Source organism: Buteo buteo, chromosome Z (assembly GCF_964188355.1).
Source record: "Buteo buteo chromosome Z, bButBut1.hap1.1, whole genome shotgun sequence".
NCBI classification, from domain to species: Eukaryota; Metazoa; Chordata; class Aves; order Accipitriformes; family Accipitridae; genus Buteo; species Buteo buteo.
The window spans coordinates 43,364,715-43,508,893 of record NC_134204.1 but is presented as its reverse complement, the minus strand read 5'-3'; the positions used below and the strand labels follow the sequence as shown (position 1 = coordinate 43,508,893).

Here is a 144,179-nt window from a genome sequence, read left to right as displayed (position 1 = left end):
AGGGGACTTTTTTAGCAAAAGAACAGTAGTTCTTTCTACTCAGCCTAAGTAGTTAAAATATATGCACCTTTGAAAATAACAAATCTTAAGTAATGCTGCTTTACAGTTTTCAAAATAATGAAGAAACACTAATTTAACAAATCATTCTCCTGAAATACAGAAAACATGACTAGATTATTTCTCTAATATTTAGTCAGCCTTGATCCATAAAAGTAAGGGAAAAGGTTTCCATTTATAATAATAATAGCAAAAAGGAAATTTTTAAAATTGTCAAAAATTTCTTTTCCTTAACTCTCTGCTCTGTTTTTATTTCATTTCTGAAAATTGGCATATCTTTAGCTTTCATTTTGGTTTTGCACCATATTCTTACAATGCATTGTTGAGACAAAGCTGTAAGACTAACATTACCAGAATATCTGAAACAATGTATTCCCTGCAGCTCACCTGCAACTTACTAATAATTAGAAAGTTCAGTATTGCAGTTTGGTTTAATGTGGTTTTTTTCATGAAGTTGGATCCTCAGTACTGTAGTTTAAATGATAGATGCAATTCTGTACCTCTTTCCTCAGTTATTGTACCTCATTTAGTGATTTCACTGAGGACTTAATATTTCCTGAGAGAGGAAGAGAACTCTGACCGAATTTCAACTATTGCATTGCAAATCAATTATCTTACCAAAACTACCTGTATAGATTAATCCACATAACAATGTTATACACCTGTCAGTCCTTTCTTCAAGGCTCTACAGTTTCAGACAGAAATGGTAATATTCTGCCATAACATTTACCATCAGGTCAAAGAATTCATCAAGTTCAAAAATTGCTTAGTTTATAGAACCAGATTCTGCTATGACAGGTAATCTAAAACTACTGGTCCTTCAGATCCCAAGCTGTGAAGAACCACTCCCATCATGCAGGCAACCAACACTGTTAATTGTCTTTCAGTGATACAGAAAATTCAGCTGCCAAGGGTGCAAAGAGGAAAGAGAGTGTGCTCCAGGATACAGTGAGAAAGAATTACTGCAGTAATAGCCATGTCACGTTTCAGTACAGCAGAACAGTAACTGCAAAAATACTGCAAGGAAACTTATTAGAGACTGATTCAATGAAGTGACTACCTGTTTGCAAGCAAGTCTCTTCTAAGCATTTTTTTGAGTTTATAAATCAGTCATAAGAAGTGTGTTTCGAATGGAACTCAAAGTGCCAGAATTTAGTCTGATAAATTCTAACTATAATGTACCATTTTCAGTACTGTTAATATGTTTTCCTTTACTTTATATAAAGATACAGTGTAAAAATAATCTTTATATGTAGACATACATCATCACACATAGACACACTGATTTTTTAAGATTGTTTTTGCACTTTTCGTTAATGAATATTTACCTTCTAAAAAGTAACAGCACTTTCTGCAATATCTATTATTAAAAAGGAAATTATTTTTGTAGTATTGCTGTCAGGAAAGCTGGACTCCATATTTGTTTTTCCAGAAATATAGTTTTTATTTTATTTTGTGAGAAGCAATCATACGTCTCTATATTTTTTTGAAATTTAACAGGTGAATATGATGCTTTCCCTGTGTAGCACTAGCATTTCCAGCAAAACTACACAAACCAATATTTTTCTTGATATTTGCATTTTTTTTACAGTCTGGCAGAAATTACCTGATAGCTTCCAAATAAAATAACTTTCTCATAAACATGTAGGAATGTTAATGGAAGGCTAGTGGACATATACAAGTATTTTATACAAACCTGGATTAAAACCAAGATTAATATTTTGATCTGGTGTGAAACAATAACCCAATTAAAAAAACAAAAAAACCACAAAACAAAAACAACAAAAAAACAACAAACTTTTTGCTAGAAAAAGGGGAAATCCAACATTTTTTAAGCCATATGGGAAGTGGACAATATTTTGTCTGTTTGAGAGGCTCTGGGGGAACATGTGAACAGCAGTGGGATAATCACCCAGCAGAGAAAAGCTGCAGAACGTAGTGCTCCAGGCACACAGTTGCAACCTCAACAGGCGGGCATTAGCTATGCTGTTGACGATGCATCTCCGAGGCCAGCTGCTATGGAGGCACCTGGCCTCTTTCTTGCCCACTTCCCCGAAGCCCTGATGGAGAGCAGTGCCCTTGCACAGTGGTGGCGTGGCTGCCCTCTCCCCCTCTCCACAATCCCACATGCTGGTCGGATAGAGCTGGAGAAACAAGGGTCAGCACCAGGGAATGTATGCCACGTCCTGTTTACAGCCATACACTGCAAGTCTGTCCTGATTCTACAAGCCACGTAGTAGCGGTGCCCCCCACCCCCAACAGCTACGCTCCCTCCAGTGCACACGACTAGAAAGGGGACTGGGTCATATATCCCTATCAAGTCTGCTGACCACCACTTTTAGGACAGCCTCTAAGGATTTGTCTATAATCAGAATTTCTGTACAAATATTATCATACTGGTGAAATACATATCCCCATGGCTGATACAGCATTGATAGTCTGATATAAAATGGTATACACTGACGTAATTTATTCCTGTTTAAAAGCAGGATTATTAATTCCAACAAAAATTATTCTTTACCTTGCAACAGTTTACCTACACTGTACTAAGTAGGGCAAAGAGTAACGATGTTTGTAATTACAATTAATCTGCTTCAGGATCACCTTTATTCTATATTCAATTTACCTATAAAGCTGTCCTGGTTTCAGCTGGGATAGAGTTAACTGTCTTCCTAGTAGCTGGTACCGTGCTATGTTTTGAGTTCAGTACCCGAAGAATGTTGATAACACACTGATGTTCTCAGTTGTTGCTCAGTAGTGTTTAGACTATAGTCAAGGATTTTTCAGCTTCTCATGCCCAGCCAGGGCACAAGAAGTTGGCACAGGACACAACCAGGGCACCTGACCCAAACTGGCCAACGGGGTATTCCATACCATGGGACGTCACATCCAGTATAGGAACTGGGGGGAGTGGGGGAGGGGAATCGCCACTGGGGGACTGACTGGGTGTCGGTCAGCAGGTGGTGAGCAATTGCACTGCACATCATTTGGGCATTCCAATCCTTTTATTATTGCTGTTGTCATTTTATTAGTGTTATCATTATCATTATTAGTTTCTTCTTTTCTGTTCTATTAAACCGTTCTTATCTCAACCCATGAGTTTTACTTCTTTTCCCAATTTTCTTCCCCATCCCACTGGATGGGGGGGTAGTGAGTGAGCGGCTGCGTGGTGCTTAGTTGCTGCCTGGGGTTAAACCATGACAGTCCATTTTGGCACCCAACGTGGGGCTGTGTTTCCACCCCTGGGGCAATTGATTCCAAGTGTACTGGACACCCCTCCAAGTAAAGGCAAATTGTGGATGACACTCTGCTGCCAGAGGGATTGAGAAAAACGCATTAGCAATGTCAATTGTAGCATACCACTTGGCTGCCTTTGACTCTAGTTCGTATTGAAGTTCTAGCATATCTGGAACGGCAGCACTCAGCGGTGGTGTAACTTCATTCAGGCCGCGATAGTCAACTGTTAGTCTCCACTCCCCATTAGACTTCCGCACTGGCCATATAGGACTATTAAAGGGTGAGCGAGTTTTGCTGATCACTCCTTGGCTCTCCAGTTGGTGAATCAAATTGTGGATGGGAATCAGAGAGTCTCGGTTGGTGCAACATTGCAGCCGGTGCACCGTCATGATAGCAACTGGTACTTGTTGTTCTTCAACCTTGAGCAACCCAACAATCGAAGGGTCTTGAGAGAGCCCAGGCAGGGTAGACAGCTGTTCAGTGCCCTCCGTCTCCAAGGCAGCTATACCGAAAGGAAACGGACTGTCGTAGTTTAACCCCAGCCAGCAACTAAGCACCACGCAGCCGCTCACTCACTACCCCCCCATCCAGTGGGATGGGGGAGAAAATCAGGAAAAGAAGTAAAACTCGTGGGTTGAGATAAGAACGGTTTAATAGAACAGAAAAGAAGAAACTTATAATGATAATGATAACACTAATAAAATGACAACAGCAATAATAAAAGGATTGGAATGTACAAATGATGCGCAGGGCAATTGCTCACCACCCGCCGACCGACACCCAGTCAGTCCCCCAGCGGCGATTCCCCGCCCCCACTCCACAGTTCCTAAACTAGATGGGACGTCCCATGGTATGGAATACACCGTTGGCCAGTTTGGGTCAGGTGCCCTGGCTGTGTCCTGTGCCAACTTCTTGTGTCCCTCCAAGCTTTCTCGCTGGCTGGGCATGAGAAGCTGAAAAATCCTTGACTATAGTCTAAACACTACTGAGCAACAACTGAAAACATCAGTGTTATCAACATTCTTTGGGTACTGAATTCACAACATAGCACTGTACCAGCTACTAGGAAGACAGTTAACTCTATCCCAGCTGAAACCAGGACAAAAGCCAGCTTTTACTGGATGCAATTTAAAATTATAAGACTGAAAATATGGTAGCTAACATTGCAAGATCTCAAAAATTTTGCTGAGTTGGAAATCAAACTCTCACAAGTGAAAAGTCACAGTAAGAGAAAAAGCTCTGTCATTCCTGAAACAGAGTATTGGGGTAAAGGACAAATGTTTAACAGAGGGAACCAAAATGAATGAGGCTTGGTGAGCTACAGAAAAGGAAAACATGCATTGAAAAAGATTATTCATTAAATAAACATACTTATGGGTGTGTATCATGAACCAGACTCAATAAACACTAGAGCACGTGTTTCAATTTAAGCACTGACTGCAAAGTGTCTTAGGTGCATGCTCAAGTGCTATGATGAACAGAAATTTTGCAAGTGAAGTTACGTTTGTCTGCTTCACTGGCTCACAACCTGTTATATTTCCTGCAAAGAACAAGAATATCTTACTGATGTTTTGCACTCAGATACTTTTCTCATTGCCATCATTCCTTTTTAACAGTGGAAGTGAATGATTATAAAGAAAACATCCTTTACATAGATAAAATGCTGGGCCTGTGCATCCTTTAAAAGAATCGGGTCACGCTGTTTGGAAAAAACTAAACGAGGACAGCAACAGTAGCACTATACAGCTCTGCAACGATTAACAAGGCTAAAAGGATTAACATTTAGTATTTATTTTATGAGGGACACAATGGTATTCTGGAAGATCACATAGAGAAATCACTTGCAAAAAAATCTGGATTTTTTGACGAATGAAGGTTTCCATTAGCACTATTTGTAATTTCAGAGCATATTGCTGCTGGCAACCATTGAAAAATGACATCATCTTTGACCCCAGAAAAACGAGTGATAAATATAAGAGGATTATAAACCATTTTCCATAGTGCTTTAATGCTACTTCCTAGCTTGTCAGAAATGATTGCCTTAGAAGCAAAGTAGTAAATATTTAAAAGTCTTCGTTGTTGGCAGATTTAGCTTGTTAACTGTGAAGGCAACATTAGCATAAATATCTTCTAAATAGTACCATTATCGCTCTCTGAATGTTCATATGACCAGGCCAGAGCCGAGCTAAGCTCATCACCACCCACCGCTGGGAAAGGTCTTGCTATACATTTGAGAAATTATGTCTTTTCTGCGGCCATGGCTCACCCTCCCAGCTTCTTTTTTCTCTAGGCTACCATTCCCACCCCGGTGTGTCCAAAGCCTTGCAGCTGTGATGCAGTTTGCACTTGATGCCAACCAAACACAGCCCCCCTTCCCTTTGAGGGCTGTACCCCGGCTGCCCTGGGAGGCACGGCTCTGCCGCAGAGCCGTGCTTCACACACACCAGCTTGCCAATGCAAAGTGCTTTAGGTTCATGGATGACGAGCGTTAAGGAAGAGCTGGGTATCTCCATCGCCTGTCTCAAAGCATTCTGAGGGTGTGGGCGTTGAGTTTTATGCACTGTCCAGAATCCCTGGCCTTTTTTCCACCTTCTGTAAGCTGTAGAGAGCAAACAGCAGCAGCATTAGAAGACAGCAGTTGCCTGTCATAGTTCAATTTACTAGCATATGGCATTAATGTCATCCCATGAACTGTTACACCAAACTATCAGGTACATAGAAATACCAAGACCATGAATAAAAAAACACTGCACTTAAAAAATTTTCATAAAGTATATATATAAACCTCTCATTTATTTTCCTTTTCATAGGGTGTTAGAATTAAAAACATGGGTATTTTAGAAATTTAGCAGCAGGGTATTTACATTAAGGCACATTTTCTCCTGGGGAAAAGGACAGAAAGGCTAATATATTATTTTATTCTTGGGTAAACCTACTCTGTTTATTTGTTTATTTATTGTATTTATTTCACATATCTGATCAAGCAAGCTAGTGTCTGGAATAGCATAGTGTTGAGGACTTAAAATTTGAAGCGTGTAACATTTTGTGCTGCTGTCCTACATGTAGGAGAAAGGCTGTAGAATCAAACCTCCAGGCTTATTTACTGTACTTGGCTACTGTACATTTCATTAGCTATACGGCTGCCCTGTACAGGGAATATGTTTGAAACGAGGGTATCTGTTTGATGCTCCAAGTGTGGAGTCCTGGAAACACTTACTTTTACAAGGAGCACTTACTCTTATGGAGTTTAGAGAGCCTTATAACATTGGCACCACTCACATGAAAGCAACAGCAGGATCAAGCCTCATACCAGGACAAACCTAAGCAATGTACTCGCGCATCTGCTCAGGCACACACACAGTGCCTGTGCATTCAAATCCAGTATACAATGCATAAAGCACCTTTGCAGAACTGGAGTCACATGGGATGGACTCTCTACGAGCTGAAAACATCTGCCCTGTGTCTGTCCCTTTTTAAAGATAACTTGCATAAGTAAGGCTGTACAAGGTTGAATAGTTACAAATCCAAGACAACAAAGCACATAGTCACACTCTCGAGGAGAAGCAGAGGACCGATGGCTAACCTTTGTATTCTACCAAGTCAGTCTGAAACAAAGAAACTCAGTAGAACTGAATGAAAGGAGCTTCCACAAAGATTAATTTTAAATAGGAAACATACTGCTCAAAATTCAATTTCAGGTGAAGGCGATTTGAAATAATTAATTTTCTCACATTTCATGTTTGAAACTGATAAGGTGTTGCAGTTTTACACAGGATTATTTTAAATAATTGATGATTGTTTACCAGTGTCAGCTTACCCTTTGATGTTTGTCATATTATTTCTCCTTTAGAAAGCACTTATAGCTGCATAGTAGGATTGTTTTATCACCAGTAAACTGACATATCATAGATTATTGCTTACACAGAGCTCCAGTCCTGATTTCACCAGGTCAACAGGAATTATCACATTAAATTTAATAGCACCATGATGAACATTTTCAGCTTCTTTCAACTTTCTGACCAGAAATAATACAGGATCCCCATATCCACATGCACACAGCCTTGGGAAAGTCAAAACACTGCATTGGGACTCATACAATTAACAGTATGTCCTCCTACCTGTTAAGGGGAAGAGAAATCTCACACTGATGGAACCACCATTGCTATGCTATTATACCTATATCAAAGGAACTGGAGACTCGGATGTCAAGACGTTATGCAATCAACTGCTCTGTATTTTCACCTTTTCTAACAAAGGAGTACAGAATAGAAACTTTGATACAAACTAGACAATTTGATAACTGAGGGAGGGGTGTTTTGTTTTCTTTTCTTTTGATTTGATTTTTCAGTCAGCATACCTGAACACCTGTGGCTGGATAAAAACTCATCTCACATTTAAGAGAAATATAAATTTCTCACCATATTTTTACAGGGGCCAAGTGTCCTAAAATAAAAAAAAAAAGAAATAAAAAAAAAATGCCCAAACCCAGGCACCACAATGCAGAAGCTAGAAAATAAAACAAAAAGAAGTCAGTATCAATTACTCAACATTTATCACATGGTACTTTGGGGTCTATCTTATTAATTTCTTTAATCCTTGAGAATCTCAGTGCACTATTTTTATCTAAAACATTCCTGAAGTCTTAAATTCTTTTTTTATCTTTGGAAATCTAAGGGAATTTGTGGAAATGACAAAAATGACAAACAATAAGTCTGCTTGGATGAGGTTATCTTTTCTTATAATAGAGATGATCGAGTTACAGGGAGGGCCCAAGACCCATCCATGCTGAAGGGGAAGTTACTGTGCTCAGGTTTCCCTGGCTGACCCTCACCTCTCCTGCTGAAGGTTACTAACCCTCCAAATTTTCCAGTTGAGCTTCCTAACATGTCATTTCCAAAATGAATCAAATTAGCTCTTTTTGAGCTACCCTTGGTACTGTTTTAGCTAACCTGATGCATTTGGACCCAAGCAGTTTACAGAACATTTTTAGCAATATGGGAGGTGTGAACCTCCAGGTGGAGGGGAAAGAAAGATGCAAGGCTGGGTACAGGCTGGGGGACAACTGTGTCTCGCTGTGTTAGAGCTGCTCACAGAGCTTTCACATTTTTCTTCTTCTGCCTTTCACTCTTACCCCGCTCTATGTACAGCCTCTCAGAAAAATAAAATTCCATTTTTTTATTTGGAATAACTGATCTGTAGATAACAACGATGGTAATGCATTAAAGAAAACTACAAATATTCCATTTCAAGGGTCTGAAATAATATTTGAGGTGAAAATAACTTGCTTTAATACCTGTCAAGTTGGTTTCTAATCTGGAAAATATATACGTATGTGATCCTTCAGATGACTGAAAATGATCCATTAGTATTGATACAACACTTTGAACTGGAGTAGATCCATCTTCAGGTCTTTGTGTGATGTACACACACAAGCTTGCACGCATGAGTACATGTTTGCATCGCCATGATCAGCCATTGTGGTATGGAGGAGCTGCAGACTAAAGTAGATGGGAATCAACCAGATGAAGAGGAATAGCTAAGGGATCTGAAATTTGCATATGCTACATCGTGTAAGCGTTTGGAAACTTCACAAAGACCAACAGATGATGCAAAATATAGTACATGTTTGAAGGAATTAAAATAAAGAGTTATCCCCTCAAAACTAAGATAAGTCATGTGCATATTTGTCTGTACATAAGTGGTAACTGTAAGAAAGCCAAAAATTGTAGACGGGAATAAGCTAAGAACAAGATCAACTGTCAAAAAAATCTAAACAAAACCAAATCCCAACAGCAGAGAATGCACGGAGACAAGTGAGAAAGATCTGATGCAGCTGCCTGATCTAAACTAAAAACTAAACTGAAAACGTGCAACAGCAATGCCTTGTCAACACTAAAACAGAATATGGAACAAAATGCGCAGAGGTAATTAGAGGTTTTCAACACCTCTTGCCTAAAGATGATTTTTAGTTGGCTATACCAAAAAGGATGGGGTGATAGCCAACCAGACCTATGTATAGATCACCATCTGGAATGCTAAGGCTGGTAGAAAACTTGAGAGCAGATGACTATGCTCAGATCTTACATAGCAACTTTATAAGCAGGAAGCAAGAATGTTACGGACCTTATCTATTATAAGCTCAAAAAACATCAGCAATCTTCAAACCAATTCCTGCAAAGAGCTTCAGCAGGAGATTGAGATAAAGGCTCTGGCTCAGGACAGACAGAATGAAAGAAAGAAACCAAGAGCAACCTAGCTATTCCCCACACCTCGTAGAAATCTATCATTTAGTTTAATTTCCCATTTCAAAGGCTGATGATACAAATAAGAATGCAAACATGAAGAGCAGATCCTAAATCTGGTTGTAACTACAGCAAGGACCGTTCATGGGTTGAGGTCTCCTGCATTCTGCATTCAGCTTTGCTGACTTTCCAGAACATAATCATGCAACCTTATGCTGCTCTCAAATATCTCTTCTGTATGAATTACATTTTTAAATGGTAAAATAGAAAGCTAGTAAGACTGAAAATGTAATATTACTGTCTTGGAAGAGGGATTGGCAGCTTCAGTCATGAAAATAAAATTCTAGCGTTTCTGACATTTTTATTTTGATTGACTGACAAATAACTTCTTATGGCTTTAAAGCAGAAAATTATATGTATGTTTTTGAGATATAAAATACTCTGGCTAAGTGTTCAAAAATAACAAACATGTAACTCTGCCAAAATCTCATGTGTCCAAGTATAAGGCATACTGTAAACAAACAAACAAACAAACAAACAAAACCATTCAAATGTAACAAAAAATAAAGATTTCATAAATGCAACAAACAAAACTAAGACTAGTTCACTCATCTAAAGACAGACCAACCATTAGAAAAGAAAGCATGACACACTTTTCTATAGCTGTACTAATTGACGATCTCTTTACAAAGAGCTGCACTGTGTTTATCTTGTCTACAAGAGAGCTCTGGACCCATAAACCACCATGGCTGTGCCAATAGAAGATGTAACCACTCCCTGCTTCTCAGTACTACATGCTGTCAGATGACATTGCTGCTCCTGGATGACCATCTCATCTGAGCCTAAATTACCCAAATTTGCTGCAAAAAACAGGCTCAATAGTAGGTCTTTCTGTCATTTGGCTGAAACAGTTTGGAGAACACTCACCCAAACAGCTGTGCCAAGAAATTTCAGGGAAAAGTCACGACTGCTAGGGAGCCAGTGATGACAGTTGATAGCATGAACAAAATCACCTGGCAGAGATGCATTACAAAGAGGATGTATTTCTACAGAAATCAAATACTTGTTTTGGAAAGCTGACAATGCAAGTGGACAACTCAGAAAAAGGGGGATAGAAAAGGGCTACACAATAAGTTAAGTAGCATTGGGATTATTGCCTCTGCTCCATGAAACACAGGTCTTGCAATCATTGGGACATAAATCTGTGCTCAAACCTTTTGCCAAAATGTGACCTGAGCAATCTGCTTGAGGTCATTCCTGGCACCAGTAAGAGCAAATGCTGTGTCCTGAGTCTCAGACAAGTGTCTTACACAAAACACAGATTTCCTCCCACCAAAGAAGCAGCTGAACATGGTTCAAATGTGTTAATTTGACAATGCATACTGAAGCTCTTGTTAGCTACTAACAAAGGCAGTGCTGGGCTTTATCATTCTTTAGAAATGTTGGCATCCTTTAGACATGCTTTAGGCTGATCTTCACTTGGAAAAAACTAGAGGCCAGTCAATTTTGGGAAAAGCACTGGAGTAGTTACTGCAGGACACCTTCCTCCCTCCCTCGACATTCATTTCTGGAATGGCATGTTTATTTATCTTCCTTTACTCTGGAAATACTAGTTTTCACAAAGCAGGGATACAGTGTCCACAGGCGGAGCTGTTTTCCAAAAGCTACTCCAGTATTGTGCAGTATTTTGAGGGTATGTTAAGTGAACATAGACTGAATAAGAAAAAGAAAAAACAGATTATTCAAAGAATATGCCCATCTGAGTCTCTACTAAGAGTTACAAAGTCCATTTATTTATCTAAATATTTAAAAGTCTTTTCTCAGGATCCAATCCGCTCCCTTTTCATTCAGAAATACTACATTATCTGTGGGAACTAGACAGAGGTATATTCTGTGTCAGCCAATTCTTGGTCTGGCAGGCAAAAGTAACATCTGCTTCATGTCCATATTTTTCATTCTTGTTTTAACAGTCATGAACACTTTCTCAAACTGAAAAAGAACAGGGCTGCAATTCAGATAGATTAAGATTTCTGAACTCTGAAAACCGCACTTAAAGTTATTCACCAAATCAGAAGAAAATTGATTTTATTCCCAGAATGTCATACTCCATACAAGTACTAGAAAAGGTTTCAGCAGTTTTGCTCATCCATTTGCTTTTGAGTTTTGCAATCCCAAGAACACCAGTGATGATAAGCATTCAGGACCATACAGTTTAATCACCTCAGCCATCTATATCCCATAAGCACTCCAAAGAGCTATTGAAAACCAAGAACTCTTCCTACTAAGAAAGTTAACAATAGCAAGTTGATCACTGATGTCTTGGGAGTAGAGGACCTTTGGGAAACTAATCAAATCCTGAATATATGTTCTCTTGATACTCACACTGTGGAACATTATAAATTAAGATATATTTCCAATTATAAAGGATCAAAGTAAAATCTCTCTTTTCAGTTTCAGGAGATTTTTATAACTCATGTTCTCCCACTCTGAGAAAGGAATTACATAAATATTTACATAGGGTATAGAAGCACTGCAATACACTAACAAGGAACAAATATAATTGCCAGGCAAATAGAATGTTATATAAAACATCAAGTTCTGTAGAAGATATAAAACCTTCCTTCACATATAAGTACAGATTTTCCCTGGACAGAAAAGGATCAAAATATATGCTTGCATAACTTCCAGAAGCTGAGCCTTAGATGACTCTTATTAAAAAAGAAGAGTACAAACCCTCTTCTATTACAAGAGATATAAGACCAAAAATACAGGGGTTTTTACAACATAAAGAAATTTCCTCTCTCCTTTATCCAAGATAACACAAAAGTCCTGGTACTTAACAATTCTCATAGAGATCGGACTTTTATTTTAAGAACTGTAATCACTTCAGGCTCACCTGAACTTCAAGTGCCACCACATTACAGGACTTAAATATCTAAGACACAATTCTTCTCTGAAATGTTTTGCTTGCTCTTTCATTTTGCAACAGACGGAGCAGAAAGATTGAACCAGAGAACCAGGGAAAAGTCATAGGAAATCTAAAAATGTTGCACCCAGTTGAAATACACACACACACACACACACACATACACTTTCAGTCAACAATGTTATAATTAAATGGTCTTATACAAATTATAGCAATCTGATGATAGCAATGACAACAAGGGTGAGTTAAAAAGGAAGAATAGTAACATCTGCTGAATAAAACTGATATACATTAGATCTCAGCCAGCCTAGAAATGAATCCTGTAATGGACCCTTTTAAGCAACTGGAGGGCTTAGGTTGTAGTTAGTTTGGAAACCTCAGTGTGGAGAGTGACAAACAGAAATCCCTCCCAGACTCATCTCCCTCTTCACATAGCTCCAGCTTACGTGCTGTAGTAAAGACTAACCTAAGTTTCAGGCTTTGAACCAGAGTTCTTCTGAACTAGTATTTATGAATTTCACTTACCATCAGGACTCCTTCCTCTATCTAATTAATGCAACCAGTTTGATTATCAGGTTTTCTGAAGCATTAAAAAACATTCATCAAGGAGGCGGGAGTAATCTGCATTTATTGTACTGCTAAATGAGAAGGCCCTGGAAGCTTCCAAAGATTCAAAGGGAGAAACAGGATGGAAAGAGTAAAAAACAAGTAGTTTCATAAACATGGTATATGATTTGCACAGTGTACAGATCTCACAAGATAACAAAACTACACTATTGAATACATAAGCTGGATGTACAAGGACTAGGCGGTAGAGATGAATCATATCAGCAAGCTTATATCTGAAAAAACCTTTGATGACTTTTGTCAATAGCCAAAAGCAAAAACAGCCATCAGAAAGGCTGAAAAACCTGTATAACTTGATTCAGTTAAAACTGACACCTAAAAAACTCTCAAATTCAAAATCTTTTAGGCAATCACAGCAGACTGGGGACATGCCTGGCAAGAGATGACCCCAAAGGACACTCATCTTTCTATGGTGTGAGAAGTCCACGCTATCTAATCTATTCCTTTGAGATGGCAGTCAGAAGGAATATCACTGCCATCAAGAATTGCACACAGCTGTATTTATCTACATACAGCCTATATCTGTAATGCATCCTGCTTCATAGCCCTGTTAAACATTTAAAGACACTTACTGACTTCTAATGAAAACATGGTTTCAGACTACACGAATGGCCTGATGCAGTTCAGCTTTCCAAAGAAAGCAAAGACAAAGTCAGTTTCATTCAGCTTTATGCAAATGTCTAATAATTCTTTTCTAGACTGCAAGAAAAGTTCAACAATGCAATACAGCAATACAGCATACATCTCTGAAAAAAACCCAACAAACCTAACAAATAAACCAAAACCAAAACTCAAAAACCCCAAACCCCAACCATATTCAGTAAAGAAAACTATTGCTCTCAGTAAAGTCAACACCTAAGGCATACTGGAAGTTTCTCCAGCCTAGGTTGTTTCAGACATTTAAGGTCCAAAATATTTGAAATGCTCATGTGAAGCCATTCACCCTTTCACTTTTACCCTGATATTGGAAATGGAGTGAGGGAGAGTCTCAAAGCACAATTCAGTAAGGTACTCTGCCTGCCAAATTTTCCATTGTAAGCTGATGGGACTGAGGTGGCCAGGTGCCTTTGAAAGTATCCCCTTTAACTGCTTTCTTTTAATTAAATCCTATAGTCAGTAATAGTTCTTATGTCTTATAAGTAATTAATACTTGTTCTAAAACTAGTAAGAATCTAAGCTCATGTAAAGGACTGTTCTCTTTATTTCACTTCCAGAGTATATTGTAAATATTTTTACACAATGTGAACTGCATAAAATAGTGCATGACCTACAGTAAGTCTGAAGAATCTTTTTATCTCATACTAGCAAAGATAAAGTTTTTGCACTTTGAAGTGTTAGTGTAATCTATGCAAATAAAGTAAAATAAAATAAATAATAATAATTAAAAACCCCACTTAAAGGATTCAATGACTGTATTTAATTGGTTTTCCACAAACCAGGATATAATAGCAGAGGCAAGTGTCAGTCCTTCTTGTGGTAACAGAATTTCTTTTTGTGGATCCTTTTCCTGAGCTGCCAAAAACATTTGCCCCTTGGCAGGCAGCCAGCATTGATTTTAAGCCCATAGCAGGATCTATTCTGTAACTGCTAGGAGTTTTCTCAGTGTTTCTCAGTTTTCTCAGAAACTGGTGGTTTCTGCAACAGTCAGCGCATTCTTGGAATCATGCTTTAGCTCTAGATTAGGGATGAGATGCTGTAATACATTGCTCTAAATTTTGCACACCTGTCAGCAGTAGCTTTTGAGGCTTTGAAAGGGCTGCAAGATGACCCTCTTTCTCCATTGCCTTTCTGCAGTTCAAGGTCTCCTTCAAAGTGGTAGCAAATGGCACCAGGGCCAGGTACTCACTCACCCAGTCAATCTTCTTGGTGGAACACCTCTTCCTTCTTTCACATTGCATTTCCTCTAACAGTCTCTCCCAGCCGACAATAGCAGCTGAAAATCAAAACGCTGAGTGATCTTCACACCCACAGTGGATTAGTAAGGAATAGACTTCAGAATTTTTTAATTTTTTTTTAATGCAGAAAAAAGTGTGAGGTGGTAGTAGGTTGAGCTGGGGAAAAGTGATTCCTTCCCTGGTGGTTAAGAGCAATTTGAGATAGAAAAAACCTTTTACACTTGTTTACTGCTCTTCCAATGGGCAGATTACTGCTGCAACAGATGACCCAGTGCTTGGTAGCATCTGGCAAGAGTCTAATATGTTCATAACTCTTGTCATTTTGAGAAGATAGGTTACGAGGATTTCAGTGTGACTTCTAAAGCACATCTCCTTATTTTGGGAAAATGCTCAGCATTTCTTCACAACCACTCAAGCTCATTTAATCATGTTATCATTAGCGATCACTAGGTCCCTGTTGTCCCAATACAAGAAAAAGACAAGAAATTTTATGAAATACCCTTTTGCTAATAAGTGTAGTTGCAGCCAAATTCAATTCTCTTAAGCTCCAGCCACTTGAACCACAAGTGTGGTTTTGCATGGTTTAGCTCTTGATCTGCTGTTTCTGTGAATTACTTGATTTGACCTAAAAGCTTTTCAGGTTAAGTTTCTTGGTGAGTGCACACAACAAAACACCATATCATAATCAATAAGTAGACATCTGAATGCAGGGAAAACCTCAAACTACTCTCTTTAAGACCTTTGGCAGGAATTCTCAGGGAACAAGATCAGATAAGTGGCATTTATCCATTCTCCTTCTGCTGAAGAAAAGAACACCTCTGCGAAATCTGTTAGAGAAGAGCTATTCATGTTCCTCTTTTCCTTCCTCTGCTTCCATCAACACAAAATGAGAAACCAATAAAACAGCCTATTAAAAAAGGACTGTGTACAATACTGCAGGGGGAACTTACCAAATGAGACCTTCATCCACTTAGACTTGCCTGCAGTATTTATTAAAAAAAGAGAATGTTTAAGAAAGAAAAGCAGCTTCAAAACCACATTCATCTGACAGTTTTCTTTGGACATTAGAAAGAGAAGAGTAGATGAACAGAATAATCCTATTCCAGTCTTGTTTGGCTTAAACAAAGAACTCCTTTAACTGTGAATGTTCTTTTTTATTCTGTATTTCAAGTATTTTATGGCAAGTAATTATACAGATTGAACTGTCTTGAAGATTGTTGGTAGCCTTACAACTGGTCCAATTATAATAACAATTATTTTTAACATCATGAATCTATCCTCGCTGTTGGCTGCAATTAAACATTCACCTATTTTCTGGAGAGTGCAGACCTAGATTTTTGTATAAAGGTATTATCTCCACATTTGTATCTTTGCATTTCCAGATACAAATTTACATAACAGACAGATTATATTTTTGAGCAGTCCTTTCAGCAACACATTGTTTATAAAAGAAAAAGGGGGTTTTATCATCATCTTTCCCACCTGCGCTGTACTTCACATTTGACTTGTTTCTAAAGAAAATAAACCAAAGCTCAGAGTCAGTTTTCTACCATTTTTTGTTCTGCAAAGATAAAAACAGGTTGGGTTGTGGGGTTGGTTTTTTTTTGACAGTTCATATTAGAATTCAAAGGCGGCACTTTTCAAAAGCATTTTCATACCCCAGGTATTAGTTGCAGAGCCATATGAGCAAAATTGTTTAAAAATGCAACTACAAAGCCTAACTGTGTACCCTAATCTTGGCTCTAGACTTGAGGCTTTCTCCCCAAGCAAAAATACATGGATGTAAAAGGTTATTTGCCCAAGTGAGACTAGATGAAAATCAAAGGGCTGTCCCTTTAAGAAAAATATATCATCCTTTATCACTCTGAATGGTTGCATTACAGCTCTGCTACTTTTGTGCTTCAGTTGAGCAAGTTACAGATATTAAACAGAACGGCACATCACAATAGGACATGAAATGAATTACAGCATAATGAGTGAACACATCTACTGTATTATTATACATAGTCACCTTTTATGTATTATGTAAAAGAACCCAACTTGAGAGATCTTGCTCATTTTTCATTTCAAAAGAATTTTGTAGAGAGCAGTTATAGTGTCAATTACTTCAGTATCAAATAGCAGATATTTTGAAAGCTGTAAGGTGCAGGAGGGCCAAGCAGAGGTAAATACATCACCAGTTACTTGGACAGCACTGATCTTAACACAGCCATGAAAAGCAGCAACAACAAATTTCAACCCCGTTTTGCGATCCAGCAGCATAACTGTTCTGCTTGGGATAAATGACAATGCAGTGTCAAGACTCTGACAGGCTACACAGAGGTCTTACTGGTGTCTTGGGAGGATCTTCACAGTTACGCTCACCATCCTATTTTACAGGTAGCTGCCTTCACTGATGAGTAGTTTTTATTCAATAAAACTGATGTCCTGTGGAAAATAAGGCAAAGCAAAGTGGAACAAAACATTCCTTTCCAGGAGAAAATACCATTCCCAGCAGTAGCTTGCAAAAATAAGGTTGCCTGTAGCAAAGAGGGTGGCAGGTTAAAACTGACTGCATCTTTAAAAAGAGATGACAATGTTTTTGGGGTTTTGTTACTCCTCAGAACAAAGGAGCGTTAGATTTTTTGACTATCAGACATATGTTCAAGCTAATGCCTAGGCCACCAATAGACCATCCTGTACAAGCCCAAACATATGTCTATCAAAATTTACAGATGTTTATGCAGAAAATAATATTTTACCTTAACTTCTTGAATTAAAATGGCTCATATAACCTTGTGATGTTTCAATTATTAAAAAAAAATAATTCAGCTGTAAATAAGTCATCAGAAAAACGTAACAAACAATGGAAACAGTAGGCTATACATAGTGTCTCCAAATGAAAATGATAGCTTTTTTTGTTCAAGATAAAATATTTGGTTTATACATGTCATTCATTTGTAGCTTATCTGCATGCAGCCAAAAGGACTATTGGTTAGGTGAAACACTTAAATAGACTAACCATTTTTATACAGCTGATAGTGGTTTAACAGCTGCAAGAAATACAGTTCTCTTTAGAGGAATATCTTCATAATCTTTTATCTACTGAAAACCAAATACATTTTAAGGAAATTATAAATATTCCTTTTATCTTACCTTGATAAAGAGATTTACTGCAAACATTAACATACCTACTCACCACACATAATTTATAACAGAGGAAGAGCTTGAAATGCTTTAATGTAAACAATCATAGATTTTCCTATGGTTACTAAAAGGCTGTTTAAAACTCTTTAGTAGCAGGGGACCTTGAAAAACACTGTTTCTAGCAAATCTCAGTGTTTCCTTTAACTTTTGCACAATATTTACCCCGCTAACACCATTTTTGTCTCAAATCCTTACATAAACAATGTCTGTAATAAAAGCAAATATATTTTTACCTGTTTCATATAATGCAGGCCTTGGAATAGAAATGCAAACAAAGATACTGGTGCAAATTAATGGAAGCATCTTCCAGCTCCTAGAGCTCATCAAGTACCTTTAACCATATCCATTCACAGAAAATGCCACATTTACCCTAAGTGACAGAACAGAAAATATACAGGACTCCAAATATAAACCAACCAGACTTCCATAACTACCACCATCTGTTATTATAACTGATGAGCAAGGATGCACTCAGAAGAAAAAAAGACACAGTTACACACTTGCTCTATGCCTCTATTCACATACCAATGTCTACAGAAGACTTTCAACTACAATGCGGTCTTTTGTCAAAGTTCACCCATCCAGAATCTGGGTTTGGAAAAGGAGAAATGAGACTCCAGTTGTGAAAATCTATTTATTAGAATGATGTTTAGATGCTCAGAGTAAGCTTAATGTTTATGTTTCTGGTCTGCCTGTGGAACTACTACAAGCATCCCTGTTACATTAAGTCCTCCTAAGAGACTGGTACCTCCAAGAGTAACATCATAGTGTGCAGCAAACACCAAATGACAGACATTATGATATCCCTCAGGGAGGCACCTCATTTCATACATGATTCTGTATAATGAGACACAACGTGCAAGCATTCTGGATTCTGGAATATCTATAGATGTGTCAGGTTTTCACACTAGCCTGTCTTTTGATCTCAAATTTCCTGAAGCAGATATGATAAAAATATGTTTCTGTCCTTTATATAATCTTTCACAGAAAAAATGTTACGTAGTTTATAAATCAATCCCTAAGTAAAAGATAACAGTTACACTTCCCACTTCTAATCCATAGGTATCAAAGTGTTTCATATAGACAGATTTTTATCAAGTATATTTTAATAAGGGATAAAAGCTAAGTGAAAGTAGCTTCATAGAAAAATTTCCATAGGCTTCAATGGACAACATTATCAGAATATTTGATTAGGAGCCACTGTGGAATAATTGATCCGTTATGGCCATTACAGAAAAAAAGAAACATGATTTACATCAGAGTCTAATAACCCATACTCTAACTGAAGTCATAGTTGTAGGCATACATAATGTAACAGAAAACAACACCAAATGTGCTTTTAAGGTCTTCTAGCTCAGCCAGAATAGGATTGTAGGAGCTGGTATTATGTCTCCTAACCCCCAAAACAGCAAAAAAGAGTCCCAGACCCACCATAACAAATTGATGTGAAAGTTTATTATAACAATCAACTGTAAAACAGATTAAAAATTGGCAATCAGTTCAGAGGGACCTTTAGGCCCATGGTTCAGTCTAGATCTCTAGAATCAGGAACGAGGACACAACTTTGTGTTCTGGTAAAGCACAAACAGCTCAGAAAGGCCTGGGCACTGTACACACAGAAAAGAACGCAATCTTCACATCCAGAGAGGCTGCAACCTAGGAAACAAGATAGGAAAAAGACACAGACACACAGATTTGTATCTGACGGCTAGGGTCAATAGCCTGCAATGTTGGCAATAGCCAGCACACAAGCTCTTGCTCTGAGTTCAGCAGAGCAGGGGACTGAATATGAGCCACCCAGCTGACTGAGGGTCATGTTCAGGGTGCCTCATGTGGGAATGGAGCTCATCATTTCAGTACAAACTGAGCTCTGAGTCATGAAAATGCTTCCAGATGAAAATTTGTCTAAAATATAAATGTTAATTTTAAAAGTGAATTAATATCAATTATCTGAGGTTTTCCATTAAGGAAAAACATAATACTTTCTGGAAGTACTTTTAGCTTCTTTGGGGGCTTTACTTTTTAAGTTTTTAACTGGCTGTAATTTAGAATCAGAGAATCATAGAATATCCTGAGTCAGAAGGGACCCACGAGGACCACGGAGTCCAACTCCTGACACCACACAGGGCAACCTAAAAGTTAAACCATGTATCAAACAGTGCTGTCCAAGCACTTCTTGAACACCAGCAGGCTTGGGGCCATGACCACTTCCCTGGGGAGCTTGTTCCAGGGCTTGACCACCCTCTCAGTGAAAAAACTTTTCCTCATATCCAATCTGAACTTTCCCTGGTGCAGCTTTAAGCCATTCCCTCACATCCTATCACCGGACTACAGGGAGATCAGCATCTCACACTCCACTCCCCCTCTAAGGAAGCTGTAGACAGCAATGAGGTCACCCCTCAGCTTCCTTTTCATTGAGGTGAACAAATCCAGTATCCTCAGCCACTCCTCCTAAGTCATGTCCTCTAGTCCTTTCACCATCTTTGTTGCCCTTCTTTGGACACAACCCCTTCTCCTTATTAAGTAAAGGTTGCAAAAGGAAGCAAAAGACCAGTAATAGAAGGACAGACATTCATCCACTTAGGATAGTAAATAGGACTATGCAGCATACACACTGTGACTGAGTAGCTTGAACAGTTAATCTGGAACATGAACTCATTTTTTTCTCTAAAGTATATGTTGCCACAAACACTGGGCTAGGGCCACATAGAGATGTGGGGTAAAAGGCAGAAAAATGAAATATTTTCCTTTACCTCCAACCCTATACCTTTTGAACAAACTCAGTAACTTTCTTAAAGAAATTAATTCTCTTACACTCTTTTCAATTATGCCAGTCCTTACAAAAAGAAAAAAAAAATAATGAAAAGATCTCTACTTTTTGTTGAGCTGCAAGTACAGAAAAGTCAAAAATTGCCAAGCTGCTGAAAGCCTTTGGTTAGACAAAATAGAGAGCTGTCCCAAGAAGCTGAAGGGCCTACATCAAACTTCTTTTCTTAATAGAAAAAGACTATCAGGAAGCTGTATCAAAGACAAAATTCCTTTCCTGGAAGACTCACCGAGACTATAGCTCAGAGAAAGGGCATATCCCAGATGAGGTGGCAGTGGCCAAGAGAAAAGGCCTTGTAAGGACTCAGAATGCTCCCATTTTATAACCAGTCTGGGCCACAACTCTTTTAGATGCTTTAGGGCAAAGGCAGACTTCCTTGCCTCTCATGCAATTACCACAGGCAAGGGAATGCCTCTAAGGCTGGAAGTCATAATGCTGCAGGTGAGATGCAGTGGGAGGAGATCACCAGATCATGTAAGGGCAAAAGCCGTCCAGTATGTCCCTGAAGTCAGAGCCCCTCTGTATCCAGACAGCTAGGACTGCCAGGCAGAAAAGACTGATGGTATCCTCCTTAAGTCTCAAATATTTCAGTGCCACCAAGGTGGGTCAATATTTCAGTAAGAGATAACAAGAGAAACCTAAATGCTCCACGATCATGTCATATCTTTCCTTCTCAAGAAATCTTGCTGCCACAGTGTGAACGACTGGGTTGAGAAACAGATGATAATCATGAGGGATTATCAAAACCTGCTCACGTGACAAAGTGCATCATGGAACACATCCCTACGAACAACAAGAAGTAGCTATCCTGTATTTTCAAAAGTATACGGAGTTACTTATCCCTTAGTCTGTATGCTTCCTCTGCTAAGTAGCTGCCTCCCACTAGTCCAGCAACAGCTGGAATTCAGCAATAAACAAAGTTTTCCCTGGACTGTACCTGTGGTTTGTCAAGTGCACTGGACAGAGGTGCTATATAAATGTCACTAGCTATTTTAGGTGATTTCCTAAGGGAAAGGTGCTTTAAGTGATGTCAGGAGTAAGTGTTACCACATAGCTAGCAGTTGTCGCATTAATCTTTTAGGTCCCCAGAAAAGTATTCAGCAGTCTTCTCTCACAAGCCATTGCAACAGAGTAACGAGAAGTTACATAGGAGCGACCAAGCACAGGTACCTGTGCTCTATTATGTACATTCAAGGTGCAGGAAAACAGAGGGTTGATCTTGTCTTTTGCTTTGCTGGTTTTGTTTGTTGTTGTTGGGGTTTTTTTAATATGGCAGGTACAGTCAGCCTCATGACTATTTTCTGCATAAGAAAATTCAGCCATCCATTTGTTTCATTTCTTCTGGGTGTTTCCCTATGGACCTGCTGCTTTCCAGTTGGGTACCATTCCAGGTACCTAACTTCAATTGCATTAGTCTTTTTTTTTTTCATACCTAGAACTGGTGTGAGGCCATACGAAACTCAGATCACCATTTTCTTGTGTTGTTACCATTGCACATTGGTATGTTAAACAAGTTCTTTGAAAAGCTATGCAGGATGGCCAACAATGATTTTCTCTGGAGGACTGATGTTCAGCCTCAGAAAACACTATGTTTAAAAAGGAAAAAAAGGAGGCGGGGGGAGGAGCAGAAAGAAAGAAAAGAAGTTAGTTAATATGAAACAATTCTCACGGTGATCCATCAAGCCTGTACATGCATGTTCACATTCTTCCAGGTGCAGACGTGCCTGCCCAAAGTATACAAATACTTGTGGCAGGATAAGAAATTTTCCTTAAAATTTCCTAGGCATTAAGAAAAGAAATGCCTGATCTAGAAGACAAGGCTGGTAAAATTGAGCCTGATGCGAGAAGGCTGCTGGTGTTTCACATGAAACAATGTGGCTTTTAACAGCACTTTCCCCTACTCTTCCTGACATGGAAAGTGAAGGGGATCCTTGGCAATCCTTGTCCTGAAGCCACATCTCTCACAGCAGTGCACAGTAGCAGCCAGTACAACTGACTATGCCAAGCTGTAATCAGCTTGCCTCCCTCCTGTGCAGACAAAATCATCTTCCCTCTTTTCCCTTGCTGTTACGCTGAGCAGCTTACAGCTATCATTCTGCATAGCTGCAGTCTGGGATACTCCACTGAACGCAAGTGCTACGGACACGATCAGCAACCAATGTGGACAAGAAGCATCTGCCATATCTCCAAGCTCAAAAAAATCCAAACACTCTGACTTATAAAAGAAACCAGATCATCCGTCTGGGCTGATGGAGTACAAACCCAGTGAGTCTAAGTAGGCTGCAACATGCTGCGTTAGAGCTTGAATAACATGCAGTTTTCTTTTTAACTATTGTTTTTAGGTAAGCAGTGTCTTAATAAATAGATCTGGAGAGAAGGGCTCATTTTTCAGCTGCAGGGAAACACTCCAAATGAGTATTTTCTGTTTGACAGCCCTTTTCTCCCACTCCCTTCACCCACCTTCCTCCTCTCCCTACCTCACACCAAACTTTTTTTCAAAATAAACATTCTTCATTCCATTATCGTTATACATCCTTTATATACGCAGGTCAAGCACGTAGTAGACTGGAAGAGACCTATGGGCTATGGACACCAATGCCTTGCTATCACACGCACCTCTTCGTAAGTGTATTGTGCTCCATCTTAAAAGCAATCTGCTTTTTTCTTGGCAGCCTTTGGATTGGAAACCTGCTCCGGGGCCTCCCTGCTCTAACAGGAGCCTCTTTAATTCCAGGCTACCCTGTTTTCGTCACTTTTTTTTAGTGCTAGCATTATCTTTCAGTTGTAATACCTTTTCACCCTTGATGAATAGACATTTGAAGCACTTTTAGATGACATTTGTATCTGCTCTCGGTCTGCCACTTTTCTAGATTAAAAGGACATACGCTTTTCTTACATGGCATGTTCTCCATCCCCTTGATTTTCCAGTCTGCCCAGTAAGCCCTTCTCTCTATCAGTCCCATTTTCAATTAAGTTTTTTGAACATGGGTCACCAGGTTTGTACTCACTATTCCAGGTGAGGTCTCACCAGTGCCTTGTATAATGGCAGCAATACTTCCCTATCTCTGCTGCAAATGCCTCTCCTGACACATCCTAGATCACATTTGTCTTTTTCATGGCTGTCTCCCACTGGCATGCTGAGCCCAGCTAGGACTCCCAGCTCCTTCTCCTCCTCTGTCATTGACAGCTGATGAGCACCTGTGAAATTTGGTAAAGCAGAAGGGTCAGCTAGACAGAGGACTGCTCCTACTGCATCTCTTTATTTAAGACTGCTCAGAGGAAGAAAGAGGCATAAATGAGTCTGTAACAGCTGTCACAGCAGTTACAGCCAGCCAAATCCTGTGAACACTTTCCATTCCCATTCACTGAACAACCCCGAAGATCCAGACCAAGACACAAGCAAGAGCATCTCTTGAGCACTGAACACTAGCTTCAGGAAGGTTCTCAGTGGGGGAGGAAGGAGTGAGAAAATAGCAGTGGAGTCACACACAACCCCCCAAACCCCCTAAAATTGATATGACGTAGAGAATCTATTCTGGTTGTTTCTTGAGAGCCTGAATGAAGTTAGCTAATTTGCAGTGGAGGTGGGAATTTTTTTAATCAGGCAAAGACGTGTGCAGAGGTAAATGGGAGGATGACATTAACGTTGCTTTGGAAAAAATACTTTCATTGAAATATTAACATCACTGTCCCCACTTAGGAGATTATACTGTAAAATGAACAGATTTTTTTGTATAATATTGCTTCATGTGTTGGAGAGGAGAAAGCCTGGTAACTGTCCTCATTCTTTTAATGTCACTGTTCTTTGTAAGATGGCTAGCCTTGCCATCATTAATATCACAAGAGGATTCATGTTTGTTTATTCTAAAATGAATGTAAATTGGACTTCATACCTGATACCTTAAAGCCACACTGAAACACAAGGAAGTCTATTATCTTTATACCATGTATTTTAGGATTTTTTTTCTCCCCACTCTAGCAGAAGACTGACAGTTTATAACGCAGTGGTGCAACTGCCTCATTTGCACATTTACAGTGCTTGATAAGGGGTTGAAATGCTTGATTCCCCAGAGGTCCTCCTTGTTCCTTCCTCAACAGAAAATGTCTCCCTGTATTTCAACACAGCTGTGACAAATTTTTCTAAATAACAGATATCTAGCCTTTAGATAGTGTCTTTCATGCAGAAGAATGTAAAAACACTTTACACAGGGTTCATGCAAATCATTTCATTACATGCCAGGCAGCACAGAGCAGAGCTTGGAATCAGCAGAGGAGCTTGCTCCACATGGCACCTCCTGCCCGTGGTCGTGGGACCCGACTCATCCGTATGCACCATATTGTGCATCAAACACATCCTAACTTACAGTAAAAAAATCAAGACAGAATTGTTGAAAACCCTCAAAGTTTCCCTAAGCAGTACTGAACAGACAGCCAAATGCATTCAAATATACTGCCAAAAATCCATATTGCTTTTGCTCTGGAAATGAGGCAACACCTTCGACCACCAAGTCACACTGACTTTTTTTTATGTCAATAGCATTGTCTAAAACCTGGCTTTTAATAGCAGCCATATCACCTATCCCCATTGATCCCCATTACTGTGGATTGTGCCACAGCACATTTGTTACAAAATTCTTCAGGAACAATGACAATAAAAGCAAGACAATTACTCCTCCAAGCACTAGTGTTGGGGTATTTTTTAAAGAACAGATTTGATTGAAAGGTAAAGATTAGCTTTAAATTCCTCCACCCCTTCTTCTATTTGAATATGAAAAGAAGGTGTAATGCAGATGCTTACCTTGATATGACATTAAAAGACAGTTTGGGTCAATATAATTACTGTAGAACAGCAGAATTTTTTAAAAAATCCTTCAATATTTGTACTTAGTGATTTTACCCTTCAAATGCATTTTAGCATTCTGGGGTAATCGGCCAAGTCCAAACCATAGATGCGGAAGTAAATACTAGACAGTCCCTCCCTTAATGTGTACTACGCATACAATATCATAGGTTAATCCCCCCAAAACCAAGGAAAAAATGTATTTCTGCAACATTTTAGAATGTAACTATGTGAGTCAAAGTGACCCCCAGAAGAGCTTCTTTGCACTTGATGGCAGGTTTATGGACATGTTGTAAATGTCAGACTACACCATTTTTAGTAATAAAAAAAGACACTATAATACTGTTTCCTTGTAACCAGGACAGAAAATCATTTGGTAAGAGTAAGAACATTTATTGGTTTTGACATAAAAATTTCTCGCTGTGAGGTGGAAACGCTGTACTCCAAATACCGGAAGAAACGTGAATTCTCAAGGGTTATGTTCAGTAACTCTTGGTTCAAAAGCAGACGCGGCAGGTGCATTATTTAAGAGCTTGTCAGAGATGATCTTCTACAGCACACTACTCCAGGATTCATCTCCTGCTATGCCTGGGAAGGGGATTCTCGTGTAAATATATGGCAGAACTGGCTGGCTGCACTTCAAGCCCATACTGCCCAACCCTCTTCAATATCACTGTGGTCACCACAAAATGTAAGTATCAGAAAAGATCTTCAGTACTAAATGCAACTACTCCTCCCACATAACCCACGTAAGAGCACTTTGGCTGAGCTCTTCAGAGTGCATTTGCTCTGAAAAATTCAAAGTGACATGCTTCTCAGTAGCCATACTTGATGTTCTAAAGCATATTTTGTTTTGCTGTGTTCAGTGCTAATTTGGTGCCACAAAGATGTGGTATATTCAATGTAAATGAGGAATAGTTGCAGGCCAAGCTACTGCTTTGAATTTCCTGACTCCTGCACGTACAAAAACTTGAATGTATTTTATTTAACCTTTTTATTTTCCTTTTCATTCTGTCAGAGCATAAATCCTTGAGTTGAAGCTAGTCACATCAGGATTTCAGTAGGGATGATCACAAATAAACATGCTAGCAGAAAAACAGAAGATGCTCAAAGGGCCAATGTGTTAAAACAAAAAAACCCATTGCAAATGGGTTGACTGAGTCCTCTATGCCTATAGCAGTGAGCTAGATTTTCAGCTGTGTAAGCCACGGGAGCATTGTTGTCTTCAGCACAGATAAGCTTATTTGTGCAAAGGATCTGACCCCTGTTTCTATAGAAGATGCTCCAGACATACATAAACCTGCATAGCTACCTTCCTGTTTCTCTCACACACCCATCAACATTTCAGGAGGAAGGAATTTCCTATGTGTTTCACATGCCAGAGTAAAACCAAACACAAAATCCAATTTGAACTATTCCAGTACATACTTAAAAATTCCTCATACAGGAAAATCACAGCTGGTAAAAAATATACATTTTTTTTCTTTTTTATGTAACTGAGTAGCTTATAAAGAAATAGGAAAGAAAAATCACTTTTGGCTAAGAACAAGCAGGAGAATTATAATCTAAAATTGCATATTTTTAGAAAATACTATTTGATGGAAGGTGCTCCCCTTAAACATGTCTATACTGGCCAGTCAGAAAGGATACAAAGATTAGAAATGGCTTTCCTAATGTATCATTGCACTAAACAATATTTGTGAGGGAAAGAAGAATAATGGTTGTACCTTGAATATAGAATATGCTGGCTACATGTTTGTGGCACAAAAGACATCTGTAACAAAACATCTTGCCCAAAATTATGCTCTGCAGTGGTGAGAGAAACTAAAGAATGAAAAAGGATGCTTAACTGAAAAACAGAAAGTAACTCTGTACCATCTCTCACTTGCACTGAACCCTGAAGGAGAAAAAAATTAGGATAATTACACATTTAACTGCAGTAATCCTGGATTAAAGCATTTAATTCCTAGACTGTTTACAAGCCATCAATACAAACATTAATAAGCAGATATATGGCAGGCTGCTTTAAAAGTATATTACTTTGCTGTCAAAACTAGCTCTGGTACAAATTCAGGAGTATGCAATGTTTTATTCTTCTTAAAGGAAGACTTTATCTTAGGGGTTTTAAGTAATCTCTTATGCCTGAACTACTACATAAAAATACAACAGCCTCTGCAAACATTAAGTAGGTGGTTTCTCTTTCGTTAGCAAATGGAGTACACCCTAGCCTTTTAAATTTTTCAATGCCTTTGAAAATAAAAGGTGTCTCCAATACAATATTTCTAACAGGTAAATTATATCTCTTCAGACAAGAGTAATAATTAACAGAACGCATCTGTACCATGTTTACCTTTATGAAGCATTATTGTACTAAGTAGCACAGAACCTCAATACAAGTGAAAACTTAAATTATTCTGTGGGAGATCTGGAAAACTGTTCACCATTAAGGAAACTGATAGCTCTGAGGGAAACTTGCCTCTACACTCTCCTCCATCAACAAGTATTACCCAGTCACTCACAGTACAGTTAAATGACCGCATCAGCTTAAGCCTTGTTTTGGCATTTCAAAAAAACAAAATTTCTCAGCCTGGGTTTATGTACTGGTAGTCACCACAAGCTGGCACATCACAGCAGGACAGGCTTACATGTCTGCAAATTTCCAACATGCACGACGTCGCCTTTCAGGAATGGGTTATGGGATAAAGATTTAATTCCAGTTTCCCCTTGGCTTTTTCCATTTCCATTTCTCCTGTTACAAATAGCACAGCTCTAGCCCCCCACCCCCAACAGTATATAACTTAATTTCCCCTCATTCACTTTAACCTGGGTCAGCTCAATGGAAGCTGGGTTAAATTCTTGATCTAAAACCAACTGTAGTCAAGAAAAGCCCTTCCACAGGCATGAACAGGTTTTAGCTCTGAATGGTGAAACCTAGATGTGATGCTGCAGTGCAACACCACTGCCCTTGTCCTGCTGAGCTCCACATATTTCAGCAGGTGTGGGAGCAGGAATTGTCACCAGTTCCACTCTCTCCAAGTATGGGATAATGTAAAGCTTTGTATAAGATGGGAAACCACACAAACGGGAGGTGGCAAACTCCTAGGTGACACAGCCAAAGTCTTGTGGCTTGTTGCCTCCAAGAGTTCAGAATCACTGCAAGTCAGGTAACTTGGGAAACTACAAATTCATTGATTTTGCTAGCTCAGAGAAATTTTGTGAAACTTTACATTGTCTCTCAGTGACAAAACTGCAAGCTATTGGTAGTGGCACTCTCTGTGACTGATGCCTGTTGTCCTTACAGACAGAATTCTGCACACATAACTGAGATTATCACACGCAAAAACAATGAGGCAGGAGAAAAAAAATAGAAAAATGCATCTTAGAAGTTACTTATGTTTAATGCTTAAAAGTCTGAATGCACAAACAATAATCTACCATTATAGAAGTACTGGTGGTCAATACAATGCATTAGAACTATGTACAATGACACAGTTTAGTATCAAAATCTTTCTACAATGTAGAGTATTACGAAACTGTTAATGACATCAAACACTAAGCACTTAAGACACCATTTTTTGCTACCACATTTGGAACTTCAATGAACAGTCCATTTTAACTTGCAGCATCAATCCATTTCTAGTATGAAATTAAGTAATTTTCTACTTATACAATAAGATTTATCTACACGGGTCTTTTGATTTTGATCCATAGCAGCAAAGGCACTGTACATCAGCAGATCCACAGACTTAAAGATTTTTTTTTAAAGCATTCAAAAAAAAAGTCACAGATCATAGTTTAACAGCAACAACAACAACATAAAAAGATAACACGTTGTCTCTGGCACAATGGCTCAGTCTGCGTCCTTTTTAGGGACATCCAGTCAAGACTTGGATTGAACTGCTGGCGAACAAAGCAAGTCCTTATCCCAATGAGAATCCATTCCTTTTTGTATGTCGGAATGAGTACTCTTGTAAATCCTACCTCAGAGGTCATTGCTTTTGTAGTTTGTATATTGGTAGGCATCCATTCTTATTTCAGTGCAGTTTCCAAAGAACATATCAAATATTTTTCATAATCTCTTGTAATTGAAAAATTGCCCAAAGACACATATCCCCATTTTCAAGGAAACATTGCAAAAGTTTCCAGAAGTAACAAAGGTGATTCTTTGAGGCAACTTACTGTACTCTCTACAATATAACAAAGAGAGGTGTTTATATTAAAAAACCTAGTCTGACACCAAAATGCTTTATGTTTATCAACAGAAAAGCATTGAGAACAAATCTGTACACAAGATGCTATATTAACATTGCAAATATATAAATTAGCACATTCTTACTTAAAGTGAATTTAATTTAGATGTGAACTGAATTTGCCATTCATCACAGGCATGTAGATTACTGGCTACAGTTTGCAATTTCCTAAGTTTCCAAGACTGTCTAAAATAGTTAAGATACAGCATCTTCCCACCAAATATTTATACTGTAATAACACTTAGAGGTCTCATCCAAGAACAGGACTAAAAAATATAACAAAGTTTTTTGTTTTTTTTTAAATAGAAACTACAAGTCTATTTAGTGTAACTTTAACTATCTCCTGAACATCCTTCTCCAAGATCCCCAATTCATCCACCTGCAAAAACACAAAGTATACAATGCACCTTTCAAACTAAAGCTGGGCCAGGCAGCTTTATTTAGTCAGTTCATTGTTAGAAAGCCTTCTTTAAACAAAATAAATACATTACAGCTATAATACATAATTAAAGAGTCAAGTTCACTGTTAAGTATGCTTATTCCATCTTCTTCCAAGTAGATATCTGACAATTTGGTATCACAAGCTCTTAAAGAGCATTCACAAATCAATACCAAGTTAAGAAGGTAAAAATAAATTCCACAACTGTGATGAGCATTTAAGTTCTCAGTTTAGAAAGAAAAAAAAGGAATATACAGCAAAGTGCTAGGAGAAGGAGTTCTGTCTGCATTCAGATTTGTCTCTAATAAATAACTTCATAGACTGTAGCTTTCTTGTCCCCAGAGCCAGTGACAATGTATTTGTCATCCACAGAGATATCACAGCTAAGCACAGATGAGGATTCTTTGGACTACAAGAAAAAAAAAAAAAAGAAAATTATGCCTTTCCAATCCTTCAATCCAGAAGAGCTTGAAGATTAACTGGAAGAGTTTATAGAGCGGGAATACACCGAAAGCTGATTTAAGTATCAGTACCATAGTGTCAGCTTTTGTTACAAGTCTGTTTCTCCAAACTTGTTCCACCTAAAGCTCTATGGCAACAAAAAACAGCAGTGGAAAGGGAAGTGAATGTTATGGACCTAGAGATAATCTATCAATCAAACAAAAAGAAGCAGTCCTTTATATATGCTCTACAAGCAATGAGATTTTCTTTATATTTTACACATTAGCTTTTGCATGAAAATGAATGAAAAGCCATCTTCTTCTTCCCTCCCTTTTTTTATTGTAAACCAGAAATCCGTATGGAGAAGCACTACAAAGCCCTACCCACCCACAGGTATGAAACAAAGATACTCCACAGAAGTAACTGTATCTCCTCACACTATTTCCCCAACACTGAAGATAAAAGCCTTGCACAAAGGGATTTAAATTATCAGGGAGGATGCAAATATGAAAAGATACTGTGGTGGAATAGGATGCAGAACCGTGTACAGCAGGTGAATGGGAGACAGGATACACCAGTATGCAGTAGCTCTGTCTCTCCCAGCTTTTCTGTCTTTTCTGAGATGATGTGTACATATTGTCACATTTTACTTGCTGTTTTAGTGCACGTTTTCTTTACATAACACATGTCCGCATCCTTTTCTGCCTGTCACTTCAAGAGCTAAACACTTCCCAAACATGCTAATTTTTTGCCAAGAAACCTCTGCTGCACTGCACAGGGAGTTTCTTTCTCTACCCCTCATTAACAAAGCTGCACTGGGGTTTTAACATCACTTTTAAGGGAGATGTGTTCTTGTTAGGACAATTCGGGCTTTCTGTGGGAGGTAGTTCCAGAGCTGAATAGCCTCCACTAAGAAAACTCAGACCACAGCTTTCCCATGTCAAGGCAAAATGCACTGTCCCCAAAGGTGGAGACACAGCAGGTGTCAGTACAGGTGAGACCTGACCATCTAAACTTGAACACCAGTTACCTTAATTCAAAAAATTCCCAGCCTAAAAGTACCTATAGGTGAAAGAAGAGAAGACCATGCCAAAAATCCCACTTTGCGCACAGAGGGATTAAAGACTACAGAAAGGTTACAACTTCCAGTCATACTCCAGGAGGCTTCTCCATAAGGATACATCAGGAGTTTGCCGGTCCAGTCCACTGACTTTACACATCTCATCCAAGAAAAATACTTGTGTTAAATATGACTTTCACTGGTTTAGCTACATTTTGGACCTTCAGTGAATGCTCACCTAACAGCACAACTTGGGTACTGTATTACAGCAATACACACAAGAAGGTGAGAAAGAAGGGTATTAAAAAAAATTTTGGATTAAAGAGCTACTTTATTCTAAGAGCTAAATTACTCACATGTTAGAAAGGCCAAAAGCGTATCTCTCTTTAATTACAGACAAAGTCTTAAAGGAACATAGTAATTAGCCAAGAATTTCCATTTAAAAACTCTTTAAGCTAATGACAGACCCTGAGATGTGCAGCTCTACTGCACTGTAATGTATGTGGAAAATAGCTTTTAGGAGATTATTACCTGGAATATACTGGCTCCATAAGGTGTTCTCCAGGCATTAAGAAGATTATCTTTTCCAGTGCTTACAAACCATTTGCCTGCAACAGATTGTTTAATGTTATTGTTACATTTTGTTTTCAAGCAATGCACCCCAAGAAATCAATTAATCCTAAAAACAATGCATTCACACATTAATGGAAAACATATCCAAAGAACAGTCAAATTTTCATGTGATTGTACTACAGTGTTCAATCACAACATAAGCAGTTCACGCAAAAAAGCAGTCATACAGAATTTTTAAAGTAATTTTAATACTTAAATTTAACATCTAATTTTAAACTATACACCTACTTTCATTAAAAGGTAATCTTGAACAAATTTCTTGGGAGGGAAAACAGTGGCATAGAAAGATTGGCTTACCACAGTGAGCAAATTTGAGCGACAACACACAGCTCTCATGAAGATGCAGCTGATACTTGTCCGGCTTAGTAACATGCAGCACCTCGACGTTACTGTTCTCCATTCCTACTGCCAACCACTCACCAGTTGGGCAATAGCCGAGTGAGAAGATCTGGAATTAGCACAGCACATGCTTCAATCAGTAAAGGAATGAGCTTGAGATATTCAAAGCTGACTCTCGCTACACTGTTAACACTATGCAAAACCATATTTTTGTCTACTACAGTTGTAAAAACATGATAATCCAATTACTATAGTATTCAAGATAAATTAGTTCATGTAAACAAAGCTCAATTAAAACCGTAATAGTAAAGCACTGACTCAAGCTATAAAAGTTAATGTCCTCACTTATCTGACAGCATTTAAAAATATTTTTGTAAAATATTTTTGAACAAGAGTCTCCAGAAATGGGAACAGACTGCACACCAGAACACTTTAATCTGGCAATTTTTTTATAGAAAGGATTCTCCACTATTCTCATGGGAGAAGTACTAATCTGTCAAATGGTCATAATGCACAAAGATGTTTAGCTGCCACATCAGGAAAAAAAAAAGAAAAAAAAGAGTGTGAGACTAAGTGAAAAATTCTTCAGAGTTCTCCTTGAGCCTTCTTCTTTTGCTTTAAAAAAACCAAACCAAACCAAACCCAAAAGTGATTGTTTTAGAAAACCATGACAGACTTTTTAACATGCCAAAGCTTCTGAGATTGAACCTGTGATGTGAAGTCGTGTTGCTGTAGCTGTCTCCCTTCTCTGAGATCCCAGGATCTGACTGTATTGTCCAAGCCTCCCGTCCATAGTTTGGTGCCATCATTAGAAATGTCAATACAGCTTGCTCCATCTGTGTGGCCCTGAAATTGCCTGAAAATATTGAAAGAAGGTATGCATATTCTCACACTGGGAAGAGTCGGTTCTGAGCAGGTATACAAAATACCTCCTTTTTCTTTCAGGCCCTCACACGCAGCCATTAAAACCAACACTAACATAGATTCCAATAGCAATCTGAGATTAATATAAACTCTGGGACGACCATGTGAGTTTTGTGATGAACTGATGAAGTAATCAGGCCAGACAGCCAAGTGCTAATTTGATTTCAAAAAGCACACTTTACGAGTCAGATACTCTGGGGATCTTTGCTGCTGACTGTGATACCCACTATTCAACTGAAAATACCCTCACTCCCCCCAAAGGAATGTAGCATGATCATCAAAATTCACTTGGTTTAAGAAGAATCTGCAGGTCACCAACAAAGTTGGAAGAAAAAGCAGTCTAAATGGGAACACCAGCGAGTAAAAGCCTGCCTTTACATGCAATACTGATATATTACATATAACAACATGCACACAGTGCAGTGCATAGAGAAGCTCTGTATTACCGGCTCCTAGCTTACTGTACATTAGTGTTGAGTAGGAACCCGTAATCCTAAGATGCTAAGTTTGCAATGCAGTAATTTACACACATCTTTACTCAAGGCATATTTGCCAGAGCACCGATTAAAGAGATTGGAGTGTGAGCACAGTGTATTGCATGGAAACAAAGAAAACCATCTGTTCAAAGAACCTACATCAGTGTCAACACCAGCTGATCTAAGGAAATTATAGTTATGGGCTGCTCCACAGTCCTGGAATTATGAAACTCTCAAAACCTATAAACAAAGATACAGACTTTTGTCAAAGTATTACCATGGCTATTGTGTAGCAGTGAAATACTGGAAGCAGCTATGCAAACACCATGGAGAAAACAGCGTATGTACGCAGGAGAGCATGTAAGGCCATGTCTAATTAATTCTTCACAACCTGATGATCCAGTTCTGTCGACCTACCTTACTAAAGTCTGGTTATGCAGATCCCACACTGCAATGTTCCCATCGCTACAGCAAGAGAAGCAGACCTTGGAATCAGGGCTGATAGCTAGAGCATAGCAAGCTGGAGCAGAAGATGTCAGCTCTGCTTTGATGCGAGGAGTTGGAGCTGCCAGGTCCCAAATGGATAACGTGCTGGCTTCCCCACCAACAATCAGGGTGCGGCCATCGGGGAGCAATCTGCAGGAACGGATGTAGTTATCTCTGTTCTGTGGAGACAGAAGCCATCAAGAGATTACTCATGAGGAAAGGAAAACAGCATTAACATGAGAGCAGAAATCCATAAAAGTATTGTATTCCCTCCTGGTTTTAATGAGCCATTTATACTTATGACAATGATAAAGTGTATTAATGCCAGAAAATTACATGACATTAGGGAAGTACTTAAACTTGATCTACAAAATTCAGTAGTGAGAGATATTTAATCTTAATTAGCATCAAAATGCAAAGAGCTGAACCCAGCCCAAAACAATTCAAGATAGCTGTATTCAACAGCTTGTGTAGAAAGTTACATTTTCATACTCTGTTTATTTCAGCACATTAACCTCTTGGCATGGGGGAGTACCAAATTCCCTGCACACTCCCCCCGCCTCTGTTCCAGTGAGACTTGCTGCCACATCTAGGAGATGTCAGAGGAAAATGTTTGGGCAATTTTCTTCATTTGTGTAGCAACTTGTGTAGCAATTCATTATGTGTCTACATGTGCTGCACAGTTCTCATTTTACTGCCTCTGTCACAAGAAGCAACATCTTACCAAGAACTGGTAAATGACATGAGAAAAGCTGCTAACAATGGTTCATCTTGTTAACACATTGAAATAATTTGTGACTAACACTCAGGGATATTTTTAATCATCACATTAAGACAGGGCAATGCATTCACACACATACACAGACACAAATTACGTGACACAATCTTCAAATACTCTCGGAGAATACAGCTGCAAGACAGCAATTTTTAGCATGATAGGATATCAAGCTTTAAGACTGCCAACAAATGTCAAAGTTTATAAACAGTATTTGCTGTGCTGTCTTTGATCTTTCCCCCTACCAATACAATTTTAGGATATTAAAGATATTTTGATTCACTGGGGGCAAAACCCACAAGTACAACAAGGAATATACTTCAAACTCAGTTCTCAAAGAAACAAAATTACAAATAAAATACCAAGCTTCGATACCAATGACAGCACTCAAATAGCCACTGTTTTTTTGTACCTTAATGGTATCATTTCAATCTTAACACAACCTGCTATCTTCTTCCACTGTCATATGCTGCTGATCACCTACCAGGCAGTCCAGCTGAGAGACAGGGCTCTTGTTGCCAGGGTGGCTGATGTCCCAGACTTTGACGCACCCCTTCCCACCCGTGTACACATGTCTCGTGGGGTTGCTGATGGTAACTGCACACACCACTTCCCCATGGTTCAGAGTGTTGATCTGACGGGCATGGCGAGGGATTCCTGGACCGATGAGGGCATCAGGAGGGAAAGGAACCGGCTGCATCTGACCATCTGCACTTACATGAAATGAATATGCTCTGAGGGGAAAAAGAAAGATAGGGGGATATTTAGGAAGTTTTTCTTGAAGCCTATTTAAGAAAACATAATTAAAGCTGTGTTTCCATTGCAGGCATTCAGACTGTGCACTCAGCTACTTTTGCAATCTTTTTAACTATGTGAAGAAGAAATTATTTATTTATCTACAGCATGGCCCTTAAAGCATAAACTTAGGTACTCTTCTTTTAATGTGGAAAGTCAAGCACCATCTACCAATCAAATGAGCTTTTACAACACACACAATGATGATTTCTGGCATGAGCGAGGATACAGGATGCTACTCTTAAACCTGGGGCATGGGGAGAGCACCACATGCAGAGAAGGGAAGAAAGGTCAGGTCAGGGTCCCCTGGAAGACAGAAATAGTTGGCTGGCTGCTGCAGAGCATGGCAGGTAGCTGAGTGCCAGGGGACATTTGGTTGCTCCCTTACTGACTCTAATGTGCAAAATTCGGCTGGACTGCTGCCAAGGTGCCCTGAACGCACCACAGGTCCCATGCCCCTTGAGCGAAACCGCCCAGCACTGTACCTTACGGTGCAGTGAAACCTCCACCGTCAAGAAGTTAAGTCTTCAAGGCACGGTTGCTGACATCTGACATGACAGACCAGCAAAAATGCACTGGATTTTTTTTCCTTCTTTTAGGCTCGCCTTTGTTTTTTTTTTGGGGGGGGGGGGGGTGCGTGGACCTGACACAACAACTACAAATCCCAGTTTCTCTTGCCAGAATCAGGGCTCTCACTGAGAAAGAATGTGTTGTGTGACTGCCAGTTATGCCACCTGTGAATAACCTATCAACAATTTTATCTCAAAATATTTTCCAGGGAGAACAGTTAGGTTGTGAAATTGTCTTGTTCTGAGAAGCTACCTGACACATCACATCTATTACAAGAGCACAAACTTTACAAGAGGGTTCACCTACACATAGCAAGGTATGCTTAAAGGAAGGCTTTAATTCCTTAGACCTAAAAAATTCTCATAGTACTGATGAAAAATCCATTGTCACAATGGTGGGATGAGAATAGCTTACAAAAAAAATCATTTGATGAGAATATTTAGGAAGATCACTTCCTTAATTGTTGCTTCAAAGTCACTCAAGAAGGCAGTCTTCAGAATTCAACTACTGAATTTGTTATTTAAGATTCATAGTGCATTAACACTAGAACAATAATTTTCAGTGGGACAAAATGCAACTGCATTTTCACCTTTCTGCCCTATTCCCAGAGCTTTACACACTCTTCTCATCCTGTGCTCTGTTCCTTGTTCTGGCAGGTCTGAGTGACAGATCGTATCATCATTCTCCATTTTTTGACATTAAACACATTCAGGAAAGGGTAGGACAGATTTCTGTGGTTGTCAGAAGCAGCAAACTGCCTATATGAGTAGAATTAGGGTTCAATTATCACTGCAGAAAACTGATATATCTTCCTCTTATCTGCCTAATTTCTGTTTGCTGCAGTAAGGTACTGAAAAAAGCAACTGATGGTTACCTGAAATCTCTAACAAAACAAGTGGAACTTCATTAGTATCTTTTCTGATTTCTGTATGCAGTCACTCTCTGCAGAGCCATGTAGAGCACTGATGATACTTTTATCAGCCAAAGTGATTTTTAGCATGCTTGTAAGTATACAGATCTGGAGTGATCTGTGACTACATTATTCTCACTCTATTCATTACTCCATACCAGCACATGTGATTAAACTGTTGCTTTGTTGCTTGGTTTGGTTTTGTGGTGGTTGAGTGGTTTTGTGTTTTTTTTTCACTATGAGAACTAACACCACATGTTGCTTATTTGAAGTACTCTAAATATCTTACAAATATCTGACACAGTAAACATCTGGTGAGCACTTTTTTCTTCTTTTCACATTAGCTACCTTTTCTATTTATATACCGTACAATCCTCAGCGTTTTGATGTATCTCCAAAGTGAAAAGAGACTTATTAGGGGCCAGATCCCTAATGTGCTACACACTGCCTGTTCCCTTTCAACAGACACTCAACAGCATGGAGAATTTACACAACTTTTGCTCTAAGGGAAAATGAAGAGTAAATGAGAAAGCAACAATCCTGAATGATAGCTGTGAAAAGTACCGCACTTAAGATGAAGAAAAATCAATGCAATTATGCTCAAACAACCACAGATTTCAAAGCTTTCAGGCCCTGCGGCTGACAAATGACAGCTGCATTTACATGTTTAAAACAGTCATCACTGTAACAACAACATTCAAAAACCTTGGAGATGCACCACAATGGAACCAGTTTGATTTCAGTTTGCCTCACTTTTTAGTCCCCCCATCTCTAACACGAGTGAGATGTGAGCCAGTGAGCAGGAAGGTCTCCACAGCCCTGGCATTGCTGTTCCTCGGACTACCGCAAGCAAAGCCTGATAGAGCCAGTCACCCTTCCTTCTGGGTGACCGACTCCACCAAGGATGAACTTGAACCCACTGAACATTTGAACATTACCTCAAGGCATTTCTAAGTGCCTGCCGCTTATGTAGGATGAAGATCTGTGCCCCACAGAATTTTTAATGCAAGCTGCTGATCCGGAAGCTGCTGCACACTCATTTCCATACTTGCCTTACGCAGCCACCTAACAGGGCGGTGCAACTAGCAGAAAAGTCAGCTTGAGGTGGTAACTGGTGTGTGATGTCTGAGAGAGCTGGACATGGTTTACAATTTGTGTGACACATACGCACAAGAGGAGTTACAGGCACTAGGACTGATCATTTGTCACCATGCTATGCTATTAAACCTGCATGTACACAAGCTCACTGGCAGGTAGGAGTATGCATTTACTCACGTGCATACAAGTGTATGAATATCCCCCAGCCACTCCGCCACAAACACGTTCATATGTACAAGAGTGAGAGACAGAATGGCACAAACATCCCCTGCCCTTCAAACTCTCCACTATTAGCTGGTCGCAGTTTCCCACAAGTGTCACACAAGAAATGGAACTGGAGGACCCTTACATAAAATCTGGATCAATATGGTTTGCATTGCTGTTTTATTTTTCCCCTCTCTAATTCAAGAGGGATGTGAGCAGAGAGTTCTTCATATCTAAGTAATTCTTTTTCTGAGGCTCACAACAAGCGAAGCCTGGTAGGCAGGTCACCTTTTATGGTCAGTTCCATCAAGGATGAATTTGAACATTATGATACAATAATTCTTTCCAGTATTTTCAATCAAACAAAACATGTCAGTGTTCCTTTCTCTGCACACTCCTGTTTATAACAGCTGATAAGTTTCCAAGTAATTGCAAGGGTTTTGTGAACAAAGAAATCATTTTTTTAAAGTGAGCAGAGTACAGTAGAGATGGAAAGCCAAGATCCCGTTCCAGTTTGCGTTTCCATATAAGACCAACCAGTCAGATTCAGCATGTAACACCTCAAAGTTCAGCTCATTTTTCCATTTATTTCCGTCTCCTTTGCCCTATATCACCCAGTCCTTGTCAGCTGCTATTAGTCTTCATAACAAATTTGCAAATGCAACTTAAGATTAAACAGTGTTTCTTCTGCCCTTGCCAAAGAGCTATACTTATTTCTATTCACACAATAGTTTTCAGTAGCTAAGGGGAATTCCAATCGGCAAGGGAACACAACTTCAACATATGATTGACTTTTAAAGTTGAACGTTTGATACTCACGGTTTCCCTCCTGGGATGCCTGTGAGATTGGGAGGGATGCCTGGGACTCGCATGTGATGATGTGGATCAAAACCAACCTATAGTTTTCCCCAAGCAAAACAAAAAGGTGTATTAAAGATGGAGTAAGGCAAAGGAAGACTGTTTAATTCATGTTCTCCATAGCATACTCCCCAAATTACAAAGAGACTGAAGTAGATTTAACCCCGCAGGTCTTAATATAAACTGCTCTCAACACCAAATGCACTAGCAGCAAACACTTACCACCGGAGATCTCCCATAAGCTGCTGCTGCTGCTGCTGCTGCAGCTGCTGCACTCATTTGAGGGGAAATATTGTGTAGACCGGCATAGGCAGCCCCAGGGCTGGTCAGCTCTCCATTCATACCAGCATGTGGCACGATCCCAAACGGAGTAGGATAAGGACATGGCACCGCCATAGGTGTCCTTAAACCTGAAGCTATTGAAGGCAAAAAGAGAGAAGTCACACAGCCAGCCCAGACCCATCAGATGAAATATGAGTTTGGCAAACAGTAATATATATATATATACACACATGCTGTATTAAAGTGCTGAAGAACCAGCTCAGCGTCCAGTTTAAGCAGCTGTAATATACTGCCTCATCACCGTAGATGGGAGCCTGGCTGAGGACAAATGGCCACCATTTCACATCATTGAAATATACGGACACTAACCTAGCGGGTCCACACCTGGGGGTTTGCCAGGCACTGGCCTCAGTCCGGGAGTGGAGTTGCTGCCTGGAGTTGGGGCATCAGTCCGTGGAGTTGGGGTATTTGATTTGGACACAGGAGTGGTAGATTTCTCATTCTAATCACCAAAAAGGAAAAAGGAAGACAGTTTGTTAGTTGTTTTATTTTTTTAGCTAGTGGTTGGAAAGAGAGCCAATGACAACCAGAGTGTGCGTGACTAATGATATTTAGCTTTCGGGTTTGGGTTTCAACAGTCCCTGGCAATGAAGAGAAGCTGCAGAGATACTGAAAAAGACGGAATGGCTTTGGGAATTAACTACAGCCTTCACGGCTTTCCTCGTCAGGGGCATCCATATGATGCAGAATGAGGTCAATGACCGAACATCATTGCCATCTAACAATTACATTGGCAGCATATATGAAATATGTCAGTGGTCTCACTCTGCTCATGGTGGACCTGCTCCCATTAAGATTATGAGTTTCTGTGAGAGGCCACTGCTGGGTGGACAAGACCAGGAAAAAACCCACACCTGACCAACAACTCATGCCCAAACATGGTGCTGGGAACACAGGACAGAGACAGTGATGGATATAAAGTCACGAACTGTGCAGTGCCGCTCTTGTGACAAGCTTGTTCATAAGACAAACCCCTGACTCCCAGGCCTGAACCTGTCATTCCATCACCTTTTCTGAGCACTACATTCAATTTAAGCTTTCTTTTTATTTATTTTACTTCTTTAAATAATTGTGTACCCTGACCTGTGAAGAACTGAGAAGGGAGTTACTGTGCAGCTCAGGAAGGTGATTAACTGTGGTCACAAACAGGAAAGGAAAGAACACCCCCAACTTGCAGGCAGCTCTTTTTTTGCATTGTGATTTGTGATGCAAGTCAAGGAAGGCTCTTGTAAATGACAGATTACTTTTTAGATAGAAAATAAAAATTATTGTTGTTGTATATGGCCTGGTAATTCAAACAAAGCTAACAACCAAATCACATCCAAGCAGGGAACTGAATTTGCTATAAACCACAGCACAGGAAAACAGCTCAAGCAACCCCTGTGTACTTTTATTTATTCTCAGAATGGCAGTTTTTCATATTGGGGAGGAGAAAAACATCTCTCAGCATAGCACATCTATCATCTACCCACACCACCACTGAAAATAACCTCTTCCTATCCCAAAAAAAAGGCTGTGGACTTTCTCCTTACAATTTTATTAAATTCCCTTGAAGAGATAAATTAAACAAATTTTAAATTGATGCTTCATAGTGCTTTACTGATAGCTGTGGAAATCCAAATTGTGTCCAGGCAGAAATCCAATAAGCATGTGTTTCAGCATACGATCATGGGTCAGGAGCATTTTGAAGCACTTACAAGGCTAAGTTCTTTGGATTTGGAGGAAGGAGTACTGCTGGAGGATGCAATAGATGCTGGACTAATCGGTGCATCTTTCTTCAGCAGCCGAGTCTTGTCCAAGCCATTCTCCCGTGGAGAGTGTGCTGGGCTTCCCCGGGGAGAGGAAGGATCCTAAACATCAGCAACATGGGTTAGTATAAAAACTTCATACTAGCCACTAGTGCTTGTCTTGAGCAATTCTCACTTTGGAATGAAGATCTGTCATAGAAAGTGACACCTTCCTTCAGTTCTGAATTGATTTAGCTGAAAATATTGTAAAATTGAGATGGATAATGAAAGACAACTTTTTTCTTTTTTTTTTTTTTTAAGAAAGTCTTAAAATTTCATGCCATTAGCCACAAAAAATAATATTAGAAATCTTTGGATATTGAAATAGGCAAGTAAATCTCATTTGTCAGGTGATAGATTGAAAAGGTTTGAGGCACTTGGCAGGCCTATTAAGTTCACATAAGAAGTCATGGCCAGACTGAAAGAAAACACAGATACCATTACAAGCTGCATCTTTATCTGCTGTGCTGGCCAGGCTTCAAATACCTCTAGCAGACTTTTGGTTCATATAAGAAACAAAAAGGTCCTTTGCAGAAATAAGTGTTACAGATCTGATTTGCATTCTAAAGAAAGACAACCTGACTGGATTCCCTCAGGCATTTCAAGCTCCTTTATGAAGGCAAAGGCTGTAATCTTATTCATATACCCAATATGCACAGAAACCACTGAAGACACCACCCCACCAACAATGTAAGGTAGAAAAACCACCATTGTGTATACCTCATTGGAAACATCAACTACCAAGTTGTCATCGCTCTTTTCACCATCACTGTCCTGCAATGACAAGTCACAATGTGTTAAAACCATTTATTTAATATCGCAACGTCTCTTAACTACTAAGAAAAAATAAACCAATGAAATGCAAGGCTGCTCAGAACTATGCAACGTAGCATTTACTTTTACCAAACTTGTGGTAATACAATTATAACATTTAGGTCACCTATAGGGGCTTCTGCTTAACAGGTTGCCACAGCTACAGCATTCTTCCCAGTTGTCACATTGATGAACAAGGACACAGGATGAAAATCCTCATCCGAGGTTGCACTGCACTGAGAAGCAGAGCCAAGCTAGAGTCCAGATCTACCAAGTCCCAGCCTAATGCTCAGTCCTCTTGTCACATGACTTCCAGGTGCTCTGTATTTATATTGTTAAAAACCCTATCAGTCCTACACACCAAAACCTTCCACCCAGCACAGATGTTAGAGGCAGGCACTAAGAACCTGTTAAAAGTTTGACCCTCAATTTTAGTATGTTAAGCGGCAGGAATCAGGTGAAATGACAGAGGAACACTTACGTTCAATAACACACAATGTAGACAATTTACTCACATAACGAGCTGCTATTTCCTTCTCTTCTGTTTTCTGTTTTTTACTATCTGAAGAATAATCTGTTGAATTTCTGTGCTTTTCTGCTGTTCTGAAACTGGCTGAGGGAGATACAGAAGAGCTCTGCAGTCAGAAGAGAGATGAAGAAAACATCATCAGATGCTTATTCAAAACAGTGGTTCATTTGTCACCATCCCTCAATACAACTTAACCCAATAATATGATTTGGAGTTGTTCTCACAGATAGCACTTTGGGTTTTAATCAGTGATAGCTACCCAGCAAGTGTCTGGTATTAAAAGTGCACAATGCACTGCAAGAGACAGATAAAGGCAATCAGCCGACAGATCATAGTTGCCATCTGCAGTGTCAACGGGATGGATGTAGAGCTACTTTGGACCATTTTATGATTACTGTGCATTGGCCCGGTTTTGGCTTGTTTCCTCTACAAATATGCAGGGTTAAATCAATACTCCCTGAAGAGGGGGTGGGTGTGTATCTGTGTGTGTTTGCCTGTGTAAATCAAGAAGAACAAAGTGGCTCAAGGTAAGTCACACTTCAGCAAACGTTTGAATGGAGATTTCTAGCAAAGAAAGAAGCAAGCTCCTGACCAGTCTCAAAGCAGGACAGAACAGGGGAAAACACCTAAACTTATTTAGTCATTTTATTTTGGTGCCTTTTGCAACTACAGGCTTTGCTTGCAGTAGAGAGTAACACAATGCAGTGGCTTACTAACTCTCTTGTCATTCTGCAGCCCTCGCTTAGTAATGATCATTAAAGAGCATGCATACAGAACAGGAGAGAAAGGAAGATATTATGTACTTTATGCACCGTCATCCAGCAATTCTGCTCTACTCCTTTAAAAAAGGCAGGCGACATTTATCAACTTCTACCATATTTCCAAAGCTTGGTGGAGCCTGTATGTTAGTATACAAAAAGGGAAGTAATGAAACATGCAAAGTTCCCTCCGGGATAGATTTTAGCAGCAGCAACAGCTTTTGGCCCTAGTTCAAGAAACCATTTAAGCATGTGCTAAACTTTCTCTCACACTGAAGTCAATGGTTGAACGTACATAAGTAAGGATGTGTTCATGCATTTTGCAGAATTGGAGCTGACAGGAATGATGATGAAAGTAATTCTCAGTTGAAACCCTGCTGACTGTTTCCATCTCTCTGTCCTCCTTATGTAAGGGGGTGGAAGGAACAACAACCAAAGAAGTCCTTACTTCTGGATTTTAGATCCTCCCATTCATCCAGAAACACAGGTTTTGGGGCTCTTTCTCCACACACTATGGACAGCTGTTGTTCCGCATAGAACTGTACAACACAGCAGTTTGGTCATGGGGGTTTCAGTGCACACCTCCCTAGGTTTATTTTATAGCTGCTATGAGGAATGTGTACCAAGAAATTAGCATTGACATTGTGCAACTTCTGTTCCATCACTATTACCAAATTTCTTCTTTTCCTTAACTTACTACACCACAAACTTCTGATAACGATTAGGAACACTTAACCACAGAAGTCAAGCTGTGGTTGTTGCCCAAGTCACATGAGAGAACATTTCTCCCTGCTGGAACACTCAGGTCATCCTCTCCACTTCTCTAAGATTTCCAATTCTTGTCAACAGCAGCTCAGATTAATGAGTGGTAGAATTAGCAAAAACCTTCCATCTTTTTGACTGGTAATTGTTAATTGCCTTCTAAGTACACTGAGTGGAAATAAAAATTTTAGAAAAAAGTTAGTGCTGAACACAGCCTAGGCCTTTCCCATTTGCCTGCCTGCCTGCCTCCCGCTCTCTCTCTCTCCCCAACAGTATAAAATAGGTAGACAAGGATTTCCCAACCTAAGCAAATACATCTTAAAATACATTCACTGATTTACCTTTAAAGCAAATCATTAATCAACTATTACAGTAAATGACACAAACTAACAATGTTATTTTTTGCTCTGAAGGGACAACACATGTTAAGACATTTGGAGACAGTAGTGGCAGTAGGCACAGAAGCCCTTAAAATAAAGGCGAAGCAGAAATGCAACATTAAATGAACTGATGGCTTGAAAAATGTATTTGTTTACTGCAACGATAGAGCATAGTCTTTTGCAAAAGATTTTAATAGTGTGCTCCTATTACATTTATATTCATTTACAGTTTGGGAAGCAGTAGCTTGTAATGTGAATTCAATTCATTATTTTGCAACTTCACCCTACAGAAAGCAATTTGCTTTAAAACGAAGAAAAATAATCACCAGTAAACTACAAATTAGAGTGGTGTCTAAAGAATTAAACTACTGCACTTATTTAAATAGAAATATTTATTTTCATAAATTTGAAACCATACAGTTTCATTTTTCACAATCTAGTTAGCTATGTGCTATAGATACCATTTTAATCTTTGATTTCACTGCTTAATAAAGTAATAAATTAAAGCTCCCTACTAGAATGATAAAGTAGCTAATTATCACTAGCACATAAAGGATGAGCACCACATCGGGCATCGGGGCAATGCACACTGCTTAATGGTTTATTACTTCAAAGACGGATCAGACCTGATACCAACATGAAAAGATCTTGCTGCGGTATCTCACCTGGTATTAGCAGAAAAACAGAGACAATTCACCTATGGAAAGCAGGCAGAATCTCATTTCCCAAACTGAAAATTGGCCAGTGTACTAGGGCTAACATTATTTTGCCTCAAGAGTCAATTACTGCAGAACAAATCTAAACATTCTCACTTTTAACCGTCCAACCCCATTCCTCACATGGAGCCAGACAATCCATACCCCTGCAGTACTAGCCTCCTTTCCCTTCAACATGTAATGCACCTGCCACATAAAGATCTCTGACTTCATGGGATCTCTGGGTGCTGACAGATCTAAATTTATGTCTTATGCTAAGTCACGTACACAGCCAATGAGCTATGGACTAGACCTTCCTATAGACCTAACACCTACTATTTCCAGTGTGCAAGGGATATCATTATTACCCATACTGAGTTCCCACTACTGTTTGCAACAGCTTTTCAGCCTACACACACTTGTAAGGATCTATCTTCAGTGAGAAATACTGGGATGTAACAATGTCCTCATGGTTTCCGCTGACATCAGATTCCTACATATGATCCTGTACCCACCCATACCTTGGCTCCTGAGTGTGCAAGTCTGCATACTCCAACAGAGGTCCTTGTATTTGCAGACTGTGCAAGAAAACCTCCATCAAAGCACACTGTTTAGCTGTCAGACTCTGCCCTGTTCCTTGATTAAAACATTGATGCTCTCCAAACAGCTGCCTTTAAGGAGCTGGAATAGGATAGCTACTTAGAGAAATTAAGTGATTCAGCATTATGACTTGGCAGGCTGTAACTTAATGGGCTGGAGTCCTCATTTTAGTAACTATTAAAATTTACAGAGAAATAAAGTCTTTTCACAGTGCTGTTTTCTTCAATAAAATGTGTTAATCTACTGGAGAGTAGCGTTTTCCTACTAACCAGCACTGAGTTTGCTCACATATAATAATTAGATCAGACATAGGAAAAAATACTCTTTGGTGAAAGTAGGTTATATTTTGTTTCTGTTTTAGCAAAACGTACCTTTTTTCATATTCCGCTTAGGTAGAACACTTTTATTCATGTTAAATACACCACAAAATGCTGACAAAACCCAACTAAACATACACAGTTACAGAAAGGCTGAGCACGTTGCCTTGTTCACGTAATTTGCTTAAGTAGAACAGTGTGTTGCCAGTCCCGGACCCACAGTATCTTCTGCATTAGGCTGTAAAGCACGGCATGCTATGCTTCAGTCTCTGTTTTGGGCAGTGCTGAGCACAGCGCTCACTGAAAAGGTCTTCCGCCACAAGGACCACTGTTTTCTCTCCAACACTGGCAGGGCGCTGCTCCTGGTGGAGTACCAGTGGCACACAGGCACAAATTAAATGAACATAAAGAGGGCCATGCAAGCCTCTTACGCAGTTGTAAAATTCTCACCAGTAACAGGACAAACATCAGCGTGCTCGCTGTCTATTTGGGATAATTAATACTTCAAGATGCTAGGAAAAGAAAAAAAAAAAAATCACCGTTTTACTACCAGCTTCCACTGGAAGTTACCTGCATTAACATAGATGCCTTACACCGCAACATGGCAGAAAAGAAATCAATATGGCCAGATTGCACAGCGATCCAACTGCTCTCAAATCCTGCAAGCCCCAACTCCCCATATGCTAGCTCCTGCAGATGAAGACCTGGCCTGAGCAAACTAAGTGATAATTAAAGGAAATCAGTGTTAAAAGTAATGACTAGAGATGACAGGATGAAAAGCCCTCCCACATGATAAAGCTGGTAACTCTTTAAAGCATTCACGAATATGACCATTCCCCAGCGTACCCTTACTACTGTGCCAAAATGATGTATTTGGAGTGTAATAATTAAGACAATAATTCCCAACAAAGTGGGAATTACGAGATAATTGACCATCCTGAAGTATTAAGCAAACTGCAGTAAAAGCCAAGGATGCTCAACGCTAAGGTCAATTATGGTGTAATTATCTGAATGACATTATTGCTGTTATAAAGTCTGTTGAAAGTATAAAAGAAACTATAAAAATGGATACAATATGCATCGCAGGGAAACGACCAGGCAGTAACGCTGCTTGGTTGGCTGGTGCCAACGTTGTAGATGGATGTACCAGTGCCAGAGCTTGGACTCAGGCACTGCCAGGCTTGGGCTTGGAGCACTGGGCTCTCTAAGATAAAATCATATGCTTAAATCAGAAATGCAATAAAAAAAGGAAATGAGTGCTGCGACTTCTGACATGCAAGGGATGAAACAGAAACTGCTCTGGTGAGTAATGAGTGGTATGTGGTGGGAGAGGTCCCACCAGCGAGCTTGACAGGAGAGGGTATAAGAAACACTGGGGGCAAAAGGAAGGGGCAGTCCAGCACAGCCCACCGAGACCATGCACCCAGGGAGAAAAACTGTAGCCAAGAGCTCTGAAACAGCAAACCTTCTGCATGGCTCTAACCATAAGGCAACACCTACCTGTCTAAAAAAATGCATTTATTTACATACACTCACAGGCACAGGTATATTACTTTTATTAAACTGAGGGAAATGGTGTGAAACGCTGTGGGTTGCTCTACAGAGATCATATGGAGTGTTTGCATTGTGGTTGTGCTCCTGAGGTCACCCACACCTACGCTGCTACCATGTCTTTTTGTTGTTATCATTATTATTGCTATTACTACATTACTACTATTGCTATTACTACATCCCAGTATCCACTCCATCATCACAGATATTGTGCTCTTTGCTTTAATTTTCCAACATCCCCCCTTTGTTGTCCTTACTTAAGCAAGCGGGTTTTCCCTACCATGTCTTTCCCTTTAGGTCTATGCAGTGGATCATGATCAGGCTGACACAGTCAGGCAGTACAGCCTGGAGCACACCTCTTCCAAAATGGCTCACCAAAGGAGGAGAGACTGGTAGCCAAGTATTGTTCCCACATATATCATCAGTCATGGTGAACTTTTAAAATATTTTCACCTCCCCCTTTTCTGACTTGTTTCTCTACTTACCCAAACTGAAACCCAAATTCCACTCAGCCATACCATGAAAATTTATTTATTTTTTTTTTTTTGGCCCAGTTGCTGCCTTTTCCCTGTAGCTGCATTTTCAGACACCAGACAAAGTCTCAGTAATTGTTAGTGAAAAATTCTACTAACTAGCTAGGAAAGATACAGAACAAAGCTGGTTTTAATATCACATGACCCTGTCTGAGCTAACTGGATTGAGTTTAGTAATCAAGTGTGTGATAATTATTTTTAATACAAACTATGATTAAAATGCAAACTTTGAAGTTTTATATAGCATTTTTACCCACTAATTAACTTCACTAATTGCAAAATTAATGAAGTTAATTAGTGGATAAGTATGTCATAAAAAACATCAAAGTCTAGATGTGCAGTGCTGCTGCAAGAGCAATGCGACGGCCATGAAGAAGTCCAGAATATAGAGAATGTGTAGGCTCAGCAGTTAAGTCTTCGAAACACAAGTGTTCTCAAAAGTTTACGTGCACAGAAGTATAGATATGTACATACATTACATATATGTGTGTGTAATTTCTTTAAAAATATCCGTGTAACTGTTTACACTGGTGATCTGCTTGACCTGGTGGTGCCACTGCGATATTTGATCTAAGCTTATTAGAAGCATCAAAGTCTAGATGTTATGAAGTGGATGATAAAATGAACAATAAACCACTACGGTTGTACATGTTAATTCCAGTCATATTTCAACATACACTTATCAATTTGCTGGAAAAGCTAAGCAGGCCACACAGCAGAAGTTGGAGATACCTAGAAATTTTGACGTATAATCCTATCAGCATGTGCTGTTGTTCCTCCGGCCCTTCCTGGTGTACAGGTGCACGGCGGTGGCAAGAAAAGTAGGTGTTTAAAGCAATGGTGAGGGTTGCCGGCTAGCCTTTCACAGACGGATTTTTGCAATAAATCCTTTAAAATACAGCTTCTGCAGTAATCACTGGCTGAAGGATACAACACACATAAGGCCTAATCGCTACTGACACTGTGAGGGTCAAAGGATGGAGAGAAGAACTGATGCAGCTTAAGTACAAGCAGCGAAGCAGTAGAGGAACACAGCTGTGAGACAAAAAGGAAAGACAGGTTTAGGTTAAAGTATATCTTAGCACAGGCACATGAAGGTAGTGAAATCAAGGTGTGTAGCAAGAATAACAAGCACCCTTTGGTAAGCAAGACAGTTTGAACAAAGGACCTGGTTTCAGCAGGGAACAAAAGAAAAAGAAACAGATGGGCAGGAAAAGGAGTTAAACACTTCTGATAGGTTTACAGAAGCTTCAAAGTTCACAGATTACATTTACCATCAAGGCTACTCTCGTCCACATCTGCCAACACGTAAATATTGAATTTAATTGATGGTAACAAAAACACCCTCCCCTTTAATCCACAGGGCAATTCACCTGATCCACTCTCCATTCACCACCCTGCACTTCAATCTCCTCCCCTTAGAACAGACCCCAAACTAAGACCACATGCTTCAGCACAGCAGAGCAGGTAATTTGGACCGAGTGAAAAGATTTGCAAGGTATTAAGGCACAAATTGCAACTGGTGTAGGCAATACATCGGGTGAGCCCCAGGGCATATGCAGGCTGCAAAGGAATTCTGTCCCTAATGATCCCAGGAAAGAAAAGTGGTCCTGGATAACAAAGGCAGGCGCAAGCTCGGAAATGCTACCAGACACAGAAAACCATGCTGCTGGCATTTTAGAAAATAAATGCCAAAATCCGGGACAAACTGCATGTTGGTCTTCACAGCACACAAACCCCTGAATGTTACTTTAACCAAAATCAGACACACCGAAATGAAGGGGTCAAAGGCCATCGAGTTACAGAGATTCAGAAGAACTGAAGGTAAATATAATCATCTTCTGAAATCCGAGGAACAGCAGTACCAAGGAAACACGGAACTACAGCTCTCCTCTCCTCAAACATTTATTTGGGGTTCAAATTACTGATCTTTCATGCTATCTCCTTCAGCAGACAACTGAAACAGTTTGAGCAGCTCTAGCAAAATAGAAACAGAAAGAGAGAAGAGCGTATTGGGAGTTAACTAGGGAGAAAGAGCAAGGGAGAGCAGGCAATCACAGGATAAGAAAAAGCTCAACCACCCTGAGCATTCAATGCAGCAATTTAATTGTGGGCTCACCACTATGAAAGGGAGAGAGCAGGATAACCACCAGCCTGCATTACAGTCTTTGATTCAGCCGCATGCCATGACGCAAGGAAAAACAGCAGCGCTCTGTGAGCGTTCTTCAAAAGCTGATGATGGATGCACACAGAAAATTCCCAACATCCAACACACCTCCAGAATATTAACACTGATTACATTTTCATAGTGACTAAATTTAAACAGAACACATAAGGTGATTAAGTTAGTTTTTAGAATAGTAAGAAAAACACTAAAGAGGGAATGTTTTATGATAGCCATTAAAGTCTTGTGTCAGTATGCTTTATGCTTAGTTAAAAAATATCTGCAAGAATCATGAAATCCCTCTGAAGAATAACCAGCTTTTGCTTAGAGCCCTCTTTTCAGACCAAGCACCACAGTAAAACTGTTATCCCTTCACTTTGCACAGTGATTAAAATGGACTGTACGGCACTGAGCCAAGCTGAACGCACACGCTTTCCTGCAGTGGCTCAAGCCACAGGGGTTATAAAAATCTCGTCAGTACCAGCAACAGAGGTTAGGAGGTAAAAAATACACACACCTACGCCCCCCAGATTTTCTATGTTAAAGTGGTAATGATCAGGCTTTAAGCGTTGCCTTCTCTGGGGATAGCTAAGTGGATTCAGTTTTCATGTGACAGGTCCTAACAACTTTCTCCTGGGATTTACGTTCCCTATCTAATTCTTCATTATGACCAGAAGGATATAGCCTAGCACTACTTAGCCTTTTTTTTATTGCTTTAAAACCACAGAGATCACGTCTGAAGACAGTCCCATGAGGCACTCCGTTTAGCTGCTTTCAATCAGGTACTGTGCCCCAGTGCCCCACATTTTAGTTTTGGTCACATCTAACGTAGGCTATATTCACAGCAAAGGCATCAGTTTTGAATTTTCACATTTCTGTTCCTTTCCAATCTATCCATATGTATCAACCCTTCAGGGAAAAACACTTTCATTTTCTTTTCTTCTGCCTGTTTGTCTCTAAAGGATTTTATAGTTGTTTTGCTGCAGAGATGACCTAGGAGATGATAAGAAAACAAAGCAAATTATTCTTTTAACTGCATACTTCACGGATAGATCTGATGATCTCTTTCCACACTTTCTGACTTGTTCCCTCCCTTTCTCCCATTTTTAATCCTATTTGTTCCTGACTTGATCAGTAGCAAAGTGATGGGAAAAGAGGTAGCCTTCAAGAGGCTACCATGATTATGAACAGCACCCTAAAATTCAATACATTCACTCCACATCCCAATGCCTTCAATCAGCAGAAACATGTTCACGTGTTTTTCTCAGGTATTAACTAAGAGACTGGCAACTCGCTCATCTCTTCCCCTGTCAGATCTTGTGTGGCTTCTTAAGACTCATATATTTTATGCTTTTCTAGCACCCTACATGATTTAGGAAGCCAGAGCTACTGCTAAGTGCCCAGTGAAAACAGCATTCATTATCCAACTAGTCTCTTAATTGGGCAGGTGGATAAAACATGGCTGGGTACTATTAAATATTTGCAAATTCCAGTTCATGCTGATTCTGAAGCAAACCATTCTCTCAACCATCTATAAAAATACCTTCCAGAATTAAATCTTTGAGCACTTCTGTTCGCCTCCCTGCCCAAATAACATCCAAGCCCATTATATCTGCCTCACTTCATCTACACTCACTTACTTGTGCTCCCAAGACCCTTGTTCAGGAAATTATCCCATTTCCTACTCAGGAAAGCACTCGAGCAGATGCCAGATTTGAGGCACACACTTTGATCTCAGGAAAGCCACAAGGCAGATAAAGAAATCAGAGGAACATACATATGTGCTGAACTTTAGACGCCTACTGCGCGCTACTCTGAATCTGGACCTCAGTCTGCTGAAAAAATAATTGTACCCAGTCTCTTTCTTCAAATCAAGGACTCTGGTAAGTGGAACGGATAGAGGAGTGGTGGAAACACAGATCCTGCAGTCAGCCTTAAAGCAGTTACATCAGTATATAATAGCACATTATATGTACAACACCTACTTTGAAGACTGAAAAAATAAAACACACAGTCCTTTCTGCCAGATTTTTAGATGCATTACAATTCCTGAACACCTTACAGCTTTGCCATGAGAAGCAGCAGTAGCTTTTACTTTTCTGGGCCTTTCATTATTTATATTAGACAGGTCACGCTGTTAATTTTTTAAACATTAAAAGCACAATCAAATACTAACTTCGGGCTAGCTGGAAATGTTTTGATGTCAGCAATGAGCAGCCAATACATTTTTAATTCAGGCTAGAGGAGAGGAAAAGCAAAAATCTCCCTCTTGTACTCCCCCTACACTCTGCCAAGTAGTTAAGTGTGATAACTGGCATGCACACACATGACCTTCTGTTCTATTCAAATGAGTTATCTTAGATAATTTGCGAAGACTGTTCTCTCACTTAAGTACTTCATAATATGATTCATCTTTCCCTTTGCTTTTGTTAAGGGAAGACTACAGTAATCCTCCTAAAACAGCATTCTGGCAAACGCTCCTAAATTATGTAATTCACTAGGTTCAACTCTACTGTTACAATCATTTTCAAGGAAGACGGGTATAATACATTATCATTATAACTATACAATCCTGAGCTGAATTTTCCTTGGCTGAATTCCTAACAATTTAATGCTGAAATTGATCTGTTTTAAAAACATCATGTGAAAGGTTTTTAAATACCATACATACTCAAGCTCTTTATTTTAAATGGTTTAGAAATGTGCTGGTGGAAACAGGAAACAAACGGGGGAAAAAAAAAAAAAGTCTTATGTTCTCTAATCTAGCATTAAGTACATCTTAAAGAACAACAGGCATGTTTCCAAACAAACTATTGCAGTGTACAAATTACCCAGCAGGGATGGAGATAACAATACCTATGGTGTGGGTTTAGATCTGAGAAGAAGTTGACATTTCATCAAGGTTGTCTAGGAAACCATTTTTAGAATTTATTTATAAAACAAAATGAAAGATGTTTATTTCCATTTGGGATGCCTCTGGAGAATCTGGCAAGCAACAAGTTTATTAAAATGACAAGTTCAAGGTACTTTTCTTGTTGACTGTAAATAACCTCCCTGTGAGCCAATTAAGAGTGTGGAGATCAAAGGCCCAAGCAGCCCTATAAAACCAGGAGTTACATACAGGGTTAAGGGAAAGCCTCCCCAAGCTTCCTCGATATGAAAAATTTCCTCTAGCCACCCTTCACTTGGGTAGTGCAACAGCAAAGACAAGCATTTTTGGACTTGCTTTGGAGTACATTAAAAACCAACATCCATATTTTAATGGACACCTAACCAAGCAGCTTGGTTTTATGCACAGTCAGGAATTATTTTAGTTGTAAAGACGGATCCAGAGGAGACTGAAGCAGCTAGACAGTGAGAAGGCAAAAAAAGGAGCTAGGAAGGATGCATGGGATAACTTGTAAAATGGGTTTCTCAGTTGGGAAGGGTTATTAAATCCCAGACTGCAGCAGTTTGTCAGTGCATTTCTACTCCTTAGTAGGTGCCAAGACCATGACTTTTCAAGGTAAAAGTCAGAAAAGCTAGCAAAGCGGTTCCTAATGCAAGGCTTGACTGCTATGATGATCTCTGCACACACCACCTTCAAATTTGACATCAACATAGGGCACGCTTGTCCTGATGAGTGACTTTACATCGAATACACAAAGTACTGCCAGCAAGTCTCTAGCTAGAATTTGAGGGGCTGAGTTGGGAGTCACAGCACTGTTTACCAACCAGCATCTCAGCTGCTTGAGCAACAGCAGACTTGGTTTCCTTGCAACACCACCTTGCTTACTTTCAGTAATTAGCTAAATCCTGCCCTAAGACAGAGAAAATCTTGAATTTTAAAGTGGGTCTTCATTACCACTTCCTACTATGATGGGGACAGATTCTGAACCTGCCCAGGTTGTCCCCCTCCATTTCACTGTCCTTCTAGGCCCCTTACATTACAGGGTGGGAGGTGAAGGAAAGCCTTTCGGCATTTGTTGTGACTGCTAAGACCATAAGACTGCTCATTGTGCATAGACTTTAGTTCTGACAGTAAACGTAAATTTCCATTTAAAGACACCTACAGCACCAGATGGAGCCCTTACAGTGAGAAAGCGTAACAAGCTCTTTCACAGCAGGCACAATTGTATCCGGAGCTCCAGACTGCAGATGGAAATCCTTCTTCCCTGCCCACACGCTCTCCCCACAGGGCGCTTTCACTACTGACAAAAATCACATTCCCACATCCGCCTCTGGGGCTGCTCCCTCCGCAGCAGCACCGGACAAAGCCTGGGAGAGTCCTCCAGCCGTGCAGCAGCCCACGCCGGGCACCTTGCTAGCTGGCAGCGAACCACTGTGCTGACAATCCTGATCCGCAGCTGACCCATCTTGCTTCACGTGCGGAAAGCGGCAGAGGCCCGCTAGCCTGGCCCCGGGGCCAGGGGTAACACGATGGGGAACAGCTCGGGCACGGTGCTGGGCTGTCGGGAGTCACGCTGCCGGTGCACCGGTGGTGTGCTACCAAGACGGGTTAGCATCACCCCCGGGGTTTCGGCAGTGTGCTTCGCAGCATGGTGCGTATATGCTGCGTGACAGCTGGTTAGCCCGGGGGGGACACTGCACACGTGTTCCCCTTGCCACGAGTGTCCCAACAGCGCAGCGGTCTTCCGCCGATTCTGCTGCACCTACCACCCCATGTGGTACTGAAGGATCCATACCACGCGCAAGAGCAATGTAATCTAACCCCAAAGGCGGACGAAAACGCAACCAAAGCTTCTTCTCTGAAAAACACGTACAGAGTTTAGGTAGTCAACTGGTTTAGCCCAAATGGATTGAGCTGGCAAACTAGGCCACCAGAGCTACCACCTGAGAGCAGCATGCCTGCACCTGCCATGCATGGGACACAAACCCACCGAGAGGTTTTAAAAGGAAGAATTAGGTAAGAATGGATCACAAGGTAACGCTGATGCCTGAGCAAAAAGCTGAAACTGGGAAGGATGGAAAACGGTGTTTATATTTGGGAAATCTAGGTTCAGTAGTCTGCTCTTCTGTCTGATTGTGCGAAGTCAATTAAGCTTCTTCATGCCTCAGTTCATTATCTATAAAATAGGCAGAAATTCAGAAGCCTAGAGTGCATTTCTTTCCCTTACAGGGTTGTTGTGAGGATTAATGTATTGAAGATTTGGAGGTACTCCAGTATCAGAGGGATGTATCGTTAAATATGCTAGACTGAAATGGAAAAATAAGGGGGGGGGGGGGGGGGGGAATAATCAGTCTTCCTTGTATCAGCCAAAACACAATTAGATGACTAGAGCAGTCCAACTACTGTAACAGAATGCTTATACTAAACTCCAGAAATTAGTATGTCTACAAATAATAACTTTAGCCCATTCTTAGTTTGCATAAATCTGTATAACACAGACATAGGAAATGTAAAAGAGGAAACACTTCTGCATTGTGTATAAAACTGTCATCGGCTAAATTCACCAGAACCTAAAGCCACTACATCTGAGACGTAACTAACTTAATACTCTGGACAAAATTTCAGGAAGAAAATACTGCTGGTGGTTGTTGTTGTTGTTGTTGTTTTTTAAATTACCCATGGGTAACAGAATTAACCAGGAAATGTGCTATCTGCAAGTTTGTCTTTGAAATTATTCTTCTCAAATTAACCTTCTGTATTTGAAATGTGAACAAATCCAAATTTGCAGCTGCCTAATAAACTCAAACCTGTGCTTCAGAATGTGTAAGGCCTTGTCGGAGACAGCCAGATGTCAGATAAACCTCCCTGATTTCAAAAATGCAGAGCCAGTCTTCCCATCGTCATTCCTTTTACTATAACCCACCGAGTACACAACTTTTTATTGCATTGTGCTATGCAGTGTTTGTACTTACAGCACTCCATAAATAAGAAAAACAAACAGGGTGTGTGCTTATCTGATTAAAATCCAATGTAAATTATATGCAAAATAGGTGCAGCCCACTGGTTCATGGCAAGTTGCCAGTAAAGACCTTCTGTGCTGAAGGTTGCGCACCACTGATTTAGGGCATCATCTCTCTGTCACACTTCTACTTTTGTCTCATTATTTTACAGTTTCCTATGCTACATTATTGAATGCTCTTTCCCATCTCTGCTCTTATTCCTACCTGGCCAGTTTACCACTCCATTTTCTTACTATCTGTCACCAGACTACACAAAAAAATCTTGCACTGTGATGCATAATCACTTTGTGATTTAGGTGAGCCCAATCCAATCTCAGCCTATACAGTACACCACTTCTCTCTCTCATTCTTGCTCCTGTAATCATTCAAAACTATTGTTACTCCAACGCAAATTCTTTTCAGAAGCACATTGTTCCTGCTTCCAGGTCTCAGCTTCCTGAAACTTGTGCCTTCTCCTGGTAAAGCACAGCTTGGGGCCTTTCTGACGGGGCTTACAGGCAAAGCAGATTAGCCTGAAGAGCTAACTCTGTATGACCAAGTACAGGGGAAAGTGCATTTCACATGAAATCAGAAAACTATCCAAGCTTGATTAAAAAGCATCCAGGCAATGCTGCAGAACATTCATGAGTTATTTTTTCTGAATTCTCGCACAATTTAGATTATCCAAAACTGGATTTCCCAAATGCTGTGCAGACATGATTATGGAATATATTTGTTTTGATTGGGCTTTAAGTCCCTACTTTTCAGATTTCTCATTTTTCCTTTATTCAAGGTTGAAATTTGCTGTGAGAATTTCTTTAGCCCCCTGTAGACTTGTTCAGGGTATTCCCCAAAGAGGGAGACAAAAAGAATTGGGGATTCATCACGCACAAGCTGATATTTACAGTAACACCACTACCAGTAAATGTTTGCTGGAAATAGCTTGATATTTCTTCACTTTCTTTTAATATTTGTAGGATTAATAACAAATTCAGGCCCTAATCCCAGAGTATTTAACATCTGGGCAAAATGCTTCTTGCCGACATCCACAGGGCTGTGGTTTGGCACAACAAACACACTGCATGTTACAAGAAACTTTAGCAATCGCAGCAGTAAAAGGCAATTTCTTCCTTATCTCTTTTTGTGCTTCCCTTCTTTTCTTATTGTGAAGAGACTAGGAACAATATGGCAACCATAACAAAGGGGAATAAAGAAAACACTCATGGATGATTGCTCAAAGTGAGTCCATAAATACCACGATTACCTTGCTAGTATGCCGTTTGGTTTTAGGACAACTTGAAGCTGCATGATGGCAGGTGACAAAAAATGCCTGCGTAAGACAACTTTGGTGCTCCGAAACCCTGCGGGCACCTCAGATACACCAGACGTGCACGCTACAGCAGAGGCAAGGAATACCTCTGTATGCCTTCAGACAGCAATATAAAACAATGTCTCCTCCTTTCATTGCAGTGGTGTCTTCAACCCCTGCCGCTTTCCAGTTGAACTGCACAACATTCTGAGGTTGATTGCTGTAAGAAAACTATAGCCAGAATAACAAATATGAAGCACCTCTCCTGCCAAGTGGTAAGACCTTCCAGATCATACACTAACTTCCTCCATGACCTGCCAAGGTAACCATATTTCACAACACATTAAATGCATTAAGGGTCCCAAGCAAACAATGCTCAGGCACAAAACTCAAGAGCCATAGATGGCTAGAACAAACTTGCAGCTCCTCTAGGGCCAAAACGGCTTTTTCAGCAAAAAGATCCTAACACGACTCTATTCTTCCACCTCTATTCTCTGCCATCCCTCAAGACAGTCTTGAAAAGAAAGGACAGCTGGCAAAAAAGAAGCAGTGACAAAACCATTGAGTCAGACAGAGGTAAAAAGGTTAGTCTCTGGGAGCCAGAAACCACAAGGATAGGCATCTTAGACACGTATTTTTAAATGCTTTCTTTCTCTCCCCTTTTCTTCCTGAAAGACTAAATGCAAAATGAAATCATCTTACAGAAGGACAGCTGCTTCCCCCCTGTGCTCAATCATTCCAGTCACACTATGTTGTCCAGTAACCTGCATTGATAATTCCTCATGAATAAAATGCCAACATTATCATCCACAGCTATGTTGTTGACATGCTTTTGCTATTTCACTAAAAATACCATTAATTTTCTGGCTTCACAACAGCTGAGCTACTCCCCATTTGAATATACAAAAGAGTATTTTGTTTAAACCAAATTAAAAGCGTTCCAGTAAATGACTTCAATTTTGCTGGCTATACTACTTAGTGTATACTGTTCTATTTAATCCTCTCTTTCTCAAGTCTACCCCTTCTACTTCCCCCTCCTTTTCTTTCTTTTTTTTTTTTTTCTTATTTTTCCTCCCCTTCCCTTTTTATACTTAATCCTTTCATGCCAGGAACTGGATTTGCCCAGCAAGACATCCACAGTCAGAAGGAGCTTCAAAAATGTGGTGCCAAAGAATTAAGGCAATGGTGAAATTGCCTCCAGTCTGTTTTTATTCACCTGTGTTTGCCAAAACATATTTAGCAGTAAGGAAAGGAGGGAAAAGGGGAGGGGGAAGCACACAAATGCTGAACACACCTTCCATTTCCCATCCAGATAAGTGTCAACATTCCCCATTTAAGTCGGAATGAAAACCACCATTACTGCCAAGCCCTCCTGGCATCTCACCACTTTATTTGTTCCCATTTGTATCTAATGCTTTTGTCAACAGTTCAACAAAAGTCAAAGCAAACAACCCACTACAAACACTGGGGGTAACAGCAACAAGCATGAATCCTTCACAATTATCCAGCCCAGCTGCTCAGTGCCTGTCCAGGCAGCTTTCATTTACAACAGTGTCAACAAAAGGCTGAAACCCAATAACTAGGTGGGTCAATACTACCGCTGTAAACCCTCCGGAGAAGGAAATGCTGTTCTCCTGCTTAACTGCTTCAGCAAACATGCAGAATAATTCAGTTAGATAGACAAGTGCTTGCCTAATCATTTGTTGTGTGAATTATTCAAGGCTTTCCCCTCCCCCGTAAACTACTAAACGATGGCTCTTCAAATATTTCTGAGGAACCACCAGATGTCTGACAGGAAAAAAGGAAACACGAGGCAAATTCTGACATAACAGAGGACAATGGTAACTTACGATCTTGGAAAGCGTTAATGCTCAGAGGATTAAGGCCCTCGTACACCTTGCTTCTGGTGTCACTGTACAGAGAGCAAACAGCTTTTAACATACAAGTGCTAAGCACGCATCGGTCTACTAGCTGCCTGATCTTTATACAGCATAATCAAGGCTGCTGCCTACGATTTTTCTTCCCTTTTTTTTTTTCACACGAGTTGTAAAAGAGATCTCTCCAGAGAATATGTAAAATGTGGATAAAAATAAGCACAGTAGTTAGTCAGGTGGATGCAGAGAGAAAACATGCATTTATTCCCACATCGCTCGCTCCCCCCCACGCTCATTTGATCTCTTCTTAATCACCCACCTTAGCGTTTCTTTCTCTGCAGCCACAAGGCGAATGTTCACGTGCTTTTCTCCAGACGTTTCACGGGGGTTCATGTTTACACTTTCAAAGAGCAAACTAGTCACACTGCCTAGAACCAAGTGCTAAGCATCACGGTTTTTACTTCAATTGCCTCTTTAGTGTGGGAAACACCCACCTCCAGATGTTTGCTTCCCCGTTTTTGTTGGCTTTTGTCACAACCGTATCATTACATTAACATATTCTTTTTAAACTTTAAGTAAACTTTAAGAAAACGGGCAAATTAGATAACAAGTGGTATTTGTTTTGATTTAATCTCATTATTGGCAAGAACAACCCTGGATATGAACAAATGTTTTTTCTTAAGACCAGTTTACATACACATCACAGTGCAGTGTTGGATGGATACGTATTGTGAGCCAGAACACAGTATCAAATACACTTATAAATATTTTATTTTTGACATCTACAGTAGCAGTTGTGCGTGCTGAATAACTAATATTCCAGAGAGAATCCCTAGCAGTTTTAAGACACAGCAAAACAGTAAGAGAAATTCTGTCTGTATGTCAAATTAAAGCACATATTTTTGTTTTTATAATTAGAATCTGTAACATATTTTGTTTGTAAAACAAGCAGGTTTACAGTGATTGCACTGTAGCAATCTCTGGAGCTGTGTGTTGTCAACATAGCGAGCCTTCTTCAGTCAGAGTTTTCTACCTCTTTCCGTCCAAAACAATTATGAAACACTTGTCTACCAAGTAGCTGCAGCTCTGTCGGTTTGTGCTCACCGCAGCTGCTAGTACCCATTTCAGCCCTACTCCACTTGGCAGGAAACTTCAGTTAAATTTACTATTATAAATCAAGTTATTGCTATTTGCAACACTAAGTTCGTTTATCAGTATTAGCAGGACTGTTACAGTCATTAGCAGTATTTGCAAAATGGGTTAAGGTCTGTGGAGACCAAAGGCACAACTGAGAGGTACTATATAGCACAGAAAACATTTGATATCAAAAGGGTTGCAACTTGCACACATTAACTGGGAAAAACATGTGCAGTGTGATGCTAGATACTCTAAAAGGAACAGGGAGGAGATACAACACCACACAAAAATGTCTCCTCTTCCTCATCCCCTGGAGCAGGAAGAAGAGTCCAAAAATGGCACCTTCAGTCTTCACCATGGCTGGTGGCAACACAGTTACCAGAAAACCTTCATGAAGCACGCAAAAGTCCTACAGAAGGTCTGCTAAATACTTAACTGCTTTCAAATACCTGTGGTATGATGCAAAGCTTTCAGGCTACGTAGGTGGTGGGCATATAGTGCTTTTAATAAAGGCACCAAACTGACTCTGGACAGGCTGCCTTTATGCTGGAAGCAAGGTGCCTTTGCTACTCTAATGCCACGATGCAAGGATGCATCCTGACAGGGCTTTTAGAAAGATACTAGGGAATAGCAGAAAAAGGGTTTCTCTCACCCCACAAGGTTTACTGTACTTCATTTTAAAGGGGTTATTTTAAAATTATTCAGACATTGAATTCCTCTCATATTTTGCAGTATGGGACAGCAAAGCTCATTACAAAATGGTATTTGCAGTCATTGCAAGAAACTCTTTTCCTGAAGCAGGGGAGGAAAAGCAAAATATTCACTTCCTCGAGGGCTAAAATGAATTGCAGTTTGGTATTTTTAAAAGAAATAGAGAGGTGGGACAGAAATACAGCATCAACAGGTATGCTTTCAACAAACATGTTAGGCAGAGACAAGAAATATGAGCACACAGCTATAATTACTGCAAGCCAAATACAATGATTTCCTACCGTCTGGTGTTGTAACATCACAAGACAAAGCTTCATGTTATCTAGGTCAGCACTGGCTTTTGAACTCAGTGCAAGAAATGATTTCTATATAGTCTTGGGCACTTTGTTATTAAAATAAAATGAGCAAAGGACTCAGAAATATGTTGCTGTACCTGCCACATTTTCTGTTGCGTGTGGTCTGTGCCAAATTCATACCACACACGCCTGCAGACAACCTTTCTTCTAGGAGTAGCTGCAATCGGGAGACATGCCTCCCGGTCCTTCTTCCATACACCCACACTGCACCTCTGCAGCACACACCAGTTTGACAAAACAGGACACCACCAGCAAAATCAGCGTTATTATTTACTTTGACCTGGCAAGATTAATACGGCAAAGAAAATACTGTATGCCCTCTTTCAAAAAATACAGTGGCTCAAAATACGTCAGCTTCACTGCATGGAGAAGCCGTGACAGACCACTCACCCCATGAACGAAAAAAGGAACAAACTGTGTCGAAATTTTTTCCCTTCTCCCCCCGCCCTCCCCCTCTTACTCATAAGTACACATTAAGGAAACTCCCACAGCTGCATTCACTGCCTCTTGAGAGGCAGAAAAACAGAGGTACAGCTGTGCCTGCTAATATTCGTATGCAAACAAGTAGCATCCGACTGGCTGCGATACCTCACTCAAAAGCACCTCGGTACTCTTTGATAAGCTTGCAGCTCAAAAGGAAGCGATACAGAGCAATCTGCCGTCCTCTTAATGCAATTAGCAGATTAAAGCGGCATTTCGCTTCCAATACTTCATTAAAACACTGATTGCATCCAGCGTTCGCTGATGATACGACATACACAGTGTTCCCCCTACAGTCCTCCCAGGGACTCGGTGGAAAGCGACGGGGCGAGCCCGGCTCCCGCAGCCAGCAGCCGGCACAGCGCCCGGAGCCGGACACGAAATCCGCACCGCGGTGCGACGCGGTGGGGACAAGGGCGGTGGGAGGCGAGGGGCAAGAAAGCCCGCACGCCTGCACAGGCGCTGGCGGGACGCTAGCCAGCCCCGTGCCGCGGCCCTCCATCATTGCTCCGGCAGGCAGGGGAACCATCGTCCCACGGGGCTCTGCATCTCTCAAGCGCAGTCGCGGCTGGGCCTCTTGCCGGGTCGGCTGTCACACTGCTGATTTTTTGTTACACGTCTCCATTTTGCGGTTTGCGCGAGAGCAGCTACCCCATGACTTCTGTTTCCACTACGGTCCGGTGAGCGTGGAGCACGGGAGTGGTGAAGTCCAGTAAAACTGCGGTGTGGACACGAGCGCTTAGTTACGTTTTCCCCTCAGATTGTTTTTTTCACAGCAGACTGAGAAGCCCAGTAACGCCTCAGCTCAGGAGAAGATTTTTTTATTCTTTCTCCCGTGCAGCCACAAGCAAGCTAACAGTGAGCATCCCAGCGCAAGTGCCATCAGGCTGAGTCCCTCCACCGCGGGAAGCGCTGCCGGGAGGGACCCGGCTTCAGCCCCTCTGCCAGGCACTGGGGGCATCCCTGGGGGACCCTCCAGCTCAGCCCCTGCCGCTGCCAGCCGGTGCCAAGGAAAGAACAAACTAAAAAAGATTAATTCGCAGATGTTCATGCATTTCACATACAGGGTGCCCTGTGGTCCGTTGCCAGGGCAACGGGAGACCACCGGCGCGCGCTTTATTGGCTTTATGAAGTGCGTCTCGGGGGCTATAGTCCGAGAAACGCTGTATGATAATCATCAGGCTTTTCAGAAGCCTTGTTTTGTGTTTATCCACATTTAACCCTCTGAGTGTTATTAAGAGCATCACTATGCACGGCTGGCGCACCGAGGAAAGCAGAGACGGCGAGGGAGGGACACGCACACCATCTCCTCTTCCAGCCTTGAAACCCTGGAAAACTCGTCCTTGGCGCCTGCTCCTGCCTGCCCGGCGTTGGAAGTTTTCGCCCACAAGCTGCAGGTAAGCTGGTCCCCAGGCTGTGGTAGTGCAGGGCTCAGCACAGCGGGGTCTGGGGACAAAACTGACACCACTAAATGCAAAGGCAGCACAAGTGTCACATTAGACTAACAGACTGCTGATGCCAGGCACAACATATTTACTCAGTAACTTCAAAAGGAGGGGGGGGGGGGGGAAGGCCCACCAACTTCCTAAATACGTTACAAGAAAAAACACACTTTCATTTTAAATCCCAACATGTGATACCAGCAAGGCAGCCACACCGAAACCTTTATCACAGCCCGTCCAAATCTGCGGTCCCTCTGAAAAAGGAAAAGGAAAATCCCATGTCGAGAAGATAGTCGGTCTTGCAGTGCCAAGGGCTACAACATCATCTATAAATTCACAGAAACAAGCTGGAGCAATGCTGCTGGGACTCGGCTGCTCTGCCTCCTCCATTGCCCACTTCCCCTCCTCTCCTTGCTCCAGGCCAGCATCTGTCTCCTCCGGCTGTCCTCTCACTGGCTGAGGCAGGGCTGGGATGGAGGGACGGGGGTTAAAATCACAAATGTCACAACGCCCCAAGCAGCAGCAGCAGCAGCAGCCACCATCAAGCACTAATCCAGCAGGAGAGGAGCAGGAGAAAGCGAGGGTGGCAGAGGGGATCAATAGAAGGAACGGCTTGCATTCAGGCTGGCAGGAGAAAGAGCACGCAGAGACAATCATTTCCTGGGAAAAGCTAAAGCCTAACGAGAATTTACTCTGCCTCCTTTATTCAAGCAACCAACCCTTTTGTGGCAGGGGCTTCCTGAGTGACAGGAACCCAGGGCCCCTTAATAGGATTTCCATATTATTTCCAACACCTGCCTAGAAGTTATTTGTTTACATTGAAGCAGGCGAGATTCTCAAATCAGACATCTGCTTCTGGTTCAGGCATATCTTAGGAAACCATCTAGAAAGAAGCTTTGTTGCTATGGAGACATTTTTATTTTCTTCCCTTAGTTGGCTGAAAAACATTAGCATTTCCAATTTTTTGTTCTTCAAAAGGCCAAATGTCGTTCAAGAAAACACAGAACTTTTCAAATTGCTATGCAAAATAGGCTAATCAAGCTTTAGATATTTAATTAATTATTCGACTCAATTAGAGCTGTACTGGAGAGAGGCGGGAGACACGGCGTAACTTTCCCGCAAATTCCCCTCAATGGCCGATTCCTGCTGGCCAGCCTAATTGCTTCTTCCCTCAAAGCGCAGCTAAAACTTTGTAATTCATGATGCACTCAACAATCATGCATAATAACTTGGGAATCAGTCACACTACTCATTTCCTTCAACTTCTTCTAAAATCAACTTAAGAGACTGACAACACTTTGACTAGGTATAGTGCCAGGGAAGAGACAGGAAAAGCAATACAAATATAAACACAAATATTAACCTACTACTAGCATTCAGTGACTTTTAACCAGAGGACGGAAACTTCCAATGCATGTCATCCATACTGCTGCTTCCAGAAGGTAATCTGTCCTCCTTCCCTCCCTTTAGCAGATAATCAGCATGCCCAAGGAATCAATTGATTTGCACAAAAATAAGGGATGTTTCAAGTTACTTTGGATCTAAGGGTTTTAAAGACAACTCAAAATCAAAACGCTAAGGGCCCAACACAACAACAAAAAAATTTATCACAGCGCCAACAGAAAGATCCAAAGCAAAAAGCAGCCATCTAGGTTGTATCCTGCTTTGCCAAAAATTGCTAAGTATTGTTTATTTTCTCCCATTACTTTGACTAATACCTATTTAACCCAACCTGTAAATGTGTTCTTCATTCCAGACATGTTCACCATGAGTAAATCGGTGTAAGCCATGAATGCCAGCATCCAAAGTATGATTTTAATTGCACACTTACAATGAGAACTTCAGAAGACATAATAAACAAATTCATTCCCTCCCTTTACTTCTTTTCCCCCCAGCTATTACATTGTCAAAGCCTTTGCACTGGAGAAGACCTTTCCACCCACCTCCTCACCCCAGCAAACTTCCTCTTCCTACTCTATGAAGTGAAGTCATAATCCTGTGTTATCAACATCACAGTCTGTTGCTATGGAAATAATTAGACATGACTGCTCAGGTTAGAAATTATAGCCCATGTAAGTGTTTGCCTCCTGGGTGAAGAGAGCATCTGGAGAGAGACCATCTGAGTTACCCTAAACCACCAAGTGGCAAAATAAAGTTTCATAGTGAGAAGCACTGCAGGAGTCTGTCCAAATGTGGGCACACTGCCAAGTAAGAGTCACCCTGTGGTAACTGGCAAAAGGGTCCATGGTAAGAGACCAGCGTACAGTTAATACACAGAAGCGGGAAAAAAGCTATTGGGTAAAGGAGGTGAAGCCATCAAAAATGGCAGAAGCAGATGATTCTTTGATACCAGAGTACGTGCCGTTACTTTCATACGAATACACTAAATTAAAATTCCCAGACGAGCTCATTAAAAAGGCAAATGATGTGATGCTGAATGAAAGAAAGGAATGTAAAACTCGGAGGGGGTGGGGGTTGGGGGCAGGGAGAAAGGAAGAAAAAAAAACGCATCAGGGAGACATATACCTGAGGTTCAGTTTCATGTTCTAGAATTCTGTTAAAAACCACAGGGCTTGAATGACATGCTACAAGTCTAGCCATGAAAAGGTTATTAAGGAAAAAAACACCAGTGCCAAAAAATGAGCTCCATAAGATAGACTGAGACAACAAACAGGACCCTGCTAATTAATATTTGTTCTGCTTCAGCAGACAGTTACTGGACGAGACTGCAACAAACAAGCATGTCTCACCCAATCACATCATTAATCCATTCACGTTCACCACCTGAGGACCAGCTATGCCCCACAGATATTTATTCATCTGTTCCACAAACAAACAATTACAACACATTTTCTGGAATTAGGGCACCTGTTACATTCGGCACAGCTTACACGCCCAGAGGCAGATATCAATTAATACTGAAAAAATTACTGTATCGCAAGCCAACAGAAGTTACTCATTATATTTTGATAACACTACCCCCAAAACACTCACAAAGATCAAAACCACAGCTTCTGTAGAGCAAAGTTTAGTTCAAATATGCTCAGCTTAAAACTACTTCATCATTACGGAAAGCAAAATACACGCAATGCCTTGTTTCTCAAGGGAGAAAGGCACGAGCAGAATCCATGATGTGAGTGTGAAACGTTTGGATTTTAACAAGCCTGTGAAGTGCTTTTCAGCTGAATGGTGTTAAAGTGGCAAAATAAGAAAATGATCAGGAAATAAATTCTGTAAATTTCTTTAAGTGTGTAACAGATAACTTATGTTTCTTTGGCTTGTTGAATACTTACTGAATGCAAAAACATTTGGCAGGACACTCATGCCACTAGTGGAAGTCTCATTTAAAAGAAACCTGACAATTAAGACAAAGTCCACAGCAGTACATTACGGCAGTTTATGTGGTGTTCCTTTAACTGCAGAAGAACAAAGTCTGAGCAATATACATTTGGTAATATCCAAAGTCTTATAATATATGTTGGGCATTTTTGCAGAAGCATTACTCATACCACTTTGTTGGGTTTTTTTAAGTATCAAATTACAGCTGGAGAAATAAGCAGCTTACTCTTACATACTAAATCACCAGAGGTCTAAACACTTAATAGTGGCTAACAGCTCGAGAAACTAAACTGAGAAGCACTGGAGCACCTGCCACCACAACTGTAAATGGAACATGGGAATTGCACCCATCCACTTTCCCTGTATCTGCCCCATGTGTAATTATTAGCCTTCACACAGATTAAGGCAAAAGTAATCTTACTGTTAAACCCACTTGAATTTGCCCTGACACACCTCCAGTTCACCAGCATGTTAGGCAGAAATTCACCCTAAACCTGCATTTGAAATGTTATTTCATATTCTTTCATTTAAAACTCTCTTTTTTCCACAAGAATCTCAAACAAGCTATTTTATTCCTGCCACAAGACTGCAGCTTTTAATTACTGGTAATTGTTGCTGCTGAAACAGTAGCACCCAGCATCAAAATGAACAGTCTCCACCATGTTGACAAGTCTTACTATGGGCATGGTCTCCACCCCAAGTAATTTACAATTCAGGTGGAAAAAAAAAACAAACGGGGGCGGGGGGGGAAGGCAATGCACCACATGAGTATAAAGAACAACAGAACTGGATTAACAACAGATGGAGTAAAAAGTTACAGGAGTTGAATCCTGTGCACCAGGCAGGGATTCAGAAGAGACTGAGATTCTGGAATAAGCTGCCTGGGGACATCCTGGCTGGCTGGGGCAGGCCCCCAACCCAGCCAGCATCTGGGGGCTCCTTCGCTCCAGCTGCCCCAGTGAGAGCCACAGGAAGAGACTGCTAGCACTGGACTACTTTCTGCCAGGTGGTGCTTTTGCACACAAAATGCTTCCTTAGCTTGTTCACGGTATGTTTTACAGAAAGGACTTTGTTAGGGGCCAGAGAAACTTTTGCCACATTTGTCCCAGGGAGGGTACCAGGGCTGGGAAGAACAACGTGCTTCCTGCTTCAGCAGTTCTTGCTGGGGGTAGAAAAACACTTGCGGGGTGCAATTAGCAAGCAAGAATCCACTGCAGAATAATCCTTTTTTTTTTTTTTTTTTAAAAGAAGTTTTACTGCTTTGAAAAGGGGACGCACCAAGTCCTCTGTGAAAAGCTGCTCGGTTAACTGCAGAGCTGTTTGTCTTTCTGTCTAAACACATTATATTCCCTCAGAGCCCTTAAGCCAGGGCTGCACTTTGAGCACAGCCCTGGCGCTTGCCACCCTTCCCTTCCCTTTGTCCGCTCCGCAGCCTTGCCACTGCACAAAGAGCGCTCCCATGACCCAGTTTACCGCATCTAGAGTTTTCCCACACTTCAAACTTTGCAAAAGGATTCGGAGGACTGAATCCAACACAAAATCAGAGACCTCCCAAAGCCACCCTTCTCCACGGAGCTTGCTGTGCTGATGCTGAACTATTATTTAGGAATAGCTCTTGAACAATCTCGTGTTTACCTGGAAGGTGACTACTCGGTTTCAGTAGCCACGGAACTGCTCACTTGGGGGAGGTGCTGTGAAGGATGCGAGCCAAGTCTGGCTTACCAGGCAGGAAACATCACGTTCAGAAGAGTGATGCAAACTGCCTTTTCCCTGGCCTGAACCAGGACGAGGGTGGGGACCAGCACTGCTAGAGACAGCAAGTTTCACGAAGACAACTGCCCAGCAAATCCAAAGCGTTGGCAGTGGTGGCAAGAAATCACATGCTTCAGCCAAACTCTCTCCTTTGTAGAAATGGGTAGGGTACCTTCGTTACCTGAATCATACACTAAAATGTAAATTTACACTTTATGAGCTATTCTAAAATCTGCCCTGCTTAATAATCTGTATCAGCAAGAAAACACTTTAAAGTGTCTCTCACAATTAAACGCAGGCACAACCTTGTATAAATCAAAATTTTGCTACCATATCAAAACGTTACACTGGGGCTGTATAACATTGCCCATATCCTCATTACATGCTACACTAATTACTACCAGCAGATTCAGAATTTTCTGCACATTAGAGGCTTTTAGAGGAGCTATAAAAAATTTCAGGCACCATTAATTTAAATTTGTATTGAAATTTCCTTTTGACAGATGGCCAAAAATTACTTACTATTTAGAGTACCAGAGCTGCCTGTTTGCACATTAGAAGAGGAAAGGGAAAAATTAAAAGCAAGAAGGAAATTTATGTCACGTTCATTACCTGTTAAATGTTAAGGAGCATTATCCTGCATGAATAAATTATTTCATACAAGCACACAGGCTCCAGCTGCTGGCAACTGGCACATTCTGGCTGGCAAAACCCATCTCGAGTCACACAGCAGACAATCATAAAAAGCTCTCTTAACCAGGAGCCACTTAAGGGAGGACAGATCGATCGAACAAGCGACTAACTGCTACTCTGGGCATCACTGAAAACATTTAAGGAAATTAGCAAACTATTTCACCTTGCAAAGCTGGCAGCAAGCCCCATAACGCTGACACATGAGCCAACTCACAATCTGAACACCGTGCAAGACAAACATCTACTTATCATTTCACAGTAAATTGGCACAAAGCAGCGACGCCCTCCTCTCCCTCTTGAAGCTGTATGAGTAACAGCATCTTTGAATCATTCCCAGACAAAATCAGCTTTTTTTGGTATAAACACTCCCCATAACAGCCATGCCAGCATAAACACCCCAACATCCCACAGACATTACAGAAACACGACTAGCGTATTTTGTTTAAAAACAGCGGTCGGCATATACTAGCAGTTCTCGTCGTTCACTTTCTCGAGTGAAACACTTCATGGTTCCAACTGTACAGGTATTCAAAGTCGTTAAAGAAACCAGGCGGGTTTGTATTCCCACATTTAGGTGTCTTCCCTACTTGTACTTGTTTGTTTGGGTGCAGGAAAAAAGAAAATGGACTAAACGTATATGTTTACAGCAAACAGGGGGTGTTCTAGGGAAATCATCACTAATCTGCACCCAGCCTCGCCACATAAAGCAGTGATCCCAGTTTCTAGCCCTCATGACAAGGAAGGTGAAGTGAAATCCAACGTGCTGTTGTCCTATGTTGGCAGATAGACAGCTTCAGTGCCTTTGCTGCTCACAGTAAAAACTGACAGTTCCTGTCAGCTCCTTGTTGTTATGCAGAGCCATGTGGGTAACAGCAAAACTGACAACCATCGGCTCAGTTGCACTTGGCTGGGACGTGGCGGAGTTGCCAGTGGCAGAATGGGCACGCTGAAGAAGGCTGCGGGACGCATCCCCACCTGGAGCTGCTGGAGAAGCAAAGGCACAGCTCCTCGCATGGCGGAGGTGGTAAACCACCAGCAGCAGCAAGGAGAGCAGACTGATCTGGGAGAGGGCAGGGCCAAGATGTACCTCCCCACTTGCAGCATTAAAACCCCAGGAGCCTCTGAGAGACTCTAGGGGCTATACGGTATGGACAAGCATCCAGGCACATACGCTGAATCGTAGTCATATGCATCGCCGTATGCTCAAAACCACATGAGCCGCGAGGTGTGTATTGCGTCTCCTTATAAACACCACCACGCACAGGATGGTGTGCACAGGTATGCTGCAGAGTCATATTCAGAACATGAAAGTTAACTTTTGGAAAAGGAAGGCCGGATCAATCCTCAGTGTGAGTAGCACCTTTGCTGGGGTAGGGAACAGCAGCTCGCTCCTCTCCAATGGCTTCAGCCGGGGCAGTGGGCAGCACCCCACCCCTCCCCTGTGCACAACAGAGCTCTGCTTCCATAACTGCATTATTAGGGCATTATCAGAATTACAATTTACAGCCTCCAAATGACTTAAAACTACCAGCTAATTCTTTCTGTCTCATAAGCTTGGGCAGAGAGCCCAGGCAGCCCTTTCCTTTTACCCAGGAACAGGCTCAGTGCTGTTCCACCAAACCCACAGCACGGCATGTTGCCTGCAATCCTAACTCCCCCACTACCAGCCACTTTCTAAGTGTGATACACGGTCTGTGCAGGGCTCTGCTAATCAACATGAGCATCACCACCCGGTTTCACTTTGTGACCTTTTCCACCACTCTGGGCCATACTTCAGAAAAACGCAGCGTGCAGCTCTTTCAAGCCACCCCTTACACCTATGAAATGGAGCCCTACCTTGATGGAGTCTCTGTCTGCACGCAGAGCAGCCCCCGTGTGCAAAGAGGGGAGGAGGCAGTGGCAGGGGATGGGGAGGTGGGGGGAGAGAAAAAGAGAAAAGTGCTAGTTAGTTTACATAAAATTATACATTTATCATACTCGGAAGAAAGAATCCTGATGTCTGTTAAATAATAAATTGCACAGATGTTAACTTTCCTGTACAGTTAATTATTAATACTGTATAGCCAGATTTATGAAACTGGATTTCTAGCATTTGAACACAATTTCTGGCTACTGCTAGGTAATAAATACTGAAGCAATTAGCTAGGAATCCTTGTGAAAATTCCTTTTTTTGTTGTTGTTTTGGTTTGTGTTTTTTTTTAAAGAGGAGAGTTTAAAAAAAGGAAAGAAGAGAAATGAATGAAGACACACACTCATCTGGCAGCACCTACCTCTTTGGTGATCGTTATCATGGTGCTTCTTCTCATCTTTAATTGGGAGGTGGGACTGCCCCCCCAGCGCACTGGACAGTGCCAGGAGACCAGCACTGCTGCCAATGGGTGGGATGGCTGGAGGCTGCAAGCCCGAGGGGTGCGGAGTGAGCGGCACGGGAAGACCATGTCCATGTGACAAATGCTGGGCCTGGAGTTGTTGCTGCTGTGAAAAATGAAACACAGATATTGAATTTGTTCAGGGAGCCAGGGGTTGTCCGATTGATCCTGTACATCAAATGTGATTGATCGCATCAACCAATGCTTCTGATCGATCCAGATATCAACTCTCACAAACACCCTGGCATTTTAAAAATGTCTATATGTTTGGACACAACAGAATCGGTAAACTACAGGCTGAATTAAAAGAACAACAAAAAATTTTAAAGAAAGAATAAAGGAAAGGAATTTTCAGTTTTGGGGAAATTTTTATGTCTCTGACAGAGGTATTGCATTTTACTCTTTCTAGCAGAAATGCACCACGTACATGTCTAATCAAAACATATGTAACTATAAAAGCAGTTATATAATGCCAAAAAAAAAGCTGCTGAAAATTGAGAAAATTAGTGTTAAACAGTTCTCCCAGCGCTACTGCACAGCATGCAGTGAGAGTTAATTTGAAAGAGAAAACCTGAATTAACAATCCAGAAAAGGAAACTGGTTGCAGCCACCGTTTTAAGCCCTTTAAGTGTCCTCAGCGGTACTTGAGCAAATTACTAAAGAAAATCTAATGTAGCAAGGCTTGGGTCCTCCTGTAGGCTTGCTCAATAATGCTGAAATAATTGGGCACTCTGTGCACGTTTAGTGATGCTCGAATGAAAAGCTAGAGGCCTGCCCTTGTACTCTTCTCTAGCTGCTGACTCTGTGTTGTGACAGGTTTATTTGAGTGGGACTGTGATGCATGCACCAGTAACTGCGCTGACAAGAGTTTAAAGTCATTTTTACCAGTACACTGGCAACACATAAAGAAAGCCCTTGAGAGGTTCGAATTGGAGTGCTTGACCTCAACTAGGGCTGCACCAAGCTCTGTGCTATACTAACCACTGTGGGATAGGCAGATTGTTTGTTGCTACTCAATGAGAAGGCAGAGGAAAAAAAAAAAAAAAAACAGGTGAAAAAGCTATGGTAACTATATCCCAAGTGAGATCTGTTCAGGTCTAAGGCTTGCCCACTAACTGTCCAACTAATTTCTGTTCATACGGTAACTAGATCAGCTCTGAAATTTTCTTTTCGTTTTCAAGCAGTCACTGCTCAGGACTCAGGGTAAATCAAATCAAAAGTCCTCTAGGATTGCTCTGTCCCCCCTGCAAGTCTGTATATAAGACTTTGGAAGAAGAAGAAATAAAAACTTAACTCGCTTTGCATAAAAACATTCCATTTTAAATTCCTAATTCCATTTTAAATTCCTAATTGCAAAGATTCAAGTCCTACTTTTGTTTGGTTTTCACTTGATTGATTCACTTGCACGCCTAAATTCACTTCCCACCTTGCAACCCAGCTCTTTAATGAAACAAGAGACAATACACTCTTCACTTCATTTTTCTCTTCGCTCCCTAGCACGAATCTCTACGTAAGGGTGAGCTGAAAGTAAAAGACTGAGAGTCACATACAGCATACTACGTAACCCGTGCAGCACACTGCATGCATGCCTCCCTCAACACCCCTCTATGAAAGTACAGATCCTTCTCTTACTCGTGGAAATACAACCCAGGTGGTAGAATTAGACTGGCAGTGGCACATGCATGTCATCCAACCCAGATCAGTGCCAGGGAAAGGAGGGGAACAATCCAAAAGGAAGGCAAAGAAAAAATATTTAAAATACAAAAAATAAGGGGGGGCGGGGGGGGGAGAAGCACAAAAAAACCCACAAACAAAAACCAAAAACCAAAACCCACAACAGAACGAAAATTCTTCCAGGTGGAAGAGGGAAGGCTCAATCCTTTCCCTGGTTGCAAACCCATGTCATTCTGGCAGGTGCTCCTTCTTGTAGAAAGTATCAAACACATTTTTCTTGCTTGATACTATTATGGAAGGATGCTTCATTTCTCAGAATTTTAAATTAACTACAATGAAATGAAGCAAGAGCCAACAGTGTATTGTTTAGCTTCAGGGTTTGAATGGGGCTGCCTTACAGCAAGGGAACAATCTGGCATGCCTGATTTGGGGAGGGAGGAAAGAGAGCAAGAGAAAGAAAAGGAATGGACAAAATAATCTGTGTTCTGGAGTCTCATTTTAAACAAGGAATTTCCCATTCCTGTTCGAGAACATGCTATAAACCACTGCAAGAAGGCATCTGCCTGAATCTACCAGTGGTTTGAAGCGAAGACTTTGAGGAGAGCCTGAGCATATCAACAGTGACAGAGCCTTCCCCTTGTTAAGTATTTCTCTGTCAACCAAAGGGTACCAGGTAAGGGACACTCATTGCACAGTACTGTACAATCCATACAGATCTGCCTAATAACCCACCCAGTTTGCATTATATGACCTCCTCTATGGATACAGGATGGTTTCTGAAGAGCTTGAAGAAAACTTCACCATGAGTGCAATTCTCTTTTTTTTACTGCTCTTTGTTAGGAACCTCTCTACATAGCTCAGTAAGACAGCAGCACAGACTACACCTTGGATGTACTGAACATCATTAATACCTCCCAGATATAACATGGGCATTAGGAGTAGTATGGGTAATGACACCTCAGTGCCTAGTGGCTTGACATCACCCAGAACAGCATGGCTGGCCCAGTCCCTCTTGGCCAAGAACTGACATGTTTTCACTGCAAGTTGAATTCCAGAGAGCTCTGAAAATAAGTGGAGAGAGTAGGAAAAAAAACCCACCAAAACCAAAAACCAAACCAACAGCCTTCCTGCCGTGCAGAACCCTTCTGAAGAGACCAAGCTCTTCCATGGAAAATGATGGGAACATCAAATCTAGAAAGAATACGGCCCCTGCAGTCACAAAATTGTCATTCACTGATACAGCAGAAGTTTGGTGCAATTCAGTAACATTGTAACGGCACAAAAACACTTTGCTATGAAAACCAGACTGCTAAATAAATCTAAGCTAACATGCAAAATTCCAGTATAGCCCCACATGCCTGTGCCACACAGGCATAGATAACGTGGGTCTAAAGGTAGAACAACAGGAGGAGGATCGTTGACTAGGATTGCATTGGTACAGGAAGGACTGTGAACTCCTCCAACACCTTCAGCAATGTTGTACGGCAAGAGTGTGGCACTGGTCTGAAAACAGAAATGACAAGAATTCAAGTGAAACACTGGGCAAGCTTTTGCTCTCAGAATCTAAAAGAGCAAAAGGAAAAAAAATATATGATTGCATAATTAAGCACTGTTTGCTAACAGACGTACTCAAGAAGGTAAAGACAAAGTGACAGTGCATCTCTAACTGCTGTTTCCAGATCTCTGAAATCTATTACTAAATTCAAATGCCCACAATATTCACAGCTTTGGTTTGCTTTTCCACTGCCGATGGGTGTCACGGCATGGTGAACATCAGCTTCCCAGGTGGCCTGTACACAGCTTGCTTGGTTACAGGGAAAGTTATAAAAATAAGGGCAATTCCTTAACCCACTGGGCATCAGGTTAGTGCTACGAAGTGGTAAAAAAAGGTGGTCTCCTCTAGTCATCAAAATGCCAAAGATAGGGAGGAGTAAGACAACTGACAGATATTCTCCCCATACAGAAACACTCCACTGTGGAAGAAAGTTTACGTTTCTTTCTGCCTATACCGTGAATTTAGATCATAAAATCTGACACAATTTAAAAACTTGCAAGGAAGGCCTGAAAATGAGCCAGCTGAGCAACCACATAATTTTTTTGATGTTGCTGTAATGCTTTCACTTCCCACTGCTCCATCTTCCCTTTAATTTGTTATCCTCAGTCATGTTATTTATGAACTCTTAGCATGTGGTTAACTTTAGACAACCCCATCACAGCTGACTACTGTATGCGTAAAGTCAAGCATACATTTTCAGCTTCAATGCAGAATAGGTGAAAACTTGCAAAGGCACTACACCAGGGTTTATTATGCTGTAAATTTCCCAGAACTATTTAAAAATAAAAACAGCAACAGTTAGCCACCAAGAGATATGCCCTACAGAACTGCGAATAGATTGCAATGTTTTTAAGAAACATCCGACACACGAAAATATAAGAGCAAGAGTAAACCCAGCAGTCAGAAAGAAGCCAAAAAAGAAGACTGGGTTCTTTCGGTAATAAGTTTAGGAAGATGATCACTGAAATCAGCTCAGTAGTAAAAAGTGAAGTAAAACTTTCAAGACATATTAACACATGTCAAATAAAGATAACATCTGGTTACTACTAATCTGGTTTTATTTTTTAATTTTCTGTATATTCTTCTAGGCAGTCTACAGTAAAGAGTAAAATAACTCCAAAGTCACATCTAAACAAATGGGTAAAAAGGCTTTGCAAAAGGTTCTTATCCGAGTATCACTAATTTTTACAACTGCAATTCTAAATATTGATGCTGAGCCTAATTCTTTTCCCAACACATCTTAAGAGATCAAATTTAAAGTAAAATGTGATAATAAACCCACTAACAAATTAGCTTCTAATGCTCTCTTGTTATAGTCAGCACATTCAAAGCCTATTTTCCTGGAAAAGGTTCAAGTTTTTACTGGACACTTTCCAAGCAGCTCTGTGTCACAATAATCTACCACTTTTCCTCTTACAGACCCTGAAAGTTCACAGCCATTATCCAAACAACCTGAACATACTCCTCTAATCTGAAGACATTTCTAATGTTAACAAACTAATGTCTCAAAAAGATATTTTATATCTATATACATGGGTGCACTACCCATACCTGCAATACAGCTGGGAGAGGACCTCAAAAACTCTGGATAAAATAGCTTAATTGTCTGAAATTTGTTAGATGAAGTGATTGATTGCTCAGGGTGAATCATTAGTAAGACAGCATACAGATAAAACAGGAACCAAGATGAAGAGCAAATAAAGACATAAAAACAATGGCTCAAGAGTATGCAGTATCAATGTCAATGGTTTAAAGGCCAGCAAGAAAAGGAAGACCTTTGGCACACACAATTATGAGCGTGCTTAGGATGATAGGAATTTTTATCTGTCATGCCTGTTCGCACCCCTGACATGATGTGCACTGTTTGTACTTCCTTTGAACAGTTCTCTCTCTGCTGGTCCTCTATGCATGTATATCACATCATTGGTTTGCCATAAAGAGACTGTGGTACAGATGTAGGGTAGAGCAATCTACTGTCTTTACTCTTCTAAGGGAGAGTGATCATTTAGCAAATGAACATGCCCAGTGTGAAAGAAAGGTATCAGAGATTGGTGGGGACTCTAAACAATCAGACGCAGCTTATATACTGGAAAACACAAATGTTGTTTCTGTTCACAAAGGGGAATGAATGCACTGGTTAGAAAAAATCTCGGAAAAAAATGAAAAATGGTGAAAAAAGAGGGACAATAAGGAGAAGACCAATAATAATAATAATAATAATAACAACAACAACAATAATAATAATAAACTTTTTAAAAAGCAGCAAATGCCATGCTTTTTACTCTCTAAGAATCAGTAATTTCTGCCTTTGAGAATGCTGATTGTACAGGAGGAAAGCAAGCTCCACTGAGAAAACTATGGGGGGAAGGAAAAAAATCAATAGCTGTCATTAATCAGAAGGGGAGCATTTAGAACTCCTACATAAATAACAAAGAAACTATCAGGATCATATCTCTACAAATTGCCTCAAAGATCTTTTAAGTGATCTAGGAACAAAAAGTCACCTCCCGAATCATATTGTGGGATGAAAGACAATATATGCAGAGCACATTTCCGTTCTTAATCACATATATAGGAACATATGTCAGGATACATGTTTCACCATTTGTCCTCCCTTCCCCCCTTATGACTATTTTTCACTCAGTGAAACAGCATAGACAGAGGACAAAAGTAACAAAAAAATTAATACAACCTATTAGCAAATAAAGATTTGTGGTTAAAAAGGCCAGCATTTTAATAAAGGAAAACCTAGCCTCCTGCAAAAGACCAAGTGCACCTTCCCCCAGAATCCTGGAGTTCAGTTTGCAAGACTTCTGCTTGCAAGACTCCTCTCCATCTCAATTTCACACTGGAGGTGGAGGGAGGCAGAATTAGGCTCTTTAGAATCACTTTCTATTATCATTTAATAAAGGGCAGAAATTCTTGCATAAATCATGCCACTTAAGCTCTCTTCTCCTTCCTTCTCCCCCATCAATTGCTACCTAAGGCAAAGAAAATCCACATCTCCTGCAAGAGAAGGCTGAAAGCACCAAATGCAAGTAAGCTCAAGGTCTTACCACATGGAGAGCCAGTGGCATGAAATGTGCCACACATACCAAACCTCCACTTCAAAGCCTTTTCACAAAGACCAATGCAAACAAAAGAGTAACGATGACAGCAACTGGGTGTATTCTGTTACAGCTGAACAGATGGCAAAAATCAGCTCTGAATAGGTAGGTGCACACTGGTTGAAGTACCTTATTTACCAAGTGCTCCACTCACATCCTACCCATGGACCCTAGGAAGAGATGTTCTCTCCTCTGGACTGACAGTAGGAAAACAGCATCCCTGTTGTGACCTGGTGAATCTTGGTTCTTTTCTTTAGAGCTAGAAAATGAGAACAATGACTATGTTCTTCCCAGCAGAGTCCTAAATAACCTCCTTCTAGGGCTTTCACATGAAAAAGTTTCTGAAACTCTGGGCTACATAAACATGACTGAAAAGTGAAAAAAGTACCGTCTGAGATGTATAATGAATCAAACAATAAAAGCTAGAAGAAAAGTTAAGCAATGCCACTGGTCACAGAGAGACCTGAGTTGCTAAATCTATAAGCAATTCTATCACCAGAGCTTTTAATGTGCCAACTATAATTCACTTCTAAGCTTCCTTACAAGGTATAGTCTAAGAGCCACGTAGTCTTAGCATAGAAGACAAGTATGTTAAGCATCTCACACATGCATTTCTTTAATGCATCTTTAAAAGTCAATCCTTAGCAAGTCAAATTTCTGGATAGCAATTACTGAGAAGCACTGGCTCCGTAACTCTGTAAGAGCTAACGCTATGTTTCATCATGCTTACAACACACAAACACACACTGTGTTGGATTTCAGCAAATTGTCTTTGCTTGGGATAAAAACCCGGATTGCTTCGATTGATCCATTCTTCCAACCCATTCCGCGTCTTTAAAGACTGCCATTTCTGCTGCAGCTCTGGTCCTGTGCAGAGCACTATAATGCCTACTCTTCTCGGTGGTGAGCAGCCTCCTCCCACAGGTCAACATCAGGTGTTAGAACACGTGGATATCATTAAGTCTCTCCAAGCAGATTTCATTGAGAGATGTAGTGTTCTGTCCCTTTAACATAGTGCCGATTAGTCAAATAACTGAAACTTAAAGTGATTTCTTTTGCTTTAGTGCAGTTTCCCAGCTATAGCAGCTTTGATAAAGGAAGGTCTTGACAAGGATCACATCACCTGGATTTAAGTCGCAGCGCCAAGACTGTGGAAGGACCGATTGTTCTCTTTGCCTCAGACTTCTCCAAAGGTAGAACAGGGAAAGCATTACTCCCTTGTTTCAGAAACATTACTGAAGTTCATCAATGCTTGTGATGCATCCATATACTAAGGAAGTGACTGTGAAAAGTTCACCAAACAATAAGCAAGGAACTGTCTCACTAACAGAAGTCAGACATTCTGAAGTATCAGACAATTTCAAGATTTAAGACAATTTAAATTCCTTCTTCATGGATGAACTTAATATCTGCAAATACTTTCCTTATGCAGTATTTTACTGCCCATCCCAGTTAAGCACTAAAGCCCTCGGTTTAGCCTATGTTTAAGATTGAAGACACCAAAAGAACTACCCACATACGTGAAGAAAAGCAAACGCTTGACTGGTCGACTGTATGAAATCCTAGTCTTCATTCGCAGCTGTAGGCAACAGCCTACCAAGTGCGGTTGGGAAGAAGTCTAGATAACAAATATACAACCCTGTTTAGGAGTGATATCTGAGCTCTACGGTATGAAACCATGACCCGGTAATAACCATCTTTAGGCTATACTGTACAGTAAGGGTACATGTTTAAATGGGCTGCATCTCCATTGAGTAAATAAGCATTGCTAATTTTGCAATGAAGCCTTTTTGGGAAACCCCTGCCTTTACAATACTTCAAAATCAAAAGATCCTTTCTACACTTTTTCTTCTATTCCAAAGCAGTGGTACAAGGCCATCACTGAAGGCAATATACAGTACATAATGGACCAAGAGTCTGATGGGAGTATGGCAAATCTATATTTGGTTGGAGACAGCTTCCATACACTGGAGTACAGACCACCTTGGCAACAGTGTTTTCTCTTTTCTACTGTGTGTGAAGTGAGACTGTACAAAAATAAGTCATAAATAAAATATTGCATATGTTCATGCTGTAGAACATGAAGAAAATTCTCTGTAGGACTCCTCATATCTGCACAGATTAATCCTAATTAAAAAAAAAAATACGGTAGTCACATAGCTTTGGTGCCAGGGTTTGGATAACCTTGAGAAACATGGAGGCAGAAGTCAGCTCTCCTGCCTGATCAGATACAGTATGTGAGCCATAACACTTATGTCACATGCACTTACTTAAGCAAAACGAGCAGGGCCTCTGGCATCAGCATATTGGCAGTGAGATGTAATAAGTGGTCTGCACTTCACACTGCAGTGTTACTGACTGCTCATATAGTGATAGACCAATATAAATTCAGTAGCTACCACAGCTACTGAAAATAGGAGGAGAAGAGGAAAACAGTGGCAGCCCATTCCAAGTGTAGCAACGGCATTTAAAATCCATCCTCAGAGTGTTTTTTTCAGTAAATATGGAACCTGGAATTATTTACTTTCTAATTAATTCCCTCAAAAATCCCTAAAAAGATCCCGTGCCTCATTTTCAGCTTTCTTAAATCAGGATAATGCTGCATATGAAGAGATTTATTTAAATTAGGCCTCCCCTGCAAGGCTTGCTCTTAAACTGGCCCCTGGGTATATGGGGAGAAGAAAAATCCCTACAAAACACCTCTTTCCCCCCCCTCCCCAAACCGAAGTGTCTTTAACCTAGCCAGACTTCAGATGAATAATTCAAAACCAGAAGCGCTCACCCAAAAGCCTTCTATGTCTGCAATTCCTTCTACAACTCAATTTCAGGCACTAGGCAGCATCAAAGAATTTGCAGGACCGTATCATCACACATCCTCCATACACAAGCAGCAAAGAAGAGTAATTAAACAGGGAGGAATGAATTTCAACATTTCTTGCGGGTACACAAATAAACACAACTCAAAGCATGCACCCATTAAGTCAACCTCCTCTGCCACCTCCCTCTGTAACGACCTGTGTACAACACACGGCAGATGGCCAACTTGTTTTACAGCATTTAAGCTTCCACCACTGTTTAATATGCTGTTGAACAAGAAATACAGAAGGGCTGGAGAGACAAGTGACTGTTGCCCCCATGCTACAACACACCTACCTGCTCGTTCTACCGCCACCCCCCACCCTCCCCGCAGCTCCCGTTTCTGAAGGTGCACGCTGGGCAGGAAGGACTTTGCTGTACAAACGGGCATCAAAACATTTCCCCTCAGCTGCCTGGGTTCAACCCCCAAAACCTCTCGTTCTTCCTCACAGTGCAAGCACACGCAAGAGGCAGAAACAACCCACCCTCCGCGAGGAGTGGGAGATACCTCTGTACATTAAGCACCAACGCAGAAAAGCCCCTCGGCGTTTGGCGACAGGAGCCCTGGACCGCGGGCACCATGGCAATGATAGCATGCACCGGCGCCAAGTTCTTATTACGACTTGTGTGTACTTATCTGCGCCGCGCCACTTCCAGAGGTTTCCACGACTGCAATGGCATACTGTTATTTTTTAAACATGCGGTGTTCTCCACAGGTGTAAAATGGACTGCTTGCCCAAAAGCAACCAAAAAATTACACACCTTTCGAGATGGGCCAAACAAGCACCTCAGCCTCAAACACAGGGTAGAAACTGTGACAAGCCGTGTATTGCAGAAGGAACTTTATAGCTTGATGATTATATGTGACAATACAGAAGGAGTCCTTTCTTCCAGTAACTGCCATTTGCTTATTTTTAAAGAAGATAATAAAAGTGACATAATAAAACAAGATCTTTAAAAATTAAACCAAAGCCTTTTTTTTTTCTCTCAGATGTATAGAATGGTAAAGGAAAAATCATTTAAATCATTTCCTTAGTAATACAAGGAATATTTAAATAGATTTAATAGTGCTGCTCCAAACCAATGAATTACGAGTTTAAAACCTATTAAAATGTAATGTTTTTTTCCTGAGCTGAGGGGAGAGAGATTTAAATCCACTGAATTTTAATATTTCAGCTTGAGCTGCAGGAGGTAGAGGAAGTCCAAATGAACTATTCCATCAGCACCATTCAAGCATGAACATTTTAATCAGTTTTACTTCCTTGGAGTTCTCCAACACAGTTTACGCTGTCATTCTGAAAGCACTTAACACAGAGGGTGTGAAAAACCACCAAGGCTTGTTATTGCCTTCACAATTGATGGCAAATAATTTTGCAGACTTCCTATCATTAAAATGTCACTGCTAAAAATTGAGGTTCAGCATTTCTTGTGCTAAACTGCATTTTCTTTGAACGCCATCACATACCTGTTCTTAAGTTTTTGGTACATTTATCTCTCTCCATGTGATAAACAGGCACACAAGCAGTAGCCTCCATTTCTGCCTTACTACCCAACAGCAGTTGAAAACTGACTATTTTAAACAGAGGGAGGAAAAAAAAAAAGACTCTGATGTATTTCTTATAAAGTTGCAAGTTAATTCTCTAGTTCCCATATTAAAACGCAACCACATTCGCACAGCATGCTCCAATTATATAGCATAATAGATTTAAAAAAATAATTTAAAAAAACCACCAACAAAAAAAAAACAAAACAAAAAGAACCCACCACATTTTAAGAGAGTTAGATGACTCAATTTAATAATACAGGAAATGAAAACATCATTCCTAATTAGATCATATTACTGATTTAAGGCAACAATTTGTATGTTGTTTCAACAGTGTGATCTTGCAGATTCTAATTTAAAAACATGGCAGCTGTGACACATGACAAGATCAACTGGATACATCACACTGCTCATCCTGATACACCCAACCTGGAAAGGAGCTCTGGATGCGTACTACAAATTGCTCCGAGCAAGAATGCTGTACCGTACCATCCATGGCAAACACCAGATGCAGAGTCTGGATGCCTGCAGATTTACAGTCCTCCTACAGCATGCTTACAATACCTAGTTTTGGTTTAGTTTTTCTCCCTGCATCTCTCCAGAAGACAGATGATATTTAACTTCTTTCAGCCCGTCAACAGTTTTAAACTGAACATGACCTGTGAAAGAAGTCATTATAACTGTGTTTCATTCCATTAAACACAACTAGTTTATTGTCAGGAGAACAAGCAGTCTCTCCGGGTTCCAGGCTCACTTCAGTATTTTGCATTTAAACTGCACGGATCAGTGATTTGGTTCATTTACCAATGAAGATAGAATAATATTGCAAAGTTAAAAGGTGCTTCATCAGATTCCATTAAATCAGAGCACATTCATACAAAAATATATACACACGAAACACAAAGAGAGACATGATTTGTGCACATTCGGTTCTTTCTTGTGCCATCCTCCATTCTGGTAAAAGCCATTTTAAACTCAAACCTAGGGTTCTTCTGTTCAAACCGAAGGGGTTTAGCATGAGTGAGGTGAACTGAATAGGGCGCCAAAGCACAGAGAAACTTAAGCTACAGTTGTATTCCAAAAACTCTAATACTGCTTCTGTCTTCGTCTGATACACAGCTCAATGGATAACTAAAAGATGTATTTTTAAAACTGTGAAGAGCAAATGAACTTTGGAAGCTTTTAAAATATCACAGGGTTAAAAGAACACAAACTCTGTCAGACTTATCAAACAGCAAAATAATATAAGACAACATAATTAGAGATATAGAAAAGCCATGATTTCTAATTACATTCTTTGTTTTATTTTTATTGGTATTCAATTTACAAAGTATGACAAGGCTTTTTTAGCCTCATGCTAAATTTTCAGACTTTAAATCTAAGTGCAGACATAACATTATTGTGGGTATTCACACAACTAGAACTTAAGCTTTTTTGATAACTTGCTATCCTATTTATTTTTTTAATGAATCTCTTGGATTAGATTACTTCTCTTCAAACCTGATGAACACAAAATTTTCAGTCCGTATTGCTCCTGTTTCTCTAAAACTAAAGAGAGGGCCACACAGCATTTCCTAAGTCAACGCAAAATAGAAGAGTGATAAAAGGTAGTAGGGCAAGGTAAAATTCAGTCTTGTGAGGGAGGTGAGAGCTGTCCAATTTTAACACACAAAACTAAAATTCAGGTATTATGAAAATTTGAGGCAATAGAATTTCAATTGACCTGAAGAGATAAATTCAGACAGCAACAAACAAAACAGAAAATTTACTTCTGTCTGGATGGGGGAAGACTAACAAGTTACTGCCAGTCTCCCAAACAAGTGTCTAGTCGTTTATATTTATTCTGTGTGGTTTAGTGGTTCATGAAAGCAGGATAAACTTAAATAACCAGTGCAATAGCCAGTATCTATAACATTACAAGTTTTACATCAACCAACTTATTCTTTACTAGAAAGCAAATTGCTTTTTGCCGTCTCCCTAATACATACAAAGGTGAATGGCAAAAATGTACAGTAGTAGACCATGAAGTATTCATATACACGCATGTGCACGTACATACACACAAAAAAATGGTACGTGCACATATACACACACGCTACATATGCACATGCAGCACATACATTTAAAAACTTCTTTAACAAAGAAGCCAACCTTTAGCTACTTACTTTATGCAAAGAATGTTAATAGAAGGCAATATTTTTGGTTAGGTAATGAAAACTAATTGGGAAATTATTCATCTCCCACTCTCCCCACTGGAGCGTAAAAGACATACAACAAATGTTATTCATGATTCTACACGACTCGCTCCGATTCACCCCCTTCTTTCTAACGGGTACTTCAGAGGAAATAAAGGTTACTCTTTTCCATTTATATCTTCTAATTGACTACCAGTGTTTTCTTGTGGTCAGAGGGATACAAAATAGAGTTAGAAACAGCCTATTAAAAACAAGCTACAATCAGACCGCTGCTCTACACTACCGTCAGCAATGATCAGAGAGTCCTGATTTCCTTGTTAAAAGACAGAGGCATAATTGAAGCAATATCTTCACTTCAGATTGATTATTCGGCGACCCTTATCCACATCTTCACTCAGCAATTTGAATTTTAATGAAAGTAAATGGAATAATTAGCATTTCAAAGTGTGTTTGATACACTGAATAAAAAAAAAGGAAAAGACTTTTATGTATAATCTATACACAAAAGAAAAAGCATTTGGGAGGGCGCAGAAGATGGGAAGTACAGTTGTAGTGTCTTCATTAGAATAACTTAAACAACTGCTTGTACCAGCTGCATAATTACACATGTGAATAATGTGCTATTAAGCTATGACTTCTCACCTTTATTTTATGTAGTGTGAACAGCCATGGCTTTTGTTGTTATGCCTCCTCCTCTCCAGTTGTAAACACTGTGGCTGCCCACACGCATAAAATCTTGCAGGACTGCTATACTGAGCTAATACCGCTGGCAGTAAAGCTTTTACAAGAGGGGCTCCACACCCCCATATTTTTAGACGACTAGGAGCAGGGCGCCTATGAGCGCACTGGTGACAAGTCATTTTGCCGTCAATTTTGGTTGTTTGTGTCGGTTTTTGTTTTTTTTTAAAGTAACAGCTATTTTTTTAATGTAAAAATAAAAAGTGTGGTGAATATTCAGTCTTGAGCCACCACCCAGAAAAAGAATTGGGCAGCAGGGATGGGAAAAACCCTCCTAAAGCACAGTGTGGCATATGAAGGCTACCTATTACCATGGCTGCACAAGCAGACGGGCACGTGGTATGCAAAGGAAGCAATGTTACTTAAAAAGGACCAAAAAAACCCAGATACTGATCCAGCTTCGGGGAATGGATACAACACAGGCATTAATTACCCCGTTTGTCTTCTCTGTACAGTGCAAGCAAAAGTTTTCAGGTAGTACCCAGCTTTTATGAAGGTCAAGCTACTGAACTTCACCACTGCCCACAACTTTCGCCCACCTGATGGAAAGGAGTTCATACAAGAGAGAAAGAAAAAGAAAAGCTATTTACAAACACTATTAGAGCTAAAACGGAAAGACCACATACCCCAATGATTGCGTTCAGTTCTGCCATGGTCACTTGCTTGGCACGCTCCACAGCCTGCACCACTTGTTGCTGGTGCTATAAATGAAGATCAGAAACACAATAAAATTATTTGTTTTCTAAATTATTAAGCACAGATTCTTCCTTCTATCTTTTTTTCTTTGCTTTTCAAACACATGCAGGGCTTGAAAGAACTGTTCTTTAACAGACAAGTCACATCCTGTGTTGATCTGCAAGAGTATCAGTTAAGTGGAGAATTTTTTTTATGCTGTTACTTGCCAGGAATTATACCTTTGCTCCCCAAAGAGCTATTTTACAACCTGGCTAAATGGGGAACTATCTTCCTTTTGTCCATCAGCACAATGTGCTCTTGAATTTACAGGCCAACTTAAAATGCAAGCTACTTTCCTTATAGCCATCAAAACTTTTTGATTTAAGAAGAAAAAAGTATACTGAAAAAGAAAGGTATGTATTTACAACAAGTGCATGGCACCCACATCACTGAAGGATATACAGATTCTCCTTCTAGGTACATTTCAAAGCAGCTCTACCGTAAGAAAAGAATTTAAAATGCCATTCACAATTCTGTCAAACACGTGAAAGAGAACTAATTATTTGAATCCCCAACATGTAAATTTTAATAGCTTTAAAAAGTCCATCAAAAACACATGGTCTAATTAACAACACAATTTACAAGCTTCAGTGGTTATATTATCTCAGTTTGAGTGATACTGTATTCCTGCAGTAAATTCAAAATTGCTGTATGCCAAAAATTGATTGATACTTATTTGAAAACATCAACTACAAATAAAATAAGGTCCTCATCTTGCAACCAGATCCATGCCTGTTTGAAGCTCCACTGGTGGCAAATCCATCTGCACAGGAGGCCTCGTAGGATCAGGATTACACGTGACAAATTGGTACAAGGCGGGGCCAGGGAGTACTGCAAGTAGGTTGTATGATCTGTACTGAAAGTGAGTAATCTTTGATTTAACAGCCACGGGTTGAACACGGAATGAAGTGAGCTCTTGCCTACCTCAAGAGGTGCTGAAACCACAACGATGAAACATCAGGTCTGCACCAAAATCCATGTCTAGATGTTCTTCGGTGCAAAGTTTAAGGGAAGGGCTGAGAAGGGCTCTTTAAAGCCTCCAGTTTGTGTCCCATGGCTGTGTATATGGGCAGAGCAGAGCCAAGGCAGAGAGCATGCAGCAACACCTCCCATGCACCCTCAGCAGGGGCAGAAAGCTGCGTAAAATAAGGTGGGGACCCAAATCCTCAAGGCTTCCTCCAACACAAGAGTAGGTAAAGAGCATCAGAAAGACTCCCCGGGCAGCACCCTCAGCCCCACTGGGAGAGGGGACCCTAAGGAAGGACTCTGCTACCTCGGGGGCTTGGCAGTCCCAGATTTGCTGGTTCTCGGTGGAACACACAAACAAAAATGGCATTTTCACTTATAAACTCTCTCCCATAAAAGCCCTCAGGGTGAGGAAAAGCAAGCCCAAAAATCCACCCATAACTGTAAGAAATGCTGACCTCTACGAAAAATGGATAAATGCAAATAATGAAGGTGATTTAGAAACACTCCTGGAAGGAATACAATGGTTTTAAGGTTTGTTTGTTTTTAGGCAAAGAAGAATTAAATGAAGGAAATGCCAGGAGAGCAAATAACATACTGCTGCAAACAGAATCACAGCAGTCCCATTTAGAGTTTTGTAAAGCTACAGTGCTAACGTAAACCAAATCTGTCACTTATAAGCAGACAATGTAAAGAACAAAAAGCAGGCTGAACACAAGCAAATGTGTTCTTGGCATTCAGAAAAAAAAAAAATGCAGTGGTGTATCACCATCACAGACAACCAGCAAAAAGGAAATTGCGATACTCAAGATTCAAGTCCCTGACAATGTCTTATCATCTCCAGGTCATCACATGTTAAGGACAGGTACAGATTTCGTCAATCACGAGGCTGAAAGCCCAGTGACACGTGGCTTTACATGGCAACAGGGTGCCATATAAATACATAAAAATTACACCACCATTTCCTGGTGGAGGTCAGCCAGACCAAGAATGGGTCATAGCATTTTTGATCAAGTCATCCAAAAAAACCACCCAAATGGGTTTTAAAAATCTTTAAAATTATTTAAAAAAAGAACACCAAAAACATTTACTGCGAAGTTCACAGTCATCTTTGCTTTCCTACCATTTCCTAGACAATGCTTTTTGCACTGAGTTAAAGAAAGGGACCTAGGTCTTGGTTTGTATATATAAGCATTCAACACCCATTTACTTAAATCCTGCTCCCAGGGTCACGGGCAGGAGAAGAAAAACTTCTGAGCGACCTACAGAAAGCCAGCCTGAAAACACCAAAGGTACTGTAGGAATTAGTACAATTTTCATCCAGGTTTTGTAAAAATAAGTCAACTCCACAAGAGTTTGAATATTTTCCTTTCCTTTACAGCAAACATACAAAGAATGGCTCTCAGGGGTATTTGGGAAAACCATTATTTCATTCTCCGGGGGGGGGGGGGGGGGGGCGGAGAAGGTGGAGGGGTGAGGTACCAAAATCTCACTTTAAGATTTCTGCTGGAAAGCACTGTAAGACAGAAATTCCCTAAGCAGCCACACAAGGCATCTTTCATGGATTCTAATATGTTTGGGATCAAGCCTTCATAGAGAGAAGAAAACCCATGGGCTTGTAACACTGAACCTGAATTAGGTACGGGAAAGAATTAAAACTCTCCGACTGCTAGCTGCCTTAACATTGATTTAATCTTCAGTGGCATAATATGCAAAAGACCCAGAATAGATGGTCTGTAATTAGCCTTCCCATCACTTCCACCTTCTTGCAGCAACCCAGCAGACTCCCACTCAGCTCCTGAAACCCCATGGGGGGGGGGGGGGGGGGGGGGGCGGAACTGCCCCGAGTGACCCCGGCGCTACTTCCAAGTCACCGGCGCAAACCACACACTCCAGTGGATAAAGACACAGGAAAGAAAGCAGAGTCACCCTGCGGCACGGCAGCACGCTGCACAGGCTTCGAAGAGCCCACCAGCTGCCCCCAGCCTTTCTGAACCTGGGGCGGGCCGGGGGGGCTCCACATTACCGACTGCGGCTCCAGGAACGAGTGGAGGTCTCTACACGCAGAGAAGGAGCCCGACCGGGCTCCGGGGACCCGCTGCGACTCAAAACCACAGTGAGGGGCAGGGAGCCCAGGTGCCTGCTGAGCTGGACGGCAGCTGGCCGGCCCAGCCTGTGAGGGTACCCAAGGATGGAGGGCTCCAGTGCTTACCCCCTGCTCGAATGCCTTCCCCGGCCAGCGTGCCGGTAACGAGTGGTATTATGTTAAAACCAAGCAGTACGCATTAGCCTGCCCATCGGGCGATCACGTAGCTATTTACAGCCAAGTAAAAACAGCAAAACCAAAAAAAAGGGTTACTTTTTTCCCAACCAAATACAGACACAGGGTTGCAGCTTTCACACACATTTAATGCTAGCCTTCCTCTGTGCACCCAAGCACATGACAGACCCATTTTCTTCAGTTACCGGAAAACAGTATTTTGCATTGCATTTAAGAGGCCGGAGCAATGAACTCACTACCCTGCCCTGCCTGTCATGCAGACTAGTACCATTTCTCCCTTTTAACTTCTTCCCTGCCTCTTCTCTTCACCCCTTTTTGCTTTCTGTAACGAGCGGTGTGTCTGCTCTTGCCTTGTGTTGGAAAATCACCTCCTTTCAGTGTCACAGTGGGTGGCAACAATGGAGACCACAACAAGGATGTAGGCTTTTTCACCATCGCAGTGTCTCACCAGACTGTCTTGTCACCGAGCCCTGGCTCTTGCACAGGCATTGCAGCATGGTGGAAAATACCTGGGCTTTTTATACCATGTCAGTGCTCCCCGCAGCTCCCAATGACAGGGGAGCCGTGCTGACAGCAACTGAGCAGCCAAAATTCCCCCGGTGCACATACGCAGATGCTGGTGTTAAAAACGCCTAATTCCAGCCTGTCTCCAGCACCGCCAACAACATCCAAAGCAAAATTCACTGAACAATTCACTTTGCAGAAGCAAGCGGGCTCTGCTATGTTTTATTCATACTATTCTGTTGTTGTATTACCTGTTTAGAGGGAGTACAGACCAGGTCTTTCTTAAGAACTGCAGCAGTGCCATTCTGAAAAGCGCAATCTAGAGATGGCATAATGAGACGAGGCTGCACCAAAAACACTAGTGAGAACTGGAGAGCAAATACGCATTTACCATGGACTACAGCACACACTTAGAAAACTAAAAGGGACCAGCAGGGTCACTGCGCCCAGACACCAGTAACTCAGACAAGATGTAACAACCACTTCATAAAACGTAGTAACATTATTAGCAATATGTGAATAAATTGCTATTAAGATGCCTTCCTTGGTAGAAGGATTACAGATATCTGACAGCTTCCTTGTAGTTACTGTTTCAGCTCTAGTGTGGGACAAGTCTAAGATGGAGGAAAATAATTTTGTCTTCTCAGCCTCTCACATCTCAGACCAACAACTACTTCCATTTGAACAGCATGTAAGGATTCCTGCTCTGCTTCTATATAATGGATCTCACACTCTTCATCCAAATTTACCGCACTTTAGAAGTGCCTCTAGGGAATGTATGTACAGAAAAGAGCAAAGACATTATAGCCCATATCTCTCTTGTAAAAGGAAAACCATCAACTAATACTGAAGTGTTTGAAAGGAAAAGACTGCATGCAGTATTTCCTTTTTGTATGTTTGGTTGTGTGTATGCATGCCAGTGCTTGGCATTTTATTGTATATTTGAAGTATATTTGACCACCTTATCGTACATGGGGAACTGAAAATTCCTATTAAAGAGCTTGTTATTAGCTAGTTCACTGGCAGTTGGAAGGGAAAGTGCACCTTCTGAAAAAGTTTATTACAGCCTCCTCCACCCTACATAATGCTTGCAGTGTGGCATGGAAGTTGACAGGGGCCAATACCATGAACATTTGTCTGGCTTCTCAAGCAGCTTTTGCAGGTTGTGCTGAGCTCCTGGTTGCCACAACTACATCGTCAGCTGTAAATCAGCCAGCTTGTGTGTGTCTCATGAATATAAACACAGTCAATATTTACTCAAAAGAAGGTAACCATGATATATGAGTATCTCCAGCCACACTGAACAAATACCACTATCCAGCACATGAGGCCGTTCAGCTCTTGATAGCCCACAGGGTCCCACAATGACAGCCACAGGTTGCAGCCAGCCACACACACCGCCTTGACCAGGCAGGAACCAGCCCCAGCTTGAAAGCCACAGGGTTGTGCAAGTGTCACACTGTGCTGCAGCTGGTAAATTCAGTTGAGAAGTGTAAATTAGCAGAGGCATGATCTACGGCTTTAGATCCAAAATGAATTGCATCTTACTGGCTAGACCATTTGATGATGGGAATATCAAACTGTCTATACCAGCTGCAGCAGATCAAAACTACATTGAGTGCTAACAACCTCCAAGTATTAACCTACAACCTTGCAGGCACCCCCTTCACCTTATGCAACAGGAACTACTTTGAGCACATTGGTATCTCACAACATCACAGGGAGGTGGAAAATGACTGTTGCAACACAGGAAGCCTGCAACCACAGCTGAAATTGAACACACATCGCCCCTGAGGTCCACCTCATGCTTTGACCACAAAGTCACTCTTTCCTCTCAAAATGGGAAGCTCCTATTTTTTGGTGCTGTCTTTTACAGTCTGCCAAAGCTGGAGTCAACATAAAAACAAGGTACCACTTCACTGTGTATTTAGGCAGGTTAGGAACTTTATTTCAAATATATGCTTAGATGATGTACAGCACAGTAAAACTGACTGAAGCCTGGAGAATTTCCTGAATACTGTACTGGATTGCGCCCCGAAACAAAGCAGACACTAGTACACAGTAGGGTGATGTATTATAATTGCATCCTTTTCACAAGATCTCTAGCGATTTTGGCCACGATTTCTTACTTCTAAGTGAGTTATCGCAAGCCATTGATTCCTTACAAAGTTAACAAGCAATAAGACAAGTTAACCTGGTGCTATTATGAGGCAATAATGTTGCCATCAGTGCATGTAACCACTGTATTTTGTTCATTTTTCCCTCAGGCACAATACAAAGGAGCCTGATCGCATTTTTCAGCCACTATTCCACAATTAGACTGTATGCATTTTGCATAAACAGCAAAAGCATGCTGCAATTCAATCCTCTATTAATCTGGATGATGAAATAAAGAGGCTTCCATTAAGACACTCACTTTTTAAAGACACAAATTAGATAGAAACCGAGACTAGCAGAATAGTCAAATCTGGAGATCAGTTCTCTTTTGCCTCATCAGCATATGCCAATATAAACTGATTCAAGTAAGTGTTTCTACTAACAGAGGTTAAACAATTAACAAGATTTTCCTAACCCCAATATGAAAACTATCACGATCAGTGGCACTGTCAAGACATGTCAAGTTTTTTTCTGAGTCCCCTTTCAATCCCTGTCTGCTCTCTAGGCCCCCTCCCCTCTTGCTAGGTGAACTAGAAAGCACACTTGCCTCCACGCAAGATGAATGTGTATACCGGCTTTTCAGAAGTGCTCCCTTTTGTCTCTGTCAACACAAGTAAAAATGCTGAAGTTGTGTATTTTTTGACCTTTCCATCTCCTCTGTAGTCCAAAGAGCTTTGACACCATGCAACATGCACAGAGGAGGAGCTGTAAGACTTCGTAAATGAGATGTGCGAACAGGTGAAGGAAACTTTATGGGCTGTGGATTTAAAAAGCAGAGGCTCACTAGTACAGAAGCCCTACAAGAGCCTGTTTTCAGATCTAAAACTGCTTAACTCAAAGCTCTGATCTAAAGCCTAACAAAGTAAACTGCAGTCATTGAGCACACCGACACTGGTGTACTTAAGCCCCCACTGGGCAGTACTGTACCCATGACAGAAGTGGGACAACAGCATTTTCTAAATTTACAATCTGGATCATGTCTACTTACATAGTTCTTAGAACTTGCATATTAATGACAAGCTACTGCAATGTCTAAGTCCAGAATTACTTTAAAATTGCTCTCCATGTCTAGCCTGATGGCCAGGAGGTTGTTACACAGTGACTGGGGCCCTTGGCTCGTAGTTCACAAGTTACTGCATGTGAGCACCACGAGAGATTCTCCTCAACGGACAAAAAGAACAAAGTGCAATGTGCAGCCTTCACAGTGCCTTCTCCCTCTAAGGCAGGGACTTAAAATATACCAATACCAGCTTTCAGGAGAATGAGTCCCAGGCGATTTAGCTCCAGGGACAGGAGAGCACAATGCATAGGGAGCAGAGAAGGAGAGAGCCCATGCTCACCTGAGTGGGATGCCACTAACATCAAAGCTCGAAAACCTACAACCTTTTTTTCCCACCCCCACCTCCCCCTTTTTTTTCTCCTCAATTCCACATGAGCATGTAGAGGGGGTGGAGGCTAGGATTTCCAAAATCAAAGGCCAAAATCTATCAGCCACTGGAAATCAAACACGCCTTTCTTCAAACGTATTCTAAGACCATGTAATCCCTTTGCTTGTCTAATTGGCAAGAAAACACCTACTCCAAGAAAACACAGGGTCTGGGTTTGCAGAACCAGAGCAATGTGACTTACTTGTGTACAGTAATAAAGTTCTGTTTAGCATTTCAGCTGAAAATAGCAGTACCAGTACCACCACCAGTGTAATGGTACAAAGTTTCTAAACACAGTATCGCATACTCTAGAGAAGATGTCTCTGTCATGGAAATGCTGATCCCATGTCTTTGCCAAGATCACAGATTTGCCTGCCAAGTACTCACCCCTGCCTCTGTTTCAAAATCGTGTCATTTTAGTGCTCACTTTAGCATGAGTATGAATCAGCTTTACACCTCGTTTTTATATGCTGTGCTGTTCCTGCACAGCAGATAAAACCCTGCAACTGTATATATAGAGATTCTGTAGCAGTCAAAGTATAAAATCAACAGCTACTCCTTTCAGATCCATGCAGGACTTGAATTCTGGTCCCCCAGCAATATAACTAGATCATTACACACCATTTAGTTTCCACAAATCCATCTTTATAAGCAGAGAGTACAGCGGCACTCATGAACATTGTCAGGTTCTAGTTTTGATAGCGTTATTCTCATTTCAAACACACACAGATGCACACACACAGAGCGCATTAGCTGAATGCTAATATCGAGCACACAGCCTCTCGTTTGCAGCAGCATGAGCAGCTCTCTTCAAACGCAATGGCATTTTATGGAACAACTGAAAAGGTGGGAGAAAGAGTTGCAGTGTGTTCTCAGGCACGATGTTTTACAGATGAAATGCACAGAAATATACCTTCCAGCTTTGACTTCTCAGCTACCAATTCTACTGAAATGAAACCATGCGTTAAATAGATGCATGCCAGCCTGCACCAGCAGACCCCAACCTCCAGCCCCTTTCCTCCAGCGGGGTGGGCAGGGGAAGCCGTTATGCACCCGAGGTCTCCTTTCATGAACCACGCTTTCATTTTATTTCACACATGCCTGTGGCTCCAAGGCTCCCTCACTAGCTCCCACCAACTCCCCCAGATCCCAGTGCCCCTCAAAGTATCTACAATGCACTCAAGATAATACCAGCAAAACATAATTTGGAGGAAATTAGTGCTTAGAGAAATTAGCTCACAGCAAGTCTCAGTCTTCTGTATATATTCCCTAAATACACAGAAAACATAAAAGGATTTAAGGTAATAAGTAATCTGGGATGCAGAGAGAAAAAAGGCAGAAAAAAAAGCTGCATTGGTATGCCTGCTACATCACTACTCGGTATACCGAAATAGAAGTTTCTGCCGAACTTTAATGCCCGCTGCCAAGAATGTAGCACAAATCATGCCTTTCTAGCATTTTTGCAAGCTGTCCTCTGATTTCAGACCAACAAAGTCATAATTGTGAGAAAAACTGCATTGTACCTAAGAGCAAAATACTTAAACAACTAAAATTTTGCTTAGCACATTACAACATGTTCCATTTCATAAATGTATTTAAATGATATTATAATGGACTTGGAGGAAATAATCAAGTTACAGTGATAACAGCACAGTGGAAAGTCATCTATGAGCACCAAGAGATTAATAAGGAAACAGTCTCAACACAAAGTCCCACTTTTGTAATAGATACAATGAGGCAATCGTTTAGATCACCACCAGTACAAACAACTACCTACCTCTTGGGACAGGAAGGGAATGACTTGTGCACATATAGCGTTCAGTCTCTTGACAATTTCTGCCTGCAAGAGACAAGAAGAAAGAAGTTCAATTATATAAATTCTCAGATGCGATTGTCACCTATGAACATAGAAGATACATTTGTTTGGTTGTTTTTTTTTTTTAATCTCTAGTCATCCTCTGAGCAGGACAGATTATCAAAATAACAAAAGTATTTGGACACCAATTCAACAATACCTAGAAACCTAGTCATTTCTGGCTAAGAAGTTTTCCTTAAAAAACACAGTTTAGAGCTGACATAATGAAAAGTTAGGTCTGATTATGCAATCAAAGGCATTTAAAAAAAAACAACCTTAAGAAGATGTAACGAGAAAAGATAAACAAAATACTGTGTAGCGAACTAAAAAAGAAGGATCATTTCAGATTACAGCAATGCCACTGTAAGCAAAGGGAACAAATAAACCAGTTACTTCTATACTAACACTGCATATCATGAGAACATTAGCAACACAATACACAACTTTACTGATAATCATTCTACCACATATTTTAGAAACGGATACTGCAGTCTTGTATCATATTTATGTTGTTATCAAACCCACGGTTAATAGTAGTTACTTTCCTGTTGCAATTGTGATCAGAAATGAATAATATACAATGTTTTATTTCCATACTGGAGATCAATTCTTACTCTGTGTATTTAATCTGCAAATCTCAATAGAGACGGAGGAGATTTGGAGAGATAACACAAGAATTACAGCTCCAGAAACAGAGTATTTAAAGCCACATAAGACTTTCTTACAATAAATCATAACTTTCTTATAATATATTGTAACCAGGATCAGTTCGTCATTATACAGTAGGACAGAATGTTCTTCCTCTTGCAAAGTCACTAATGGTATGACGAAGAGATAGAAACTTGTGCAATTTAGGCTTCCTTCTTCTAAAAGCAACCCTTCCAGTCCTTTAGCTCTGCTGTCTTTTAAACTGTGAACACTTAGAAAAGAACCCATAGAACAGAAAGGCTCAGGACTAGCAGTAAAAAAGTCAGAAACACATACAAAATAAGTCTTGGTTCAAGAAATATTACAATTACACCACTACGTAAGCAGAAGACACGGTATGCTAGAGGTAAGGGTACATGTGAAACTAACTCTGCCCCCTTGTGCATACTGTGATACACTCGAGTTAACACTACTTTCCAATATAATTTCTTCATTTCTCTGAAATCCATCTAAACTCCCGTAGGTTACTTATACAGCAATTTCTATGTTACACTGTCCCAGTATCTTCTCACTGGTCTTCACTGTTTATGCAAGTCCTCATCTGATTAAAGTTATGCATTTTAATACGTTTTTTACATTCACCTACTACAGCTTTTCTGTTTATTCAGCAGCATAGGTACCTTAAAGGACATTTGAGAATATGTTCTGTTCACCACAAAGCTAAACTACCTGCTAATTTCAAAGGTCTCTATGTACCTATAGTATCAGATATATCCCACAATGTAAAATTTAAATACCCCTTTAAATATAGTGCTCACTACTCTAGTTGACACAGACGTTTACGAACTGCTTGTTACACAGAGCAGTACAGGCAGCGACAAGTTGTGTGCATCTAAGCTTCAGCCAGAGAGCTCGCATGATCCAACACGGCATTACTTGAGAAACAGTATTTGATTAAGGAATTGTAGACCGTAATACAATGAACAGCTGCAAAGTACCTGTGCTGTAGTGGTTCAAGCACCATTATTTAGGCTTTTCCAAATTTGGGGTCCCAGCCACCCTGCTATTTTTTTTTCAAAGGGATCTCCCAAGTCCCTTAAAATCAAAGAAAAAAACTACATGTCCTGCTCTTAGAGGCTTTTCCACATGAAAACTCAAAAGTGCTGCATGACTCGAGCTGAAGCCCCTTCTGACCTGTCATTTAACATACATACCTGCCTTAGTAAAAAAAGGCACATGATGCTTTCCTCCACTGCAAAACAACTCGTCCTACCCATCTTTAAAATGCCTGTCGCAAGCGTACCCACCTCCTGTACAGCTCCTCAGGGGAGCCCTTCCCTTGGCTCTGCTCAGCAGAAGTCCACTCTTCCACCACAGCTACTACGTTAGTTGGATGCCTCTACTGCACTACTTAGGAACTGAGAATAAAGCTGGCTCGAAGGGGTATGCAGGAGCTCAGCATGTAATTTTAAAAGGCTTTTAGATTCACAGATTTTAAGGCCAGAAGGGACTGTTACAATTGTCTTATCTGACCTCCTGAGTAACACAGGCTGTAAAACTTCACCGACTTCTCTACCAAACCGGTCAATTCTAGTTCACCTAGAATATAGCTTAGTCAACAAAAGTAATTTTATTCAACTCACTTTGAGGCATTTCTTCTCAATTAAGGCACTCAACCTCAGCTATTTCAAGCTATTTCAGCTATGATGTTTTTCTTTTGATCACTGCCCTCCCCCCTGCCCAACAGAAGAAGTATGTCTCTCTTCTACTGCTCTTCTGGCCAAAAAGCAGTTGAAGCATATTTGCTCAGTATTTATACAAAAATTCACCGCCGGCAGATTCTGAGCCTGGGAAACGTTAAGCTAAAAAGCATCTTCCAAAAAGCTCTAAGTAACTGAACACAGGTGACTGAATATGAATGGTTAAACGACTGTAATAAACCTCTTGATATCAATCCCACTGGAGTGCAGAACAGCGAGTCTTTCCATAGTGTACACAAGAAAGGGAGGTGGTGGAGACAGCACCCAGCTCAACCTACGGAGAAGAAAAAGAGCTCGCAAACGACTTCAAGAGATTGCCGCGACGTTCCCCAGCAGCATTTCTCAGCTAGGCAAGGGGCCCGCTAGGCCAGTCACAACAAAGCTGAGAAGCCCTCGCTATGCTGAAGCAAGCGTTTACCCTATTTCCTTATTAAAACGGTCTTCACTTCCCCTAACGACGAGCGTCCCCCGTGGCATGGCTGTGCGTACGGTTACGTTTCATCACCCTCAGCACTCGGGCAGCAAGGGAACAGCCCAGCGGAGCAGCAGCAGACTGCAGAGGCACAGCACGACCGCGGCACGGACTGCCCGCCTTTGGAGGCCACAGCCAGCAGGAAGGCATGGAGGAAAACACCGTGTACGTGCACAAACGATAGGAAGGACGTTGCACGTTCTGTACCAAAAAAATTCCCAGATCAGACATTTTCATGCAGTAAATACAGAGTAACCTCTGCCTTGGCACTGCAACTCTTTCTGCAATTAGCTGCGGAGGATAACACCACAGCAACCGGCTTGACTGTTTACAAGACATACAAGAGAAGGAGTTAGCTGCTGGAAGGTAGATAGAGTGGGTTTCTTGCAACACCACCCTAAAACTTGAAGGTGTAGGTACTGATGACGTAGGTTAGCATCTCGGTAGACCTATTGCTGCTGCCATTGCCATTTGCCATTGCCAAAACTCATTCTTCTTTGCATAAGAGTGCAAAGTCAGACACAAAATAAAACAAGAGTCCACTGCACGTTTGTACGCTCATACAGATTTTTAAAACCCTACGTTTAAAAAACAGTTTAGGATCTTCTCTTTTCTCTTAGATGTCAGGCCAATGGGTTTTTCATGACCAACCTAACTGGCAAGAGAAGGAAAAGTATCATTTCATAAAATCAGGCAGCCAATTCCTCACATGGAAAGGCAAAGTTGCCTCAGAAACACGGCTGCTTCCGCGGTCATCTAATTTCGCCTCTTTTGTCCCATGGGACCAGGCTTTACAGAGGCATCATTTATTTACAGGCCTTTCCACTGGGCTTCAGTTATCGGCCAATAATGCTGTGGACACACACACTTCTAATGGCCTCTGTTTTGAAACCAAGTCTAATCTGATGGCACAGCGCCCAAACTCCTTTTCCAGCATAGCCATTAAAGGATGTAGGTTATTGCTGTTGTCACCATTGATATTTGTCATTGTAATGTAATTAGGGCCCTAAAATGATGCATTACAGCCCTTGGCACAGCTTCTATTAAAATCTTTTCTTCTGCTCACTGAACTGCGACCTGCTTTCTGATGAATAACAGACAGACAGCTTTAGGGTGAGGAACAGATTCATCAAAGAAGTATTTTTCAGCTGTGGAAATAAAATAAATAAATAAATAAATAAATAACAGAGGACAACCTAAGAAGAAAAGCACAAGGCAGCACGGGGGGGGGGGGGGGGGGGGGGGGAGGCACACGGTGCATTTGAATTTCATCTGACCACTTGAAATTCTGATTGCATCTGATGAATCTTTCTTACGACAATATATTCCCAGCCTGTGAATCACATGGTTAATCAGGGCTCTAATCTGCTATCCATCAGCCTATGCCAGCACTGTAACTTCCAATCAAATTTATAGGTTATATGGGTCACGCATCCCTGAACAACTACATTCACGGATATCCCATTTAAACCAGCACAGATTCTGAAATGCTGTTGTTAGGGTTACCGAATGTTATAATACTATTCAAAGCTTTATGAAAGCTCCTGATAAACAGCTGCTAAATTATTGCCTGTGGATACAGCGTGATGCTCTGAAATAGCATTAATGGCCCAATAAAAGGGTGATTGTTCATGCCAAAATATAAAAAGGATAGCTTTTGCTGCCACAGTTTGTCAAATATGTTAACAAACACCGACACTTCTATTACTCCTTTCCCTAAACACAAAAGATGTTTGGTTTTGCATAAAAACACACCAGCATGGAACCAGAAAAGATGAGGGAGAGGTAGGCAAGGAAGGGTCAGGCTAGAATCATCTTCTTAGTTATCTAATGTAAAGCTTGTACTGTTTGCATCCTTTGGGAGACAACTACAAAAGACAGTATTTTAACAGTTTTGAGCTCTTTCCATAGCCACTTACATGGCATCTTTTTTTAAAAAAAAGAAAAATTAAATATTTATTAACTACAATGTTAATAACTTTTTCTTTTTGTTATGCATATAAAGAGACAATAATAAAATCACTGTGCCAGAATTTGATCCAAGTAAAGGAATGAAGACCCGTATCAGTTAACAGTCCCTCAGCGTTGTTGTAGGGATAGAACACAAGAGCAACAGCTTAGGCCCCCGATTCAGCCAACAAAATCTTTTTGACCAAAGCCAATAGTTAAATGGTACTTAATTGCCTAAATATGCCTAAAAACCTGACCTTAAATTCGTAAGTGCCTATAAAGCATTCTGAAAAATGTTCAGTGATAAGCCTGTGGGCAAGGCTACACATCAGGTCCCGTGAGGTAACACAGCCGCTGAAGGGGGCTCAGCAAAGCTGGTCCTTGGGGTACAACCACAGCCCCGCAGCTACCAGCTGTACGCAGAGGGGAGCATGTGATGGACCATTAGACTTCTAAATCCCTTTGAGGATGGCAACACAGGGGTTTAATTCAATTTACCCTTGCCACACACAGCTAAAATAGGACATAAGCACAAGGTGAAATATGGATATGTGTTTAAGTGCCTTGGTAAGTATTTTAGCGTATGTCCAAATTCTTAGCAGAGATGAGGACTAAAAGAGAAGCAAGAGTCATATAAACTCCAGATATTAAAATACTCAGAAATGTTCTAATACATAGGGAGTTCAGAATAAATTTGTTGCTTAAAAATCTCCATTTGCATTCTTTTTTGGCAGAAAAAAAAGAATTGGGATTTTATTTATAGTATATAAACTTCAGGAAAATATTTCTACTATATTTCACAAAGTTCCATAGTTATTACAATTATAAAAAATTGCTGGTAAAGAATTACCACTGGAGGCTGTAGGTCTGTCAGTGGAATGGAAACAAAACTACTATACATGTATTGTTGAAATAAAACAGGATAATAAAACACTATTGGGAAACCCATTTCAGCAGCCAGTAGGAAGAAGAATATATGCAATTACACTTTCAGAAAAATAATCTGAAACAACTGTTATTTCAGGTTTAATTTGTTCTACACAATGCAGCCTTTGCCAAAAAGATCAATCTACTTTATTAAGTGCTTACCAAGAACACATGCACACACCCATAATATCTAAACAAGCATTTCACAAATTAGTGAGAACAAAACATTATTACACTGTATGAGACATATCATGATTCTGAATAAAGCAAGCAAAAAAGCTAATCTTAGTATTTCACAGAAAATTAACTCTTCTTTCATAAAGAAGAATGTGTTTTGTTTTAATCACAGACTGTTGTCTGAAAGTGCTTACTCCAGTTCTACAGAACTGGAGGAAAAACTGCAAGCCCTGAATATAAAATTTCTCTTCAGCCCTAAAGGAATGGTGTTTGGAAAGCGAGCCACAAAGAGTCTAGTCTTGTAGTCGAAGAGAGTGGACAGGAGTTCTCTGGTGAAAAGGATACTAAACAGAAAACTTTGACGCTAAGCCAATTCCTTGAGTTTAGGAGATTTAATCCGAGCAATGCATGTACGAGTTGAACGCAAGCAGGACCACCAGACTCTACCGAATAATCATGGGTACATTCTCCACCTCACTTCCCTATCAATCTTCTTTACAAACATGCTAGCTAAGCTCATGAAGTACTGTAAACTTGATACCCTTTGTAAGTTAATCTAGGTGCTTATTTTGCACAAAATGCTGCAGACAGCAACATAAGCAATAAATCGGAGCGGCTGAATTTTCAAAATCAATTTTCTAACGTACATCCCGATCCGTGGGCTGCTGAAGTGAACTGGTAAGACGTGGCTTTTATTTAATGTGTCAAGAACCACATGGAGCTCAACTGAGCAAGAAAGGATAAATATTGAATCATTCATGATTAAGACAATAAAAAGCAAGTCAAGTAAGGTGACATACAAACATGCTTCAAGCCTGTCATTTGAAGAAGTCAATGTTTTTGTTAATATTGACTTCCACCAGCAAGTAGGGGAATAGAAACGCACAGGCTGGAGATCCCCCTAGTCCTTCAGTTGTTCAGGCTGCCACCAGGTAGTAAGCTGCATCCCGCCCTGCCGTGCCACAAGCACCTGCAGAGCGTCCAGAAAAAAGGCTGCAAGTAGAACTTGAAATGGCAGAGAGTGGCTTCCATTTCCCCTCCTCAAAGGCAGCAGGAAATACTTGCTGAAAAAGCAGACAGAAATGAGTAAGAAGGGGACACTGCCATGGGAGGTGCTGTTTCCAGCAGTAGAGCTTTGAAGTCCTCTATAAGGTACTATCCCTTCACCTACACAGGGATGAGAAGTTTCCACCACTCTCCGCCAACTGAAGGAATCTGACTTCATAGTTTAAAAAAAAAAAACAAAACTTTTTTTTAAGCTTATAAACCCGTGGCATCACACTGAGACAGCTTCAGCTCCAAGTTCAGTCTTTTGTATCTGTCTCCTGGCTGCAATTAGGTCAGAATTTCCCATTTTAATCTTTCCTGTAACAGCTGAAACACAGCACTACATGCACAATCACCAGTCTCTTACTACTCGATTCCTCCCCTCACACATCCCTCCAAAGAGTCTGACCACAGTTCTTCTGCGACTGCTGGAAATGGCACAAGCCATCCTGAGCCTGTCCTTGCAACTATATGCATACAGTGGTTTTAGTGCGCAGTTCTAATTGAATTGGATGCAGAAAGTCCCCTACTTATTTACATCACAAGTTCATACTCTGTTTCTAAGGCATAGCAGGAGAACTAGTCAGAAAGAAATACTGCACATCAGTAGTTTCAACGTATACATCATGAAAAACTAAAAAGAAAGGTGAGAGATAGCCAAAACCTGTTTCAGTAGGCTTATGTTTAACTTGAGGTGTCCTTAACTGCACTGCAAAAATATTAAGGAGGCAGCATTTCAGGAAAAAAGCTGAACACCTCTAGCAGGTGAATCTAAAAGAAACCATGCTTTTAAAATTTACATATATAGCGCTTAGGAAAAGGGGTTCTGATGCTCTTTTAAAATGTTACCACAAAATAAACACTAAAATCGTTTTCCCTCTTCAAAACAGAGCTGTCAGTGTCCACTTCTGATCCCCACCAGCACTTAACCTTTCATTTGCAAATACACACAAAGGAAGACTCAGGTGTAGCTATAGGCACCCATTACCCCACATACACTCTGTATTATGCCTATAGTGCTTACCCTGGAGCAGTATGCTCCAAATGTTAATCACCAAGATACTGATACGCTATCACAGTTAAGAACTGTGAAGATTGTGCCAGACTTCCAGTTACATCTACAAAGTTGTACTGTTCAGTCTTGAAGCTTGCAGAAAACACTGCAACCAATGGTAACACATAATAGTCTGACAAAAAAGAAGGAAGATAATTTAGTTTCTCCAGCAAGTGTTGCGTTGTTCCAGGTTTTAATGAACTACATAGAGCTGATCAATAAACTTATAAAAGCAGCAATCAGAAGTCCCCCATAAAAACAGGAAAAGCAACATGACTGCTGAACTCAATTTATTTTCCTCCAGATTCATCTGGAGGCCAGAAATCAGCCCTTCTGCATCAGGAACAAGATCACTTCTTCTCTTCCACCTCGGTTTCCTTTGCTTACCCACCTCAGCCCTGCAGGTCATGAAAGGTGGAGCCCATAGCCTGTCTGATTCATTGATAATCACACTTGATTACATTTGCTTCCAGAAAAGATAAGTACTAGGAATCAGCACACTGATCTATTCAGTACATTTCTTAGGTCTGGTTACAAGAATTCTTACAGCGTTTGAAAACTCTGTCATGTTTCGCCTTCAATCCCGCATCTCTTCTTCCTACCCGGCAATTTCACACCACGTGGTGAATAGCTATCAATTAGCTTAAGAAACGAAGCAAAAAAACCCCGGTATTTATTTCAAGGAAAAGTGGTCCACACAAAGGAAACAACATTTTAACTCCTTTTCCATCGCGACTCCCTGTTGTACTATGAAAACGAGCAATACTCGGATACAATTTCCATGGATTAAGGTGACAGATTTTTGTATCTGACATAGTTGACAAAAATCCTACCCCTTTTAATTCAGTACACAAAAGCATGATTATAACAACACGCCAAAAGAGATGAAAGAATAGTGCAGTGGATATTACAGCAATGCTATAATCAAGCTTCAATTTTAGATCCTTGCAATGACACAAATTCAAATAAGGCATATTACTGTTGTAAATACTCTGATAAAGAAATTAAAATTTGATTATATAAAAGAGTTAGCTTTGATTAAGAAGTAGAAAATTGTGAAGCATAATGTATAGGAGTGTTAAGTTTGAAATGTAGCCATAGAAACTTTAGGAACTGTGTTATGTGTGACCATAGGAACCTTAGTATTGTTAAGTTTGAAATAAGCCAACTATAGAAACTTCACCAGGAACTTACTGGTTTTCTTATGTTTTGTTTCAAGAAACTAAGGAAACGGTCATGGACACCAGTTTGCTGCTTGGAAATCCCCTTACCCTTCCCATCTCGATTTTAGTATTGAGGATTCCAATCAGTAGAGCTAAGTGAAATTGACCAATGATTGTTTTTAAATAAGAATATTGATAAGGTGATATAATCAAAAGGCCAATCATTACAAAGGTTAAATTTAAGAGCAAGCATAGTATGAATTTTTATGTAAAGAGCATATGCAATAATGACTTGACAGAAAACATTTATAAAAACTGATGAATTTAATGTTAAGCTGGACACCTTTGGAGGAGCGATCCTCCGTGTCCCCACTGCTGCAATAAAAGAAGTGCCTGCTTCTTAACATCACATCGGTGTTAAGGAGTTTTATTCAGGATTTCAGTAACATTACTACCTCAATTTTTAACGTAGGTGGAAGTATGGTACCCGTTAATTCTTTCTGAAGATAAATAAATGTTTCATACTCCTTGGTGGTATTAATCAAGTCCCAGTTTCTGCAATAAAGTGATCATCTGAGAATCAGATTACATTTAAGGCACCTTTCTCCTTTATCTCCGTTTCCCACCTAGAGAGGAGGTTTTTTCGTTTTTTAAATCAACACTCAACAAGTGAAAGTTATCTAAAATGCGAAGTCCATATAAGTAGGGCACATTTTCTTTTACTCTGAACTTAAACGCAACTTTCAACTTCAGGTCCTGACTCATGATTTCCTCTCGCTTTGAGATGGCAATGCCGCATTCCTCCTGAAGCACCAGCCTTAAACTTCCATACCACAGCACTGTATGGATGGGCAAGCTAGGATGAAGCATCACCAGCCTTGTCACTCCGGGCTTACACCATACCGCACAGGATGACACAGTCAGCCAGGATCCCAATTCCTTTTCTCTGGAGCAGGTTGCCCTGAGAGTAGGAGGGACAGTACCAAGGAGCTGGTGAACTAAGTGCATTCATCCCACAAGAAAAGACTGGAAGTTCCAGCATTTCAGACATCTCTGCTGCCACTCAGACGATACTGACTCATATGTGTATTTTTTAAGTAAAACACTTCCTGCAAGGACTAGCTAAACAGCAGAATGCTGCTTTCCTGAGAGCAACAACAAAAAAATAGTCTGTAGCTCCGACTCCTATTGAGGAGAAAATACTGATGTGAATTCTCATTGCTCATAATTTCAATCATTGTGGATCATAACTACCTCTGCTGAAAACAACTCTATTTGGATTTAAGCATTTCTGCAACTATGGTTTCTTGCTATTTTTCCCCTAAGTGAAGGACAAGGAAAGAACAGGTAATTTTATCCTTCAACATGTGAATATCTAACAAGTGGTAGTTTCACTAGCGAAGTACGTCTAAAATAATCAGGCAGTTTACGACTCTCTTTGTGGCCTTCCTAAGATGACCTATTTGCAAAGCAAATGCTAAGACATTTGTAAGACATGCATGTTTAATACATTCAGGAAAATTCACTTGTCCTAGACAGCTGGATACTCTTAAGTACATCTTGACGTTCAATTCATTTAAATGGCACTCCCCCAGTAAAACTCCTGCCAGGACAGACTCTGAGTCAAGCAACACTAAATAGCATTTATCTTTAAATTACGTCAGTATTACTGAAGTTTTCAAATACTCTTCATCCAAGAGGAATTTCAACATAAATTAACTTTTAAAACAAACACAAAGTTTAAGAAAATGCCATAAAAAAGCAGAACAGGAGGCATGGAGCAAAGGAGGACTCTCTGGTTGGGAAATGTAGATTTCATGAAACCTTTTCCAGTGCTGTATTTCCCTGCGAGATCACACTTTGTGTGAGAGCTACTATGAACTGCATTGATTTCAGACAAATGCTCAAGATACACCATGTTAAGTGCACTCTTCATCATACTGCACCTATAGACTAAACATCTAGAATGTGGAAAGTAGGTAAAATGTAAGCAAATGAAAGCAAATAATCAACACTGTAAACAGATTAACCATGTGATAATAATATCGATGCACTTCTCCTTCAATGTGCTTTTCTCAGAAAAGGCATCAAACATGATTCCTTTTAAAGTTGGTCCAATTTTACACCCATGACCTCCCTACAAAGGTGTCTGGGCCAGAAATATGGATTACGCAGCCACCAATTATGCTGTATCTGCTCTTGAGACAGAAAGAAGGCTTTTGCTGTAGCTTCACGTGCACTTTAAATTGGCATAAAAACAGTCACTGAAGAGGCTCTCCCCTAATCCAGCTACTCCTGCTCACCCCACTCTTACGCTGCTAGCATTTTTGCAGGTATGTGCTGAACTAAGCAATGAACTTACCAAAGTTAAAACCCAGCCACGACCCACCCCCCCAAAATTGATTTTTTTAAATACAAACCCCATCACAGACCCAGTTTACCATGGGGTTAACCCAAATGTGGCATCACCCCTTTCATTACCAATGCCATCTTCTGCCCACTTAAAGTGCACAGAAAACTTCAGTCTCAGACACACAAAATCTAAGCTGAGACTTTTTGTGAACACTCCTTTAAGTCAGAAAACAAGAGCATGATTAAGAGAACAAACCACACAGCAGCACTCCTGGCAAGCTGCTCATCTTGTTACAGATACCGATACTTCTCTGGGCATGGGAAGGCACTCTGTTTCACTTCCTCCACCACCCTGCAACCAAGATGGATTGCTATCAACCATGTCCTAAACTTTTCACCTCTCAGGTTAGTATCACAATGTGGTTTAGCTTCAAGTTCCAACTAGCGTTTAGAGTCACCTGTCAGAACATCTGCTAAACCAAATCACCAGTACCCAATTGCACAGTGAATTCAAAACAATAAATAAATAAAAACTAGTGTCCATTAGTGGTGGCTGTACTAGCTAGCTAGTGGCCAGATGAAGAAATCAAATGCTGTGGTTGAAACTGTGAAAAAAACACACTCATAAAACAATGTATGTTTTTTCAGTTATAGCAGACAGCATGACAGACAGCAAAACCACATTTCTGTGCCTGGGGTGGTTTGGTTTGTTGGGTTTTTTTAATGCATCTCTGGCTTTTTGCCATGGAGTAATTCCATGGTTTACCAAAATGCAGGCTCTGGGCTTGTTAATTTCATATTTAGTTTGCCAGGTCTGTAATCTTGTCACACTTTTAATCAAAAATGTTTCAGGCAAGCATTTATATGTATTTTTACTTATTCAAATCCTAATATTTTTACCCACAAAAATACACAGAGGTTGTATCTATTTTGGTTTATAAGAATCTGTTTTGCACAGACTATTATAATGATTCGGTTTTTTAACAGCAGCTTCCCATGACAATTAGAGACTTAGTTGTGCTATTCTGTTTGCATTAGAAATTTGCCAGAATACAAGAAAGGAAACCTTAAAATCATTGAACTACCTACTGACTGTTTGCAAACCTCTTTGTGTATAATCACTATCAGTTTTTCACAAAGACAACAGAGAAAGCCCGGGGGGGGGGGGGGGGGGGGGGAAGGGAAATAGGTTTGATGACTAGTGGATAGCTCAGGCTGTGTTTCCTTTGTGTGAGCTTCAGTAAAGATAAAAGACTAAGTTGGAAAATATTAACCTTTAATATAAACGGAAAGCAGTTCAAAATTACCAATTTCTTTATTGAAATAATTCACTTCTCACTATTGTAACATACCATGTTGCATAGGTGCAAGCAAAGGAAAGAAGTGAGAAAAAGTTTATTCTTTAACAGTCACCAACAAGGTATACAGTGACTTTACCATCCCAAGTGTAACTTCAGCTCGTGAACACAAAACTGAAGTTGCCTTAAACTAGCTGCGGAACTGCATAAGAAGCTGGAGAAATACTCAGCACAGTAAAACCTTGCTGACTCCCCAGCATCCTGGTTTCAGCTGGGATAGAGTTAGTTTTCTTTCTAGTAGGTAGAGTGTTAAGTTTTGGGTTCAGTATGACAAGAATGTTGATAACACATTGATGTTTTCAGTTGTTGCTAAGTAGTGTTTAGACTAAGTCAAGGATTTTTCAGCTTCTCCTGCACGGTCATAACAAATCTGTGCCACTATGGGCTGGATGAGAAGGCCTTGGTCTGGGAGCTGCAGCCCCTCCTTGGTGCCCAAGGTGGGGCACCAACCCACCACCCTGATATTAAGAGTCTCATGCTCCCCTGACTGAGCTAGACAGTGTTGCAGGAAGGGCCGCAGCAACTGCCCCCAGATCTTTATACTGGGCAGTATGGAATCACGCAGTATGGAATATTCTTTTGGCCAGTGTGGGTCAGCTGCCCTGGCTGTGTCCTGTGCCAACTTCATGTGCCCCTCCAGCTTTCTCGCTGGCTGGGCATGAGAAGCTGAAAAATCATTGACTTTAGACTAAACACTACTTAGCAACAACTGAAAACAAAAGTGTGTTATCAACTGTTCTTCTCATGCTGAACCCAAAACATAACACTATACCAGCTACTAGAAAGAAAATTAACTCTATCCCAGCTGAAACTGGGGCAATCAGTTAGCAGGACCTGAGCTAGTCTGTTCAACAGTGGTTAAAGCACACCCATAAGTACTTCAGTCATTCTCTTGAACACCATCCACATGCACCAAAAAGCACTTTATCTTAACTCTGTACCTGTAAAAAGTTTTAAAAATAGATGCCAATGCACCCCAAAGCAATACAAAATTACTCTCAATATCCACGGCAGAACCTGTATAGAACTCATTTGATACAGTTGTAAATTAGGCTTTCCCCAGCTCTACTGACTAAGCTAGACTGTACACTAAGAGATATTATAGTCTTGCTAAGTTCAGAGCTATTCTGCCTCCAAAACTGGCACCCTTCTCAGGAAGGATAACCAAGAAAGGTAGCGGCAAAGCGATGCTCGGATAGAGGAAGTAACCTAGTCTAAATCCCACTGCTTCACCAAAGTGGAAAAGCTCAACAGTATTTCAGTAGAGAACACCAGATATTAAACCTTCCTCCTATATTATGCTGAAGACAGCCCGCAGAGTAGTATTTCTTTTCCAAAGTCCAACTTGCATTTATGCTCAAAACTACATTTACAGCTTCTCACATGTGTGGGATATTCATAATGCTGAGGAGTGAAGACTCAAAGCTGTGATCCTCACTGTTGAATACTAAACTGGTTTGCCCTATCTTTTGACAACTCACATTGTCATTATCTTCCTTCAACCTCTGCAACAAAAATCAAGGAAGAGCCTTGTACAGATTCATTGTTTAATGGGCAGGTAGAAGTTCAAATGAGATTAAAAAGAGTCTGGGAAACTAGCTACTTGAGATCTACACCAAGAGCCTACCTCAGACTAACTCTGCATAGAACCAGGACGCGCAGAAAGGTTTAACAAACCCTGTATTTTCCCTAACTTTACAACATAATTGCTTGTACCAGAGAATCAAGATCCCACTGTGCTGCAACCACTGCATGTATAGCAACAAGCTCCACCTCTGGCATTTGACAAGGTTTGGGCATGCAGAACGAATGCAGGGACACGCTACCACAAGGTAATTAAGTTTGTTTTGGTTTTCCCCTAAAAATCCCACTCAGGTAAAAAAGTAGCATTATCCCATTTTCCAGATGGAGAACAGAGGCTGAGAAGATACATTACCAAGGGCAAACTTCCTTAATACAAATCAAAGCGTTGACTGCATTACCACTGAAAGGTGCATCACTGGAGCATGCTAATTGCAGCTGGGATGGAAAAGACAGCAGAATACACATGGCAAAACAAGGACAAAACTCTCTTGGGAAAGAGCACCCTGCCCCAAGCGTCTTACAATCTAGAGAGATAAACACAGCCACTTCTAAGTGACTCCCATGTAATAATATCTCACCTCCCATTTCTTAACATACTGCTCTCCAAAAACTCCTCTGTGTTAAGAGTTATGCTTCAGGAAATAATATTACTTCTGCTTCCCAGACAGAGAACTAGCCAGAGGTGAAGTCTCCAGAAGGTATGTAATGGGATTTTTAAAAATGCCTCAGCAGACTAGACATGTAATTTAGGTAGAAAGTCAGCAACAGACAAATGCTCAAGATTTTCAAGAATTCTTAAGCACAGGGGGGTACCTACGCATACCTATAGATATATAAAATGTACCTTTACATCTTAAAAAAAGGCACATCAAATACAAAGGCTGGAGCACAACAAGAATTTAGGCATTAAAATCCCAAACAACAATCTTCACACCCTTGCATCCCCACTCAGGAATGACGTAGTGCTGAAATCACCAGCAGCGCATAGGAGTCTCCGTCTCCAGCACTGAAGCTCCCCGTTAACCCTGCTGAGTCCCCCTTCCAGGCACGTTCAGAAGAGTCTCTGCCTTGATAACACCAAGTTCTTTGGCATCCAGCTCACAACTAAGCCCTGCAAACACCCTCCCCCTGCAACATCTACAGCTCAATGCTTCTCCACCCATGTCCCCCAGGGAGCTGAGAACCACTGCCAGAATTATTCCCACATAATATAGAGCAGCAGCACATTTAAAGAAGAAAAAAAAAAAAAAAAAAAAAAAAAAAGGGTGGAGAACAGATAGTCTTCTGTGGAACAGCCTAGTGGTTAAAGAGTTTAACTAGAGCATTATATACATGACTTCAATTATTTCTTTACTTTTCCTTCCCACCTCCTAGGAGAACACCCTGTCTAATGGGCTTCTGTGAACTCTGGGAAGTAAATACTCCCAGTTCATCCACCTGAGAAGGAAAGTCCCTTTTCCGGTTCTTGCTCAGAATCACTGTACATGAAAAATCACCATGGGCTAAAACATGTAAATGGATTTGGGGCAGGGACTGGAACCCAGCACCACTTCCAGCTGGCCAGAGTCTTTCCGGGGCTAGAGTACGGCATGCATCTCTCCTTTTTCAGCTCTACTGAACCATTAAGGATCTCATGCAAACCAGACAACTTTCTGTTGGGTATCTCAGTCATTCTCCTGGGAGAGAAGAAACATGGGTCTCGGTAGTAGACAGAATTCTACGTAGCTGAACTAAGATGAACCAAGAGTGTTGCCTTCTCCAGCTTTTTTGTTCATTTTTTAAGAAAAATCTGCGCTATGCTTACACTTTATATTAAAGTTTAGGTGCCACTCTTCAAAAAGTGATTCTGAGACTACCAAGTCAAGGCAGCATGTCCTGGCAGCACCAACTGTGGTGTCTCCGCCTTCAAGCCGTGAGAGACTTAAGACACACCCGTGACCTCAACATTTCCCTATGAGCTACCCTCCATCCGTGCTGGATTTCTTTGGCTCCGTGCTGAATCGCTTAACTCGCCCCACACACCGCAAATACCACTCTGCCCTTGTTCAGCTGGCCCTGCAGCACGGTGGTGCGAAGTGCCTGCAGCATCGCTCCCGCCTCACTGCAGACAGCGGTCAAGGTGGCTTGTCCGAGGTCTCAGGGGAAGCCCTTGACAGCACGGTCCAGAGACTTGCACCTGGATCCCCCCCAAGCCCCAGACCCTGGCGGCTACATCTCAACCACCTGGGAGCTTTCTGCTTTGCTTCACGTGAATACAGAGAGGTATTTCCTGTGTCTACAGATTTTCAGGCTCTCCAGTTCTGTTGCAGGTTTAAAGAAACCTCATGACCCTTAATACAGTGCATACTCACAGCAGCATTTTTCTCTGAAAATGTGTAAACTAAGATTATCCCAGAATTCTTCTCACCCACACAAAAAGACTTGTTAAAAATCAATGCTTTAGAAGAAATACACACCTGAGTTCCAGGCAGGAAACAGTAAATAGCAATGAAACAAAGGACAAAATATCACCATTTTGTACATTCACAAGGCCTGTATGTCCATTTGGCTGAAGGCATACTTTGGAAAAAAAAAAAAAAAAAGCCGCATATGCTAAGAAGCTGGACATTTGTATCTGCAAAGGAAAGTCTTACATCCTTCTACAGAGACAGGTTTTGAAAGCGTATAATAGCAAGGCTGCTAATGTTAGTTTGAAAAGCATCTTGTATACATGTTTGAAAACTCATCTTCAAGCGGAAACCTACAGCCTCCAAAAAAAAACACTCCACACGTGTGCTCATGGGGGCTCTCCTCTTGTGCAGTCTTGTGGTGCTGTTGCTCTCGACATCTCTATCTACGTGATCAAACCTAAAAACAATTGTCACCCTCTGTCAAATCTGGTGTTAGAAAAAATGTCAGAAACAAACAATTCCCTAGAAATTTCCAGTATGCCACAGGCACAGAATTATGCTGCCAACAAGCGAAACAGGATGCGTGTCTTGGTGTCACCAGTTTGTAGAGATAAACCAGGGAACACTGTGAGGAGGAAAGTAACCCAGTGTCTTGTAGCGATGCATGGACCATGTCTTTCTCCTCGTGTTGTCTACGTTAAAGACACATTATTATCTTTGTTTTCCTTAGCAGCCATCTCTAGAAGCACATGGGAGCAGACAGATGCAAAGGAAGCAGAATGTCACTCCTGCACGAATTAAACCAAGAACTTACACGCAACTTACTTTTCAAGAGTAACACCTCCGTATTTATGTATGGACATATACATAACAACTAACTCTGACATAAACAGTCCTTTGATATTTGAAGAAGTCAGAAACTCTCATCAATGCTTGGATTTTGCTGTTGTTGTTGTTGCTGTTGTTTAGGACAAGACTGAGAAAGAAAACATACAGTTTGTCCCCAGAAATTAAGACGTACTGAAAAAAACCTGTAAATAAGCAACGTGCTCAGACTGTAACAGCTTTCTGCAATTAGGACAGAAAGCCTACTGGTTAAATTGAGTATAAGAATACACAATATATTCTTTGTTAACAACTGACACAAACATACGGGGTGTATTTTATGCACAAAGTCTTTCCAATCTTCTTGTGTTATTCAAACACTATGGACTGATATTTTAAGAAGAGGCACCTACTTTGTATCTAGTCACATGCTTTGTAAAATTACAGAAAGCAGACAGTAGTGGTGTTGTAGCTGACTCTCTTTTACACATCAGCACAGTGCCATCTTTCAAAGGGGGCACTGTGAAAGTGGACGATTGTCATACAGAGTGAATGGTACTGCAGGGAAATAGGAGACGTGAGAAGAAAACTAACTACCAGCCTTCCTCCAATCGTTCCTTGTTCTCTGCCTCCTCCCTCAAAACAAAATCCAGCACATGCGTTTTAGCCAGCTTTGGCCTTACTCTCTCTGCTTTCCTTCTCTAAATGTTATCACAAGACCACCCGCCCTTATTTCCAACTTTTATCTCCAAATACTATTAACAGAGTGGCAGGCAGGAGGACAACTCAAGTATCTTTAGTGTTACCTCCTGGTAACCTCTGGGGCCTAAGAACAAAGGAAATCCCATGGCACTGCTGGAGCTTGTTACGCAGACAACACAGGTTTGGAAGGAGTCTTCTTCCTGCCACAGCAAATACATATTCATTCAATATTCTGTGATTCTCCAGAACCTCTTATCTAATAATGGACACCAACAAACTAAATCGTAGCTCACTCCCTGCCATGTAAACATCATCACCATTTCAGAGAGGGAGACAGAGACACAGAAATTTTAAGAGACTTCCACAAAGCGCTGCAGAGTGCAAGCTCGCAGTCAGAGAAACCACAACTGGTAACTCGTCACACGCTTTAAATTAAAAACGGCCTCGTCCCCGGATCCGAGGCAGTCAAGCCCCTGGGTAGGCACCTGCAGGTATCCAGAGCAGGAAACAGCACAGATACTAACGCTGACTTTTCTCTGCAGACCCATGGTGCTTCACAAAGGACGAGTACTGAACTCACCCCCCGTCGTCCCGCAGCCGCCATAAAAATCCAGCAGAGCCCTGCATCCCTCTCAAAGAAAAAAACAGGACATGGCTTGGCTCAACTGCTGGATTCAGGTGCCCATGCGGAGTCCATGCTGCCACTGGCTGCTTAGCTGTCAAGCAGCTAGATGGTGGCTTCTCCATCTCAAACCCAATGCAGGATCTCCCAAGGCAGACAGAAAGCCAGTCAAAGACAGGGCCAGAGCTACTGACAGAAGCCCAGCCCTCAACAGCCCTCGGTGAAGCGGCTTTCATGAAAAGACGTGGACAAGCATTGCCAGGTCCAGGTGTGCCCCTTTCCCCAAGCCTTAGCTGGGCTGCACTACAGTTATTTTGTCTCCCTTGCATTTATTACTAGGAAAACTTAATAGGGAAACACCACCGTGTTTTCAACATGAAGTCCAGAAGTGTTTCAGCTATGAGGCATGGCTGAAAACCTCTCATTCATCCCTGTGAAAGGTTAGAAACGGGAAAAAGTGGTTGTCCAAGACAAAAAGTTTCCTCAATGATTGCTGCACTTTCCCCATGGTTTTAAGAGGTAAAATTTGAATCAAATACTAAATAGGAGTTACTGGTTGACCACCAAACAGAAGTTACTGAGATAGACAGGTTAACTGGATATCCAAATTTTTTAACCTAGAAGCCCTCAGCTAGCTAACTGTGTTACAAAGAACAAGCAGAAATGAAGTTCCACCTCTCCTGCCAAGAAGCAAAGAGATACGAGAAAGAAAACGAGTGATCAAAATGCCTTCTCCCTCAACCCCCAGCTAAATCTCACTCCAATTTGCCTTATAATTAATTTAAAATAACACTTGTCACATTAACGTTGCAAATGACGGCTTCAGCCATTGAGCAACTGTCAAGAAAAACATCCTGTAACCCACACCTTCCCAACACTGAGGTCTGTGCACCATCACACGAGCCTCCTCCCAGCTGCTGCAAGGGGGGGACCCAAGGATCACACCACTGTGCCTGCTCCGTGGGGTCTTCCCTCATCCTCTGCTGAGCCTGTTGTTATAACCCCATGGACAACCCATCATGAGTTTTGAGGAAGCTCTCTGCCTTGAGGACACAACAGACCCAGGCTAGACCTTTTTGCAGTTGTTCTTGGATTTAAAATTGTCAGTGTTAAACTTCAATAGCATTTGCTGTCACTGCCCACAAGTACCACGGTGTTTTATTAAGTATTTGCAGAGAGCACATGTTGGCCCTCCTGTGTTTTGATTTGTTGATTTGGGGTTCAAAGTCGGAAAAGACAAGGGGAAAGGGGCCCCTTTGCTTTCCGAAGTGCTCTTCTGCCATAGTAAATCTGCATCACTGACTACGCCTGTAACTGAAACCCCGGTGATGCCTTAGCAGCAGCCGCACCATGCCCTCCATACAGTGCTACTCCATCACCAGCTACTCTGTCCGAGGGCAATCACTTCTCTCTGGGCTAAGGCAGGACAGGCTCGGGGGGGGGTTTCGCATTTGCAAATTCTCCAAACAACCGAGACACTAAGAGAAGCCAGGCACATAAGCAGACAGAGTAAATACAAGAGAAGTTTATTGTATTTAAGATGGAGGAAAAAGCAGCATTTTTAAAAATGAAATGCTCTCAGTGATCATACACAACATGCACGCAGTACTCGACACATGCCAAACAAAATCTGGTGGTAGGACCTACTGTTATGCAGATTCTTTATAGCATGAAGAGGACAGATTTTGACTTCTGCTCAACTGTGAGATGCTCTGCTGAGATTTTTAAGCAAACACAAGAAAAAACAAAAGCACACATTCTCATTGCCAACGTTCCACATCCCAAACATAACAGTGAAAGGCTTTTCTCCTTTGAAGATGTTGAATCTCACCCAGCAAATGTCAGAAACCTGTGCCAGTGCAAGATCCTGTAGAGACACCACTTAAGTAGACCAAAAGAGAGAGGACAAGTTAGAAGACCTCCACTCAAAACCATGTCCTGTGTTTTCTCTCCTTCTAACACAGAAAGGGGAATTGCCACCAGCATATCTGTGCGATCTTATGATATATAATCCACAAAAACTTAACAAGCTATGATATATAATCTACAAAGACGTGCTACACAATTCCAAAAAGAATATGTATATATTTTTAATTAGGTATTATTTTTTTCTTAGGAGGGTACACCTCACACATTTTCTGAGAATACAAAATCATGACAAAAGTTGCCAGCTGTATCTCGTACTCAGCTCCCTTGACTTTATCATGAATCTTGGGATGTTTCACTCCTTACTTGAGAAAAACGATTATGGAAGAATACTGGAGGAAAAACTAAGAAGAATGAGCCAAGTGCAGTTTGACAGTTTAAAATTAGAAGGGAAATAAAAAGAACCCCAAATTTATTATTTTTATCTCATGATTAATTTTAAGCCAATCTTACGATTTTCTGGGGACTGGCATGATTTAACATTTGAAGTTGGCAATAGAGCATACCATACAAATACATAACCATAAAGAGACCAATTCAAGTTTACTGTGGGGACTATAACTTTGACTTGCCTGACATTTGCACATTTAAACGTCTTGGCCATAACCCCACAGTGTTCAATACCAGAGCATTACGTACCTGTCTTGGGCTAGGGAAGATGATTCCTCATGTCTAAATCCTATCCACACAGGCAAGAAAGCACTAATTAGAGTTCTGTTGCTATTTGTGACATAATTTAGTTATATTTTAAAAATATTATTTAAAAAAAAAAAAAGCTATGGACACCTGCTTTTGACACTGTGCCAAAACGCTTCCTGCTACACTGAACTACAGTTTGTGTCCCCAGTAAGATAAACAGTATCAAGGGGAAAAATTTACAGAAGTACTTCAAGGTAACAGTGGAACTGTAAAAATATGATCTTGAACCAAGACAAAACCTGTAAAAATACACAGATAAACAAAGAGACAACAGGTATTCTTAAAACCACTTCATATTTTTGTATTTTAAAATAAAGATTAAATTTTAATTCGATTTCTTTCCTAGAATAGAATTTCTTGAGTATAGATAGGTTTGGCTTCAAGTATATTGTCATCTGTTAGTTAATGCAAGTATCGGTTTATACAACCTGTGTTTCACATTATCATCTTTGTTCTGCTCCCACTGTGCCTTGTGGCTAAATAGGTTTTCTGCAAGTCAGTGGCAACAGATGTGCTCAGTCTGCAGACAGCAAAAGAAGTGACTTCTGTAACAATTATAATCACACTGTTCACAAACTGGTCCATGTCTGTGATAAACCCAGTTCTTTATTACGTCCACAAATAGTACATCACACCTTCTCATTAAAAAAAAAAAACACTATAAAAGTAAGACCAAATTGATAACTCTGAACTCTCAACATTTGACAGCCTTGGTGTTAAAGGTGACAAAAGCTGTTTCCTGCATTTAATGCACTGAGTCTACGGTATACGCTGTGACTGACCTGTATGAGCACCCCCTTCACTTTTTGAAACATAAACCAAAATCAGAATCCCCGCCTCAAGGAGCTTACAATGGCAATTATTTCACATGCCTGAATCTTTATGTTTAAAGTTATTTCAGTTGCCGAGCCAAGCAGCCAAACATTTGCAAGCCAGATTTACAATCGTCTCTGCAGCCTTAATTCCACTTTCCTAATGTCTATTTTGTGCACTCAAACAGGTCCTTTAGGAAAACTGGTAATGAGATCAGCGAGCATATAACTAAAACCTGCACCACGATGCACATACACAATGGGGCAGGATCAAGCTTACACAAATGCTGTAAAGCTTGGGCATCCCAGCACCCTGATACCTCACTCTGCAGCCCATCTGCTAATTAATGGTTCTTCATGTGCTGAACAACCTCGGCACTTCTTTTTTGGCCCCAAAAGGAAGGCAAATCTCACTGCATGAAATGCTGCAAAAGTTATTATATACAAAATGGTGACACAGCTTCCCCCTCCTGATGGGCAGCAAGTTCTGACTGTTCAGCTGCCCCAAAGGGGCTGGGTGTTCTCACCAGAACGGTGTCCCTTACAGCAAACAGCAAAGGTGCTCGCGTTTCTTGCATTACAAAAAAAAAAAAAAAATAAAATTGCAAGAATTTTTTTATAGGGTAAGATGTTAGGCAAGGCTTACCACAGGGTCACCGCTGGCCCCCTCTGTAATTACAAGTGGACCCATAAACTAACATAGTCAGTGAGGCGGCATCACAGCAATTAGCATATTTCAAAGACAGAAAAATGCTTTTATGCTTAAGCACTGTAGAGCACAGCCTTTTGCCAGTAAAAGAGAGCGTATGTCTTAAATTAAAAGTTTGCTCAGCATGTTTTGTGCTACTTCCTGTGTCTTAAGGATCTGTCTGAATTGCCAAAACAAGTGGGGGTAAAATGACACTTTCCTTTGTTTATGAACAGCAAAAACAGGGTGAAATGGAAGTTCTTGTCCTTATGCATACTATTCTGCAATTGCAGGGGGAATGGTTATTTCAACAGTAACTCACAGAGAAGTGGTAACAACAAACTTCCCAGTAATTAACAGGACCTCTCCACAGAAAGGCTGTTTAACATCTGTATCATGAGGAAAAGAAAGCAGAGAATCTTGTTTCAGAACTTAGCAGTTATTACCAAGTAAAAGGTTTCTGATTTAACTGCAGAATAATACATTTTCTAACTTTTCATAAGCTTCTAAGCTTTTCTGCTGGCTTCAGAGGCTAAATAACCTAAAACTGGGACAAACAAGCCTCAGTTGTCAAACTGATTTGACAGCCTATTTTTTACATTTTGCGACTTTGATGGAGAAGCCACTTGTTTTTCTCTTCCTCCTTAATAGTCCTGTGTGAGCTGCAGTCTTCAGAATTTCACTTCTAATCTCTCTCGTTTTGAAGTTTTCCAGTTCAGTTCTGACTACCCACTGCCTGTATTTCTATTAAATCTTTCCTACTGTTTATAATGGAGAACAAATTCAGCTGGTATAATTTTAGCTGGCTCTCTAGCGATTCCTCAAATGGAAGACAATATACACTCAATTACTGCATGTGTTAAAAAAAAAAAAAAGTGCACACATGCATGCACACACATTCACTCCAAGCCCAGAACACTGCCAAAAAAAAAAAAGATAAAAAAAAGTGTTTTTCCGTTACACAGGTAGCGCATATACAAACCACTTCTCTGTGATATATGCATTTTATGGCCATGAAGATGAAAAACAGCCAAAACTCTGCCCTAAATTAAACAAATTGATTCCCATCTTTACCCCTTTACCAAAATAATTTACTAAGGCTTAAGAAACAAGCAGACTCAAGGCTGGGATGTCATACAGCCTATATATTAACTCAATCAGCAATAAATCTCCCCTTACTCTCCATACTACCTTCTTAAATAGCTCGCTATAAAGCCCCAACCTAATTAAAAACAGCTTTCTCTGCAACAGTGGCCTTGATTTCACTTATTTACACATTAACTGCAGCCTCCATTTGGCCAATCCAGTCTATTCCCTGTACCACGCAGGGCCTTTTATCTGCCCTGGACAGCATTTTCTCCAGCAGATGAAGTAGATGCCGATTGATTTGCTGTCGAGCATGGTAAATTAATAGCAACAAATTGCTGAGGGCCCCATCTCACTGCTTCACCATGCTTCGGCAGTTTTGCTTTATTTGCTCCATGATGGGCAGCAGTCAGGCCTCTTCAAGTCAATTTCTTCTTAACAACCTGCAATACTTTTCAATGGTGAAAATAGAGCCGTTCCTTGTAAGTCAGAAATCAATATCCTATTGCCCTTAGAAAATGCTAAACAAGCAGTATTGGCAATCCACTTGGTACTAGAGGGTATCAGATATAATGCAAATCCATACTGCTTCCCTCCTCATAGTTATTACAGTTTGCTAAAAGGTTCCTAATGCCATTTATCATCATTTACCATCGACTACTGCAGCTATGATTATGATATCCTATCAGCTAGCAGAGCCCTTTCATTTCTATCCAATTAATATTTTAGCAGCACTCAAATGGTTGTTGCCCAAGTCTTGTAATAAAATTTACATGGATTGGACTGAATTTTTTTTTTTACTGTGATCTTAAAAAGTCATTTCATTTATTTTTTAATACCCAGCTTCTGAAAAGACCTGAATTTTCTTTCAAAAATGCTGAAATCCAACATTCTAGCATGTGAATTAGTTCAGAGATGGAGGTCTAACCAAAAAGCGTGACTCAGAATTTACGTATTGCCACCTTCAAAAAACACTATCAAAGTAAAAAGTGAATGCTGTATTCTATTTATGCTTTCCATCAGTCCCATTCACAAATATCTGTTGTCTGTAGCCGCAGACACTTATTTTAAGTGATAATTGCAATTCTGAATTAAAACCTTCAGCAAGCATGTTTGATTACAGCAATTTAAATAAACTGTTTACCATAACATTAAAACAGCCTAATTTCAGAAATTAAACCAAATGACCATCACCACGTAGCAACAGTATGTTAGAAACACAGAGCAGCACATCAACTATTCATTCAGGAACTATCGGCTGAGCCTCTAAAAAAAAATATTAAAAAAGCAACTTAGTAAGAAGTGGGCATCTTCAGACCATACTCAAACATTCATAATTATGCTAATATGGAAATTCTAAACTATAGGGAAGTATATGTTCATACTGTGACCCACAAACCCCCCAACTCAATGCCTTTTTTTTTCAGAACGTGTCTGTTTTGAAGCTCTATTGATCCTACTACAGAATATCAAAAATTAGCTTAGTATTTTAGGCTATAACACCACATGTCACAACATACCCCACACTTGTCTTAAAAAAAAAAAAATATAAATGACTAATTCTACCAGTCTAATGCTATTTACTCAGTTACCAAAATTTAAATTAATTATGTTCTCAAACATAATTGTTAAAAATTGGCAACATTATGCAGGCTTAATTAAGATTAAATCCAATTTACTAAATGTACTTTAATTGGTACTAATTACATTAGCTTTCCTTTCAGAATGACAAATTCCCCATAGGTTTCACTTTAATAGTCTTCTATCAAAATCAACACAGGATGACTGATGATGAGCATCACACAAGGGGTGGGAAAAGAGATGCTCTTCCCTCCTCTCCCCCCCACCCACCCCCGACACAGAGGCACACTCACTACTGCTGCTGTCTGCACGTTTATCCTTTTATCAATTTGCTAAGTCACAGAGTCATGACTCCATCACAGCCATCATTTTCTGTTCCAGTGAAAAATTTCTCTAAAAATAAATACTCTGTGGCTGGGAGCAACCAAGAAGAACAGAAGCTTTAACAGAAAAATACACAAAGGTTTCAAATATCAGGGCCACCAATTACTAGGGTACTTCCAAGGACTCCAGGGAGTCCTGCTCTTGAACCCTTTGAGACGCAAATCTAATAAGTGAATAAGCCTAACCTGATCTTGAGAACTAGGCCCAATTACGCCGAAGGGCAACTTCACTGCATTATTGCCTGCTGTCCATTACAAGGGCACCCAGCGACTACATCTGGAAAAGAACCTGAGAGGAACCAAGGCTGTCTGCCCAGAAAAACAAATAAAGACAGATATGCCTCTGTGCTAAAGTGAAAAAAAGAAAGAAAATATAATAAGTAGGTGGTTTGCAGGGCTGTCTGTATTTCGTAATGTGATAAACTGCCCTCAGGATTTTTGATATGATTGAATTTAGAAAGCTGGGGAGAGGAGGGGGGGAGAAAAAACAAAACGGTGAATCGCTCAATTTCAGCCGAGTAAAATTCAAAAATGGGCGAGGAAGAGAATGGAATTTAAGGTGGAAGACTAAAAAAGCTTCACGCACATGGAGCAATCAACACTATCTATGCAATAAGACCCTAACGCTGGGATCATAAAGCAAGATGGGAAATATTTTGCAGTTGCTGAAGCAAGAGGAGAAAGGGAAGAGAAAAAAAAAAAAACCCAACACTGTGGCCGTAGCAGGGGAGACATGAGAGATATGAAATTGATACCAGATTTAAGAATGATAGCGAACAAGTTTCTTAGCCGCAGCTCATGTGAATCAACATCTGACAAAATATTAAGTGTTTTGCATGAGAGTACGATACTTAAACTACTAATTTGAACAGACTGAACAGTAATGCAAAAAAAGTGTTTAATTAAAACCCACTCCTTTGTAATCCCCACGCTTAGTTGTAACTAAGTATTTAATTTCTCCAGAATATCACTGATGACTCCATCACCATAACTGTACACAATTTCTGAAGTAAAGCTGTTAGAAATCAAAAGGACTTTTGCTGTGGGTTTTTTTTCCCCCACTTAAAACAATTTAATTACACATTGCACTTGCAAGATGATTTTGTCCCACAGAATTTTGTGCAGTGTAAGTCTACATAGAACTAACCGCTGTAAAAACAGGGTACCCAGAAATATAAACCAGTCTGACTCCAATGCTTGCTTTCAAACGCCTGTAAGAATTTGCTACGTAGGTGGCCTGTAAGGGCTCTGGTCTTTGCGAACTGTTTCCGTATCTACTACTTTACTGATTGGGGGGGGGGGTTGTTTGGGGTTTGGTTTTTTTTTTTTTTTGGTTGTTTTTGTTGGGTTGGTTAGGTTTTTTTAAACGGGATTTGGAACAATCTGGCTATTCATTTGAGAACAGACCCAACACTTCTGAGAGTCAGTGACCAGTCTTTCCACCAGCACCCACGACCTGAATCAGGTCCAGAGAGTCACCACGTATGTACAATCTGATCAGCTGCAATCACAGCCTTTTCCTCTCAACTGTTTGTTAAATGCACTTGTTGAGTCTTCATGGTACCTGTGAGGAGGACATCTGAATTCCACAGGTCTATGTGTATGTCCGTAAAATAACATGTATGTACAAGCTCCCGTAAGTTTGGAGCTGCAGATGCAAAACGCTTTGAGGCAGGAAATCCCACTGTCTTTTTATTTGTAGGTCATCTAGCGCAAATGGCCCTGATCAGTACTGTGGCATGGGGATGCTAATGGAATACAAAATACAATAAATAATAAATAACATGAAAAAACATTTGACTTGTATGTCTGCTCTCAGTAAGATAAAGAAATCCTATTTCCACAACCCAGAGAAGTTCCAAATCCCCAACTTTGAACAGAAATGTGTACAAACCAATTTTCAGATGGTCTTCCTTCTCCCATCCAACCATTTCCTTATTTCTGCAGTTTACACTCCCCAGCAATGCTGGCGAATTGCTCAACCATTTGGTAAAATGAGTTGTCAGTATTAAACTCTACTGTATAAAAAGTTCCCTCACTGGAAAAGAGGTCAGATGTTTAATTCATTCTCCTCTAGAGAAGGTTAAAAACACACATCACCGAATAAGAAACTCTGATTTACGCTACCATGCTCCATCTGACTAATCTCCTGTTAATCTTGGCCTAAGTGCTAGACTTCAAGGCACAAAACCCAGCATGCTAACATCCTCGCAGAAAGCTTATTTACTCGATCGTGTTTGAGATGCTAAGACACTGGTTTTGGACAAAGGTCCAAGTAAGCAGCCTGAGGGAAAAAGGAACATGGCTGTGCGTCAATTGCTTTCGTAGCTCCCGCTTAAATCAGCCCAGGTTAACGAAAGAGAACAGTCTTTTTCACGCGCAAATACAAATCCCCTAATATGCATTTGTGATGTAGCTATCATCCCAAAAGGTAAACCCTGAATGTTCGAGGTCAGACAGATCTGAAGATACAACCCACATACCCATCCCTACATCCCATACACCCTCCCTGTGCAGTACAGGACAAGTTGCACATGCAGAGATTGCAAGTGGAAGGTCAACCAAATAATGCGCAACTGGTAGCCAAGACCGTAACCTATGCAGAGCCCATATACCATACACAAGATGGAAGTTTCAGGGCCAGGTTAAGTACAAAAAAATTTCCAGTGTGCTCAAGCACGCAATTAAAGCAAGTCACACAGAATAGACATCTGCTTTAAGATTGATGGGAGATATTACACAGAGAATTCTTACACAGAACAAATTCTCTACCTACCTGTTTATGCATCTCTATATTCAGCCCATAGGACATCTCATAATACTAAAAAAGAAGAAAATTACTCTATTAGACCTTGCAATTGTGAAAACTATTCCAAAATTTCCTTTGACCCAAGCATCATCTGTACAAAGACATACAGATCTAAAAACATTTATGGGTCTTGAAGAGCTCCTGGAATTTGAAACAGCACTTCACAGCAACTTTTTTTTTTTTTTTTTGCTTTATCTACATTGCTTCATGTCAAATTTACAAAGAACAGACACAAAACAAGGAAAAAAACAGATGATAAAAAACCCACAAAAAGCAATCACAACCGGAGTTAAAGATCGGAAGCAGAAAAAAAGCCACACAGAAAATGCTCAAGATTTTATTCCTTAGCCCACATAAAAGATGCCAAAAAACCCGCCCAAAGTGCTTGAAGCCAGACACACATATAAATCAGCAATGTCTAACAGACCGGTTATTCAATATTTTAAAATAAAAACACAAAAAAGTTGCAATTAAATTGCAGGGATGCAAAAAAAACAAAAGAGCACGGAAATTCAGAGCCAAAGCAGATACACCAATCTAAGTATGTCCAGTTGTGCCCAAGTGATGTGGAAAACTCAGTTCAGTGTGCAATCTTAGTACCAAACAATCCCCAAGACTTAGGTGTATCAGGCGTGAAAACGACAACTGCGAGCCTTAACATTTGCTTGTGCTCTTGGTTAAGAATTTTTCAAGGTTATTTACTCTTTTTGTGAATACAAGAGTGTTACTTGTCACGTACATATGGAAAACGGCTAATCCTCCATAGATGTACAAGAGAACAGATAGCAAGAGCTCCTCTAAAGTTATCATGATCCATCACACAATTACTTATTTAGAGATGTCTTCCTATGCATGTTATTTAACCAGGCAGATCACAACCACTGAAGAAATTGCTTTCGCAGCTGAGATGCCTGACATTCTGAATTTAGCAAAACAATGAACCAGCTGCCCAGGTGCAACAGTTCTTCTAGGAAGCAGGCTTCGGGTTTGTATGTGTACATGTTCAATTTTGGCTTACTCCCATCACAGAAAAAAAATATGACTCCGAATCGTTTTATGGAGATACGATCGTTGCGAAAAGTCAGCAAAAGTGAAAACATCATTCCCAGGTACGCTACTGAAGTTGTACACAGCTTTAAAGGGCTGACAAGTAATCTGCTAACATTTGGAAGAAATATCCCCAATTGCTTAAAAGGTTAAAAAGCAGGTTTCACACGGAAACTAACTGCTGCAAACAAGTTATAAACCCCTGAACCTAATGATTTATAATGGGAGCACTGACGCAACCTCAACAACAGCAGCGCTAGTATAATCTTTCTGTTCGCCTCCAGCAATCCAAATGTATTTCGGTCTCAGTATACCACGCTAATAGACATTTTGAATTTGTTATGCAGCTTGCTTACCATGACATAATGTCGCTGCATCTCTGTCTTCTCACTGGCCAGTTTTTCACATTCTAGCTTTAAACTGTTCAAGACATGAAAAGGAAAAAGCATGGGTACTTCGTAACACAAAACTGACATTCTTCCGAGCACAGGTTACTCCCCTTTTCAAGCATTTCTCCAACACACAAACAGAAATGTGCATTCCAGCTCTTGCTTGAGAGTTCAGGGTGGGGTTTGTACTTTTCCTCTTTCAAGAGATACTGTGCAACATCCTCATCTCCTAAGCGAACTGCATACAGCGCACGGGAGAGTATTTTTCTCTGACAAAAAAAAACCCCAACACTGGTTCACGGAAGAAGCACACAGGGGCTCACATTTACAATACTTAGGTTTGAGAAGGCACTTACAAATCCGCAATTCAGGTTTTGGTGTTTTTATTTAGAAGAGTTTTAGAAACACCTCTTGCTTTCACTCAACCCAGAGAGGAATCAGACACGTATCACCACTTCAAGGAGCAAAAAGTTGCTGGGTTTTTTTTTTTTGTTTTTTAGGGTTTTTTTTGTTTGGGGTTTGTGGTGGTTTTGGGGTTGGTTTTTTTTTTTTGTTGTTACTGATGACAGAACTGCAAGAAAACTGCAGGTAATTTACGGAACAGGGTGGTAAACATGAACACCTCCGCTGGTTTTTTTTGTTTGTTTTCGGAAGCCCACTAAGCAATCCTGCCAGAAGTCACTTGTCACTTTGAGGACAGGGCGCTCTTCCACCTACGGATAATGAAATAGCTCGCCGCCTCACTTCCAGGTTATCAGCACTTGACATGTCAATGAAAGGCGCGAGGGGGCCGAGCCAAGACAAGATGCGTGTCCCGAACGGCATTCTGAAGAAAAGCAGAAGACGAGCCCAGCCAGCCACACGTTTTTCCGTCCACCCCCACCCCACCCCACCCCCCAGAGAAAAAAAAACAAAAAAACTCAAACCGGAGCGTGGGGAAACCAAGAAAATCCGCTCGCACCCTTCGGCTCGGGGCCCCCGAGAGAGCCCCCCGCCCCGAGGGCCGGCACCGGCGGCGGGGTGCGGAGGAGCGCCCGGCGGCGGTGGGTCCGCCCCGCGCCCGGGCTCCGCCGGGGGGTCCCCGCCGTGCCCCCGTCCCCCCCGGCGGCGGCGGCGGAAAGCGGCGAGAGGCGAGCCCGCGCGGGGCTCGGGCAAAGTAGGCAGCGTTACCTGTGGTACTGAGCCTGCAAAAACTGAAACTCCTCCTTAATCCGATCGCAGGACTCGGAAATGGTGAATTTAAAGGGCTGCGCTGGCTGGTGAGGAGCCTGCAAGCAAGCAACAGCGGGTCTTTCAATCGCCCCCTTTCGCCCGCCCGCCCGCCCGCGGCTCCCCCCGCCCGGCCGCCGCCCTCGCACCCGGGCTCCGCGGAGGCGCAGTCCGTCGTCCCCCCCCCGGACCCCCGCCCGCCCGGGGGGCAGCGGCGGCGCGGTGCCCGGAGCGACCCGGGCTCTTGCCCCGACGGGGCCGCCGACGGTGCGGAGCCGCCGACGGTGCGGAGCCGCCACGGGGGGAGGCGTCGACCGCTCGGACACCCCCCCCCCCCACACACACACGCACACCCGCGCCGGCCGTAGCCGCGGGACGGGCGCCGGGACCGCCGCGCACCGGGACCGCCGCGCACCGGGCGGGGGCAACTCGGAGGAGCCAACCCCGGCCCGGGGCGGCGGCGGCGGCGCGGCGGACAACAATAAGAAAATGGCTACAACTCCGCGGTGCCCGCGCCGGAGCGCTGCCCGCGGGGCCACCGCCGCCACTCACCGGGTGCCGGGTCTGCGGGTACATCTTGCTCAGATCGCGGATCATTCACGCCGCTTCGGGGGGGGCGCTGGCGGCCGGAGCGGCGGGGATCAGCGCTGCAGGCGCGGCGGCGGCGACGACGGCGGGCAGGGACGCCCCGGCCCCGCCGCCCCGGGGCTGGCGGGGCACCGCCGGCAGCAGCGAGGCGCGGCGGCGGCGACGGCGGCGGCGTCCGCGGCGCGCGGGGGCCGCTGCCACATCCCCCGGGGGCGAGTCAGCGGGCGACGCCGACCGGCTCTCCCGAGCGCCGCCGCCGCTGCGCGGGCTCCGGCGGGCGACGAGCCCCGTGCGGCGGCGGGCGATGAAGAGGAAGAGGAGAAGGAGGAGGAGGAGGAGGCGGAGGAGGCGGAGGGCGGGGAAAGCCCCTCCGCCGGCGCCGGTACGCGCTCCGCCAGAGATTCCCCGCCAGCAGTTCTCTCCCCTTCTGCAAACTTTTACTGCTGCCGGCGGCTCCCCCGGTACCGAGCGGAGTGGGGCGCGGAGCCGGGCGCGCCGGCGGGGAGGGCGGGCGGCGCTGCCGCTGCCGCGGAGGTGCGGTGCCCTTTTGTGTGGCGGGTCGGTCCTCGCTCCTACCGGCCGGACCGCATCTCCCCCGCTCGTCCTGCTTGGCCGCTCTTTTTTTCGTTCTTTTCGGTTGTTTTGGGTTGGTTGGGGGTTTTTTTGATTGAAAAAAAAAAAAAAAAGAGAGAGCGAGAAAGATGCAAAAGAAGATACGGTCCGCGCTGCTTTATTTATGTCTTTTTTTTTTTTTTCCCTCCCTCTTTTTTCCTTCCTCGTCTTTCCAAACTCCGGGAAGTGGCGGCGGCGGCGGCAGCAGCAGCGGCGGCGGCGCCGCGCGGAGCGGAGCCCCGTGCCCGGCTCGGCTCGGCTCGGCTCGGCCCGGCCCGGCCCAGCCCTGCCCTGCCCGGCCCGCGGCCGCCGCTCCGCGCCGCTCCCACAGCACGCTCTGGCGAGGTGACTCCTTTGACCAAATTTAGCAGCGGCTCGTCATTAACATGCTGATACATATTCACAACAGCCGGAAGGCCGCCTCCCGCGGGGCACCCTGGGAGTCGCAGTCCTCCCGGCGCCCACTCTCCCCGCCCAGCCCGCACGCTGCAGCGCCAGGGACTCATCTTCCCGTCGGGCACAGCGGCGCCGCCCGCCACCCCCTCCCGCGCGCCGCTCCGCCCATGAAGGGCGTCGCCGCCGACCAATCGGCGGCGGCCGCACGTTAATCGCCGTTCTGTATTAATGCCCATCATTTCGCCGCTGACAAATGGGCATGCGGGCCCGCGGAGGGAGGCAGCGGGTGGGGCGGCCCCGGTGTCAGCCCCCACGTGGGGGCCTGACGCCGCGCGGGCCCGCAGCCAATCAGGCGGCTCCCCCCGCCTCTCCGCTCCCGTTTGCCCGCCGCCCGAGGTGGAGCCTCGAGATCGCCGCCGTTCCGCGGCGCCGGCGTTCGAACAGGGGAAACATTTGTTCAGCCGTCAATCAAAGTAACGTGGGCCCGTGTCGGCTGTCGCTGCCGCCGCTCCCGCCGCCTCCTCCGCGCGGGGCGGTGGCGCGGCGGGAGAGGGGGGCGGCGGGGGCGCCCGCCTCCCGCCCCGCCCGCGGCCACCGCCGCCCGCCCGCGCCGCCGGGGACGCGCGCTAATTGGGGGGCAGCGTCTCCTTAAAGAGACAGGCGCGGCGGCGGGCGGGCGGGCCGCCGGCTCCACGCTCGCGTTTCGCCGGCCCGTCGTGGGTCCCGTCGGAAGGAGCGGCGCTGCCGCCGGGGGCGGGGGGAGCTGCCCCCGCGTCGCCCTACCGCCAGGGACGGGCGATCCCCGGGGGCGGCTGGCGGGGGCGGGCGCTCTCCTGCCCTCCTGCCCTCCTGCCCTCGCCTCGCCTCGCCTCGCCAGGCTGCCCGGTGCCGGGGCAGGCCTCCCTTCGCAGCGGCCCGTCTCGGAGCGCGAACGCCCGGCAGGCGCGGAGGCCGAGGCGGGTGCCGGCGGGCAGCCCGCGGCCGCTGGAACTCCTTCGCCGCGCCCGGTGCCGCCGGGCCTCGCAGCCCGTGCCGTGTTAATGGTCGCTGAATGCGGCGTGATTTCGGCCTTTTTTTTTTTTTTTCCTTCCCTTTTCCTGCTGGCTTTACTCAAGGGGGTCGATCTTCACCCTGGGGAGGGGCCGCAGTGACAGGGAGCGAGGCCGAAAGGCCTGACACCCCCCCCCCCCCCCCGAAACGAGGTGCTGGGAAGGGGGGGAGCGGGCGTCTTCAGCCGGCGGGAGGAGGGCGGGCGGGTGCCGAGGGCCCGCTGTCCGAGGGCGCGCTAAACGCGCCTGGACATCGCCGGCGGAGAGGGGGGCACCGGCCGCTACGCCCGCCCGCCGCCAGCAGCTGCGGTCTGCAGGCTGGGGAGCGGGCTGCGGAAAGAGTCTTCCCGGCCTGCCCGCTCTGCTGCCGCTGGCAAGCTGTAAGGCGAAGGCCTGACTTCCCCCTAAAGCCCAATCCTGTGCCGAGTGGTGCTGTGTCCCAAAAAGACCCCAGAACAGTTTTTCTGCCGAGCCTCTCCGCAGACAATGCCGTGCGGCGGTGCGCATGCGAAGGATGGGCTCAGACTGGGTTTGGGGGCTGGTTTGGGGGTTTTTTTTCTAACTGTGCCTGTCATGCTCAGATGTGCCTTCCAGCAGTTTGTATTCCTGGTGAGTTGCAGTTTAAACCTGCACGCAAAACAGATGCAGTTTAGTCACGTCATTTTCGATGCCTGTATCCCAAATCTATAGTTTCGAAACTTGCACTCGGCGATTAGTGCCCTAACAATGGTAGCTAAATTACATATACTTAGATTTTTGGTCATATGTTCTCTTTACTGCCCACAGATCTCTGGCTAAGGCCTGCAGTCGCTGGGCACCTCGAGGCCTTGATGGGACGTGCCACCCAGGTGTTGCCACCAAGGTTTTGCCTTGCTGACGTGACCTCCGAGGACTGGTCCGCTAGTCAGGAGCTCAGGAGTCTGAAGCAGAGTGGTGCTGACGAAGGTAGTCATGGCATCCATCTTCCACCACTGCCTAGGGCTCAGAGCTGCAGGAGGCACGGGATGGAAATTCCTGCTCTTTCTGAAGTAGAGTTTGTAACCACAATCTGCTTCCTCCACGGTGAGTGCTGTAACTGCTATCACCTGGAGCAGTTTGTGGCAACTGATTCTGAATCCTTTTGAAGCAATCTTTTGCCTAAAATGGCAGGTGGCCCGCTGGGAAATGGACGAGAAGATGTCCCTCTCGCCTTCTGTTTTTATACCACCAAAAATGTCTACATGTTAGGTATTGCAATACTCGGCCTTCAGCCGACTTGCATATTTCTTTTCTGCTGGAATTTTCGTATTTACCAGGTTCATAATCAGTGTTCCGGTGGGATTTAGACCTCTAAATATTGTTTGAAGATTTGGAGATAAAACACCTGCCTAATTACAAAAACACTGCTTCTCGTGTGTCTAAATCTTCCAGCACCAAAAATGGTTTTAAAAGATTAGTCATGAGTACCCTTCACTAGGCAGCAGAGTGCTTCCAACTCCTCTGAAATAGAGGACATTCACCGTGTGCCAGGGTCAAGTCTTGACATTCAGACGTATGGCTGTCAAATCTGCAAATGCTTAAATGCCTGTCACCCAAGTGCTTGAAAGCTGTGCAAGAAGAGAACAGAACAACTCACTCTGCAGAGCCACAGGCATCTCTGGAAACGTGATGGGTGAGCTCAGCAGATTTTACCATCAAATCTGCAACCTGGAGAAGGACGAATCCAGTTGTAAAATAAACAGTATAGCTGAAGAAGTTGAATTCTGAAAATAATAGCAGCATTCGTTGTTCCTTGTCACCCTGCATGAGTTTGGCATGAGGTACAGAGCTCCAAATGGAAAGGTATTCAACGCCTTAGAAGGCAAACACGTACAGCTTTTTGGCCAAAGCAGTCCCTCTTCTTCTTTTGGAGGGCAATTTACCAGCGGTGTTCATCAAAGCTTCTGTACTGTTCGCCCTTGCTTGCCCATCAGTCTTCAGTGAGTTTGTGTGGCTAGAAGTAGGGCAGAGTTTAGTTTGCTAAGCTTTAGCAAGATGTATATGTTTATATACTTAACTCTTTATGTAACTAGTCGCTGTGTATTTTTGCACAGTTTTGCAGCATTCTGGCCAGATCCATGAAAGCCAGAAGTTTAAGAGAAAGTGCACTATAACTTGCCACTTTTAAATTATGTGAATTAAGATCAGAATGTCAATGTCATTCTGTTTTCTTATCTTGTGTCACTTCTGACACAGCCTTGATGGGTCTTTAAATACAGGCTGGTTTGTATTTAAAGTTCCTTGTTTTTTCCTTCTTTTATGAAAAATCTTTTATGGTAGGTTATATAACATGTACTATTATCTAGCATGTGGAGAAGGTAGTTTTTAAATGTTTTACACATCTTGCTTAAGATTTCTCATAAGTGAATCGACTGTAAGAAATATTTAGGCAGTTTTATATGCACAGTAAGTGTGCTGAGTTTTGACTGGTGTAGAAGAACCCTTACAAAATATCACAGAGGAGCCAGGGGTTGCAAAACATCCCATCCATTCTTTTACTCCTGTTGCCAAGAAAAGCAACTTGTTATTTCAGTCCTGTTAATTCAGAACTAGTCTGCTTTTGAGTACATTTGAAGTTTAAGGTCTAAAATAAACAGAACAGTGCATGCTTATATATTTATTGTACAGGATAGGTGAAAAAGAAACTGTGTTTTCCAGCTAAGATTTTCTAACCCACTTTCAGAGTCTGTGCCAGAGGACCTTTAATAAAGGATCCAATCCTGAGGCCATTTTGTATGTAACCCCGCAGATTTCCTATCTGGAATGACTGTAACTGAAGACCAAGAAAGTTGTGCCTAGCACTGCAACTTATTACGGTTTATTTTGGGACCAAGTTACTAGGTCACCATGCTTTGTCAACTGTGTACTCACGTGCACACGCACACAAAAATAAAGGTGTTAAACTGATAAATCAATCAGTTCAAAATGCCTCAGAGTAAATCTTACATCAGTACACATATGTAAGTGCGCTGTGTAACAAGTGCTTTTCTTATCTTTCAAAAAGATAAACTCAGTGAATTTTTTCAGTTGAATTGGCACCAAATTCTCTCTGCTTAAGACTTTTAATTATGTTGTTAAGCCAGGTTTTACTGGTAGGAGAATGTAACAGCATGACACGTTTTATGTTCTTGTGCTTTATAAGTGCTATGAAGTGACCCTGTCTCAGTATGTTTTTAAAACACTCCCTACCTACAACTTTCCAAATTAGTCATTAGTGACCTTAGGAATATGTTGTAGCTAGTAAGCACATTAAGAGAATTTATGACACTATGTATAAGATAATGATTTATATGGAGCTCTCTCACAAAACAAGAGTTTTGTGTGTTCCAAACTATTTTTCAATGAAGTCTTTACATTCTTTAACATTGCCAAAGTCCCATTTTATTTAGTTATTTTTTAGGCATTGGTGTTTTGGATTCATGGTCTTACTTGGTTTATTTCCACTTGATTTATTACATGCAAAATTCTTGCAGTAACACAATTCCTCTTATAAGAAACTCGCTCAGGATGTGGCAAGAAAACTTCTGTTAAAGTCCACAGAAGTTTTTTTCTGCAGGAAGGATAACAGTTTAGGGCCTGTCATGTACCAGAAGCTGGATTTGTAAACTTACACAGTGCAGAATGGCTTAGGCAGATATTTGAAATTAAAGTAATTTTTCCTAGACAGTGCTCCCTTTCTCATTGAAATCTATGAACTAGCAGTAAGGAATATTTCTTTCCATGGCAAACCCATGACAAATTCTTCAGGAAGAAAACACAAGTCCCTCGGAGAAGTCTCGTAAAGTCTTATGCCATCATTAAGTTGCATTTATGCCTTTTTATCATGTTTGAGATATGAGTGCTACCTAGTCACCCTTCACTTTCTGCAAGGGAGTGGCTTGGTCTTGAGGCCCACCTGCAACTTTCTCTACATGGATGCAGCCATAAGGCTGTTTATCCCACACCTTGTGGCAATGTCCTAGCTTGCAATAAACACAGAATGAGTGCAGTACAGCTTGAACTGACAAAGCTGGACCTTAACAAACCATTTTCACACAATTACAACTTATAGTCACTTTGCAGCTAGATAACAAGTTATACCTCTGATGAGAATATAATATTTCTTAGTGCATTTTATTTGTAAGGAACCATGTTAAACTCAGTTACTTGAAGTTCACCAGTTTATTTGCAGCATTGGATCCAAAGCTTTCTTAGCTTCCAAAAAATTAATAGATGGCTTCACAAGAAAATGTATGGGCTCATCTAAGTGCCGATATAACGAGGAAGAAGTCACCCTCTCACACGACACAGCCTCCCTTGCGTTTACGCCTAGTGTAAGAAGAACAAGGATTTCCCTCTCAGGAGCAATGACTGTATGAAAACACACAGCTTACCATTTCACCCGTTTTCAACTTCTCTAACCAGGTTTCAGTGCTTACTGCAATGTTAGGAGTCTGCTGGGAATATTAGAAGATAAGGAGAATGGATTTAGCATGCCTTCTTGCTACCCAGGATGCAGTCCATGCCCCTGAAGGTAAAGAAAGTTCTCCCAGCCCTTGCAACACCATTAATGAAAGTCACTGTTTAGCCTCTGGCACATATTAATTACTAAATATATCCAATTCTTTCAGTTAAGTCTTTGACTCAAGATTTCTTAGGTGCAATAAATACTATTCCACATTTTTCAAAACTTTAGCTTTTCAAAAGGAAATATTAAGTTGAAAAGGGGTTTTAAGTCATGTAATTTTGATAAAAGAGAAAGTATCACTGTTTGGAAATTAACATTGTCAAATTATTTATATTTTGTCATGCAAGAAAGCTATATAAACCAATTTAATTTTGCAAGTTCAAAGTGCATTAAGTAGGATGAGGAAAGCTGTACTGAAGGGCTAGAAGCCAAAAGAAAGAAAAATAATTTAAACTGAGTGTAATATATCTTTAATGTTCTTTATATTGACCTTATTAATGTTTCTGTACATTGGCAAAAGTGAGTAAACTGAGCAGCACAAAAATATTAACTAGGGCAAAAACTCAAAAAAGATTTTTAACTTATTTTCAGAGTGTAAATAAGATTTCAAACTTCTCTTTTTCGCATCATATACTGCAAATTTCTTGGTTGCTCTGAAAGGGTAAAGGTACCATTTCTCTTTTAATCTTCAATTATATGTTGAAGTTGACTTGCGTGCTGTCATTGTACTGCAGACTCAGCAAGCACAGGGAATCAGAAGTTTAGATACTGTGTATTGTGAAACAGTTTTATTTTCTTTACACCTTTCTTAGGAGCAACACTTATGAGTAGGATGTACACACCTCTTTTAGTAGCTATGGAATTACTATGTAAAAAGATTAAGGTGTTTAGCAGAGACTGATTTCAACAAATAGCTGCTGTATATATATTTATTCTTCTAAAACAATGGAAGACTCTAATTTGACGGCAGTGTGTTTTCATTTGATGAACAACCAGGGGTTTCATCTAAATACACTTTTCCTTCCTAAGGAATGGGAAGAATAATTCCTCTATGGTTATTATTCACAATAGAAATAGTTGAGATGATGTGCTTCAAGTAAATTTGTTAGTTGCAATGTAAACTTCCTGCTGTCTTACAGGAGTCTGGGCAGTTTTGAACTTTTACTGTATTCCAGCATTGAAACTTTTAAACAGTAAATGGATTTTGAGAACCGCTTAATGCATTCTGCTTCTGGTTTTGTGTTTGATGGATTAACATACAGTGACCCTATATATGGACATGGACATATCCATGGAGTCAGCAATCCTTTCTTCAGAAAGTGGTCAACATTAGGCTTTTGTGGATTATATGCATGTTTTAGGGTGATGTGAAAAATATTGCCAAGTCACCAGATTATGTCAAAGCAGCATGTGAAGTTACCTTTCTGTTATCCCTGTTCACCTGTGTCTGGAGAGATGAGAGTTCATGCTCTCCTAGCATGAATTACTTCATCAAGTCACAGCCTTGCCTTTCCTGTCCTTGACACATTTTTGTTTCCTGCCCCCAATACCAGAGAGGAGCCCAATGGGGAGTCCAGAGTATCTTGCATGGGATGGAGAGCTGCCATCAGTCTCCTGGCGTGGTGCAAAATGGTTTCTGGAAGTGGTGAGACTCTGTCCTGTGTTCTAGGTATGATTTAGATTAGGGGTCACAGTCTGGTCTCAGTGAAAACTGAGTGTAAAGAAATGCAGTGTCACTGGGTGCTGGCAAATGGACCTTCACAATCCACAGTTAAAGAAAGTAAAGGGGAAATGATTGTTATTTGAAGGACTGTTTCTATCTGTGTAAATGGGTATACATGCAGTGATTCTTACTCCAGGTACTCCAGGTATCAGCCAGTCCTTTAACCCACACCTGTCTCAAAGGTAAACAGTGATGGTTTTTTCCTGATAACTAATCCTTTTGATGAGGCAATCTCACAAACCTCTGTAAAATTTACTTAAGAAAACAGCGAATGGGGATTTACTCCCTGATTTCTTGTAGCTCAAGTGACTTCATCGGGTTTAATGGCACTGCTTTGGATGAACACTGGTATAAAAGAGAGAAAGGATACAACCCACTGGGTCAAACTGATTTGGAAACAAACTTTAGGGGCAATCAAATCACTTATTTTCTGAACAACCTGCAAGATATTTTGGGTTGAACTTGATGTGAGCTGGCTGAAAACAAAACAGGGAGTAATTTACTAAACAGACTTTGTTTTTTCCCTTTTTTTTTTTTTTTTTTTTTTACTACTTCTAAGTATTGAAAAAGTGCCTGCCATAGCAGAGTCTGTATCAGAAAAAGGAAGGGTATAGTAAAGCTGAAGATAGCAAATGAATAGTACCCTCTCTAACAACAGTCAGTCACTTCCTGCAATCAAAACCATGCTAGCATGTGGCCTGTTCAAATAAAAATTACTGGACCAGAGCCAAACACGAAAAAGTAATTGATAATGTGGTTTTTCAGAACCCACCCATCCATCAAATGTGTCACTCCTCCATAATACTTTATTGCCCCTTCTGAAGAAAGATCTTTAAAATTCATTGTGTGCACTTAAAAACAAAGTGTCCTTGTCCTGGTTTATAATGATTCTCTTTTAGTTTGGGTCTGTTTTGTTATTTAATTACATTCTCTTCTATCGTGCATTTTTGTACAGATAGTTGCTGGAAATTTCTGCTGCTCTTAAACAAAGAATCTTTTGTGCTGTATCAGCTTGCATTTTCCTTGGATTGCGTTGTGCTGGTGTCTTTTCACTGACTTCAGCACTGGAGTATTGTAGTCATAGCTTCACTAAGTAGACTGTAACAAACAGATTCATTGGCCCTTTCTTTGTGCTGCATCTTATTAGCCGATCTGTGGGAAATGCTCTTTGCATTGTTAAGGCATATGTGCTAATACAAACAATAAAATAACCTTAACTGGAGGAAGCTTTGAGACTTCTAATACAGTAACCTAGCAGAAACCGGAGTTTATAAAAGCTTTCTACCTACCAAATTTCATGGATATTTTTGTTAAAATGTGCTGTACCTCTTTTCTACACCAACCTTTTACTATTGCCTTTACCAAACATATTATGAATAATGCTCTGTAATTTCTTAATACAAGATAGCAAGGGAGAGATAACTACTAGATTCATTCAATTGAATTGATATATTTCTTTTTCCCCACAGTTAAAGAACAACAATGAACACAACTGTAGGAAGGTTATTACTCTGAGTTGGAGGGCAGTGTTCACAAACCTATTGTACCAGTTTTATAGGAGCTGCTAATGATAACCCTAGAATAACAGACCGCAATCTAGTTAAGAGGTCACGTACTGTGGTGCTAATTAATTCATAAAGAAGTGCTTTGGTTTCTAATGTTTAGACTGTTTTTTCATATTATAAAGTGTTAGAGCTCACAACTTGTGTACTGAGAAGGATGTACGTACTCATGACGACGCAGGAGTAACAGCATCTTGAGCAGGCAGAGATGAGGATGGATGTGCAGTTCTGGTAATGGAGAAGAACTAGGGACATGCTTGAATGAAGAGAGTCCCTCCCCACCCCTCTGAAATGAGATGTGCATGGTCTCTGGATCTGCGAGGGAGGAGTTTGTACTCACAACACTGTCTCTAACACATCCTTTCACTTTAGGGAATTCTTTAGCTATAAATCTACACTGAGTATGTTTCTAAATGACAAAGAAGTGCATCACCTACTCCCCTCCCTGGAACTAAAGGCCAAAAAAAAAAAAAAAAGAATTTTACAGCTCCTCCACCTAGGACTGATTAGCTTAAATGCGATAACCTCAGCCCAGAGTCTGATTTGTCAAACAGAGTGTCTAGATCTTTGAATCAGATATCAAATCAAAGTAGGGAGCAAATAAATGGGTATTAGAAGTGTGTTACCAGCTCTGCCACTCAACATCTGGCTTTGGACAATTTATTTTCAGTTTTGCTAAGGAAGTGTGATAAGACTCGCTGTAATTAATATTTGTACAGAGCTGTGGAATTTGTAAATTATTTATTATATTTCAGGAAGAGGCTCCAAGGTTAGTACATGTAAATCCAGGAACACCTGCAAAGACATGCAATTCATGTGCTCCTTGGCTTTTACAGAATTGCAGGGCTTGCTTTGACGTCAACATTTGTTCTAGTCTCACCCTAACTACAAAACTGGCAGTGTCTCAGAAGCAGCCCAAAGGCGCTCTGATCTAGTAGTTGTAACTGAGTCAATAAAATGCTTTAAGCATTTGCTTAACTTTGAGCCCACAAGTTGTGCTATTAATTCAGTGGAGCTAGTGACTAGATTAAAATTAAGCTTATGCCTAAATGCCTTGCTGGACTTCTACCAGATTGTTAGGTTTATGATTTAGGTATCTTTCTTAAACTTGCTGAGATCAAATCTCCTGATTTAAGAATTTATGGTTCAGCTGAAAGTGGTGGTGGACTTAGATTTCTATGAAAGTCAGTTTGGGGCAAGAGATCTCTGTTCACAGGTACTTATCTAAACATTGACTAATTTCTGTCTAGTTATCTCAGCTTTCCAAATGCTACTGTGTATGACTCATAGTCTGGTAGCTCACATTTAGTAATTTTAATTCTCTCAACACGAGGCTAAAACCTATAGTGCTGTAAACCATCATGCCTCAGGCAACTGCAATGAGGCTACTGCAGTTTACGTTGTTTGAAGATCTGGCTCCTGCTCGATACTGCTTTTGATGTCAGTGTTACCATTTGTAGTATAGTATGTAAGTAATGCATGTAGAAATATACATTGCATCTTCAACTTATGGAGAACTCTCAATTAATAGCAAGGACCCTATTACAGATAATAGGCACTACTGAACAGTGCATATTGCCTTGCAGTATCAGGCTTGTAATCTGTATTTTAAAGCTGAAAAATAAGGCTTTACTTTAAAGTAAGTATTTGGGGGCTTATCTCCATGAAAACAAATCTCTGCATAGCCATAAGATTCCAAGGTGTAATTTAAAACAATATAAGGTAATAAGTAGCAAGAAGTGGGTTTTTAGGTAAAAACAATCCTCTGGTGTTTTACTCAGCACCATTCCAAGCAGTGGTCTGAAATTTACTATCACAGGTCAATATTCAAAAGATGAGTGATTCATTTGCACTATGGGTTGCTTTGTTTCCTATTGAATAGGTAAAGATGTAGATCACAGAACGTCTGTGATACAGGATTATTTGTACTGGAAAGGTGCTGCTTCTTTTAATTGCCACATTAAAATATTGATCACTCAGTATGCTGTAAGCAATTTCTACTTCTTTCTGATGAGCTTATGGGAATATGTTATTTACATTTGATATGACAATTTAGTTTTTAAGAAATGTGCAATATGGCAGCAATGAATAAAAATTTGTTTCAGTCTTTTGGGATAAAGGGTTTTATTATTATCTTAAACAATAGAACGTCAGTTAAAAACAGAATAGATTTTTTTCCAATAGTAATCTCATTTGAATGTTTTGATTTATCAAAGCATTTCATGTTTGCTTAAAAAACACATTTTCTGCTCCCTGGAGAAGTCCATAATGCACTCAGTAAAGACTGAGCATCAGAAAAAATGTACTCAAATGACGGAGTAAAATTCAGGAAAAACTGTCCTGGTTTTGCTTTGGTAGATATGCATGTTGTTGAACATTAGTGATACACATTTTATGCATAAGTTACACATTTCCTTTTGTGGTCATCTGAATAATGTACCTTAATTTATTCAAAATATAGCATTTATACTCTCTCATTGAAAGATACTACTGCTGTGTATTGTAATATTAAAATCTTAGATATTTCAACTGAAGAAAAGAAGTACAACTTTGGAGAACCGTAATTCTTGTCACAAGTGAAACTACCTGAGAATTTACTAAACTGGAGTTATGGCATTTGATAAAATCCAGATAGTTTATGTATGACTTAAGCTTTGCCTGACTGGAAAATGGCATTGTTCATTAATGAATAGCAAATCGACACAACAGCTTAGGACAGGAATTGAAGAATTCTCTACTTATATGAAATTACAGAGGGACTTTAGAGAGCTAAAATGCAATTATTAGAATTGGAACATGGCCAAGATCCTTGGGTTAACTTCCCTGTTCTTATTAGGAGCTATATATTAGATCCCATTTCTTGTCTGTCTTTGCTGTACATTTGCTGTATTTTTTTCAGAAAATTCTGAAATGTTTTTTATTTTCTCTTTTCATTTAAAGAGATTGCCAGTTTCAGTGGCTGGCCATAAATATTTAAAAACATGTAGGTGTGCTTGGTCTTCAGCAGTTAAGCAACCTGTATTTAAACAGTGGTGCCAGTTTAAAAACAGTATCACTGAGAAGTTTCCAGGGCTCTAGTAGACAGGCTGAAATGAACAGATATGGTCAAGACTTCAATAGTTTTATATTGCCTGTAAAAACATAGCATGAAGTCCTTAGCCTGTCAGGTCCTCAGTAAAAATCTCACTGACCTTGGTGAAGGGAGGATTTCAGCATGACACTGTCAGTACTTACAATTTTAGCACCAGTCTTGCAGTACTTGCTATTTTTATTATATTCTCAGCTCTGAGTCTTGTTTGTCATGAAGCTTTGAACTTCATTTTTGTTCAACTTCATTGTGCTAGGGCCAAATCTACCAAATAATGTTGACCCCAGATTCAACTAAAAGGTTTGGTGCCCTGTGAAGACATATTTGTGGATCTTGATTTTAAACAACCACACCTTGTATCTTGCTCCCCTGTTAGCCTCTGAGTCCACAGTTGCAATTAACTGAGCACTTGCCCAGCTAAAGCAGGAGGTGGCTGAGGTCCCCAGGTTGCTCTGGCCATGGTACACACGCTCCACACTGCTTGCCCCAGATGCACCAAGCAATATCTCCGTAATGGCAGATCTAGACAACCTGACATGCACTCTCCACCTAAACCTTAAAGTTTCTAAAGTAACTGGAGCTGTAAATTGCCAAAAGTACCAATATTTAGGACATTTTGGGCATTTCTCACTAGTTCTTTTTAGACAGCTTTGTCATACTGGCTGTTGTGAGCATCATCATGGCCAAAACACATCTCTACTGTAGGCACAGAAACAGCCACCTTGCCAAGCCAGAACTAGAAATGCAAGGGAACATAGTACAAATTCAGCTCTGATAGCGGTTTGGAAGAGTGCTGAACAGTGCCAAGTACAGTTGCAAGTGGGGGTTGGTGTGAACTCAGGATCTCAGACTCATGCTCCTTTCCTTTAACCCTCTCCACATGCTGGAGACTAGGGAACAGATCCAGAGCTGTGGATCTGCTAAAATGTCTACGAATTTTTTATGGATAAACCTTTGATTGTCTAGTTGCAGAGAAAAAGTTTGCACACAACTTCTTAAGGAATAAGCTCACAGGGCACATGAAAAGAACCTAAACTGTTCATTTAAACAAAGGCCAAAAAAAATCCTCATTATTTTTAACACAAGTAGGTAACTTTTTGGCCCAAGGCATGATTTTTCAGTGCTTAGCATGCAAAGTATGGAAGATAGTTATCTCTGTGAGACTGTTCCTTCTCCCTGAGCAGAAGGTAGAGGTGTTCCAGTGCAAACTAGCTATAATGAATATCATCAGCAGTAAACACCCCTAAAAAGTTTTCCATCTTAGTACAAACTGTATCATGAGATTTGATAGGATCAGGAAAAAGTTGGTACAATATGTCTGGTGTCTGTATGTTTATTGCATCAAACTCTACTTTTGGCACTTCTGGACACTAGGAGATTTTACATCTTTACGGCAAGTCCTTTAAAAAGTGAAAGTTCCTTTTATCTTGATGCATTATTGTGTAGCCCAGTCCTATAGCAGAAGAGCACAAGCCTATATAATAATGTGTACCTCTAGCCACTAATGAAAGCCCAGAATATGTACAGGAATTACATTACAAGCTCAGTTCACTAGGCCCAAATTAGTTGCTTCCATTTAATCCAGTTATCTGTATATGTATTTTTTCCTGCACTAATCACTAGACCGCTAAGTCTGAGTGTTTCTGTGATAACTGAGACTATCTCCCTGCAGTGCAATCAGGTTCCTACTGTTGATATGCATATCTGAAAGGTCCAGAAGTTTTTAGCTTTCTGGTAGTAAATAGTTTACTTTTAATTGATACACATCTTAGCCATGAGAACACTCAAGGTTTTTTGTTTAAAGAACAGACAAAAATGAAGGACTGAAAACTAAAGAAAAATAGAAGCACAGATTTCTTTATACCTTATTTGAGTGAATGTGTATGGTTCTTTGATCATATCAAAAGAAAACTGTTGATGACATGTGCTGAAAAATAAAACAACATAACATATGGCTGAAAGCATATTATCATAGTACTTCTGTTTTTGCACCAATTCTACTGAATTTTCCCAAAGCACATTTGCTAATATTTTACAAAATATATTGAACTGTTCATATCTTTGCTATTTGCCATTATGACAGCTTTGGAAAGAACTAGTTCTTTTAAGTAGTCTGCTGTTGTCATACAATTTTTTAAACTTCTTTGACACTGAACTGCTTGCTGGGTTAATTGCAGAAAGTACTAATTACAAACTAACATTTGTAAAATACAATGTATGAGTTTTAAACATGGTGTATGTCCTATACCATATTCCCAGGAGTGGCTGACTACAAAAGTACAAGATAAATTCAGACAGACTGATATTCCTTTCTATGCAATCTTTAGAAAGGTTTATGGGATAAACACCCTATGATGAGCTGGGGAGTTTCACACTCTGATGCTGGAGGTACTAATTGCTATGGAAGTGAGAAGAAGTAGACTGTTCCCAGTCACTGTGATTAAGGACATCTTTAGCTGTTCAAGTTGAAAGACACAGCAGAAATATCCAAACTCTGTATGTGATAGTCTGGTCTATGACTTTTAAAGGCTATAGTTTTTTCATTTTTATATCGTTCTCCCTTGTCTAAAGACCTTAATAAATAATGTGCAGGGTAAAGGTCACAAACATACTATATTAACAGGCACTTTTTAGAATCCATCACCACGCTAGCAGAATTTCAAAGATATGTAGCTTTTGAGAACAGGAGCATGTTTAGATGATGACTTCATTTGGCTTTATTGTTGACTTTAAATAAACTTATGTAGTATAAGTCTTTTATACACT

At 41.2% G+C, this 144,179-nt stretch overlaps 1 protein-coding gene across 3 annotated transcripts; it reads right to left on the bottom strand.

Moving 5' to 3' along the window:
* Window positions 1–29,220: 29,220 nt before the first annotated feature.
* LOC142027438 (transducin-like enhancer protein 4) lies at window positions 29,221–128,661 on the bottom strand. Of its 3 annotated transcripts, none has more exons than XM_075021644.1 (20): window positions 128,483–128,661; window positions 127,892–127,989; window positions 126,689–126,752; window positions 125,253–125,297; window positions 96,193–96,255; window positions 86,972–87,046; window positions 72,579–72,783; window positions 72,145–72,161; window positions 43,553–43,672; window positions 42,945–42,998; window positions 42,135–42,287; window positions 40,747–40,879; window positions 40,318–40,511; window positions 40,057–40,133; window positions 36,145–36,394; window positions 34,817–35,064; window positions 33,708–33,855; window positions 32,958–33,108; window positions 32,559–32,635; window positions 29,221–30,935 (listed from the first exon to the last, which is right to left on the bottom strand). In XM_075021644.1, the coding sequence occupies exons 1-20, from the start codon at window positions 128,525–128,527 to the stop codon at window positions 30,828–30,830; spliced, it is 2,325 nt and encodes a 774-aa protein (XP_074877745.1). In that variant the 5' UTR covers window positions 128,528–128,661; the 3' UTR covers window positions 29,221–30,827. The 3 variants fall into 3 exon arrangements, with proteins under 3 accessions (XP_074877745.1, XP_074877747.1, XP_074877748.1); XM_075021646.1 differs by having other exon boundaries at window positions 72,579–72,780; XM_075021647.1 differs by lacking the exon at window positions 86,972–87,046.
* Between the last annotated feature and the right edge of the window lie 15,518 nt (window positions 128,662–144,179).

Excerpts from the sequence above, each read along its gene's own strand:
- LOC142027438 (XM_075021644.1), bottom strand. The coding sequence starts at position 128,527 with ATGATCCGCGATCTGAGCAAGATGTACCCGCAGACCCGGCACCCG. Across the intron at positions 96,256-125,252 it reads ATATAGAGATGCATAAACAG|GCAGAAATTGTCAAGAGACT; the intron begins GTAGGTAGAGAA and ends TGTCTCTTGCAG. Across the intron at positions 42,999-43,552 it reads AGGAAATAGCAGCTCGTTAT|GACAGTGATGGTGAAAAGAG; the intron begins GTGAGTAAATTG and ends TTGTCATTGCAG.